Source organism: Anopheles maculipalpis, chromosome 2RL (assembly GCF_943734695.1).
Source record: "Anopheles maculipalpis chromosome 2RL, idAnoMacuDA_375_x, whole genome shotgun sequence".
NCBI lineage: Eukaryota > Metazoa > Arthropoda > Insecta > Diptera > Culicidae > Anopheles > Anopheles maculipalpis.
The window spans coordinates 1,192,193-1,333,280 of record NC_064871.1 but is presented as its reverse complement, the minus strand read 5'-3'; the positions used below and the strand labels follow the sequence as shown (position 1 = coordinate 1,333,280).

At 46.1% G+C, this 141,088-nt stretch overlaps 11 protein-coding genes and 1 non-coding gene across 15 annotated transcripts in view; 3 read left to right on the top strand and 9 right to left on the bottom strand.

Moving 5' to 3' along the window:
- The window catches only part of LOC126559627 (DNA polymerase zeta catalytic subunit), a 10,221-nt gene extending 6,961 nt beyond the window's left edge, over positions 1–3,260 (top strand). The window contains exons 6-10 of the mRNA XM_050215796.1: positions 1–373; positions 448–1,021; positions 2,149–2,453; positions 2,512–3,031; positions 3,105–3,260. The exon at positions 1–373 is cut by the window's left edge and continues 682 nt beyond it. Coding sequence (XP_050071753.1) covers positions 1–373; positions 448–1,021; positions 2,149–2,453; positions 2,512–3,031; positions 3,105–3,245 — 1,913 coding nt within the window. The 3' untranslated portion in view covers positions 3,246–3,260. The remainder of the gene's footprint in view (positions 374–447; positions 1,022–2,148; positions 2,454–2,511; positions 3,032–3,104) is intronic.
- Positions 1,061–1,983, bottom strand: LOC126558827 (chymotrypsin BI-like). The gene is made up of 3 exons (XM_050214902.1): positions 1,621–1,983; positions 1,402–1,554; positions 1,061–1,335 (listed from the first exon to the last, which is right to left on the bottom strand). Exons 1-3 carry the CDS (start codon positions 1,981–1,983, stop codon positions 1,069–1,071), a joined length of 783 nt encoding a protein of 260 aa, XP_050070859.1. The 3' UTR covers positions 1,061–1,068.
- A 734-nt stretch (positions 3,261–3,994) lies between the features above and the next one.
- Positions 3,995–4,641, bottom strand: LOC126559289 (uncharacterized). The gene is made up of 2 exons (XM_050215421.1): positions 4,527–4,641; positions 3,995–4,380 (listed from the first exon to the last, which is right to left on the bottom strand). The coding sequence occupies exons 1-2, from the start codon at positions 4,619–4,621 to the stop codon at positions 3,996–3,998; spliced, it is 480 nt and encodes a 159-aa protein (XP_050071378.1). The 5' UTR covers positions 4,622–4,641; the 3' UTR covers position 3,995.
- Positions 4,642–5,741: 1,100 nt separating this feature from the next.
- Positions 5,742–7,123, bottom strand: LOC126557964 (uncharacterized). Its single transcript, XM_050213893.1, has one exon. It carries the CDS (start codon positions 7,121–7,123, stop codon positions 5,753–5,755), a length of 1,371 nt encoding a protein of 456 aa, XP_050069850.1. The 3' UTR covers positions 5,742–5,752.
- Positions 7,124–19,446: 12,323 nt separating this feature from the next.
- Positions 19,447–20,463, bottom strand: LOC126559956 (G kinase-anchoring protein 1-like). Its single transcript, XM_050216117.1, has 2 exons — positions 20,254–20,463; positions 19,447–20,190 (listed from the first exon to the last, which is right to left on the bottom strand). The coding sequence occupies exons 1-2, from the start codon at positions 20,431–20,433 to the stop codon at positions 19,447–19,449; spliced, it is 924 nt and encodes a 307-aa protein (XP_050072074.1). The 5' UTR covers positions 20,434–20,463.
- Positions 20,464–20,851: 388 nt separating this feature from the next.
- Positions 20,852–35,780, top strand: LOC126557131 (nuclear cap-binding protein subunit 1). The gene is made up of 7 exons (XM_050212801.1): positions 20,852–21,064; positions 21,178–22,513; positions 22,585–22,688; positions 34,362–34,609; positions 34,682–34,925; positions 35,004–35,332; positions 35,488–35,780. The coding sequence occupies exons 1-7, from the start codon at positions 21,019–21,021 to the stop codon at positions 35,599–35,601; spliced, it is 2,421 nt and encodes an 806-aa protein (XP_050068758.1). The 5' UTR covers positions 20,852–21,018; the 3' UTR covers positions 35,602–35,780.
- Positions 35,781–40,776: 4,996 nt separating this feature from the next.
- LOC126556542 (microtubule-associated protein futsch) lies at positions 40,777–77,988 on the bottom strand. The gene is made up of 7 exons (XM_050211816.1): positions 77,769–77,988; positions 63,911–64,009; positions 56,055–56,227; positions 55,759–55,981; positions 55,531–55,689; positions 41,838–55,430; positions 40,777–41,772 (listed from the first exon to the last, which is right to left on the bottom strand). The coding sequence occupies exons 1-7, from the start codon at positions 77,986–77,988 to the stop codon at positions 41,603–41,605; spliced, it is 14,637 nt and encodes a 4,878-aa protein (XP_050067773.1). The 3' UTR covers positions 40,777–41,602.
- On the bottom strand, positions 57,692–58,160 carry LOC126559395 (uncharacterized). Its single transcript, XM_050215548.1, has 2 exons — positions 58,103–58,160; positions 57,692–58,042 (listed from the first exon to the last, which is right to left on the bottom strand). The coding sequence occupies exons 1-2, from the start codon at positions 58,158–58,160 to the stop codon at positions 57,696–57,698; spliced, it is 405 nt and encodes a 134-aa protein (XP_050071505.1). The 3' UTR covers positions 57,692–57,695.
- A 12,445-nt stretch (positions 77,989–90,433) lies between the features above and the next one.
- Trnas-aga (transfer RNA serine (anticodon AGA)) lies at positions 90,434–90,515 on the bottom strand. Its single transcript has one exon. It is a non-coding gene; the product is annotated as a tRNA-Ser (tRNA).
- A 4,734-nt stretch (positions 90,516–95,249) lies between these two features.
- Positions 95,250–96,096, bottom strand: LOC126559030 (kallikrein-1-like). The gene is made up of 2 exons (XM_050215132.1): positions 95,617–96,096; positions 95,250–95,554 (listed from the first exon to the last, which is right to left on the bottom strand). The coding sequence occupies exons 1-2, from the start codon at positions 95,977–95,979 to the stop codon at positions 95,264–95,266; spliced, it is 654 nt and encodes a 217-aa protein (XP_050071089.1). The 5' UTR covers positions 95,980–96,096; the 3' UTR covers positions 95,250–95,263.
- A 5,967-nt stretch (positions 96,097–102,063) lies between these two features.
- On the top strand, positions 102,064–102,649 carry LOC126559380 (general odorant-binding protein 56a-like). The gene is made up of 3 exons (XM_050215530.1): positions 102,064–102,137; positions 102,218–102,364; positions 102,423–102,649. Exons 1-3 carry the CDS (start codon positions 102,084–102,086, stop codon positions 102,633–102,635), a joined length of 414 nt encoding a protein of 137 aa, XP_050071487.1. The 5' UTR covers positions 102,064–102,083; the 3' UTR covers positions 102,636–102,649.
- A 7,214-nt stretch (positions 102,650–109,863) lies between these two features.
- LOC126556604 (homeobox protein cut) overlaps positions 109,864–141,088 on the bottom strand; it is a 153,343-nt gene continuing 122,118 nt past the window's right edge. For 2 of the 4 annotated variants that reach the window (XM_050211941.1, XM_050211944.1), the window contains 5 exons: positions 137,007–137,188; positions 135,914–136,041; positions 131,903–133,348; positions 113,186–113,603; positions 109,864–113,094 (listed from right to left, as the gene is read on the bottom strand). In XM_050211941.1, the coding sequence (XP_050067898.1) occupies positions 109,893–113,094; positions 113,186–113,603; positions 131,903–133,348; positions 135,914–136,041; positions 137,007–137,188 (5,376 nt within the window). In that variant the 3' untranslated portion in view covers positions 109,864–109,892. The remainder of the gene's footprint in view (positions 113,095–113,185; positions 113,604–131,902; positions 133,349–135,913; positions 136,042–137,006; positions 137,189–141,088) is intronic. The other 2 variants (XM_050211942.1, XM_050211943.1) reach the window with 2 other exon arrangements.

Sequence of the window (141,088 nt, the reverse complement as noted above, 5' to 3'; positions counted from 1 at the left end):
AGTACTACCTGGAGCGTGTGAACGGAAACTTTGACATACTGAATCAGCTCGATCTGATTAGCCGAACCGCCGAGCTGGCCAAACTGTTCGGCATACAGTTCTACGAGGTACTGTCCCGTGGGTCTCAGTTTCGCGTGGAAAGCATGATGTTGCGCATCGCCAAACCGAAAAACTTTGTATCCGTTTCGCCCAGTATCCAGCAGCGAGCGCACATGCGTGCACCGGAGTACTTGCCACTGATCCTGGAGCCAAATTCGCGCTTCTACGCCGATCCGATGATTGTGCTGGATTTCCAAAGTCTGTATCCGAGCATTATCATTGCCTACAACTATTGCTTTTCGACCTGTTTGGGTCGTATCGAGCACTTAGGAGAGTAAGTATGAAACATCACGTGTATCACGGTGCGTCTGTTTGCCTCCGGATAGCTAACGCTTCATCGTTCCTTAGGGACACAACGTCGTTTGAGTTCGGCGCATCGCAACTACGTGTTCCTCCAAAGATGCTGAAGGCACTGCTGGATAAGAATCTTGTCACCTTTTCTCCTTGTGGCATTGCGTTTGTAAAGAAACGGGTACGCGAGGGAGTACTCCCTCGGATGTTGAGCGAAATCCTCAACACTCGTCTGATGGTGAAAAAATCGATGAAGCTTCATAAGGACAACACCGCCCTGCAACGGGTGCTTCATTCGCGTCAGCTCGGGCTGAAGTTGATCGCGAACGTGACGTACGGCTACACGGCAGCCAACTTTAGCGGACGCATGCCGTGCGTCGAAATTGGCGACAGTGTCGTGGCGAAGGGACGAGAAACGCTCGAGCGAGCGATCAAGTTGGTCGAGTCAACGGAACGCTGGGGAGCAAAGGTAGTGTACGGCGATACTGACTCACTATTTGTGCTGTGTCCGGGACGAAGCAAGGCGGATGCGTTCAAAATTGGTGCCGAAATAGCTGAAGCGGTTACGAAAGAAAATCCACCACCAGTCAAACTGAAGCTAGAGAAAGTCTACCAACCATCGATACTGCAGGTAAGTAAAACTTTACTAGATGTTCTTTTTGAAAAACATTTTTTTATTCAATTATCTACGATCGCACTTTGTATCCATTCGTAAAAGTGTACAACACTCGTAAATACGATCGGGTACGTCGCCAGGCACGGTTTTTCGCCGAAAGAAGCGACGCCAATCTGAACCTCCTCACCGTCCATGGTTACCGTTAGTGGGCCGCCCGAATCCGCAGTACACGCGGAAACATTCCGAAATCCACCGGCACAAACCTGACTCCTATCGATTCTCCCATTCCATTCACATTCTTCCAGCGTGCGAAGAGGCATCGTAACTTTCTGCAAGTGTATAAAATCATGTGTTAGGGACGGGTTTTCAATACGTTGATGTTTTGGGTCTTTTACCATCAGCTGATCTGGATAAATGTCGACCATGGTTTTAGAAATCGAACCCCAACCGGCAAACTTTGCGTGCGTCTGCAAGATAACTGTGTCGCTCGTTGCCAGTCTCATTGTTCTAATGTTGCGGTTCAAGTGCAAAGGTTCCGAGAGGAAAATCTGCAAAAAAGATGTTTTTTTTCTATGATTTTTTATTCCTTGCCACTCAGTTCCCATTCCACTTACCACTGCGATATCATTTTTAACCGTAACTTCATTGTACGACGGATGCTTAACGAACCGCGTCACATTTCGTCTCTGTGCTCCGGATTCTTCTTGGGCGATGTTGTTCACACCGGCGACGATTTCGAACCATCCGTCAGGGGCGAGATCCTCCATACAGTGAGCTGCCGTTAGAATCCATTCACGGTTCAGGATCGAACCGGAGCAGAAATGCTTTGGACGGGAACCATTGTTAAAGTTCCACTGTAAAGAAACCTGATACGGGAACTCGTGTAGATTCGCTTCCGTTCCCTCTATAATGGGCGGACGGATCGAGTGTCCGAGTGTGATGATGGTTGGAATGATAATAAAAAGTAATCGGCTCATCGTTGTGCTATCGAAACGAATCACAAAAACAAATCTGCTCGCCATATTTATAGCCGGCGCTTCAGTGCGACAAGTGGCCTTATCCACACGTGTTGCACTGTATCTTGAGTTTTGTTTTCGAAGGACTTATCAATGAACTGATTGCAATTGATCGTTCATCCACAGACGAAGAAACGCTACGTGGGATACATGTACGAATCGGCAGATCAAGAGAAACCGGTGTACGAAGCGAAAGGTATCGAAACGGTCCGCCGCGATGGATGTCCCGTTGTGGCAAAGATGCTCGAGAAGGTGTTGCGCATACTGTTCGAAACGTGCGACGTGTCGAAGGTGCGGCAGTACACTTGTCGACAGTTTACGAAAATTCTCGAGGGACGCGTCAACCTGCAGGACTTTATATTTGCGAAGGAATTCCGGGGCGAAAGCGGTTACAAACCGGGGGCGTGCGTACCAGCCCTAGAACTGACGAGGTAGTTGATTAGTTGTTTCCTTAAAAATAGCACATTTTCATCCACGCTTCCCTTGCAGAAAATGGAAGCTAACCGATCCACGCCGTGAACCTCGTCAAGGGCAACGGGTACCGTACGTGATTGTCAGTGGTCCACCCCTCGTGCCCCTCATTCGTCTGGTGCGAAGTCCGGATGAACTGCTCTCGAACGAAGGTCTCAAAATTAATGCCAATTACTACATTACGAAGGCTATTATTCCACCCCTGAACCGATGTCTTCTGCTAATCGGCGCGGACGTAAACCAGTGGTACAATGAGCTGCCTCGCAAGACGCTTATGTTACACAATACCGGTGGAATTGGAGGTGGCGGTTGTGTTGCGTCGACCAACAAGCCACCGATAAGGAATGCGTCCGATCAACAAATGCATAAAAAAGTTACTATCTCACAGTACTTTTCGACCACAAACTGCATCGTGGACTGCGGCAAACAGACGCAACAGGGAGTATGCAGAGACTGCCGCCAGAAACCTCAACGAGCGTTGGTGCATGTGATGAACAAAGTAAACAAACTGGAACGGAAACTTGAGCTCACGGAGAAGGTCAGTTTAGGATGTTTGTTTAGATTATCAAGAATATATGTATATTGCTGATCTTTCTCTCCTTTCTACGCAGATGTGCCGATCGTGCTGTCAGCGTACGTTTGAAACGGCCTGCAGTTCGCTGGACTGCCCGGTAATGTTTTCGTTAAATCGACGCACGCTGGAGCACAAGCAAGTGCAGTACTATCGGGATCTGATCGCACAGCTGTTCTGAGAAAATAGTAATCGTTTAACCGGTAGGTACTTAAAATAAATCCAAAGTTCCCCAAGCAACGTTAACTAGCAGCAGGTGTCGAATTAGTGACAGAAAGAACATTAACTTTTATTTATCATTAAAAGGCATTTGTTACCAAATAATCTGCTTTTCCCTCCCCCTATATTGCCATTAAGACACAAAGGCACAAACGACGTGCATAAGCGTGCTTAAGTCAACTGCAGCTGATAGCAGCTGATAAAATACAAACATCGCTCGGTTCGATTCGACGCTTCTTTACTTCTATACTTATAGGTAAACGCTATAGCACCAACGATTGATTCCGAACGGTGTGCTCTTTTGACAGGTAGATAACAAGACGTAATGCTTCCTGTATGTCGTCGTTACCTGAAAGACGCTTAAACACTTGCTGACTGTGCGTTGCAAAATTAGCTGCTCTCATGTGATTGGCTCGCAATACTGTGTGGTGTGGATGGTTCCTGATGACTAGACGGGTAGAAGGCCTGTATTCGCGGTAAATGAAGTAGCTGCCCGAATGGTAATGTCACAGAAGCTTAGCAGTAAACTCGGCGGTGGCAGTATACGTGCGCGATGATAGATGATCGAAGTTTTAGGTCACGATCGAAGAACAGGTGTTCTTCGTGTGGCGTGAAGGTGAAGTTGATCGCTCAATCATTCGTTGTGTTAGTACGCTGCAAACGAAGTAAAAGTCTCTGGGTCAAATGCAAATGCTCAAGTATGATCGAAAGCTCATGACTTACGGGTTCTGTTATCGTACCGGAATGATATCTCCTCCACGTTCTCCACATCGTCCCACAGCTCGATCGATTCGACCTGATCGAGCGGCAACTGTACCGAAAACTCATAGTCCGGCGGATGGTCCACACTGTTAACGAACATCTTGATACAGTCTTCGTGCAGTCGGAATATTACGCGAAATGTTTTGCTTCGATCCACGTGCCAACGGTTCTCGAACACTTCCTCCTGCTGCCAGTGAAGATTCTTCCAGTTTTGCACCACTCGGCTGGCGTTGCTTGCATCGTCGTAAATCGTTTTAAAATGGTACAAAATGAAGGACGGTGTATCGTGCTCCGTTTGATGGGGTGGCCGCGGAAGGCAGAAATTCACGGAAAAACTATTCACGCGTGACGTAATGGCGGCAATAAAAAGGGAAGCAAAGTTATTTCCGTCATTAGAAAATGGGCGAGCATGTGGTGGGGTAGGCAATTTTCCTCCCTTATCTAGGATCTCGCACGACTGTGGCCCACTTTACAAACTTACCTTCTTGCATCGTTGTGCAGCTTGCCTCGTATCAGCACTTCATCACCATTTTCGGGAGTTTTCGGGAATTTGGCCGTAAATGGACGTTTGGTCATATTTGCACCGTACTACAAGAGCTAAACTTCGAAAAACGAACGAATGCACTTGGTCCTGGTGGGTGGTGGGTGGTCGAAAAGTACTTCCTGGAATTTTGCAAAATGCGCGCTCCGCGTCACGACAACTGAATGTAGTGCGTCCAGGTCCGTTGCTATGCAATCCGCGTGTGAATGCCGCGAACGAAGCGCGACCGCACCGTGAGTGTTGTACTTGCGTTGCGAGTGCGCTGTAGTTGTGTATTTGTTTTGAATTTTCCGCTTGCTTGGTCGCTTCCCCCGCCACTCGGTGCGTTGGTGTAGCTGTTTCTTTTAACGAAAACGTCAAAACAACCCCTAGCTTTAACGAAACTGGACGACTGTGGATGGGAGCAGTGTTGCCAGTTTGGTGTATAAATTTAAAAATGTGATGGAGAAGCCTGGTACTTGTTGAAATCATTACCGTGGTGAATGTTTTCAAGCTTGTCGAAACTGTTTTATATTTTATTTCGCATTATTGAGGATTTAAATACTAAGTATTAAATTTCCTTTTACATTTAGCGATACATTTCTTAAGGGTAAGGGTTGTGGTAGACGCAACAGTCGGTGAGGTTTGACGCAGCGGGCAGGACCGGTGTTCAAATCCCATCCGGTTTGTTCCACCGCAGTGTGGACTACGTGGTATCTGCGTGTCTAGTAAGCCATTGGATGGCCGTTATGACCTATAAAAGGTCGTTGAGCCAAGAAGAAGCAAAGAGTATAAACCAATAAATTTTGTTTTCTTTGGCAAACCTCTGTTGAAGGAACTTGCCCAATTATGTAGTCCAGACGAAAGAGTAAACGAACGTCAAGACCTAGAAATTTATTTTTAAAACAGATATGACCATTTGGACCCAGGGTATGTAGCAGTTTCACATTCATTGTCTTCCATAGTTGGTGCTTTTTATGGTGTAGAAATAATGATAAAAGTATTTCCTTGGCCCTGGAAGCCTTCAGTTGAAAAAAAAAAAAAGATGAGTCATGTGCGTTCTCTATACATTGAATTTATTTATGAATAGTACGATAAGAGCTATAATGCAACCAGAAGCAGAGATATTTAAATCGTTAAACACATCCCCACCGTTCACTAAACATTCTGTTTTCCCTCAATTTTATTTAATTCTCATCGACTGCAATAGATTCCTCGTCGGAGATCACATTCAAATCCACGTCTTTGTATTTACTGTCATCCCCAATCAAATCATCCGTCGATCCAACGGATTTGCTGTCCTGCTCCTGCTCATCGCTCATATTCCCATTCGTCTCATCGTCCGTCAAGCATCGATCGGCGATCTTGTGATTCCCGTTCAAATCCCCATAAATCCTTGGAAGGTTCTGCAGCACATAGTTGGTGCTCTTGATCGCTTCCATCGTCTTGTGGTCGGTAACATCGCCCAAGAACAGTGATCCCATCGGTGGAGTGTGTTGTTCGGTCGATTCTTTGCCCCCGTAGCCAACCTCTCCCGTAACACCATCACCGTCCTCTTGGGGAGCGGCAAGATTAATCGGAGTCGTTCTGGTACCACCAATCGTCCCCGTTTCTCGGGGCTTCGGTACGCTAAATGCTGACCCTTGTCGATCGTTGCCCGTGCCGATGAGCTTCGAGTGTTCGCGCTTGACCGACAGAAGTGAATCATCGGAGCTGTTCGATGAGTTTGATTCTTTTTTGCGATCGTAGATATGTCCCGAGACGCGTAGATCAATGAAGAAATGTAACGGATCGATACCGTACGGTGGATAGAGCGGTGGGTACCAGACGGGTGGTGGTGGTGGGAGTATGAGATCTGATGGGGGCATCGAAGCTGCCGGTGGTTCCTGAATGAGGGTCGTATTATTGATGGGAGACTTTTCCGAAACGCCAGCCGCAGTCGTCGGTGGTTTCGAGTCGTCCGATTTTCGTTCCTGGAACGTTGGTGCTTTGAAGCCTTCGGATGGTTCGAGTCCGTCGGGATATTTCGGTGCCGTGGAGGAAATGTTTCGACTGAAAGCAGACAGTTTGTTGGTCAGCTCGAGAGGCTTCTCCGGCTGGGTAGGCCGCAGTTTGTCATCGACGTCTTTGCCTTCTTTTATTGCTTCCGGATAGTATCGATGCTGGCTCCAGGAGCGTTTGCGAGGCCGACGGGATGATGCCGCTTGCAATGTCAAATGATTTGTAAGATGGTTCGGATGTGGAACTGACTGCTGTGGCTGTTGTTGGGGATGATGTTGTTGCGTAGGCTGCTGTTGCTGGTGCTGATGATGGTGCAGTTGTTCCGATGCGTTGCGCAAACTTTCGTTCCGCTTGTTGGCCACCAACGATCGAAGCATTTCGCTGAAGAAGAAATTGTGCGGACCAACCGCCGGTGAATAGAGATAAGGCGGATTGGCGGCCATCAATTTCGTTACTAGCTCTGAGTTGCGATAGTCTTGTGGGCCGAGACGTTGCTTTGGCTGTGGTTGCATTGGAGCCGCCGGGGCCTGCTGTTGGGTCTGCAATTCTTCAGTCATGTTGCGGTGGATTGAAATCTGGAATCAAATAAGCCACAGAAGGAGTTTGTTTTTTATTATGCAAAACATACTTATTTTGAGGATTTGCAGTAGATCGCTCAAATGACCAATCGATTGCCGAGAGCGATTTCAATTTTATCAAAGCACTCAACTGTGGCCGGGTGTGTTTTCATTTCATTTGAATAAAATATAACGCACGCAGTCGAACCCGAACGAATGGTGTTGAGATAAAAGACGAAGGAACAGTCCACCGGAACCGGAACACATGTGGCGGGTGATATCGCGCAAAGTTCTATCATTGCACAATCCTTTCATTCGTACATCAAACCCTTCGAATGAAAGAACAATGGGTTTGCAAATGAATAAATGCTTCCTCGGTCCCTGGTACCTGGCCGCTGGTGGAAGATAATTTTCATCCCATCCCGGCCAGTACATTCAATATATGCTCAGGAAAACTACAACCGGTGCATTTTTATGATTGACAGCACAGGAAACAGGAAAGAGTCTAACTCGTGGCAGACGATGAGGGGCGTAGGGTGGTGAAACGATTTAAATTAAATTGGTAAATGAGTTTTCTGTTCCTTGTCCACGAACTCGACGATGATTAATTTACCTTTAGCTTAAATTAAATTCTAGTAAGAGTTGTATAAAAATTCTGTCCTTCAAACTACTGATACGAATAAATCGTCATTTTACCATCGTCAGTAGGAGGTTCCGAATGGTTATTCTCCTCCTACTTTTTACGATGTGCTCCATGGAACCGGCACTAAGGCACACTAAGCTCAGCAGTGTGAAAGCAGCGCATACCGAGGCGTATCGTAGCTGAAGAAAATACGAGCAAAAAAATCTCAAGCATAGAAAGTGTCACTCTCGCTTTGCGGTCCAACCAGAAGCCGCTGTTACTCTCGACTACTTTTCCGGCAGCACGAGCGACTTGGTGTGGGACCTTCGGAAGGCTTTTGTTGGGTAGCTCGTTCTACACGGCACGTTGTAAATAAAATACAAAAGTTTCTTTCCATCCTCGCCAACAACAAAACAAAAAACAAAAAGAAAAAGGATGAGGAGTCCTTTAGAGAGGACACCCGTCGGCACACGGCACTCGCAAACCGACAAAGCAACCGTTTTGCAATGCTAATTTTAATTTGCCACGAGTTTCGAAGCGTCAACCCCACGTGCCGCGACGCGTATTTACTTAGCCCAAAAGCGTTGCTGATGATGAGCCCAAAGATAAAGCGTAAAATGAAGTAAAATAAAATAAAACCTCTCACAAACTGTTTGGACTTGTGCTGGTGGTGATGTGGCCCCCCAACCATTGCCGACTTTCCACTTGCGAGGGAATTTTCCGCCGTCGTCGACGTGCAATGGCAGCCGTCGTTTGGTGGTTTCGAGTTAATTTGGAGTTAATTATTTCCGCCTCAGCTGCTGCAACAAGCATTTAAGGAGACGCATTCTTATCACGATACGGCGTAAAAAGTGCGTCTTTCATACCAGATTGGTGGACCAGATTGGGTTTAATTGCAGCAAACAAATCTGAATCGGAAGACATGTTTTAAAGGGGATTTTTAAAGAGGAAACATTAATTCCTCATCGTGCGACTACTGTCCAAATAATTGTAGAAAACAGATTTATCATATTAGAGATCTCGTCCTCGTCAGAAAGGTTTCTCTCAAGATTTGGTCTGTTCGTTGGGATGTTGTTAGAAAAGGGATTAGAATTATTAGAACCAAAAAGAAACCTCCCCGAACCGGACACAGACATCCTCGAGGCGATGAAAACAATGGTCGCTTGGTCGAGCAACGAAGCTCACTTGTCTTCTGTGTGGGCTCAACACCACAAAAGCCCATTATCTTCACACCCAAGACATTCCCATTCCGAGCTCTTGTGGCATGGAAATTTAAAATAAATTTCCTCACTCCATCTACCAACTACCTGTCTATTTGGTTTCTATTTTATTGTAAAGAAAACACTCACTCATCCCCACCCAGAGCGTTCCCATTGTACGGAGACAATTCCTATCACAAGCAGGGACACTGTGCAAACTCAACTATAACGTCTTCATCTCATCCTCATGGAATGGATTTCTATGCCTGGGCCGGTGAATTCAATTTAGAACACACAATTCTACCGATGTACCGATGTCTTGTGCCGTCTCGATTATTGTCAATCCCGAATGTTCTCAGTCCCGTGTGGAGCAATATCTTCCAAGGCGATAAACCATTATTTGCCCATTTCATGTGAAGTGCTGCTTCACATGTGCTGCATGCTGTACTGAGCTGAGATGTGTGTCTGTGTCCCACAAGTAATATAAGCTGAGCTGAATTGGATCGAAACGATTTTGTTTGCATATTAAAAGTGAATTTTACAAACTCTCAAATTTAACAATAAAATTGCGACAAACGCTAAAGATAAACTTGATCTGACGGAGGGCCATAAATATGCAACTGCTGTTTGCTCGCTCATACGCTTTAGCTATTAAAACACAAAACTTTTGAATATTCCACCGAACATATTTGGGCTGTCGGTGCACTAAAAACAAACACCATCAACTGCAATAAAAGTGAAATAAAATGCGTCGCAATCGGTGGACCATCCTTCACTCCCAGACTTGTTCGTTGCAGTTCGAGGGATTTTTGCGTTCGCGTATCTTGTTCGCAAGAAAGTTTTATCTGCAATCTTACAATGAAGCTCAGCAAACAAACAAAAAAACGCATAAAGAAGCATACTGAATCCTTTCCACGCCTTGTTGGAAAAGAAAAACAGAAATCCTTTTTAATCATCATAAATTTATGCCACGCTTAGTTCCACAACTTCTGTGTTCCCGCAGGGCTTTAGCAGCTTTCGCTCATTTTCTTTAATTGTGGTGTGACGCATTGGTGTCCTGGAGTGTAAAAAAAAAAAAAAACTTTACAATTTTCCACCCATAAATCACCCTTCTACACTCGCGAAAATATCATCCACTGTCGGGCTAGCTTGTCTTCGTCGTCGTCGTCGTCGTTGCCGTTGGGTTGTTTGTCATCGTCCGCCGAGCGAAACGGAACGGAATCAATTCACAATTAGGGGTTCTCACATTTGACATTTTCCTTTCCATATTTTGTGAGGGATATTTTAAATCTTTAGAATCTTTTTTTTTTTTTGGCTGTCCGCTTTTCCCTTTTTTGTGGCATCTCTTAAGCAACCGAATTTAAAACCACACTTGAATGCTGAATTCATCATTCCCCCTTTTTTGGTTGGTATCGGATCGCTTCTATTCGATTCCGAGTGATAGTGATTAAAAATTGAACTGTTCACTCATCAGGACGCTTTTCGTCCCTCGGTCCTCTAGAACATTGTTCGGACAGATTGCCAGACCAGATTCGACCCCTTTTTATGGCCTTCACTTGACGCATCCTTTCGTCACCGCCGTAGCCGCAGTGATAAATAAGTGATTGACGCGTACTTTCAACCCCGAATAATGCATGCAAACTCACACACAAACACACACGTGGGCATTCTGGCGGACACATACACAGCAACCATGTACAGTACACTTGTCCTTGCGGTGACAAATTTATGCGAAAGGATAAAATTCAATTACACTCCAAATCGTTCCCCTTGGTCGGTTACATCTGACACAAAAAAGCAGCTAAAACAGACACGGTTAAAATGTACCATCGATGTATGTTGATGATAATGAGGAATTGATAGCTGTCGGAAAGGTAACAGAAGATTTTTTTTTTCAGTAGCAAAATCAGAATCATTCGACTGTTAATGTCTGCAAAATGGACTGCAAAACAAGATTGACCGAACAGTTTTGCATCGCATCGCATCGCAGAACTATTGGCTGTATTATTTGCAGCTTTGCAGGGGCATTTAATTAAAAAAAGGATAATTTGAAATCCTTTTTTAATACTTGATTCATTCAATTCCAAATAAGGAACCACGAATAATTGTAACAAAGGAATTCGGAACAAAATAACAAATTCGAAAGCTGCTTAACAGACACAAAATTGTCTAAAATCATGCTTCGATTTTTTAACAATTCATTTTGCAATAATTTTGCCTAGAAATGTTTGCATTATATTGGTCAGTATTCATAGCAAAGTTGTAAGCTAATAATATGTCATGAATAAATTTTGCATTCTACGATGATACCATCTGAATATTGAATGAAAGCCTGAAAGTATTGAATGACAACCATTGCAGTTAGCAATATTGTTCTGTTAGATGTTAGAGATTATTTCATTGGCTAACACTTTTAATTTTATAAATCTAGATTTTGGATTCTTAAGAAGAAAAAGAGCAGTTTTATGAAAGAGAAAAATATTAAAGAGTAATAAGAACTTGAACACTACTTAGAGATTACTTTTAGCATAGAGTCCCGTTTAGATCAGTTTAGTAAAGTTCAATTTAGGATTTCCTAGACCGTAGACAATCTATACACCATACTCAACGTCCAAACAACCATCAATCCCTCAATTTTACCTCCTGAATTGCCGATTCCCATGGCAATATCCTTAACTGAACTCACAAAAAAGGGATATCCCATCCAACAGGGCAGTGTTGTGTGTTGTGTGTGGCTGGCAAAACACGTGTTTCAGTCGCAGTAAGAAGACTCGCTGCCCCATCATCCCACACAATAACCCACCCACGGGAAGTAAATGGGAGCAAGGGCACAAGGCCACCGCTGGCAAGCTTCGTTCAGGGTAACATGACTCCCTACACGTCAACGGGATGGCTCATGTGTGTTAACCCTTCCATTAAGAGAATATTGATGTTAGTGGCTCAACCATAAATCAGAACTAACATACAAACGACAGGCGCCAATGGAAGGCCTCACTCCCTTCAACCGTTAGCCTATTGGCTCATAATTGGGAAAGGGAAGTTAGCGTCATTGTGTGTGCCTTTTTTTTTGTTTTTTGTTTTAAAATTCAACAACAATACACCGTTGTGTGGGGTGGGTGAACGAATTACGCGATTAGGAAATTCGTTCGGGACAGAAACGCTCACGCTGCTGCTTATCGGTTGCATTTTGGATGACTGGTAATTGGATCCGCTATCAAAAGATTGTCCGATAATTATGCTGATGTGTGTTTTTTTTTTGTCAAATTTTCGGCACAGTTCTAATGTTTTGGTATAGAATCACTTTAATTACGAAGAATGCAATTAATTGCCAAAATGCGTTCAATCAGCCGGCATTAGTTGCCTGAATTGTGGATTGTTCTTTATGATACAAAAGGTTACAAAACATGATTCCACTTACATCAAACTAGGCTGGTCTCTCTCTCTCGATTGGGACTCGATGTGTACTAAACAATAATTTAATTTGAGTTTTATAACTTTTCTACAGTTCACTTCTCAATAAAAAAAAAAAACAATTTAAATTCACAAACATCACGGAGGAAAAGTTTTCCCTCAAATGCAAGCGATCATCACCCACTGACACAGGAATCGATCACGTTTTCTCGCGTATTCCACCGTTCAAATCACATCACAATCCATCAGCAAAGTCTCCAGCACCGTTACGAAGACCTACGTCCGACCGACCGACCGACCGACCCGTCCGATGGTTTAAAACGGAATGAATCTCTGAGCTGCCACTTACGTAAAATCCTGCCTCACAATCCCACCGCACCCTCTTCCTTTTCCCATCCATTTTCGCTATCCTTCCGTGGAAAACTGGCGCGGAACGCACACACACACACACACACACACACACACACACACACACACACACACACACACACACACACACACACACACACACACACTGCTGGTATGGAGGGGTAATGGGAAGGAGGAAGGATGTTGGGAGGTGTTCCGATTGGCGGGATCCGTTCCGGTGAGATGCGATGAAGGAAAATCACACCGGCAAACAAACCGCAGCATTTTCCCCCGTTCCTTCCCGATCGTCCCACTCCTCATCTACCCCTCACCGTCGCCCCCAGTACCAATCGTTTTAAAATCCCGAGCAAAATACGAGAACCATTCTAACCCACAGCTCAAAGCCGTAGGAACCGTAGGAAAATAAAGTATTCCGACCGCGTGGACGGCAAGCGCAAACCAAGAGTGAATGAGCGAGAGAGAGAGAGAAAGAGTGGGAGATATTTTGAGAGATTTTCCCGTGAATAGCGCGCGCATTTGCATCCTCCACCTTGCTCCTAGGTGTTTGGGATATTATGGGCGAACGGAGGCGACGGCAGCGTACAGAACACAATAGGACGAACCGAGCAGAATAACGTCATTGTGGGACACCCTGCACACACACACACAATCAGTGCTGCACACAGCAGCAACTGGTGAAACCGCAGCAGCAGCAGCAGCAGCAGCAGCATGCCATGACTTCACTTGGGAGATGGAAATACAGTGACGGACAGAAATTTTCCACATCCATCTCTTCAAGGAATAAATTGCTGCCGAACGGTTTGATGGCAGATTTTCCAACCAAACCTGCCTATTTCCAAGCGCCCATAAGTGTTTGATTTTTTTTTTCCTTTCCTCTAGGAGTTTGCACACTCTTGAGAGGACGCACTTTTCGTCCAAAAAGATTCACTTGCGAGTGGATCTGCGGTTCCGGATGCTTTCAGGTTTTCATTCAAAACATCACCAGCCAAACCCTTCTGCTTCGAGGGATTTGTTGAGCCTTCGACCAGCAAAAACCCTCCCTCCCTCGGTGCATATCGGTATGGCTCGGTGGCAGCTCACTCACAACTTCAACAATCGTCTTCCACCATTAGCCCTCCATTAGCGATACCCTGTGTGTGTGTTCGTGTCTTGTTTTTTGGCCAGTTGTGTTGTCACCGTTACCGATACGACTTGAGCGCAAGGATGAGGTGCATAATTTGAAAAATAGACGGCTGGATGGATGGATGGTTCGTTGGTTGCATCGGCGGAGGGTTTTGGACTGGAGAGATTATAACGGGGACGCAACGAAAAAAAGAAGTAGGCCCATCACAATCGACAACCGTGTGTTCCGGTGACGTACAGGGAACGGCAACTAACGGAAGGATCGCTAACGATGATAACGAGCACGAGAAGCTGAGAATCTATACGTGTGAGCGCTTTCGTCGGTGGTCGGTGGATTTGCAAATTGCTTCAGGGATAGAGATGTCCATCAGAATGTGTTCTAATGGGAGTGGCTTGATTTCAGCGGCGAGTGTTTCATATCCTTTTCGATTGTGATGCAGAATTTAAATAAGAGCAAACTTTGTACCACTCTGGAACACGATATCGCCTGGAAATGTTAAACCTTCCTTCACGAGTTTAATAAAAAATCTGAACTCATTTGTTAGCTTTCACACCGCAATTGGATTCGCTAATTTTAAACCGACAGCCAACAACAAGCGGTCAAATTACCCACCAGCATCAGCAGCAACAGCAGTGACAACTTTCTTCATCTTCTACTTCCACCGCTTGTTGTGGCCACAGCGACTCGTGGTAAGGCGGACAACGTAAATCAACCATCTCAACGGAATGATTTATTACTCGCAGCGCTGTTGGTTCCTTTTGGGGCGGATTTTGTCATGGTTTTTTTTTTTTTTTTGTTGTGGTTGTTTTTGATACTCAGTTTTGCCTATAAATTCCCCCTTTGCTCAATGGCACGTGACGCCCGGGTAGAGTGGAGTGTCCTTTTTCAACCGTTAATTGCTGGAAAGGACAAGTTTACAGTCCGTTTTCGAATAATCTACTCGCTGGTTTTTTACTCTTATTTGCCTGTGTCTGGTGCAATGCAACCGAGCTGCACAAACAATTTTGGTACTTCGAGTCGAACGGCAATTGAGTATGGAGAGCGAAGAGTTGTGGACAGTAAATTTTGGACACACACACACCGAGAGATCGAACGCTTTCCACACCATTCGGAATCGAAATTTACATCCATTCTCGATCTCTCGGTGGACTACCGTGCTTCGATTCACCAATCGGTGCAAGTTTTCTAGTAAATTAAACAAACTCATTCGGGACAGTGGAAAAAAGTAAACAAAACGCACGGGATTATCCTGTCGCATCCGCGAGTGAAAGCAGTGCGGAAAAATTCATTTCGAATCTGAACGTTGCAATTCACATTTTTCTTTTTAATTTGGTGACGAAGCTTTTCACACCATCCAACGCCATTCAATTAATCTTGCTCAGGCGTCTCTCGATTCGGCCTCTTTTTAAATCAATTATGCATGATTGATGTGTGCGTCCAAGCAGCAGCATGGTTGTGTTACAGCAAACACGTGGGAAATCGCCGAGCGAGACAAACGTTTTCCCGCCACCGACTGTCAGTTTGGCTCTTCACAAAGTAGCCCGTTTCTTTTGCGCACCTTTCGGAGTGTTTTCCGCTTTGCTCTGTTTTTGCAAATGATAACCGGAGCGGTTTTCTAGCTTTTCTACGAAAACAAAAAAAAAAAACAACTACACGGCGCGCGGTCGGGGTCTACACGTCTAAAAGCAATTTGCGGACAATTTCATGCTACAAATCTCCCATTATGATTTGTCGGGCACGAGGAACCGCTGAAGCCAATGCAAATAAGAGAAGGAATGAAAATTGGGCAAACAGAACGGTTGCTACTGTAGCAAAATGGAATTTTTGTGGCTATTTTTCTGTTTTTAATCCTTTTTTTTGTATCAAATTTCGTTTAATTTCATTTAACGTTTCTTCAGTAAGAGTTTGTTAAATTTTTCATTGTTTTTACATAATTTATAGAAACTTCTTTTAAAACAATATTTTTAACGCTTCCGCTTCCAAGGGAACACTCCGTCGAGTTTAAATTAAAAAATCAACGCTAACAACTTCCTCCATTTCGGCTATTTCTGGTTTCTGGCTCGGAAAATATGCTTCACTTCCCTAGTCAGCCTTAGCTCCCGATGGCATTTGCGATACGATGACTACTGCTACAACCACTGCACCAGCAGTCGAGGAATTCATCGTCAAGGCATCAACATCGTTATGCGATGGCCACAATTGCGATGTGGTTTCATGCAAATGGTAACATTTTTTGTTTTATTTCCCCTCCAACGAGGGTTTTCCTGCCCTCAAGCGCTGCTGGACTCATTTGTTCCGGTGTGTCATTCGTTTTTCCACACTAGCATCCCTTTTTGGAGCTTCTTGGAGCCATGTCCGTCCACGTGACGACAACTGTCACTTGGTTCGCACTTTTCCGCTCACACACACACACACACACACACACACACACACACACACACACACACACGCAACACACTCACCCAACCGGTCATGTGCCGAGTGGAAAAAAAAAACACTTTCCCGGAAAAAGGACACACCGTGCAAAGCCTCCCGGCTCCCGTGTTGGTGTGTTGAGAGTGTTGAAAATGAAGCGATTTTTTGTCCCCTTGAGAATCATGAATATTCATCGCAACTTCTCGCAGTGAGAAAGAACAAATAAAACGTCTGACAAAATGTGGAATAGATTCATTTGCCGCTCTTTTTTTTATTTTGTTTAATGTCACACTCCATAAAAAATGTCCCTCCTACTCATGGCCAAAATCCTCCGTTAGCGTCAGGTAGAGAGAGTCAGAAATTGGCGCCTCATTTCCATTAATTTAAATTACTTGATTGAAATTGATTCTTCTCATTTTCTGCTCACCACACGACGAACGCTCGTCAACCGTTGAGGCGGCATTCATCAGTCAAGGGACGAAAAAGAAACTCACGAATATTGATGGCAAATCTAAACCATCGCTTGGGTAAAGTTTTCGGTGGAAATCAACAAAGAAAGAAAATGGATGAGTAGAGTCTCCCTGAAGGAGGCAACAGCGACGAAAAAAAAAAAACGCATCTCATTTATCTGCAATCGTTGACAATAAGAGAGACGTTGGGGAAGGTGTGGTTGGCCGCGGTGACGATTATGGTGCTTCCGTTGGGGGATAATACCTTTTCACTTACCTATGCTGTCGAATCAGAATAAGTGCTCGTTAACTGTGAACGTGAATTTCCCTCCAAAGGATGGGCCGGATCGTCCTTATTGTCATCTCTTTGCCTAGCTCTATTGTGGGACCACATTTTCCATCATAAATCATAAAACGATGATACCCCGTTTTGAAGTGAAAAACCATCGGAAGAAAATTATTTCCGCCGTTGTTTTCTAGCTCATGGAATTCGGACTATTTTTAATTTTTTTTTTTTGCTTATGTGTGTGAAAAATAGCTCCAATCGGATTCATTTCAATCATATCATTAGAATTGGAAACCAATATACACGATGGATTTTTTTGTGTTATCTTCATTGTTTGTTGGGTGTTCTTTGTGCTATCGATTTTCCCCAGCGGAATTGAAAAGAAGAAAAAATCGCACTTGAATGCATATAGTTTTTTTTCCTCCAGCTAGATCACTTTTCCGCACATAAATTTCCACACGAAGGATTAAATCAAACAAACGCCATCGCTAATGGAATAGAATCAGGATAAAAGAGTGCTTCACCGTAAAGCATATAAGCTCCACCAACCACCACCTTACATGCGTTTGTGTGTGCGTGTGTGTGTGTGTGTGTGTGTGTGTACAGGGGTGTGCAGGGGTACGGGTGGAGATTTCATCCGCCTAAGAGAAGCAACAAAACAACAGAAAAACTCCCAATATCCTTTTTATCCTTACTCCTCCTCCCCAACATAGGTAAACATTGTCTCCATACACATTCACCCTCCCTTCGAACCACGTGTTTCCATCATTTGAATCTCGTTCTGTGAACGCGCAAACAAACCGCACATGCACGCGTTACAGGTTTTTGTCTGCACGCCAACACAAAACACCCCGACTGGCCTGGGAGGAACGTACCGGGTGTAGAGCGAAAAAATCGCCCCTTTTTCCTTCTGCCCCTCCGATTCCAAGCGGCTTACGGGTTTCATCTGTTTTCAATTGTTGAGACAACTTACCACCCTCCCCCCACCACCTATCGGTGGGAGGTGGATATGGGAAAAGGAAGGGGTCGATGATAACGAAACAAGCGGAAAGCAGTTCCACTAGCTGCGCGCCATACGTTCGCAGTATGAATTGAAATAATCCCCATCTCATCTAAAGCCTAGCAACAGATTTTCACTCATTTTCCACTCTTGGAATGGAGCGTTTGTGTGGATGTGGTGATGGGGTTTCCTTCTTTTTTTTTTCTTCCCCTCCCCCAGTATGGCCAAGCTGGGAAAGGAACTGTTCGCGGATTGTTAGAGTTTATCATCTTCGTAGAGGGTTTTTTTTTTGTTGTTATCACTCCTTCCACCAACGGACGGGAAATCTGCTTTGATTCCCACCGCTCAGGAAAAAAATGTGTATTGTGTGTTTTCTGTGGTTGGAGTTTTTGAGCTGATCCGTAGGAAAAACATAAATTGGGACATTGGATCTAGGGTAATAAAGGAATGTGTAAACAGGTGATATCGAACCAATACACACACACACGTGTTAGGTTATATTGGCTGAAATGAGACTCACCGGATGAGGATTATGAGTCCTTATTGACTATGAAGATATTGGTAGCAGCTGTTTGAAATCATGAAGATAGCGAGATATTTGATTTTTCTTAAACGGAGTCTTGCCTAGTTGTATGACAACTTACTAGCTGGAGTCCTTTAAACCACGGGCAAAATTGTCTTATATGACGGACGTATCAACGCCATTACTCCATCTCAATTTATTTATACAATATCAGGGAGCGAACCTTAATTACATGATGAACCCTCCGGAGATCGGACAACGCGTTGAGACGACGGAAGTCACTGGTTTCGCTAAGGAGTGTTGACCTTTTTTTCCTCAACTAGCCAGGAGAAATATTTAACCGTGGGGCTGGTTAAATAGGGCCCGGATAGCCGGTGACGATTTCTCCTAAGTCTTCTGACGGAGGGGGGAAGCACTATTGGTGTGCGACACCGACATCCGTAAAGAAGGCAAAGGTGAAACTTCTCTAGAATCTGAAAGAGATTTATTCAAAGACTTGGTAATGGTAGTAAAGGGCTTTAAGACTATTCTATACACCATCACCTAACATGTGATGTTCTTCATTATCATTCTTACAGGGCCCCGAAATTGATGACAATTTTAGATAACTTCGCCTTCTTTTTCGTGAAGATTTCAACTGTAGTAGAAGCCTTTCGTGAGACTGATTATTTAATAATTCATGAAAGAGCTATTTCCACAGCTAAGAACTCCTTCAACTGATATGTGACCAGATCCCCGTCTTTGATAAAACAGTACAAAAATCAATTGATTAAACGAATTTTATTTATTATTCAGTACAAGAACATTAAACTCAAAATTTATTGCTACAGACATAATTCTTCATTGGAGATCTTCTTGAAAATGCAATGGAATACTGACATAAATTGGGAAATCTCTTCTTTGTTTCAATCAAACAGATAGTTGTTCTAATGTTGTATTCCGCGATTGGTCGGTTTTTCCTTTCCCTTGGACTCTTGATTCGTGCGAGACTTGGCTTGTTCCAACTGCCCGTACAGCGCGGTCATCTCTACCGTCATATCTTCCTGTACCTTTCGTAGCTTTTCGATTTCAATCATCAGCTCCGTCTTCTCTTTCATTTCTCCATTCTTCAGCATTGCAATTACCTTTCTGTATCGATCACGGAGAAGCGCAATTTCTTCCTTTAAGTTCAAATTTTCAACTTTAAGCAGATCTAATTCGCTGAGACATGGTTCCGCCGCCGGGGAGCTATCCTTCTTTGGAGATTCTTTGCCGTGTGCCGATTTGGAATTGTTTTGTTGTAACAGCGTTTTCATCTGCTCCTTGTTGAGTATTTGTTTAGTTTCGAGATCGATTTGTTCGAAGAACGTGTAATTTCTATTATACTCTGCCTCCTCCTGTTGGCGCTTTTTCTGAAGCTGCTTTTCATTCAACTCCTTGCTGACTTTCTCTTGGAATTCTTGTAAGGATAGTGTTTTTGGTTTTTTGTCTTTGGCTGCTGACTGTTTCGATTCTCGTTCCAACTGATTATACTTTGTTTTGTTTGCTTCGAAATCAAGCTTGGAAAGGAGTAGCGCTTGCTCGAGATCGCTCATGTACGATTTCTCTACCAGTTCCGTGTCCTTCTGCTGCCATTTGGACCACTGCTCCTCCTGTATTGTATCGTTCGAAGGTTTAGCCTTTTGTGGTTTCTACGAATGAAAGAGTTTTAGAGAATTAAGCCTAGCCTAAGTAAAAGAAGCACACAAACTTACTGGTTTAGGTTTTTTCGTTTGCTGTTGAGGTGTTGTTTGTTGTGTAGTTGAGTTTTTCCCTGCAGTTTGTTTGGGTTTGGTGTTTGCAGTGGCTTTGGATTTTTGCTTCGGTTTCCTAAACCCATCGTCATCGTCTTCGATTTTCAGTCCAGCGAATCTCGAAGGGACCACCGTAAACATGGTAGCACAAGCGTTTTATCAGCCAAAATCGTGAAAATCCTATAGAAACGGAGGGAAAATTGTATCGTCTCGAGTACAAGTTCGTTTGCTGATGTTTTTTTTTTCACAAAATGAATGCTGGAATCGAAACCGAGATGTATATAGTAAACAACAACAGAAAATACATAAATACATAAATGCATCAAGCATACAAATTGATTGCCCGATTCATATTCGATGATAATGCTTGGTGGCTTCATAAGAACATGTTTTTCAATTGATACGTGTCGAAAAACAGTTTTTTAATGGATTAATCACAAAAACATTTCCATTCCCCCATTATACACCTTGAGCAAGGAATTGGAAGTACCGGCGATGTAGATGTAAACGCGTCTGCTCGCTTGACATTGTTGACACACTGCGACTTGGCGTGTGTGAGGTTTTTTTGCTTCAGTTCTTGCGTCCAATTTTCGTAAACTCAGTACGTACGATAATTGTACTTTCGGATTGTTGGTGTATTTATTTTACGATAATAAGTTGATAACTTTCGGTGGCACAGTCTTTCGTATTGTACTCACAGCAACAAAGGAATAGTACGGCATCAAGATGAATCGGAGACGCGCATACGAAGATGATGGGGACTTTTACGGTGGTACGTATCTGCGGACGCCTTTAACCTACAAAAACAGCATCGACAGCAAAACACATCTACCATAACCGGAACAATAATTGAACTGTTTTTCCATCATGTTTTTACAACCGTAGAGCGCAACAAAAAACGCCGCAGGGTATCCGAAAACCAGGAGATGGAAGAGCGTTTAGAAACGCTGATCCTACGAGTCGGCGAAAACAGTTCCTCCTCGCTGGAATCGAACCTGGAAGGGTTGGTGTCGGTGCTCGAGTCCGATCTGGGGAACTTTCGGAGCAAAATTCTCCGCATCCTGTCGGATTGTCCGATCAAAATGCCGGAAAAGTGTACCATATACTCGACCATGGTGGGACTAATGAACGCCAAGAACTACAACTTTGGCGGTGAGTTCGTGGAGTACATGGTGAAAACGTTCAAGGATAGCTTAAAGCAGTGCCAGTGGGATGCGGCCAGGTATGCACTCCGCTTTCTGGCCGATCTAGTAAACTGTCACGTCATTTCGACGAATTCGCTGCTCCAGCTGCTGGACAGTATGGTCGATGCGGCCAACGAGGACAATGTCCCACAGGTGCGCCGCGATTGGTACGTGTTTGCGGTGCTATCGACCCTACCGTGGGTCGGTCGGGAGCTGTACGAGAAGAAGGAATCGGCACTGGAAAACTTGCTAGTGCGTATCGAAGTGTTCCTGAACAAGCGCACCAAGAAGCATCATAACGCGCTTCGTGTTTGGTCGGTCGATGCACCCCATCCCCAGGAAGAGTATCTCGACTGTCTGTGGGCTCAGATTCGGAAGTTACGGCAGGATAATTGGACCGAGAAGCACATTCCTCGACCGTATCTGGCGTTCGATTCGGTGCTGTGTGAGGCACTGCAACACAACATCCCCGTGATTCATCCACCACCGCATCAGGATTCGTTTGAGTATCCGATGCCGTGGGTCGTGTATCGTATGTTCGATTACACTGACTGTCCTCCGGGCCCGATTCTGCCCGGAGCACATTCAATCGAACGTTTCCTGATCGAGGAACATCTGCACTCGATCATCGAAATGCATCGCTGGGAGCGTAAGGAATGCGCCATCCATCTGCTGATGCTACCGTACAAGGACAAAATTCCGCTGGAGTACTGTATCGTGGAAGTGATCTTTGCGGAACTGTTTCACATGCCTACGCCGCGCTACCTCGAGATATGCTACGGATCAATACTGATCGAGCTGTGCAAGCAGCAGCCGTCCAAGATGCCGCAGGTGCTGGCACAGGCCACAGAAATTCTGTTCATGCGTATCGATTCGATGAATACGTCGTGTTTCGATCGGTTCGTCAACTGGTTCTCGTACCATCTGAGCAATTTCCAGTTCCGTTGGTCGTGGGACGATTGGGACAGCTGTCTGCTGCTTGAAAACGAACATCCTCGACCAAAGTTCATACAGGAGGTGTTGCTAAAGTGCTTGAGGTGAGTTTGGAAGGGAGAATACAGATGACAATCGAAAATTATTATAAATAATCAAACCTTTACTTTTGTAGATTTTCGTACCACGATCGCTTCAAAGAAATGATGCCGGAAGGATATGCGAAACTGATTCCCAAACCACCCATGCCTCACTACAAGTACTCGATGGAAGGTGCTGGTAAGTGAAGAAAAAAACAGCCCCAAGTTCAATATATTATACATATTGTTGGGTCAAGCAAAGTACACTGAGTGCTTTTAAGCACATTTCACACAGTGCTAAGCTACGTGATATTTTTTATGGATCGCAGGGAGTGCAGTTTGGTGGGCGGAGTGATAGAGGTAGCTCTTCCGCTTACGACTCAACGCTATTTGTACACTATAAATTATCTTTATTTTGACATAAACAAAATAACAAAATTGCATTCTCCTACTCGAACGGCACTGGGAAGCTTTTTGCTATCTCGGTGTCTCTCTCTTCCTCTTCCCTTTATTTTGTGTACCGTGCGTTTTTCTACGCTCCGGTTCCGTTCGTTTTGGTTAGATCGTTTGGGTTCGTTGCGGTTGTGTTTTGGCTTCGCTTTGTTTTATTCACATTGTCTTGCTACTACCATACGTCGCTACGTATGGATGATATTTTTGCTTCGTTCTCCTTCCTACGGATACCGTGTTGCTGTCTTGTCACAGTCTGAGATAAATAATATTTAACGTTAGAATAATTTAATGTCTCTCACTGACCACAAAAAGGAAGTGGAGGGTTTTTAAAAACTACATGCAGATCAATTCGTACGATCAGGGTGTGATGTAAAAGTTTAGCAATGGAAGGAATTCAGTGTACCTCTCTGCATGATCGTGGCATGATTGTGAGTCGGTTGTATGACTAAGGACGACGGCAGGCTTCAAGCGACACCGACGGCCACTGTCGTTTGGCTTGGTTCCTCCTCGGCTCCATCCTCGATTGTCGTGGTGCCTAACGTTTCACTGACGGTGCTTTCCGTAACAGGAGAGCTGGTGCTACCGACCGTGGTCGTCACCTCGACGGTGGTTTCCGGCTCGTACATATCCTTATGCGCGATCTCGTTGCTTTCGATCGATTTGCCACCGTAAACGGCTGCTGTGGGTTCATCCGTAGCAAGCACCTCTTCCTGTACTGCGTCCGTCGGTTTTTCGGTCTGATTTACGATTGCTTTCGCGTGGTTGATGATGGACATCGTGAGATCATCGAAAGTCGATCCACCGATCGAGCGACCATTCTCAGTGGCTGGACTGCTCGGTTCAAGCGTACCGGCATCGCTTGCCTCGAAAAATACCATGTTCGATTGGTTCGTGGCAATTGGTGGGGAAATGTTGGCCTTCACCATCACAAACTCCTTTTCCGGTTCAGCCACCTCCAGTGCATCGTGTTTGTTTTCGGCCTGCTTTGCGACCAATTGTTCCGCTACGCCCACAACCCGGTCTGTATCATCTTCAACGGCTTCGCTGGTATCCCGTTTGATTTTTTCGTTGGAAGCGTTTTTCCCCGTTGGCGTCATGACTGATTCTTCGGCCTTGCGTTCCTGCTGCTCGTACGATCGACCATCGATACGATTGCTGTCGAACACGGAAGACGTTACACCGGGTACGGGCTTGATGGTGGTGGTAGATGTGCTAAAGTTGCTGTTTCGTACACGGCTCGTCCGCACGCTATTGCTCGGCTGCTGCTGATGGCCAGTTGGGATCGGTGGTGGATTTCCGGACGGTACTCTACGGTACGTGTAGCGACTGCGACCTCGCGAAGCACGTACGCGCTGCATCTGCTGATCAAGGTTCGATCGTACCACGGGCACAACTACGGGATTTTTCGTAACCACATCCACAACTCGCTCTGACGATGCAACTGCCTGTTCACCACTTACCGATGGATGCGATGAAGACGGGAGCGTCGAAGTTGAGAACTCACCGCTCGTCGATTTGCTGCTCGTCCGTGGCCTTTTCGGTACCCATTTCTGGATCGGCTTTTCCGTGGACGTAGACGTCGATACGAACGATCCTGGGAACTGTCTATAGATGGTCTTGAGTATCATGCGTGGTCGCATCGTAGTTATTGTCATCGTAGTAAGATCGTCGGATTTTTCATTCCGATTCTTGTAGTAGTGGGCCGTACTGGAAGCAGTTGCCGAGCGGAACGTCGAGACCGTTACGTTCTTCCCCTGGCTAACGGTAGCTTGTTGTGGGGCAACAGTGGTGCTGACACTTGCAGGAGCCGGAGAAGATACCGACGACGTGGCTGATGGAGTTGGAGATGAGGGTACGGTGACAGCGGACGTAGGGATCGGGGTTGTCGTGGAGCCTTGATAGGGATGAAGCGGAGTAACGAAGTTCTTAGGTCTTTGCACTTTCTGGTTGTGCTTAGGCGTACCGTAATAGGTCATGGTGTAATCCTTCTCCGGTGGAGGCAGCTGGACGCTGAGTTGAGCTTCGGGACGATGGGTCGCATACTCGGGTCCATCTCCAGGGTAGAAACGCAGTGGCTTATTACTGGTAACCGTAACGTGATGATGATGGTTTCCTGATGGGCTCATTCCTACTCCCACGGGAGGTCCTGTCAAAGGACCGTTGGGTTTCTGGACCATCTTCTGTCCCTTCTGTGCTTTGTTACGTTTTGCGTGCTTTTGGCCATTCAGTTTTTTAACGTGTGCCAACTCAACGACGCGCGAAGGAATGAAATCGTACGTATCGTGATGGTTTAGGTACTGATAGGTCTTGAGAGTGGACGAAATTGGAGTTTCTATTTGGGGCGGAAGAATCGTTACGGAAGGCATACTTTTGAAAGCGGGCGGAAACTTTACACCGATTGTTGGACCTAGCTGCTGGATGTAAGATTTGGGTGGTGGGACGTATGTGGCCTGCGTGGTGATGGATATGGGCGTCGTAGAGGATGGGGAAGCTGCGGAAGAAGACACAATCGGCGACGTTACGGACGTGCTGCGATGATGGTGGGACGATGACGTCTGCTCGGACGTTAACTTGGCGGTGACACTGACAGCGCCCGATGCATCGATAAAGTTGTTGTAACTGAACGCTCCTCCGGCGAGGGTTGTGCGAGAAGCGGGCGAAGCTGTGGGCGAGTGTGAGCTGTGTGACAAGCTACTGACGGTTGACGAGGGCGATAGCAAGGATTCGGCGGACGTTGGCGTGACGGCGTTCTCGACACCAAATGATTCATATTTGGGTGAAACGGCATTAGATGGGCTTCCGACGGTATCGGTGACACCGGCGTTGGCGGTCGGCGGTTCCAGCTTGCGGGACGTTTGCTTGGACTCGCTGGCGGCCGGTTGGAACGCCGGGGCGGTGAATTTCTCCCGTAAACCAGCGGGCGAAGCCGGGACCGTTGGCAGGGGTGCGTAGCGATGGTTGGCTGCGGTCGAGCTAACCGTAGGCCCACTCACCTGACCGACTGACGCAGTGTAGCGAGCACTGGGACGAGTAGCCGAGGTCGGAGACGGTGAGCCTGCGGTGGCAGTCGACGGAGAAGACGACGGTGACACGGATGACTTTGCGCCACTGTTACCTGGCGTTGAGAACCGATGTCGGTGGGCTGGCGTTGGGCTAATAGATGGGCCGCTCAGCTGGACGTTCGGGGTGCGATGGTGATGCTGGGAAGAAGCAGTTGAAGACGTTGGGCCTCCTCCTCCGATGGTCGTCTTCTGTGGGTGTGGGATTGCGTTAGAACTGGTAAATTTGAACACTGTGGGAATGGCATTATACGAATGGAAGCTATGCGGATGATGTGAATGCTGGGACGGGGGAGAAGCCGACGTTTGATGGCCAGCAGGGGGAGGGACCAACGTGTGGTTTGACCCGTGATGACCGTGCGCCGGATGGGGATGATGCTGATGGTGCTGGTAGTTGGTGATGGATGGGGAGGAGGAGGAGGAGGTAGTAGTCTTGGGTGTCACGGTGATAATCGTCGGATGATGCGGGTTATGGTGGTGATGGTGGAATGGAGATTGTTGCTGGGCTTGCAGCGGAGGAAGGAAGGGATTGACGGGCGAGTACAGGTGGACGGGATTCGGGATGGGTTGCATGATACGCACCGGGATGGCTTGGACACCATCCTGCTGATGCGGATGAAGCGGTTGCGATTGCTGTTGGGACTGCGGAGGACCGTACAGGTGTCCCTGGGGCGCTACGGGAGGGATTAACTGTACGTGCACCGGTATGGCGATCGGTTGCGGCGGGGACATCTGGAACATGTGGTGATTGGACATGACCGGAATGTGGTTAACCACCATCTGGCCTTGAGGATTGTAGAAGGGGATCGATTGGATGAGATGTGATGAGGGGAAGAAGCCCGGAGGTCCTCCGGCGGCCACTTGCGGGTGAGCATGAGGATGAATCAGAATGGGTGGTTGCTGTTGCTGCTGTTGCTGCTGCTGTTGCGGCGGTACCTGTTGCCGATAGACGACATGCTGCTGCTGTTGCTGCTGCTGTGGCGGCAACTGTTGTGGAGCAAACTGTTGAGGGAACATGTTTTGGGCAGGAGAACTTGTTTGCTGTTGTCCTCCCACTCCAGTCGCTATCGTTGCCACCTGTTGATGGAACTGCTGTTGCTGCTGTTGAGTTGGGAACTGTTGAGGTTTGGGCGATGTCTTCAGGGCTTGGAAGGATTGCTGGTGTATTTGATTCTGAGCCGACGGTGGAGGTTTCGGCGAAACTCCGTTGGCTTTGGTCGGTTTGGCATCTGTAGAATCGTGCGCCGTTGGAGTTGTGGCACCGCGAAGATCGACCAGTTTTGTGAAGTCCTGATGGATGTTGCTGGGTGCCGGAGCATGCGTATCCTTCGCGTGGTGGAATAGATAACTTCCAGGGAGAGCCGTTGGAGCTAGTGGAGCAATCGAAGGACGCTGGAAGTGGATGTGTTGGTAGAACTTTGGAACCGAGTGGCTTGACCCGCTGAACGAATCGGGGAACTTGATGCGATTGCTCGTAGCGGCCGTCAAACCTCCAAAGTACGCAGGACTAGCCATCTTGCCGGGGACATAATGATGGTGGTGATGGTGGTACTTCGGAGCCTCGCCACCAGACAGCAACGATTGCATCAGATACTGACCGAAAGTGATGGTTTGCTGTGGCTGAGGGACTGCAGCAGGTCGATAGAAACGAGTGGCCGGTGCAAACTGGTGAGACTGGGAGTGGCCCTGCTGCGATTGTACCATATCGAAGAAGGTTCGATCGAACATTTGATCGTTTTTCCGATGCATCGGGATGGCGTTCGGGGAGGTGATCATTGGAGCAAAATATTTCGGATAATCTTCATCACGAATGATGAAGGTTCGATTGTTGTTCTGAGCCTCCCGTTCCTCCTGTTCGCCTTCCAGTGCCAGTTTGTTCGCTTCCTCCACGTTCGTCAGTTGCTTCGAAGGGGCGACGGTGAACTTCAGCTCGAACCGATGTCCCCGCAGATCGTCACGATGTCGAATACGTTCCACTTTCCACAGGGCAGTCACGTTGCGGGACGATTCTTCCAGTCTACCATCCTGCTGCTGGACGAAAAAGTAGGAATCGTCTCCCTCCAGCTCGAGGCGACCGTGAGCCAATTCGACGATGTCTCCAAAGCGTGGAACGGTCAGATCAATCACCCCAATGTACGGTGCGTTGTAGATCGCTTTTTGCAGTCGGTTCGCTAGGAGCGGTGCATTGTCAGTGCTTCCAGAAGATTGTTGCTGAAGGCTAACGATGCGCGTTTGAAAGACAGGAAGCAAAGATAAACAAATTAAAACGCTGATAGAGGAGGGAATGGAGCTTTGTTTTACTTCCTACTCGGTAGTGGGCACATTGTCATTTGCTACTGTCATTACATTCAATATAGGAATGATCTTTCTTTGTGAATGCGGAAAAGGAAAACGCTACATAGACATAGATCCAGATTATCGTTCGTGCTTTTTGTGGCCTGCCCGTTGAGTCGGCAATTTCATGCCCACTTGATCTATACCGCTACTGGTGGCACTTCATTCAAAGCAAACGCTCGGATCGCTAAGAAAGAAGGAAAGCTTGTGTTTTGCATAAACATACACCAACATCTCCTATACACTAGCGCATGGCCTTGCGTTGAGCAGCCGCGTGGAACGACTACGCCCGGTACTAAATACTTCGCACTTCACTGGTTCGTATCGCGCTAGACTTTTCTTTTCAAGCGCACTTTTCCTTTCAACTGGCAATTGAACACCCATTATCCGGTGTTTTTATTTTCTCTTTAAGCATGTTTTCGAAGCCTGTTTAATATGGAATAATTACGACGAAGAGAAACTACGTTCTTAAGGCGCCTCTAAATTATTAGCTAAACTTCCCCCGACTATACCTGCGTTATTCTATGTACAGCCTGAAAGCGTTTTCCCATTTTACTTACCTCGTCTTGTTATCATTCAATGCTAGAAAAACGGTTTCTTTTAACACTTCCTCCCAGGGCACTAGCGCGCTACCGCTCTCTCCGGTAGTATTGGGCTTCTCGTCTGACGGAACCTGGTCGCGCGGTCGATAGTAAAGAACCTTGCCCGGGTACGTCTTCAGATGGTGGGGCGTTAGAATGATATCACGGTTGTTGAAGTACTGGCAATGGTTGCCGGTAATGAATATCTGAAACGAATAACGGGGGAAACATACATTAATTTGAGGTTAATTAATTGGTGGCATTGATAGTACAAGAGTAAGAAAAATTTGATACAAAAAGGCTACAATCAGGTACGATTTATTGGGCGTTTATTGACGGTCTTAAGGGATTACCCGGTGCGATAGTTTTCAAGTTCACAATTCTTCATTTCGAAGGCTTTATCGTTGCTGTATCTTCATCACGATCGCCTTGAGAGCTTCCCGTTCTCGTGCCATCAAGCAACAAATGCACGCTATTGATGCGTTTACCTTTCTTGGACACAATAGTATATGCTGCTTGCTGTGACGTTCTTTCGAGCGCTCAAAAAGTTCTCATGCAGCCGCTCAATGAGGCTAAATTTGTGTTCGTAATTAAACGAACCACAAAACAACAAGCCAGCCAACGACTGCTGTCTTGACCCAGCTTGCTTGGTACCGATGAAACGGTCGCCGGCACTCATCAACAGAGCATTAACGCTGATGAATAAATTACGATTGCAGCCGATGCAAGGTGCCGGGACAGAGTATTTCTCCCGCTAGTGTCAAGGGCTCTGTGGACTCGCTGGCGCTCGCTATGTGAAGCTAATTTGTGCCACCCCCATTGGGGGGGTAGGGCATTGTTTGTGTGGCGTGTAAAATCGGTAACTTTAGAATCGTTTGATCGCTTTCCAAAACAGATTCTAATCGGCCAAGTTCTTGTTCAGTGGCATCGTAACAGTGTCCTGTTATTATTAATGGTGCAGGGTACAGTAAAGGCTTTTGTTTATCATCGAATTAATTTTCAATGCAAAAGTCCTTCAATAGCTTGATGTTAAAAGTGAGCCACCGTTAGAAATATTTTCTTCGCGACTGAATGTGACAATCTCGGTTAGGTGTCTTATATCTCCAAGAAAAGATTTTTCCCACAGCAAGCAGTTCACTACCCCTTTGGGACTCAACGATGAGGTGGTATGCAAAGTGAGACATTGTCGTTAAACCTCGTCGCGTTTTTTTTTTTTTCTGTAGTGTCGACACAAGAATTTTGCCATTTTGCAACCCTTATTCGAAGAAATGCCTTAAGCACCGAGCGGTCGGTGGTCTTGTGATCGGTAGGGATATGTGCAGTTTCGTAAGATCAGTTAACTCCCCAACTGGCCCAACAGTCTTACCATGAAAAGAATTAAACAAATGTTCATTGTACGTCCGATGTAATCCATGGCGGAACGTGATTGGCCGCTGACAGTGATGGATCGTTTGTTGAATTTTCGTCTTGTACAGTTGTAGAACCAGGGCCCTAAGGGTGCAGCAGAACATTTACACACTATCGCATACACCACCAAAACGGACACACGTACGCATCTACACACACACACACCTTTCACACAACACAAATGACCGTTTTGAAGATTTAAAACCGAAACAAAAGCCAGTTAGTTCGGCTCTGTCTGTAATGCCGTGGCTTTAGTCACTTTGTTGCATTAGAGATCGTCGCGGATATCGGAGCTCCTCTCTAATCGATGCTCTCACTCACTATGCGATGGATTCTGTCAGTGTTCTTCACCAGTGAGAAACAAGTCCCCGTAGTTAGGGGAAAATCTCCGTGTCACACTATTCACCGTACATTGTGGCTCTATCAGTACACTTCAATTAAGATGCAAACTGTTTTTTTTTATTCACTAACTGTAATCGATCAATCGACCGGTGTGATAACTCGTATCGGTGGTTAAACTACAGCTCTAGCTGCGTATACCCGCCAATGTGGACCGTTTCGAATGAGCGTTTTTCACCAACTGAAAAGGGTAATATTTTCAAAATCATATTAAAACTGGCCATCGACTGGCGCCGCCACCACTGCCAATGCAGATCGGGTGGATCTCCCTCCCTTTTTCCATACGGACGCGACGCCTTCATCGGATCATCGTGCAGAAGCGTGTTTGCATTTTCCAGCCCCCCTCTCCCGAGCGCGAAAACTCAACACCACCGCGCACCGGGCTGCGATCGTTCGCTCGGTATGGCGGGGCTTCGGTTCGGTTAATTTCCATTTTCTATCGTTGCGGGTTGTCGGGCTGTGTGTTTTCTCACCACCTGTGCAAGGGCTAGCGATTTTTTTTGGTGTATTTCGCCCTCTAAACGACCAAATCTTCTTTCGTCGATAAAACGTCAACTTGATGGTTTTCTCGCTTATGCAGCATTTAATGCTCACCAGGGGTGAGTGAGTTTGTCTCTTCAAAAGTACGTTAGGTCGTATTTGCATCCAACGGGTCGGGCGCTCAAGACGATCCGATCGTCACCGGAGTAGCAATTAATGTTGCACGAAATTGTAATGCTTGGTCGTGTGCGCGATCTTTCAGCGAGCTTTAATGGGTTGGTAATGTCGCAAGTAGAGTGTTTTCCTCTGGACTTCCGTCGTGTATTTTTTCACGGTGTCCACAAAATGTGTGCCTCTCTTGTTACGTCTTGTGGCACCACCTTTGGGATTAGTTTCGTTTGACGAACTGTGATGTACGAGCTCATGCCCAACAGTGGGCGAATATGTATGTGATTGTAGCCGCGTTTTTTGCATAAATTCCAGCTTTTCCAACAGCTAGCGTGTGAGTCTGTCGTCTGGATTGTAATGTGTTGAAAATGTAAATTTTGAGCACATAGAGTGGAATGCAAAAAGTGCTCTTCTCGTATTCAAATGGTGCCAGGAACGTTCGGAACGTCTTCTTTCGCTATTTGACCGTTGTTGCATAAGTGGCGGTTGGCGATGAACCTAAAAAAGACAATTTAATTATGTTTGAAATAGATTGCTTCTTCGGACGAATGCATTTGATTACGTATGATGCTTGTTGTGAATAGAAATAGCCAGGTAGAGTTCCAGTTTGTCATAATTGAAACGATAAAAGGCTTAATTGAATCAAAAGACGAAACCAACCTGTCGAAATCTGTTCAGCATGGAAAAGCAAATCGCGTTGATTGAGGGTTAGTGGCGTTGAGTGAAAGTATATCCTGACAGTTCAACGTTTCGATATATCGTGTGTATTTCGAACGGATAGGAGAGAATGTTACACCTCACTGCATTTGGCCAAAACGGTAACGGCAGTGTCCAGCCTTTGGTGGTGGTGTTTTCAACTGTAAACGCGAAGGGCCATTTTCTGTAACTTTGATTCCGTTTTCCGATTATAGATTTGGAACAAAAAAGCGTAACAATTTTAGGGGGCGATTCCTCACTTCCCGGAAACGTCGATCTCGCGGAAAAGTTCAATTGTTTCTCCGTTCGTTGAAGTTACCCCCAACGGGTGCGGTAATTCTAGTGACAGATCAAGGTAAACGATGTCAGGGGAGGAGTTGGGTTGCTGGTAGATTCAAATGGATTAAGAAAAGGAAACATTTGAATACAAATTTGCCGCTTAAAAAGCAACACAATGGGTTTCTAGGTCGTTCGGACGGTTTTCGGATGGACGGACGGCGTTGCAGAGATCAACGGATCGGTAGGCAAAGATTGCGCCAAAACAATGCACGCGCGCAGGGGTGATGTGCATGGCGCTCATAAAACCTTTAAAATATGATTTAGCTCGACATTGGCGACATGTTACCCTCAGCTAAGGCCTCTGAGTGCTACTGTTTTATGGTGGCGTGTAGCACATGTGGAACTAAATTCATGCTCAACATGGAAAGATTGATGGAAAGATGAGAAGTTCCATGAACTGTAGACTAAATGCAAGTTCATTCGTTCACAGTTCACACAGAACATTGCAAACTAAAACACTTGGTTTCGTCATTGATTGTCTTTACTTGGATTTACTTTCATACCGGATAAAATTATTAGCTCTACCTTGCCATAAACGTTCAATTATGTTGCGGTTAGGAAAACTCGAAAGAAGGAAGTTTCGGAATAATTATTGGATAATAAGGAAACCATTTGCCAGTGGTGTACAACATGCATTGCATAACAAGAAAGGAAGAGAAGGTTCTACGGTTGCGTCATTTTAATTCCCAACCTCAGACATGTTATTTCCATAACAAATATACTTTCTATCCGCGGTACAAAAATAGTACTTTCGTCTGGAAAAAACTACTATTCAATGGGGTCTTCACACCCTTTTTCTGTGTCGTAAAGTGGTCAGTCATAAATGTTTTATCGTTACATGCTAATTAGTGAGAAATGGTTTAATAAAAATTAATTCGCTGTGTGCATCGTGGTACATAATATGGACAGCCAACAACCTTGTCAGTGTCTTTTATTACCTGAGGAACGATCCACGATCGATCGTTCGTGAGGTTGCTTTTCACATTCTTCTAATCCACAAACTCACCGCTAATCTGCTACCAGCTGCTAAAATACCATTAATAGCAATTATTTCACAAAAACAATTTTTCGTGTATGCAGGTGCGAGTAAAACCCCCATCCCGCTCAACTTAGCTTACCACGGCTTCCATCTCCACGAGCAGGCGATTTCAACATAGCAGAGATCTTGAGCTGTAGCACTCGAACCGGATCCATCCCGCTTTGGGAAGGCACTAGCGCTAGTTATGCTGTACTTGTGCGCCTAAGTACATGAGGCGACTTATCGTTGTCGATAATTTTCACTGCCAATGGCAGGCAGGCGTGTTGCACTTTTCTCAAAACTGACATTTTTGAAAGAAAGTGGCGAAACTCCTTCATCGAGAGTTTTTGCCGGTATCGTGGGCAAAGCGATACGCCTGTTTTGTGTATGTGTGTGTGTGCGAGCGAAGTTCCACCTCAGTTGATCAGACGTGAGGAGTTAGACATATGGACAGATCATCAGACCTGCCGCGGCCAGGCGATCCTGGTGTGAAGCAGATGCAATGAAAAGAAAAGCAATGCTCGCGTGCATATATCGCCGGCAAGGGAGAAGTCGAGAAAAAGTGCAGTTAAATCGCTGCATTGGGGATGGGGACCTCAGCGAGTGGAAAATCCGCGAGAGCGATGATGTTGCTGGCTTTGGCACTAGCTCGTGCTGGAATTTCGAATCGAATTGTGTAGTAAAAGTGATGTTTAACCATCGTTCGGAATGTGCTAGGGGTCGTCGTTTCTCTCTCTGTCTCTCGTACGCTGGGAGGAGCTTTTTTACAACGTTGAATTCATTTTTTACCATCTTTGATCGATTATTAACAGGTGTTGATGTTTGATGTTCGTTGCGTGTCGATTCCAATAGAATTGTTAATACATTGTTTTGATTGCAGAACTATTAGTATTAACATTATTTATTAATATTATTCCTGTTTTCCTTTTCTTCATCAGCATCCTTGCCGGGAACAGCAACTGCACATAAGCTTGTGGTAGCTATTCGTCAGAAATGTAATGATGAGGATGTCCTGAGCGAGCTGAACGATTTGCCGAACTCTAGGGATGCGTCAGACATGGACATGGCTGAGGCGCCTTTCAACCCACTGAAAATTGACGTTTTCGTGCAAACGTTGTTGAATCTGGGCTCTAAGAGTTTCTCCCACAGCTTTGCTGCAATTTCAAAGTTTCATACCGTATTTAAGGTAAGATTTTAAATACTCCTGGTGTAGAAAATTTATAATAAACACCTGTTTTTGTTTGTTTGATTTATACAGGCCCTGGCAGAAACGGAGGAAGCTCAGATTTGCATTCTACACAATATGTTCGAACTGTGGGTTGATCATCAGCAGATGATGGTCGTTATCGTGGATAAACTTCTCAAGGTGCAGATCGTCGAATGTTCCGTTGTAGCGACGTGGGTCTTTTCGAAGGAAATGGTGGGTGAGTTCACAAAAATGTATTTGTGGGAAATTTTGCATCTCACTATAAAGAAGATGAACCAACACGTCACTAAGCTGAGTAAGTATTTGAAACATTCGCGCCAACGCCAATGAAGAGATAATCAGTAAATCTGTTCCTTTTACTTGCCTTCGCTAGGCCGAGAAATGAATGAAGCAAAAGAAAAGCTAGCCCGCACAGTAGAATCTTCAAGCAGCGAGTCGGAAGACGAAGCTTCGCCCAATCCTCAGAAACATCGCAAAAACACAGAAGGATCGGGCGAAAAGCCAACCGAAGAACAGGTGGAACGAATGGAAGAGAAGCTGGAAGCGGCTTACGTAGATCAGAAGCGTCTGTTTTTGATCATATTCCAACGATTCATCATGATACTGTCGGAACATCTGGTCAAGTGTGACACAGACGGACGGGACTACGACACCGATTGGTATCGCTGGACTATTGGTCGGTTACAGCAAGTGTTTATGATGGTAAGTAGCCGAGTTTCGCTAACTATCCCTAACTCACGATAATGCGATTTTTAGTGGTGTTTACATTGTACTAACGATATTTTTTGTTTATCTCCTACTAACCGGCCCTCTTCGTACTGCTATTACTGTGTTTTTTTTTTATTATTCGTCTTTAGCACCACGAGCAAGTGCAAAAATACAGCAGTACATTGGAAAGTTTGCTATTTACGTCCGATCTCGACCCGCACATACTGGATGTGTTTCACCAGTTCACCGCGCTGCGAGCATAAGAGCCAGCACACCATTGCCTCGATTATCGTGCGCGTTACTTCTTTCAGCTAGATATGGGAACTCGTTCACGGACCAGTGGCGCCGATCGCTCCGATAGTGAAAGAAAGACATGAACACTGTTTGCAATCGTGCATGCATCGGACTGTTGACTTATAGCCAGTGCCAATCGGGGGATGGGGGCTAAAGCTATGCACTGGCTCATCAACGAGAGATGCAAACATGACCGTGTATAGGCTAGCAATAATCGTTTCATTTATTAAACTCGTACGCAATCCCCTGCACGGTCAGCGGATGGACATTGACTTGTAACAAAAACGTAAGCATGAAACTTAAGTAAAAGAATATTGGAAATAGATAAACTTCAATACCAAACCACCATACCGTGGTGAGGATTTCATCGGACAAATGATAATATCACAAGGACAATCGTAGAGTTTTGTAATTTTTATTGAATTTTATTCATTTTTATTGATTTCACCATACATCATAATAATAGGTTAATAGGTTTTGTTTTGTCTCTTTGTTTTTGTTTTCCTTTGTATCGTTTAAATTGGTTGAATAGTGTGGTAATTCTTCAGCTTATTGATCGATCCTATGCTTACGCTCGTTCCATGTCACAATGACGATGTATTCGGTTCGTTTCCGCTCAATGTTAGGTGTTTGGTTGTTGTTGTCTTGCAGTTAGTTTTAAAGATACATCATGTTTGCACTTTGCGTACAATATAAAGGGGTTTTTCAGTAGAAGATCGGATGTCTTGCTGACCAATGGATTCCGTAATTTTGGTAGATGATTTGTTGCACATAGATGGTGAATGCGTAATACATTAGATGGGTTTCTTTGGGCACACACTTGTTGCGTGTTTGCTTCCTGTTCAACTATTTTGTCATTTTTTTGTAATGGATTATCATTTAAAAGCTTTTGTCAACGATGTCGTCTCTGTCCTTACGAATGGATTTTTGTGTTTGAAAAATATTTCCCCAAAAACAGTGCAGTGCATTGCTGTCGAAATGAGAATTTTTCGGCAAGATCTTTTCATACTGCAGCAGTGAATTGGTTGTTTGCTTCACGTAACGACCGTATTATAATTGTTGTGTACAGAAGTACACTATATTTGTTTGCCTCTTGTCCTTGTGTTAGTTCTTTTGGTTTACTTTTCAAAACAGATGAAACATTCAATTAACTGACTAGATGAAGCTAAAAGTATAGTTTTTTTTTGTTTGCTTGTTTGTCTTGCTACCAGAGATCTCAAACGAATGTGACCTCAGTGTTTAATGATAATCGTTTATTATAGTATCAGAATGTGTGCATGTGTTTGTTTGGTGTGTAGATTGTAGATTCATTTAATTTTCCTTATCGTTTTCAACGTGATTCAATTCCAAATTCCTGTCGCATTTTCAACTTTTCTACCATCGCATGAATGCCTGCCGTACCATCCGCCTGACTTGTTTTTTAGGTTTAAAGATCAAAAGCTTTTCCCATTATGTGTGTCTCTATGAACGTATTTCATGCATTTTAACCATTTAAGAATGAAAGTATATGATAAAGATTAAAGTCGTGAAGCAAACAAAAGCCACATGCCAGAATAATGTCGACTATAATGCTTGCGCACATGGAATATGTATATATTTATCACGAACCAATAAGGAAAGCGCTATCCTTAACTTAACAGTAGTGACATACTCAGACAATTAATATGATTATGATAAATCTAGAACAGCAAATCATACACATAGCTACTGACTGTATTGGTACGCGGTAAATCATAACTAGACTGTAATTCTAGGCCCTCAATGTATTTTAAGTGCATGACAGTATCACCTGTTCGTTTCAGAAGTTCGTCGTCATATTCCTCAATCGTCAGTATTACGTTTGCCTTGCCTCTAACCTGGTTAAACGCGTCTCAACATAGTCGCACAGCCCTTCTTTGTTCGTAATCCGGGGTTAACTTGACTTGTCCCTTAGGTTCCTCCAAGAGTCCTGTCGGTTCTCCCACAACACGGTTCTATTCTTCCTAGAAGGCATTTCCGGTACATAGCACCCAAAACATACAAGCATACACATCCCAAACTTACCACGGTAAGCGGTAACACAAAAACCTAACAGACAAACTGCCCCTAATACTAATGGTAATAAGAATGCATTAAATGGCTCGTCAGCTGGCAAGCTAAGGCAAATGAGAAGAAAATGTTCGGCTCGCAATGATGAGGTGTAACAAAAATGATGAATCTCAAATTAGTACACGAATACACACACGCACAAATACATTCACTCACGAAAAGCGCAAACCATCTAACGAATAAGCTGCAAAGCACTTCTCTGTTTTGACTGGCCACACTCCGAGGGTTGCAGCGTACGCCACGCACTCTGTTCCCGTTTGTTTTGTTTTGTTCTCTTTACCATAAGCAGACTTTGATTCTAACGTCCTATCCTAATATCGATACTGCGATACTATTGGCAAATAGTGTAAATGTTCTTCTCGTGCCGCCATTTTTCGTGGCCGGAGTCAAAAATCACAAGCATTTCTTTTTACTGAGTGAGAGAGAAAAAGGTTTCTTCGCCTACACCAAGCCAGGGTTCCTATAACGCGCGGGGGGTTTTGGAAAATGTACCTCAATGGGTGTGTGTGTGTGTGTGTGTGTTTCCTTTTGTTTTGGCTAATATAAAAGCTTAAAATTTGCATATAAAAATCGACAAATTTTGCTCACATCTTTCCCATACCATCCCACACACGAGGAGGACGCTGTTCGGTCTAAGCTTTGCTCTCACTATCATCAGCTTTTCCAGCAGGCCTGTTTGTATTCCATCGATAAACGATCACGCCCATCACTACCTTTGTCCTTTAATTATTTTTTTTTTGGCTTTAAAGCAGTCCACCTTCACGCAATTGTAAAATATCATTCATGTTGTTTTTTTGTGGTTTAATGTTTTGTGGGATGATTTTACATATTTATCCTTCTTTTCGATCCTCATCAATACTGCTCCTATTATGTGTGTGAGTGTGTATGTGTATTTTTGTTGTTGTTCTTGCTAAACAGCCATCGAAACTAAACATCTTTTATATTAGATATTTTATTCATTTAATTAACACCGTTCTTGTAACACAAACCGATCGTTTTTGCTGAAGCGCATTTCTGGTGCTAATAAACAATACGCATATCTTGAAGTTGAACATTCGTAATCTACCCGATCACACGGTGAAGCCTTCTTGGAGGCGCTATTACTGTCTTGCTTTACTTCTCTAGGGTTTGCATGTTACTTGCATGTTTGCTGTTTGTAAGTTGCTTCATTTGAACTGTTTCTTGGGCTTATAATGCGCATCATTCATCATCAACACCGCGTGTCAAATACTTTGCTTACTTTCCTTTTTCCCTTCCGAATGTTTCCCTTCTTTTGTTATGTTTTTACGCTAAGTTCATCTCCCGCTACTAACACTATTAGCTGAAAGTTTCTTTCAGTGGATAACACGTTCCATGAACAATTTTTGGGGGAGCAGTATGCATACGAGAGATTGGTTTGGTTTGGTTTTTTTTTTTTTTCGTTGGAATATAGGAAAATTTGATTTACGATTTATTCAACTCTCTTACTTTGCCTCAACTTTTTTTGTCGGGCCTAACAACATTCCTCTTCTGGGAGTTTGCAGGTTTTCTGTCCCCTTTCTTGCATCGTTAATAATCTTTGTTGCTCTAAGGAAGATTAAATGTAGTAACATGGTACATCTTGTTTTTTTTTTTTGGTTTTGTTTTCTCTTAAATTGTCTTTTTCTGACTATATTTAGATAAATAGAGTTGTCATCCTCGTGATTTTATAATCAATCATTCATTTATTCAAGCTGTGATCTGTGATCTTCAATAGTTTTTGATGATGAATTGCATTATGAAAATGTTGATTTTAAATAGTAACCATTTTTTTTCCATCTCTTACCATTCCTAGGGCCAGCATTTCCGGTTAGCCTCCGCTGTCGTACGATCAATGTTCGTGAGCAAGAGGGCGATGTAGAAAAATAGAACCTATCATGTCCTTCATGTATTCACCGGCTGGCCCCCTTCCATCCACCATGTACTACAGTCCGCACTGCGGTACAGACTACCTCCTCCCATAGCTTCAGGAGAGAGCATAAGGTTAATCCTTTTGTGCCACGAGAGTTTATACGTGTACGATCAACAATATAGTGGTTTTTTGTTTGTTTAGTAAATAGACTCTCCTGCAACCGCCATCATCAAAGCTCTTCATTTATTAGTGGTGCGCAACTTTGATATTTGTTTGCTTCTCCGTTACGGCCCGGTTTCGTGTGATTGGCAACTCTTTCGTTCGACGGTTTAGTTGGTATTCGGTTTGTTACGGCTTCGTTGGTTTCAACATCGTCGAAAAGGGAGAAAATTGTACTGGCCTTATATTGTTCTCCAGTCATCGTAATGGACGTCTTACAGCGAACGATCGTCGTCTTCATTCCGTTCTCATAAGATGCGTGCCTACGTGCGTGTAATCTATCTACCTAAACACTGTTTATCCGCTTGTTAATGGGTGGATTTGCTTTGCTCGGGGTTTTTAGGCGATCGACGGGAATACGTCTTTTGCAGGGGGAGGTTATTGTTTGTTTGTTTTTTTTTTTTTGTAAGCTGGTGTATAAAAGTTTCGTTCCAAATGCTGTCTCCAAAAACTTGACTACATCCAACGGATGGACGTTTGCTTCTTGTCGGACTTCTTGCCAAAACCCGAAAGGTTCGTCTCGCCTCCTGTTCATGCTCCCTGATTAACTGACCCGTTATTATTTGCCCGCAGTGGCACGAGCTTTAATCTGTGGCTTTTTTTTAAATTGGCGCAATTAATGATTGCTTGACGGTGTGGCGTGTTGTACGTACGTTAACAATTGCATCTGTCTGCTCAATCACGTCTCGAACGATCGAATCCTTTCTACGATATGCGATTATCATCGGTTTGGGTGTAGACTTTAGACGGAAGTTGTGCGTATTTCTTCTCTCTCTCTCTCCAATGCATCCTCCGGTGTTGCCTTTGTTTTTCTGCTGCATAGATCTTACGGATCTTTGCGCCGTTCGGAAGAGTTGCCAACCATACGATTGCGCCGGGGATCTCTCGTGCTGTGTGGAATGTCGAAAACAATGCTCACGCACGCATGCACGTACATACTCAAATACACATTTTGCCGGGATGTTGTGGTTCAGTGTATGACACACTTCAACTTAGCATATGGGTGTTGGGTTTGTTCAATGAACGAATAAACAGTATCACAACTAGCTACAGGGCTGCGGCGGCACCCTTTCACTGTATCTCGATTCGCGCGGTAGTACCTGCGCCTGCGCCTAGACTATTAAGGAAGAAAGTATTGCCTCTCGGCGTTGGAACGATAGATGAGAGAGCGAAAGCCGCTTCTAATGGGAGATACTCCAAAATCAGGTAAACTGCCATTCGCCACATCTATGTCAGCACTCTATGGATGCTTGCCTAAACTTAGAGTCTTCTAGCGGAAGCTCAACAAATACGTGACTGTGTGCGGCCTGCGTCATGGGTCTGCTCTACAAAGTAAGCTCTTCGTTTAAATTATGTTAGTTCCCTGCTCTGCGTTTTGCCAACCGCGTTCCTTTTGAAGGAACTCGTACTCTCCATTCGAATCTTATTATCTTTCAATATCCAGTAATACCACTGAAATTTGAGGAAAAATGTCTAATTTAACTTAACATTTGCTGCATTTCCAGGATGCACACTCACTATAGGACTAGATACGTACAACTATCTATTGAAGGAGTGGACTCGTTCAACTAATAGCGCTTTGTGTGGTACAAACAACATAATGTCAGGTATGTCTACTCACTCTGACCCGCTTCTCGCAATCGCGCTTGGATTGCGCGCCTGGAGTTGGAACATCCATTTAGAAACTATTACGGATGAAATGGGACTACTGCTACTACTGCTAGCGCACTTCATGGGGCGTCCACATCCGCGTCCTTAATGTGACCGATAAATGCTATCATCATTCCCTAGGTCTAGAACTCGAGCCGATACGCGGAGCAGGACGTTTCATGATCCTGCAGATTGATTGTACACCGTGCAGCGCTTGGAGAGAGATCGATGTGGTATTTGGCGAGCAGCTCCTCGTTCTCCGAAACCCAGTAGCCAAGTACGTCGGTATCGTACGTTGGAATGATAGTTACCTCTGCGAAGAAGAAAGCACAGTGAATTAGGCCTTTCACAAACAGTCACAAGTAAGACCCCACTTACCTAATTCTTTATCTTCCCAGGTTTGTTTGGCTTCCAGTAGGGCATTGTACACCTCCCGGCTCGGTTCGGTACCGGAGAATACGTAGTATCGGGCTCGAACTCGCTTGAAAAACTCCACATTCGCGTAGTACGAGTTGCCGTGATGTGGCACGTATGACAGGTCGACATAGACGGGACTGGCGGACTTTTTCGCTTTCGTCGGCGACTCCGCTCGCTTGCGCAGATTCTTCTCGTTGTTCAGCTTCGTTTTGCTCATCAGCATGCGGCGTTCCTTTTTGGGCGTCGTTTTGTTGTCATCGGCTGTCATTGGTGCCGGCGAAGGAAGTCCCAACGGTTTACCCCATGAATCGAGCACGCTCTTTGCTTCCGTTGTTGTCGTGCTCGACTGTGACGACTGTACAGTTGGCTGGGTTGATTGTGGTAGAGTTGATTGTGATTGCGCTTGGGGTTGCGTTACCGGTGACGGTTGAGACTGAGCGGCAGTTGCACTCGGCTGAGCTCCCGTTAGAGTCGTTGTCACGGACGACGGCAGTCCTGTGGAAGTGAAGTCCATTTCCATCTTTTGCGCTTGCGCGATACCAGCGGCCGTGGTGGTTGCAGCCATGAATTCTTTTTCGCTCGAAAAGTGCATCGATGTGGTCATCAAATCATCCATCTTCTTGTGGCTCGCGCTGCTGAATGCTTTTTCAAAATCCAGATCTGCCTCGTCCAGGTATTTACGATCACCGGCCAATGAGGGTTTGTGGCTGGAATCGACACTGCTGTCACCGCTGGATGCATATTCGACGTACGGTTTAGCGAAGCCCTTTGTTGAGCCTGAGATTGGAATCGGAATGGAACGAGTGGTGCTCGAAGTCATCGTCACGGTTGACGGAACTTCTGGTAATTGGCCGTAGAATGAGGTGCTCATCGGATCGGGTTTGTAGCTGGACGTGATAGGGATGGCCGATTTTGCTTCCTCGCTGCCATATTGTGGCGGGACGATGTCATCCTGGCTATCCTGGTCGATTTCGATGTCGGACTTTTTGCTCACGCCCGAGCTGGAATGTTGCAGGTCATAATCGTAGGTATACTTAGTGCTGGGAGACAGCGGAGCTTGTGAGGTCACGCTCATGGGTGAACCAGGAACATCCTCATCATGCCATCCGGCCACAATGCGAGAAGCCTGCCCGGAAGATATATCTGATCGTGGTGATAGAACATCTTTTTCATCATAGTCTTCGGCGAAACTTCGCTCTTCGGTTCCAGCTAGTGTAAGTTGGGTCGGTGCTGATCCTTTCGCAGGTGCGACTGCTTCGGAAGTTACTCCGTCCACTTCGACCTTTTGGCCATCCTTGATGATGTACGTTGTTGTGGTTGTGGACGTCACTCCGGCAGGAGTGGTTGTCGATGCTCCCGGTTGTTGTGTTTCGGTTTTGCTTACAGTGTCACTTTGCACATTGCTGTCCACTTCAATCTTTTGCCCATCCTTGATGATGTACGTTGTGGTCTTTGTCGTTGTCGTAGTATTCGTGACAGTTGTCTGAGAATCACTCTTGTCTGTGCTAGCCGTAGTTGTGGCGATACGTTCAATCTGTGAGTCAACCATGTCTGGCGTGGAGGAACGCGTCATGTCCGGTGTGCTCATGCCGGAGGTGGTCTTGGCTTCGTCCGCCAGTTTCAGCGTGTCGACGACCACCTTCGGAAAGGGCGATGTTGGCTTTGGCGATGAATCTGATGTCTCAATACCTGAACTGCTGTGGCCCAAGTTGATCGATTTGGAAGCACTGTCCGTACTACCTTGCGTGTGCACGGACATCAGCCCCGGGCTCGACTTGCCAGATGGTACAGACTCTTTAGGTGTTGAAATACCAGATGCATCGTCCTTTGGCGCGCTCGCGATGGTTGGCGGCACAGTAGTAGTCGCCAAAGTTGCCGTTGTTGTCGCGGACGTAGCAGACGTCGCTGAAGATTCGTAATGAGCTTGGGTCATACTCATGCTTTCCTTTGCGGCAACATTCGGGCTGATTGGGGCAGTTGGTGGTGTTTTGCTGCCGGCAAAAAGTAGTTCTTCTGTCACCTTCTCAGCTGTAACCGAACTACTTTCAACCGAAGACTCGCCAGCCGCACTCATGCGAATAGAGATTTGCTGTTGCTGGCTCGTTGCCTTTTCCGACAAGCTATCCTTTTCGATGAATGTGTTCAGCGACACGGTGCTCTCTTCAAGTGAATCTTTGTCTTGCAGGGGACTCACTGATTTAGCGCTGGATTCTTGTGATTTTTCACCAAGATACGGAGATGATTTGCCACTGTCACCTGACATAGGGAATGCTCCCGGAATTGTTGTTACTGATGCTTTGCTTTCAACTACCGATTCCTCTTTTATTGCGGAGGAAATGACTGTGGAAGTCATCTTTTCGATTTCCTTCATTGAGGTGACTGTATCTTTCAGCAGCTGATCCATGCCTTTGGCAAACGATGCACCGTGTTCGGGGCTTTCGGTACTATCTAAACCACACTTCGGGAACATACTAGCTGTTTCTTGCTTGTGTACATCATTTTTTTCCCCGGGGAATTGAGGATCATCTCCAAACAATGGCTTGAAGGACTTGCACACTGTGTTTTCCGCTTGTTTAGGAATGAACGGTGGATCTAGTTTGGTTACACTGTCACGGGGACTACGCAGCATATCCAAATCATCTCGAGAAGCGACGATCGATTCTTCCAGTACTCCCAAAGTACTACCTTCAAATCCAGTACGCTGACTGGAAGTTGTGACAGCGGCAGACATCGACTTGGAGCGAGTTTCTTTCATACAGACTTTTGTTTCGAAATTATCTTCCTCGCCATCACTAATGGCGCCATCACGATCATCCTTTCTAGTCGACGATTCTCTGCGTGATAACGATTCTTCAAATTTTGTAAACGACGCAACGGATGACGTGTCCATTACCAAAGATTTGTTCGATGCAACTGACTCAGGCCTCGAAGGTTCTTTTGAAGTTTCTACAGCGCCAGTATGTCCACTGGCAGCAGAGGCTGGTCTCGATTCTTCTTTGGTCTCAACCTTCAGATCAACGGATTTTTCTGAAGGAGGCTTATCTGTAGGTCCACTGGCAGCAGAGGCAGGTCTCGATTCCTCCTTGGTCTCAGCTTTCAAATCAATGGACTTCTCTGAAGGAGCCTTATCTGCAGGTCCACTGGCAGCCGAAGCTGGCCTAGATTCCTCCTTGGTCTCAACGAACTTCTCTGAAGGAGCCTTATCTAGAGGTCCACTGGCAGCTGAAGCAGGTCTCGATTCCACCTTGGTCTCAGCCTTGAGATCAACGGACTTCTCCAAAGGAGTATTGTCTGCAGGACCACTGGCGGCAGAAGCTGGTCTCGATTCCTCTTTGGTCTCAACCTTCAGATCAACGGATTTTTCTGAAGGAGGCTTATCTGCAGGTCCACTGGCAGCTGAAGCAGGTCTCGATGCCTCCTTGGTCTCAGCCTTGAGATCAACGGACTTCTCTGAAGGAGCCTTGTCTGCAGGGCCACTGGCGGCAGAAGCTGGTCTCGATTCCTCCTTGGTCTCAGCTTTCAGATCAACGAACTTCTCTGAAGGAGCCTTATCTGCAGGTCCACTGGCAGCCGAAGCTGGCCTAGATTCTTCCCTGGTCTCAACGGACTTCTCTGAAGGAGCCTTATCTGTAGGTCCACTGGCAGCCGAAGCTGGCCTAGATTCTTCCCTGGTCTCAACGGACTTCTCTGAAGGAGCCTTATCTGTAGGTCCACTGGCGGCAGAAGCTGGTCTCGATTCCTCCTTGGTCTCAGCCTTGAGATCAACGGACTTCTCTGAAGGAGCTTTATCTGCAGGTCCACTGGCAGCTGAAGCTGGCCTAGATTCCTCCTTGGTCTCAGCCTTGAGATCAACGGACCTCTCTGAAGGAGCCTTGTCTGCAGGACCACTGGCGGCAGAGGCAGGTCTCGATTCCTCCGTGGTCTCAGCCTTCAGATCAACGGACTTCTCTGAAGCAGCCTTATCTGTAGGTCCACTGGCAGCGGAGGCAGGTCTCGAATCTTCCTTGGTCTCAACCTTGAGATCAACGGATTTCTCTGATGGAACCTTATCTGCAGCTCCACTGGCGGCTGAAGCAGGTCTCGATTCCTCCTTGGTATCAGCTTTGAGATCAACGGACTTCTCTGAAGGCGCCTTGTCTGCAGGACCACTGGCAGCCGAAGCTGGTCTCGATTCCTCCTTGGTCTCAGCCTTGAGATCAACGGATTTCTCTGAAGGAGCCTTATCTGCAGGTCCACTGGCAGCCGAAGCTGGCCTAGATTCCGCCTTGGTCTCAGCCTTGAGATCAACGGACTTCTCTGAAGGAGCCTTGTCTGCAGGACCACTGGCGGCAGAGGCAGGTCTCGATTCCTCCTTGGTCTCAGCCTTCAGATCAACGGACTTCTCTGAAGGAGCCTTATCTGTAGGTCCACTGGCAGCGGAGGCAGGTCTCGATTCCTCCTTGGTCTCAGCCTTGAGATCAACAGATTTTTCTGAAGGAGGCTTATCTGCAGGTCCACTGGCGGCCGAAGCAGGTCTCGATTCCTCCTTGGTATCAGCTTTTAGATCAACGGACTTCTCTGAAGGCGCCTTGTCTGCAGGACCACTGGCAGCCGAAGCTGGTCTCGATTCATCCTTGGTCACAGCCATGAGATCAACGGACTTCTCTGAAGGAGCCTTATCTGCAGGTCCACTGGCAGCCGAAGCTGGCCTAGATTCCTCCTTGGTTTCAGCCTGGAGATCAACGGACTTCTCCGAAGGAGCCTTGTCTGTAGGTCCACTGGCAGCAGAGACAGGTCTCGATTCCTCCTTGGTATCAGCTTTGAGATCAACGGACTTCTCTGAAGGCGACGTGTCTGCAGGATCACTGGCAGCTGAAGCTGGCCTAGATTCCTCCTTGATTTCAGCCTTGAGATCAACGGACTTCTCCGAAGGAGCTTTATCTAGAGGTCCACTGGCAGCAGAGGCAGGTCTCGATTCCTCCTTGGTCTCAGCCTTGAGGTCAACGGACTTCTCTGAAGGAGCCTTATCTGCAGGTCCGCTGGCGGCTGAAGCTGGTCTCGATTCCTCCTTGGTCTCAGCCTTGAGATCAACGGACTTTTCCGATGAAGCCTTATCTGCAGGTCCACTGGCAGCTGAAGCTGGTCTCGATTCTTCCTTGGTCTCAGCCTCGAGATCAACGGTCTTCTCTGAAGGAGCCTTGTCTGCAGGGCCACTGGCAGCTGAGGCAGGTCTCGATTCCTCCTTGGTCTCAGCCTTGAGATCATCGGACTTCTCTGAAGGAGCCTTGTCTGCAGGACCGCTGGCGGCAGAAGCTGGTCTCGATTCCTCCTTGGTCTCAGCCTTGAGATCAACGGACTTCTCTGAAGGAGCCTTGTCTACAGGTTCACTGGCAGCCGAAGCAGGTCTCGATTCCTCCTTTGTCGCAGCCTGGAGATCAACGGACTTCTCCGATGGAGCCTTATCTGCAGGTCCACTGGCAGCAGAGACAGGTCTCGATTCCTCTTTGGTCTCAGCCTGCAAATCGACGGACTTCTCCGATGGAGCCTTATCTAGAGGTCCACTGGCAGCTGAAGCAGGTCTCGATTCCTGCTTGGTCTCAGCCTTGAGATCAACGGACTTCTCCGAAGGAGTCTTGTCTGCAGGACCACTGGCGGCAGAAGCTGGTCTCGATTCCTCCTTGGTTTCAACCTTGAGATCATCGGACTTCTCTGAAGGAGCCTTGTCTGCAGGACCGCTGGCAGCTGAAGCAGGTCTCGATTCCTCCTTGGTCTCAGCCTTGAGATCAACGGACTTTTCTGATGGAGCCTTATCTGCAGGACCACTGGCGGCAGAAGCTGGCCTAGATTCCTCGGTGGCCTCAGCCTTGAGATCAACGGACTTCTCCGATGGAGCCTTATCTGCAGGTCCACTGGCAGCAGAGACAGGTCTCGATTCCTCTTTGGTCTCAGCCTGCAAATCAACGGACTTCTCCGATGGAGCCTTATCTAGAGGTCCACTGGCAGCTGAAGCAGGTCTCGATTCCTGCTTGGTCTCAGCCTTGAGATCAACGGACTTCTCCGAAGGAGTCTTGTCTGCAGGACCACTGGCGGCAGAAGCTGGTCTCGATTCCTCCTTGGTTTCAACCTTGAGATCATCGGACTTCTCTGAAGGAGCCTTGTCTGCAGGACCGCTGGCAGCTGAAGCAGGTCTCGATTCCTCCTTGGTCTCAGCCTTGAGATCAACGGACTTTTCTGATGGAGCCTTATCTGCAGGACCACTGGCGGCCGAAGCTGGCCTAGATTCCTCCTTGGTCTCAGCCTGGAGATCAACGGACTTCTCCGAAGGAGCCTTATCTGTAGGTCCACTGGCAGCTGAAGCAGGTCTCGATTCCTCCTTGGTCTCAACCTTCAAATCAACGGACTTCTCCGATGGTGCCTTATCTGCAGGTCCACTGGCAGCAGAGGCAGGTCTCGATTCTTCCTTGGTCTCAGCCTTCAGATCAACGGACTTCTCTGAAGGCGCCTTGTCTGCAGGACCACTGGCAGCTGAAGCTGGCCTAGATTCTTCCTTGGTCTCAACCTTGAGATCAACGGACTTCTCTGATGGAGCCTTATCTGCAGGTCCACTGGCAGCTGAGGCAGGTCTCGATTCCTCCTTGGTATCAGCCTTGAGATCAACGGACCTCTCTGAAGGAGCCTTGTCTGCAGGTCCACTGGCGGCAGAGGCAGGTCTCGATTCCTCCTTGGTCTCAACCTCCAGATCAACGGACTTCTCCGATGGAGCCTTATCTGCAGGTCCACTGGCAGCAGAGGCAGGTCTCGATTCTTCCTTGGTCTCAGCCTTCAAATCAACGGACTTCTCCGATGGAGCCTTATCTAGAGGTCCACTGGCAACAGAGGCAGGTCTCGATTCCTCCTTGGTCTCAGCCTTCAAATCAACGGACTTCTCTGATGGAGCCTTATCTGCAGGACCACTGGCAGCCGAAGCTGGTCTCGATTCTTCCTTGGTCTCAGCCTTGAGATCAACGGACTTCTCTGATGGAGCCTTATCTGTAGGTCCACTGGCAGCTGAAGCAGGTCTCGATTCCTCCTTGGTCTCAGCCTTCAAATCAACGGACTTCTCTGAAGGAGCCTTATCTGTAGGACCACTGGCAGCAGAGGCAGGTCTCGATTCTTCCTTGGTCTCAGCATGCAGATCAACGGACTTCTCCGATGGAGCCTTATCTAGAGGTCCACTGGCGGCGGAAGCAGGTCTTGATTCCTCCTTGGTCTCAACCTTCAGATCAACGGATTTCTCCGATGGAGCCTTATCTGTAGGTCCACTGGCAGCAGAGGCAGGTCTCGATTCCTCCTTGGTCTCAGCCTTCAGATCAACGGATTTCTCTGATGCAACCTTATCTGCAGGTCCACTGGCGGCAGAGGCTGGTCTCGATTCCTCTTTGGTCTCAGCCTTGAGATCAACGGACTTCTCCGATGGAACCTTATCTGCAGGCCCACTGGCGGCAGAGGCAGGTCGAGAATCTGTCTTCGCGGCTGCAGATCCTGGACGTGATGCATCCTCAGCACTGGCTGGTGAATCTGGTCGCGAAAATTCGATTGTGTCTTGTAGCTCCTCGGCGAGGTCCAGTGAGGCTGACTCTTTCAGTTTGTGTATTGTAGGAATGAGTTGTTCATCATCTGAATTTTCTTTGTCTTGTGTTAGTTCTGTTGCTGGTTGAGAAGCGTCTCCTACGCTGGCAGGAGAATCTGGACGAGAAAATTCTTCCTTTTTGGCTGTTGTCTTTAAAGTAAAATCTGTTTCATGCTCAGTGGCTTCTACTTCCATCATAGACTCTGGTTCCGTTACCTTACCAGATTCATTTACTTTCACTACTGTGTTTTCTTTTAGAGCATCCAAGCTATGGGCATCCTTTTCCGAAACCGTCTTTTGGCTTGTGATGGACTCAGGACTAGAAAGTTCTTTCGTCTTGTCATCCGCGTCCGTAAACACTTGATCTTTGTCAGTTTCTTTCAAAAAATCGGCAACTGATTTGAGGTCTGCGGGGTCTTCTTTAAGATCACTGATGTGGCTAGAGATTGAATGCGCTCGGGATGAGTCACGTTCATCGACGAGCGAACTTTCATCCTTCGTATAGTCTCGCTCACTGAACGTACTGATGGCTGATTCTCTTCTTGTATCATCAATCTGGTCATCTGCATGATGATCTACCAAAGATTCCTTGCGAACATCACTCAACAAACCAATAGCGTCTTCTTGCGACTTGGGCTTAGTCGTTTCAACATGTACCAGCTTCTCAGGCAATTCGTGCTTATCTTTTTCTTCTATCGACGTGGGTGATGTTTTCAGATCTGGAGATGATTTGCCCGATGAGGCAGGGCTACCCTTTTCGTCTGTTGTTCGCTTACCTTCAGAAGCCTCTTTCGCAAGTCCTGGCTCTTCAGCCTCGTCTTCCTCGTCTTCATTTTCTTCATGAACCTTAATTTCGGGAGTAGTTGTTCCGGAACCTTGTATTGGTTCTGGAGTTGCCGATTTAGAGAATGTGATGGTGCCGTCTGCACAGATGACTGTTTCTTCTCCACCATCCTCACTGCTGGCCGTGACGAGCATCCGTTGCACCGTGCCTACATCCTCTTCACGAGCGCCACCTTGTGACAGCTTACGCTCCAACTCCTGTGGATCGAAACCTGGGATGATTTCTTCCAGATCTTTGTCCGACTTCAGCACTTCCGCCACATTGGCCACTATTTTGGCTACGTCTTCGGGTGTACGAGCGCGTGGCGGCATCATACCAACGACTGGGCCAAGTTTTTCCGATGCTCCTTGTGGTGGTGAGACACGATCTTCCTCCTCTTCCTCCTTGATCTCGCGTAGATTAGCATCTTCAAAAGCACAGTACTTAATGTCCTCGATGACGAACGTACCCATATTTTTATTGGCCTCCAACTCCTCGAGCTCTTTATCTTCGTCGATATCGTGTGGAATGTTGACCATCGATTTCAACTCCATGTTCAGTTTGTCTCCATCCGTAACGGGAGAATCCACTGTCGTAATGTGAGTTTCACGCAACTCCTGCGTGAAGCTGCGTTCGTAAGGTCCACCGAACCGATCGTATGCCTGCCCTGATTCTTCCTGAGCCTGCTCAGTGGTGGATACCGATTCACGTTCCATTTGAAGACTGTCGAACTTTTCCGTTACTTGCGCCAGTTTTACTTCCACTTCATCGGTTTTATTCTTGATTTTGTGTTCCACTTTATCTGCCATTTTCTCGATTCCACTATTAATGCCCTCTGTAATACTGCCGAAGAACGAACTGATGCCCGTCTTTGCTTTGTCTTGCACTTTCTCTACCTCCTTCGTAATGTCCTCCTCTATCTGCTGTTTTGCACTGTCCAGTTGACTGACAACATCTTGTTTGAGACCTTTCGCAAGCTTTTCCAGTTCGCTCTTTTCGGCTGAAATTGTGGCCAATGTTTCATCAACTTTTGTAGCAACTTTTGAAACTTCCTGTACTACTGAATCCACTTTTGCGTCCAGTTTGGTAGCGGTTGCCTGCAATTCGTCCTCCACTTGTTTGGTTTTGGTTTGCAAACTATCCAACACATCATCAGTTTTGTCGGTCAAATCTTTCACCATTTCTACAGCCGTTTCTGCAGCCATCTGTTCTACCGCTTTGCCAGTATCCTGCATCATTTCCTTGACCGTGCGATCAGCATCTTTGACTTCTTCCGTAACTTTATCGATGATTTCTTCCTTATGTTGCGCCACAGTTTTCACCATAGTGTCCTTGATAGCTACAAGGTTCGATACGGTATCGTTCGTCTTATCGTCGATAAGATGTTTCAACTCGTCCAGCTTTTTCTCAACCGTCGATGGCTGCTGCCATATTTCGTCCAACACTGAAGTGACAGTTTGTGGTGGTTGTGGAACTTTCGGTACTACTTTTTGCGCGACGATCAGCTCTTCTTCGACCGGTACCTTCTTGCCTTCATCATAATCGTCATCATGCTGACCATCTTCCTCAACTGGTGTCTTGCTTTCACGTTTGACCTGATGTTGTTGCTGCACTTTGACTGCACTGTCGAGCTTGTCATCCACGGGGATGATAATTTGAGACTCCAAGTCCCTCAAAATAGCATCGTCCGTGAGGTTTATGTTCGAAGCATCCTGTTCTTCAGTTTCGTGTGCGTCTGACTTTGGCGGCTTGTCCAGTCGAGTGTCTTTTTCAACCTTGTCAAACACTTCCTTCACTTCAGTTGTCTTGTTTGCCGTATCACATGGTTTATCACTTTCAACTGACTTATCCACTACATGCCTTTCATCATCAGTCTTCTCAAGTTGCTTTGCATCAGTCTCTTTCGTCGCCAAGGCGGATGCTACCGTTGTCGTCGAGACTGCGACGACCGGCTCTTCCTCTGGCTTTTCTTTCGTATCACGATCCTTATCCTCGTCCTCCTTACCGTCCTTATCCTTATCCTCGCCGTAATCCTCCTCGAGATCGGCCTCTTCGTGCACGGGTAGATCCGCGACTTCGTCCGGCGTCTTCACCACGTCTCGCATGTGCGCTTGTTGGGCACTGAACTGCATCTTGGCCGGAGTCGGTCGTTCAAGCGGTTCATAAACGGTTTGCAGCGGAGCAGCTGTTGCAGTTGCAATTTCTGCAGCTGCAGCAGGGCCGGTAGATTGCTCTGTCGGAACTGTTGCGGCAGCAGTAGCTGAAGTAGCAGCAGCAACTACCACAGTCGAAGCCACTTCGACTTCTTTCGTTTCTTCCTTGACGTGTTTTTCCTCGATCACCAGATCTTCCTTAATCTCGTCCAGCGGAATGCGTTCGTCTTCGGGAAGCGTCGGAGCGGTCGTAGTTGCTCCGGATTCGACCGTTGCTGACACACGCTCCTCATGATGGCTCTCGTGATGCGGTGGATCGATGTGATCCTTCGGATGACCGATCGGAAGATCCTGCTCCTCATCGCGCGTATCGCTCGTCTTTTTCGTGCTGCTCATCTTTTCGTCGGGACTGATAGACGAGATTTCTTCCGTCTTCAAACCGTCCATCGAAGTTTCCATCTTGGACTTTGCAATTTCCTTCGCCGAGGCAATAATGTCCTGCACTTCCTCCTCGAGCGCCTGCTTGTGCTTGGGTGAGAGTTTCTCCTGCAGTTCCTGGTCGTGTTCATCCACTTCTTCTTCCGCCGGAGCGCTTGCTTCGACCTCTGCTCCCTCTTGTTGCGGTTGATCATCATCCGCCTTTTCACTTTCAACCAGATCTTCAACTACTTCCGCCTGACCAACATCCTTCACTGCATCCACCTTTTCCTCTTTCTCCTCTTCCAAGCTGTCGCGCTTCCGTTTCTCTGATTCCTGGGAATCGCGCTGGTGCTTCTGGATTTCTTCCTCCTTGGTGGCACTGCTTTCCGGTTCATTGATCGAGTCTTCGGTGTACTGCTCTTCCTTTTCGATAATGAGATATTCTTCCTCTTCCTCCGGCTCGGTGGCACTATCCTGCACCTCACGATGCTCTTCCGTAAGTGCCAGTTCGCGGTGCTTGAGTACCTTCTGAGCAGCCGAATCTCGGTTAAAGACAGCTTCAATCTCACGAACCGCTTCTTGCTCTTCCTTCAGTTCGGCCAACTGTTGCTGCTTCTTTATCGCTTCCAGTGTATCACTGTCACCTGGAACGACATCAGATGCTGCGATACCAACTGGTCGCTTTGGAACTGGGGCGCCGCCTTCATCTGCACTGGGAGTCGAAACGAGACTTGAATCGGTGGTACCGTTTTTGTCCAGCTTAGCCTTCCGGATGACGGCGTCTTTTTCGGACTTCAACACCTTCTTCGCCTTCACAGGACTACCACCGGCGGTCGCTGCACTGGAAGATGTCGTAACGGTACCTCTCGGACGACGTGAGATAGGCTTGCGCTCCGGTTGTTTCGCTACTGGAGCGTCCTTCTTTTCGAGCTCTTTGCGAGCTTCGCGCTTCGCAGCCATGGTTGGTCGCTGCCTCGCCTCGAGAACTTTGCGATTGTTCTCATCCTTGGCACTCTTAGCAGGGGTTGCTTTCGGACTAGATTTGCCGGGTTTAGTGCCCATCATAGAGCTCGGCTTAGAAGCTGCTGTCTTCCCGACACTCTTTTTAATGTCTTCGCCTTGTTCCGCCTTGGTGGCACTTCCGTTGGTAAGCTTCGATTCGATGGAGCCCGTTTTCTTCGGCGTAGTTGGTGACGACTTATTCGTTTCGGTTTGTTTCTTCACAACGGGTTTTCGGTCCGCAGATGGCTTTGAAGTTTTGCTGGCCGTGTCTACCTTGGATCGAGTCGTGGATGATGTTACTGTGCGTGATGCAGGAGGTTTCCTGGTGGCTTTGGTTACGATACCGCCGGTATCAGCTCCAGCCGGCGATGCAGCATCTTCCTTTTTCTTTTCTTTCGCATCAAGGTCTGGTTTCGCTGAATCGAATTCTTCTTTTTTATCCTGTACATCCGGAGCTTCGTCGAGACTCTTTTCACTGTCCACTGCCATTGGTTTAGATTTGTCCGTTGACAACGCATCTTCCTTATCAGAGCTAACGTCCGAGATAGAATCTTTCTTTTCGTCTTGCTGCTGTTCCAACTTTTTATTATCGAGTTTCTTCTCGGACATGGATATTGGTTTACCCGAACGAATGGCTTTGGGCTTGCTCTCCACCTTGGCTGAAGCAACAGTTGTGGAACTTGGAGGCTTGGAGAGGTGTTTTTCCATTTTGATCTCATCCGCAGAGCTGTCCATTCCATCCGCCGCAAGCTTATTATCGGTTGCCATCATTCGCATCTTGTTGTCTATCAGCTTGTTGTCCTTCGGCTTGGGCGAATGTATTGCTTCCGATATAATGCGATCAGTAGAGGCTGATTTAAGGGTCTTCTTCGTAACTAACACCGGTGTTGACAGGTTTGCCGTGATTGACTTGACCGGGCATACTGGCTGTCGCATGAAATCGACATTCTTCATCTTTTCCAAACCCTCCAATATCTTGTATTCGGGTGCCGAACCCGGGAACAGAATACGCGTAATGTTATCCTCCGGATTGGCCGGTGTCCACACCAGCAGAGCACAGATCGAGATGAGATTTTGCAACGGAAAAGCGAAATCTTTGCCATCTTTCGTCTCTTTTGTGAACAGACGCTGGTCAGCGGCAGCCCATCGAGCTAGGAAATCCTTGACCTCGCGCGAATCTCGTGCCGGACTGATGACGTACATGTCGAGCGTTCCGTGGCCAACCTTATGATAGAGATTGATCGGTTCCACATCGCGGTAACAGTTTTGTGCCTTCAAGTTCAACGACTTTAGGTTCGTTACGATTTGATGACCTTCTTGCAGTATGTCCACCAACAGCGGGTCCCGGTCCTTGTCTCCATCCGGGCTCGGCAATCCCTTGCGCTCGGGAATGTTGCAGAAAAAGTGTCCTATCTGAGGGTAGACGTGAGCTTCGCTTTTGCGTTCCACAACCGATGCAATACCCTTGATGTTGGTGTTGTTGATGCGTGTCATGAGTACCGCATCCAGACGGTCTAGATGGCGCACAAAGTCCCAGAAACAAGATTTACGGCTAAAGCCTCCATCAACTGTGTTAAGAGAGAGAGAGAGAGAGAGAGAGAGAGAGAGAGAGAGAGAAAGGTTATAGTTGCACACTCCAGCGGTCCTGTGATGGTTTTCAATGCTTACCTAACATATTGAAGCCATTGATTCCGAACAGTGCAGCATCTCCCTGCCCTCCTGGGAAGACGTACAACGTAGGATGGCTGAAACGGATGTTGCCAACAACGTCGGAGCTTTCCAATAGCTCCGAAATTTCCGTCGGTATAATCATCGACGATAAATAAGCTGCAAAAGGGGACGACAGTTTGAAGTTAGTTTTTAGCCAAGAATGCTTGTGCTGCCCAACAAACGTACCGACAAAAGTGGTCAATTTTTCACTGCCTGAACTCAGCACGTCCACCGGATTCAAGCGTATCTGACAGAGCCGCGAGAAGGACTTTTCTTGGATCGTATGCCACTGTCCTACGGGAGCACAGTGTACATCCATAGTGATCGTGTCAGGATAGGCGCGAAGTACGCGCTGTACTTCGTGCTCTTGGAATGCTTCCATGAAATCCATCACTGAAAATGTTCCATCCTGCAAGTAAGCGTAGATAAAAGATTAATAGAGATGAGGTTTAAATTGAAATAAATTACCATTCCACGCTTACCTGTAATATCCACGATCCGTTTCCTGAGAACGTGTAGCCCGTATGGATGATGTGACGGTGCCGAGTGAAGCTGCTCAGCAAATTCCGGATACATTGGATGAAGGTGTTGACTTGTGGATGAATCAAGATTTCAGTAACCAGATTTTCGCTGGCATACTGAATCAATCGTTCACCTGCGAATGGAAAATTAGGAACTTAATAATGGCATTTTCATCGGTTTCTTGGAAATGATTTCTTCCGCCAAAGATTTTTTGTTCTTACTTCGTTTCCATTAATCATCATTTTTCCGCTTTGGAAAAATAAATTTGGTGCCTGCGCATTTACAGGCTGCAGATAGAATATCTTTAAAGTCATTCGTACTGTGATTCGCACAAAGGACGAGTGGATATCACGTTTGTAAGATATTAAGAAGGAAATCGGTTGGTAGAACAGAAGATATTATTGATTGTCTTTCTTCACAGCACCCTTTCGCTGACAGAAACATATTTTTTTATGCAAAGTTTCATCAAAGCGAGTGGTTGGTGTGTCGGTCGAAAAACCGTCACCCATTATGTCGTACGTATCGTGGCAAGATTGCTTACTTGAAAAATTGATTTAAAGTTTCAGTATTAATTTCTCTTATTTCTTTTTCGATCCATACTCCAACAATCTGTCTCCAATAAGCACCTACATAGAGGTGAACCAGAGCGATAAAACATGCAACCTCCGCCGTATATTGAATAACTTTCGCAAATGATGGTTCCACCGCAAACACACCATCGACACGAGAGTTATGAAATTTCTAGCTATTCCTCAAGTATTGCTGGGCAAACTCCGAACCGGTTTTCCGAACGTGCGCACCCGATCCGGATGCGAAACGCGGCACATGATGCCGATGCCTCGAGGGATGCGAAAAGTGCTGGTACCCAAGTGTTACTTCGTGTGGCTGCAGCATTCATCACGTCGTTCCCTGTATCGTGAGGTTTTGCTACACACCGTGACCCTTTGGAAACACTTATGGCGTCAGAGTGTCATGCATGGGGAGGAGACTAGCGCGAAGGTCAAACAGAAGTGTAGCAGATTTTATGTATGTGTACTTTTCATTATCCTTGCCATTTGCGTCTTCCTGCAGCGATTCTGGATGGCGTGGTATAGAGTCCACGAATAAGCCACTTCAGCCCGTCCACTGCAGGAAATTTGCATATTCATGTATTTTTAACCACTCCAGCCGAAACCCATTTGATGCATGCATACAAACACAGACACGTTGTGCTTTTTGTTATGCACGCGGGACTGCTCGCAACACTCGTTACAGAAATGAAATGGAAGTATTTTGGGGCATGTTTCTTGTCCACGTGTTACGCCTTTTCGCGAACATTGCAAGAATCGGATTTATTGTTCAAAAACGTGTGCTTGTGTAATCAATTCACATTGTTGATGATTTGCAAGTTCTTTGCGCTTTTATTACGAAAATTTTGTCACGTTTGCCTGAAATTTATGTCCCACTACCAATGTGTATCGCTGTAAAGCTGTGATATTACTAGCGGATCGATGTGGGTTTGAAATAGTTTTAGGAGCACTTTTAGTGGATTAATTATTTAGCATTTCATATGCTTTTTTCACTGGGATTGATCATACCCCACAACCTATACACAAGAAACTTCACGCGCCTAGCATTAAACAAACAGTTAACAGTAATAGAGCTCCTGTCAACACTAGTCCACTGCCAGTGTTACATAGATCCTTATCTTTGCACACTTTACATACTTCCACTTTACCACCGGCTGCCTCCTCGGAAAGCTGGGCACAAAAGGTGGTCTCGGACATATCCGGAATGCACGTTTTCATGAAAACGTTCCCTTGCGGACTAACGCCGCTGCCTTTCGCACACGCAAATGTTCCATTCACCAACTCTGGATCCATTTTGTTACAATCGAGCTCAACAGCTTTTTCGGAACAATCGGCAAAGCTCACGTTACTCATACATCCATAACACCGGAGAGATTGTGCTGAAATACAACAATATTTTACTTTTGTTTCTTATCCGCGCACTTTTGTCCTTGCCTTACCTTGTTGGATGCACAGCAAAAGCAGCGCAAAAATGGTTCGTTTTAGTGTGTTATTCATTGCAGAATGAATTCAGTACATCTGACCCATAAAAACTCTCGACCTAGCTTTTTATATCGATGCTTATCAATAATTATAAGCCTGCTAAACCTATCCCTTATGAGTGTATGAGCTGCACTAGAAGGTGAGACCGAACAGTGTAAGTGAAGTGGTGAGTGATTCACTATTGACGGTATTGTTGTTTGTTTTGTAGCAAGCGTTATCTTTATTCTGAAAAAAGGTGTATGCATGGGTAAGAATGCTCAATCTGTTCAACAGTGTATGCTAGTAGCTGATGTTCCAGTTCTTCTAGACATCGTAAACCAAAAGTTCTACTGTGTTAGCATATCAGTAAAACAACGCAGAGAGAAAGAGATATTTCCACAGCGGGTAAACGACCTAAAACACCCAAAAACGAGAAAAAAACGTACCATAAAATGAACCGCTTAAGCACGTTTCTGTTGCTTGCGGTAACATTTCTTTAAAAAAGCAACATCATGCCTAAATAAACCAAAGAGTCAAAGGTGAATAGAGACATCGATGAATGTTTAATCCAAATATTGTCTCAAGAAAGGGTTGTCACAAGAAAAGTTCGTTACAACTGGACCATGAGAGTTTGGTGGCCATGGTTAAGTTAAAAAGCGAACTCTAAGTAAACTATCTTTTGCTTGCATCGGCCGATACAATCTCCCCGATTTGAATAGGTTGAAGGATGAGCAGTTTTTCCACATTTTCTGAAAGGAAGCAATCGGGCAAATAAATCCAATTTAATTAGCAAAGCAGTAATTGAAATTTCGTCACAATTTTATTTCATTCCAGAGTCACTGGAGTATCACTTTGAAGGTCCGTGTTAACTAAACATTAGCACTCCTTATCTTCACAACTATATGTTCACTGTTTGTGATTCATCGTAATACTTTGTAGTGTTAATTGATTACGATCGACATCATTGCGTATGCTCCTAATAGAACTGGCAATATGGACGATGTCACTACTCGCGGGGCGCCAGAAGGTTCAGGTTTTAAAGTAGTAGTTGTCGCTGGATCTGGTGCTGCAGTGGAAGCTTCGGAAACTGTTGTCGTTTTGACGGTGGTTGTTGTGGTGGGTTCTGAAGGTGCAGCAGTTGTTGCATTGCCTGTTTGTCCTGTTGTCACCGTAAGCACGATGCAAAGCGTCACAAGTCCGAGAAAAACTTTCAACATGCTGTTATCTTTTCCACTGTGCTTAACGCACCCGATTGTGACTGCAACTGTTAAGTTATGGTGAACCACTATCCGATTCTTATGGTTCAGACGTATTTATATGCATATCGCTGGAATGGCCAATGATCGATAAGAAGGTCAAATCAAACCAATAAACCACTTCAGTATTCAGGTTGTCACTTGAAGTTATGTCGTGTGTGTAAATTTGCTTACATACCCCTTGGGACATGTATGCTTTAATGCTGCTAATCTCCCCAGCCTGAGCCACTCGGTTATTGTTACGGTCACTCACTAAAAAAGGAGTATAACCGTGCGAAGGCTGGTTCCGTTTCAACGCCTCCGAGGGTGAATTTTCTATCCTACCAGGAAAAAGGCACAAATTACCGTACATAATCCAGTCCACCCAATGTGAACCCCTTTTTCATGCGCTACAGATTGTTGGTGTAGATAAGTTCATTGTGGGCTTCTCATGAATTAAAAAACAAGTTTATTATGAACCACTTTCAGTGCGCAGGGAAATTCCTGACGAGTGTCCATCAAACATCACAGCTTCTCAAACATTCAACACGGCCAACGCACAGCGATGGCTAACGTAAAATTTATTGGCCTCCATCAACTCTTCGAACGTACCTTTTATGGGTGAAATTATTTTTTGCATTCTGTCTGTGCAAATCCAATCGACTTTTTCAATCTTTTGCTGAACGATAAAACTTTGCTTTCACAATTCCTTTTCGGGGAGACATGGAAAGTAATTCTGCCACACGCATCATGCTATCCTGCTATCTATCCAGTGCCGATTCGAAACGGATTGCCAATCAAGTACGATTCCGGTTAGTTGAATAAACTTTTGCCTTCCATTTCAATCAATATCAGTGGCCAAAACTTTCTGGAAAATACTTTGCTGTCCCGCAAGAATGCTACCGAATAGAGTAGGTAGGGATGGAAAAACAAAAAAAGAAAATCCCATAGTCACTCATTTTCGGTTCTATTGCTATCACTAAATCTATCCGATCTTCGGCATCCAGGCAACTGGAACGCATTGCAGGAAACAGGAAATTATACTGCCACCATGCGCCTCCACCGATGTTCTACTTTTGTTCAATTTTTCCTTCTCTTCATCTATCTCGTGCTGTTTTTCTATCTCCCTCTTGATTTTAGCTTTTCGTTCTAATGCACCGACTGTCAGGAGATTCTTCTACTTTTACGGTAGTTGGCCCGGTTCGTGTCATTGGTGTACACGTACACAAGCCTGGGTACGATAATTTATCGCCCGAAGGTCTCCAAAGGTGGTTCCCTCGAAGACACTAGCTCGCATATTGCATGGCAGCGGCATAGCGGAACCTACCCTGTCTTATCCTGCCGACATTGATAAACGACAAGAGCAACGATAGAGAGATACCGAATCAATTCATTTGCCTCGGAGCACGATCGTAAATGGTCGTGGCAATCTGGGAAGGAACTGCCTTCCACGGCGACAACATTTCGTAGGCATATGGAACGAGCTTTTTCGTGCGTGCGATACTTTGGGTACGTACGGGCGGCTAAGCAGCACATAAATTAGTTTCGTTAGGAAGGAAATCGATGGGCTGGATATCATTTCCCGTTTTTTGAGATTAATGGAATTACTGTCGCATACGTCCCGCATGCGTGCATGCGCGCGCGTGTGTCTCTACGTGACTGACACATCGGGCTGACTTTGGTTACAGACACTGGAATGAAATTATAATCTCCCTACCGACAGTTGATCAATTTAATTCCCTTCGTCAGTTTTCAAATCAATCAATTACGTTCCATTGTGAGGTTCCATTACAAAGTATGAAAGGAATACAACAGTTTCCTCTTCATCTTCTTGTGCAGCTGTAACGGTTACTCGACATTGTGGTTGATGTGGTTCTTTCAGCGAAGCACAGCCTACTCTCGACTGGATGGATTTCGCACAACTGATGTAACAGCAAGACTTACAGCTTGTGTAAAAACGTTTACCACTTGTTTTCTTTTCCCCTTTCGTCGACCTTCATAAAATTGTGTAGAACTTTTCAATCAAATAGAAATGACGCATATTCTAAGGCTGGCTTTGGGGCAAAGCCAACGCTCGTTTGCGGAGCATTTTATTTTCGACCCTTTTACAAGCTATTCATGGTGAAAGGAATAAAACATATACCACCACCATTTCCAGTCCATGAAAACGAGACCTTAACGACTCTCAGCTCAGGTCCCGTGTGTGCTGTACAAACAAAAGACACAGGTATCGTTTTGTCACACAAGGTTTGTGGTTCTTTTCCCTTCGTTAGCACGAACGGCGCCATGTATGCATGCGCCTGTGGGTGGTTCTAATTCAATGCAAAAATGTATGTCTTTGCTGAGATTGTTTCGTTGTATCTGCAACTCAGCAAAATGTACATTCGTACAACTCTCAGACGCCATTTTTTCCTTCACGACAGCTTCTTGAGTGGTTGACTACTTTATAAGTAAACTCCAGTTTCTTTTCAAATAACTCATCGTCCAAAGGCTTTGGTAGTGTTGTTCTGTTGTTTGTAGAACTGCAATTTGTACCGCTCCTAAACATACATACACATCATTTCCCATCAGCAAACACACAAACAAACTACCCGTCCGAGAAGCGTTCCTCCAATGCTCCGAAAACAAGCGATTTTCATTTTCAATGTATCACAAAAAAGGCGATCGAAAGCAATCGAACTTGTAATCTTCCATTGTGCCAGGCTCGTACATTGGACGCGACCAATCACATTCACCGTTCGGTGGACAATCAGGATCGATCGATGCTTTCGCCGCATTTCGATTCGCTGTCATTTTCGCGTTGTACTTCAATCGCGTACACCCGGGTGGGCAGCAGGAGCGAAATTGCATTTCTTGTGAATCTCAACGAGCCCACTTACCCTCTTCATCGGCTACTGCCGGGACATCCAAGGACATAAAGGCAAAAGTTGCACAGTATGATGTGCATGACAGTGGTGTGTTGCCCACCACTGCTAAACGCTTTACAATGCACCTGCACGATTTGCACTATTGCACTCTATTTTTAGTGCATATGTCATCGATTTTTAACCAACGACAACTGCTTCCCACACACAGGAAAGGCATTTGATTTCTGATGTTTGGACTCGGAAGCTGGGCTCGTGGTAGCAAAAATAGGATTAGCAAGGATTACCATACCAAATCGCTTGTTATGCAGTGACTCTAAAACTGTGCTTCATCCATTAGCGCTTGTAACTGTGGTGACAGTGTAGTGAACTGTTATGCAAGGTTTTTGAGGAACTGACTATTTTTCATGGAACATTTGTATTAATTCTAGAAAAATCTAGCGAGGGAGTGAGCGAGAATGAGTTTATTCGGGAAATCATTCTTCAATTAAAACTTTTCTACACCAAATGGTTATCACTGCGTCATAGTCATTCGTGGAGAGATTCGAATCACAAACTATTGTATGACTGAACCTCAAGGGCTAAAGATTCATCCAATACTGTGGAGTGGAAAATTCGATTCGTTTTTCATCGTGGCAAATAAGGTAAGAGATAAACTTATCCCATTCGCAATGTGACCGTTCCTGAGAGCTCTTCATAAAAAATGTACACTACCGTACCATCGGCTTGACCTTTGTTTGCGTCTTAAAAGGTCATCGGCTGAAAACCAGCGTCTTTCAAAGGATCTTTTCCTTGTATTGTTTGCAAAAGGTGTGCTAGTTTACAACAAAAAATGAAACAAAGTGTTTGAAAAAAGTTGTCAAAACGAAGCGTTAGTGTTAGTAAAATATGTCGCTTTATGTAATCGCTCTGAAGAAGTGAAGTTTTGTGATTCGCTTCTTGAGAACAATAACTTCAGTTCGTGGAAAGTACAAGGAAGTTATGCTGCAGCTGATACTTGTTATACAAGAAAACAAGTTGTCAGCCTGAACGCTTCTCTCAATTTTAAAATAATGCACGTAGCTGGAGGATGATTTGTTGTTTAGAAATTCTTTACAACAAAATGTAATCCTACAAAGTGCTCCTTTTCGATACAAACGGTAATGAAATTTAATTTCTTGCGGAAAGTTTACGTCAAAAAGCAGGTCTTGACTCCCGCTGCGAAGGGTTGAGCCTTCATCCTGTAAAACTTTATCAAATGCTCGTTACTCATTACCATAAATGGACGCAACGGTACATGGTGAAAGCCTCTCAACCGAACTTTAGTTTCAAAACCTCCCCCCCCCCCCCCCCCCCCCGCATAATAATATGGCCACCAACGCCGGTTCGTCTAAGGTTGACTTTACGAAGCAACGCTTGAAATGCGCCTGTTAGTGGCAGTTGAGGTAATGAATTACATCTGCTTGGTAACATTTAATTTACATTTGACCTTGCCTTGTTCCAAGGGCCCCCAACCCGACTAACCTCCACGGCCGGTTGGTAGCATTAGTTAATTGCGGTCACAGTAAAAACAGCCAGATTTATAAAAAGGTCTCTCAGTAACAAGCAGTGTAATGATTAAAACGAAACAAGTCGATACTTTATAACAAGGAAACACACTTTACATCACGAGAATACCGTTGATTTATGATTGCATTCTTAGACTTACCATGCTTGCCTTCTTCGCCTTCCAATGCCTGCAACGTGATTGTATGCAGTTCCTCCTCCAAGTCAACATGGCAATCGACGACATCCCATGAAAGGAAGCCTGTGAAAAAGGAAAAGGGAAAAGAATTTATTATTACGAGGAAAATTTTTTTTTCTTGTTTTCTACATAGTCGTATGTGTGTGTTTGTGCTGCTGTGTATCACACGTGATAAGGTTTTACGAAAAACGGTATAATCTTGATTACAAAAAGTCTTCCCCAGAGCTGGGTGTGCAATATTTGGAAAACATGTTGCTCATCCAACCCGCCACGGTCTGTTTCTGTCTTTGGTTTTCGAGGTTTTCTCCCAAAATATTTTGTTTGCTCATAAGACAACACGCTAGCACTGGTGGCACAATGTGATACTTCACACGATCACGAATCCATACCCGATCGACGTCATACTCCGCAAAAGGCACGGTGCAGAAAATTGTTGATAAATTTTACTTGCATAAGCAAATTGTTGCGACTGGCAACACCCTTGACCGTCGTCTGAGGCCTTTTTTCTCGCCAAAGGCACGTAGCTTGCCATGAGCTTGCTTTCCTCGTGCCGATGATGGTTGGGCTTGACTTTATTCAGATTGGTTCAGCAGCTCAGTCGCTCAGTGCCAGTTTTCCCGACAAGCCCGCAAGATGGCATTTTCTCGTGATAGATTCTCGGTGAAGGTTGCGCTTGCACTGGTTGCACTAGCTGTTGTGGTGGATGTACAAAAACATGGTTCGTTGTACACCGCTTTTGTAATGCTTTAGCATCACGGTAAGAAGATTTCATCTCAATTTTCCAGAGGTAAATGCACTAAGATGCCATCATTGCGGTTGGGACACGTGCGGATCACACGAGGAGCTTGTCGAGTGCAATCTCGAGCGCGTCAACCAAGTTCACGGACATCTGCAGCGGTTGGTGAATTTGACACAGTACACACAGCCACCCAGCTCGGGAGAGTTTGCGTGCTTCGAGCTACAGCTCACCAACAGCCACGGTAACCGATCAGGAACCGTCAAAAGCTGCACTTTGCAGTCCTCCAAAATGTGTGACTTGAGTGATTGGAAGTCGGTAAAGGTGGTCGGTTGTAAAACGTGCAACGATCGCGACTTTTGCAATGGATTCAACACACTGGTGCCGGCTAAAGTAGACAAGGGAGCCGGCTTCTCTTTTTCGCTATACAAAGCATCGTCCGCTGTGGGTCCAATAACGCACCAGCGCCATTTATGGTATTCCGCCCTAACGGTAGCTCTTGTCGCTTTCTTCTTTTAACTTCCGCCGAGTGACATCATGTCATATTTCGCACCATTTGTACCTTGCCAGCGTTACAATCGCGTTTGTGTTTAAGCTTTGAATTATTTCGAATAAATCAATTGGTTGATCGTTTTACTTCTTCATTGTCACATTCGTAACGGACCGTAGCAAGTTCCGTGGTAACAATCATTATTGGATGACAAACACAACCGATAGAACCGATCTAGAAGCGGTGCTTTAAGCCACACTGGCGTGATGTAATCAATGAAATTAATTATTCTGTCCATCACGAATAAACGTCACTCTACCTGAGATGTGCCGTGGATGTCTTTGGAGCGATTGTCCCTGTCGCTTGGCGTTTCGGTGACTTCAATTTTCCAAAGTAATCTCATTTCGGTGAAGCATAATTAATGAGAGTGGCTTGGGCGGGTTTCGTTTCCGGCCTGCAGCAAACTGCGACGGCCGTGCTGAAATTGTTCCTTCAATCTAACCTCGGATACATTTTATCACGTAGCACACCCACCCGGGATGCTCTCTCTCAGAGCGCCTAAAAGATGCGCTGATGCTACTACGTGTTTGGAAAATATTTTCATCAACTGCCGGTGTAATTAATTAGCACATTTTGCTGTGAGATTACGAACGTTTTTCAAGAAATTGTTTTTGTTTGTGTTCCTCACCAAAACTGGGTAGAAGATCAAGGCTAGGTTGGTTGTTTGAAAATGTGTCATTGCGACCAGAAACAAAACCCTATGAGAGTGTGTACACCACTGTAGACTGCTATCGCTTCTTTATAAACTCAAATCACGCCAATCGGGACGTATCTTTACAGTTTTATCGTAATACCAAGCGACTAATCCTCAGGGTATATGGCCACTTTATTGAGCTGTACAGCGAGAGAAAACATAACTGAAAAATTCGAAGGTCATACGAATGACATCACTCGCATGATGTAGAACTGCGCGCCGACGAAAGAAGAAATTGCGCGAGGTAAAGGAACGCACGTCGCGACTCGCATGTGACGCTTTTTTTGATGTATTCTAGTGAGCATATTTGCTGACTAGCTGCAAAATCAAAAAGAAAACAAAACAGTGTCTGTATAGTAGATAAATGAAAAGAAGGAAACAAAAAATATCACTTCAGACGTGCAATTATTGGACGAGCATTTAATAGCCCTCCGATATGATTGACCAGAGCTCTCCGAGGCTTAGGAAATCATTGAATCAGCTAAACTGGATGTGATAATGCTTGGAAAGAGATTGCACCTGGTTGTCGTTGAAGTAGTTTGGTGTCGATGAGCTTGTGCTATTTAAAACCACTGAAAGTAACAGTCGAGTCGGACGAAGGGGATTTTCAGTGGGTAAATCACCTGCAATAATAATTTTATAAGTCAAGGCTTCTTGTTGAATGATAAGCATTGAGTAGAAGAGTAGAATACGACGAGCTAGCTGTTATGTTCTAATTTTTGAATCACAAACAATTGCAGTTAAATTAAGCTGACCTTTCCCCATGATTGTTCTAAAAATTGTAACTTCCACTTTTGGTAAGGTAAACTGGCTTTCATTATTCGTTGTACCACATCACACCCTGACCATCCTCAATTAAATATTTCCACCATCTAAGAGATAAAAGCACTTAAGGGCACTTTTGTATGACGTTACATTCCAGCGGCCGGTCCACATGGTAAGGGTTCGCCGTCCGTTGGATGGGTAAAATGATGGTCAACCCATAGGTTATCATGATTAGCATTCTACCTTGCCGTGGATGAGCATTTTCCGCTTCGTCTGAACACAACAACCCGGCTCGTTGCAGTGACGGTGCAATCGTTTATCATAGTTAGAGCCGCCTCTTACAGTGTTGCATGGCCCCATTTTGATAAGCAAAAACGATCATCTGCGCAAGTTTCTGGCCCGACAGTGTACATACAGTGAAAGACGTTCACATTTCCAAAACGTAAGTATAGGCGTGTGTTTGTGTATGAGGGTGTTTGTATGTCCTGGCTGTGGCGACATCATTTCCGGATATTAATCATAGCGTGTGTCAGGAACATTGTCCGACCATCGCATCATGGGTGATTTTTTATGGCTTAACACAGATACCACAAAAACCTACGTGGAACGATCGCCTAGGGTTGGTTTTTAGTTTCCAGCAGCGTCATAAAGGGTGGAATACATTTTATTTAACTAAACGTACGCCATTTAAACGCTCCTTGGAAACCCTTCATCGTATCGCTGTGAAGGGAATTCTCCATACAATTGTTCATAAATCGTTGGGAACTTAATTTTAAACAATAAATTTTCTGGCTGGTCTTACTGATGCCTTAAGAGTTTTAGACCACCCACCACTGTTGTTTTCAAGCGGGAAACCTTAAAATAATTAAAACTAACTCATTAATTTGACGCAAGCATAGAACTACCCTACTTTGGCTCAAAAACGAAGGTTAGGGGTGAAAATTCAGTCCATTTCTGTCCTTCGACACAGATCCAGTCACGCAATCATTGATTTATGGGTGATTAATACCCTTCCTGATGGTTTTGGAGGGTTGAAATTCTGTTTTTCGATGTTCGGTTCCTGGACAATTAACACACTTTTTGTTTATTTTCTGTATTTTTGACGCATATGCGCCTTTGCTATGATTGGGCGTAGCGAATGGTTCGGAGGGCTCAGAGATGGATTTACATACCCCCAGCGAATATGTGGGCGTCATGGGCGTGTTTGTGCAGAGCGAGACTATGCATGATGTAAATTTAATTGTTTCGAACCACGGCAATACATGCTGTGGTCGTTGGAAAATGAGAAATTCATAACGCAATACAAACGGAATTAATTAAAGTGGTTTGTGTTTGGTACCGCGTATCGAAGTACTAGATTTTGTATAAATAAACGCTATTTATGATAACTTGTTTCATAAGATTTATGGTAGAATTTGAACTGAACTTCATCGACCCTTTATTGTGCCTTTTGTCATGTATCGTTCAATCAAACTGGCACTTTCACACACACGCGTGGGAATCATAATTACGATTCAAGCACACTGTCGTACCGAAGTCCTACAAGGAGCAGCAGAACCGTCTTCAAATAGCTGTCTAAGACTTCTCGGACCGTCTGGCAATCGTAATAATGGGGAAATCAGTCAACTGTGAAATAGGATAAATTGCAAGCTCAAACCGTTCTTTTCATCAGCCCAGCGATTGCACAATCACCCACCCGTTGATCCGTGCTACACTCGCACACAGACCCACGTAGGCAAAGGGTTTGCCAGTATAGTGATGGAACCAATGGCAAACCTGTGACCGGTAAACGTGCCGGCTCGTTTGGACGGTTGGGTCGGAGGTTTTCCATTCCGCGTACACAGGTCCCTGCGGCAAGGCTGGTACGGCATGACGACGGCAAAAGGTTCTAAATCCTGCCTCAAGTGGTAACGCGTGTGGCCAATACGCACTCGGTCGCATGTATTCTTCCGTAGCGGAGAAATTCGAGATTCCTTCGTGCGTACGCCACAGCGGTGGGTACGAAAAGTGTCTGATGAAGCCGCTGAGCCGAGCCAATGAAAGCTCATTATTCTTTCCGTTAATTAGATTAGCAATAAGAGGCACGAATGCGAATGCCTTCTTCCCTCATTCACCTTATCGCAACCATTCTCGCCCGTCACCGCAACCGGAACAGTGAAAAGAAAAAAACAGAAGAAGGCTTATTTCATTTACCGCGGGATTACGATTTTTGCCATTGCTCCAACCACAAATCGAGAGTGGATGGGCTGGTTGGCATGTTTACAGAACGTATTTTTCATTTCCAGACATGATGGCGCACACAGAGCGCAGAGTTACGGATCGAATTGCTGAAAGACTTGGGAAATATAAAAGCGATGGTTTGGATGGTTAGTAGCTCTGAGAATCCTTTTTGCCGTGAGAAGTAAGCACATAGTTTTTGATGAAGTTATTCAACCCTTATCGGATGAGTATTGTGTTTAGAGTGTTTATTTTCTTAAAAATGTCAATAAGAAATATACTAGCTAAGCTTCCATTAAATCTCTACCAACCTTACGCAATCTGGTAATCAATATCCGATTGTGGAAAAGCTCCAAAAAAGGATCCAATTGATTCGGGCCAGACGCAATTACGTAAAGCGACTGCGTAACGGCTCAAACGCACCACAGCTGTGTTCCGAGCCATCCATCAAGGCGTCTCCATTGCTGCCGTTTGACGAAATATAGGACACACACACACACGCACAAATTCGACACCAAAAACCGTTGATGGCCTATGGCGCCGGATTCAATAACGAATGTCAAAGCCGACACATAATCTCCGCAGGACGGCTTCGACCTTTCACAAGTCAAGAGGGCATCGCAATGGAAACCGCGAGTGAAAAGCTTGCCGATTCAATATTGGTTTACTTTCGGTGCACGGGGGTTTATTGAACCCGTAAGAATGGAAAACTAACACTTTAGCAACCACTCTGGACTAACTCGATCGAACTGAAGCAACTCCTGCTGAGTGTCAAGATTGATAAATTGCTTCAAAATGTAATACCCGCGGTGGAGACTTTTCTTTTTTAAATCCTTCTTTTGAAAAGTTTTAGAACCTTCGCAACCACAAAAACACACATGAGTTCGATGAGTTGTGTGTGTGTGTGTGTGACGACTATATTTCTAGAGCAAAAAACCATCCAGAAAGGTTTCAAACAAACCTTTTCACATTTCTTGCCCAGTCATCACTAAATAAATCGATCAACGGGCACAGGTTGTTCGTGGCATGGGTTGGGGTGCAACAACACGCATACACACACACACACACACACACACACATCTGGAGTTTGGGGGAGTCGCCCCTTTGCCATGTATGGCACAAAATGCCAAACAGAATGATAATGTAGTTTTATCAATATTTCAGACGAAAATTTATGAACTTTTATGCAATTTTCCGACCCTCCGACACATCCAACTGACAAGTAGTGACAATAGCACAGGCCGGAACAGACGGTGGCATCTTAAGAGAGAGAGGGTCAGAAGGAGTACGAAAAAAGGGCGTCAAGCACCGTGTGACGCATGACGCAAATCGCCCAACGCCTTGGCAACGCTTTCGTCCTCCTGGGCGGTCACATTGTTTTTGTATTGTGTGCACCTTCGCTAGGGTGTATTTGTTTTGATTTAACTCCAAAACGAACTCCATCAATGTCACGGACGAATGGTAAGCGATACGAAGAATTGTGTGTGCAGCCGCAGGGTGTTTGCGGGTTTTAAAAAGTGAACATTGCGTAATGTGAGCAAGTTTTTTCATCATTACCAACCTCGGAAAAGCTCGCTTTAAAGAGGTTCTATGTTTTAAAAGGCTTTCATTTACTTTTAACCCATTCGTTAGCCATTTTATGACATAATTTCGTGTCTTTGGAGGCTAATAATTTCAATCAGCTGAAAGCACGAGATCGCCCGTACTCTCATTACGGTTCTGTGGTTTTAAACGGGTCGCAGATTCGTCGTTTAAGATAAGAGAGACTCCCCGTTTTTACTCTGAACAAAAAAAAAACCCCGCCGTGCCGCCACAACGCCGGGTTCGGTCGGGCTTTGGGTTGGTTGGAGTGGTTTTTAGATGATGTGCGTGAGTTGTATGATATTCTAATTAGAATTTCACCGCAATATCGGTGCCGAAGATGGAGGCATGGTACGCCATCGTCAATAACTGGCATCAGCAGCGAGCAGCATTTCGCTTCTATCTCGCCAAAAAACATGACGCAGCGGAAAGATTCGAAAGGACGAAAGGATGATGGAAATGATGAAATATAAACTCTTCTGCCAGCCATCAACGTCTGCGGCTGAAAGTATGATGAAAATCATCGGCTGCCATGTTCATCCGGGCACACGGTAAACAACCCGATGATGACATAATTTACCCCCGGCGTGATGGAGAATGGCGAATTGGAGAGCTTACCGCAGCCGAGTTTCCAGCATAAGAAAATGTCATCTGTTCAGCTGTTATCCTGCCGCGAAATGCTAAGGCTGCCTTATTGTAATATAAAATAGGAAATATTATCATTCGATGGTAGCCGGTAGCTGGTGTAAGATTTCTCAAAAAGCCTCATCAATTATGACCTTCCATCGAGAACTCTAACTTTATCACATTGGAAAACAATTTCCCCTTTCGCAGCATGTTGGAGCGGCTGTGTGTGTGTGTATGTGAGGGAAGGTTAAAGAAAATACCAGATTACAAGCATCTAACCTCAGCTACAAGTTACCTTGGGGTGTATTTCGGTAACATGTCTAAGGCTCCCGAAAAAAGAAACTCGTCCCGCGAAGGCAGACAACTTGACATGCCTAAACCTATCCAAGTATCCGTAACACGATACGCTTTTCAGCTGCTGCTTCGTTGTCTTTGCATCCAGTTTTTCCAGGCCAAAGAGGCCAAAGAAAGCACCCAGGCATCGAAAGGATCGGCATTTGTTTTGCCACTTTTCGTTAATGTCGAATCCAAGGGAAATCGATATCCAATGTCTAGATGGCCCCTTTTTTTGGTTGGGGTCGGTCGGTACCCTTACTGTTGGAGTTGCCGGGCGTTCATGTTTGGCGTTAGTTTTATTTTCGGTTGCTTTCCCTAACCCATTTTACCCTTTGCGTGAAAGAAATCGGAAGGAAAGGTTTATTATTTATGTCTATTCGAACAACCTAACAGACACAGTCTGGTAGGCAATTTCGGGGGTGGATGATCCTGGAACGTTCCTCGTTCGGTGGTGAATCTGCAAAATGTTACCGGTTGTAGAATTGCGAGTTAGAAAGTGGTTCTTGTTTTAGATTGCTCAACGATTACAGGGGAGTTTTGTATGTTTTTTGCATTAAATCCCATGTTCTAAACTTCAAAAGGTCGTTGGGAGAGTCCCAACAAACATCCGTTGAAGAGTCTGTGCATGTCAAAGCGTTCCATTGATCCGTTGCAGACTCAATGCAGTTTCATTTACTCACGTCATTGTGTAAATAATGCTAAGCTTTGTGGCTCATAAATTATGACCTCATTGCTGTTCCAATTATCGAATGCGCTGCAAAACTGCTACTGAGAACTACTTAAAATTCCTCACAACTGTAAAAAAAACATGCTCAAAATGGCGAACGAAACTCGTTAGTTATTAAAATTTCATTGCAAACATTCGGCTCCAGTCACTCTCATCAAACCCTAACGGAACTGAGCTTACCGGTCGGATACAACTTTTTCACAAATCAAATTATACGTTCATTTATACATTTTATCATCCCAAAATCGATCCAACCCAAGCTCCGGGCGTGTGTGCCGATCTGTGATCAGATTCACGTCAGCATAATTGATGAAACAAACCTCTATACGTTGCACGGGAAAAAAAGGACATCAGGAAAAAGGATCCTGTGGATCCCTAAAATCACATCGTGTCGTGTCACTTGGCTACCATCTCGCGTGGAAAAAGGAAGCAAGTTTCGGGGGTGAACAGGTTCCGGGCACACTGTAATTATTCTGGCACGCTATAAAGCCATTGTACGGGAGAACCACACCAAGGGCACGACATAAAATGTGGCCCTTTTTTGGTGTGTATGCTTTTAAATATAACTTAACTCACGTTGGTCGCTTTTTTTTTTTTTGGAGGGCAAAGTAGAAGGCACGAAAAAATCCTACACGACCTGTTCCACTAGCCCGTAAGGCTGTCATGAATTTTAAATGAACACTAGGAACCATTTTTTCCCAGGTTTTGTGTATAGTGTTCGTACAGTGGCTGGCTGGGGGGCAGGATACTCGGCAGCACTCTGAATCCAAAGCATCGACTGTGGATCCAGCAGTACTTACACATTCGTGCCGTTCCGTGGAATGTTTGTTAGCTCGCACACAAAACAAGCCATAATGCCCGAGATATGGAGTCTAATTTTCCAGTTTCCACATAGGTAGTGAACGGTGTGCGCCTAACGAACTTCCCCACCAAGGAGGCTTAAAAATGAGGTATCAAAAGCAGTTATCGCGTTCCTGGTGCGGGGTGCCAGCTGGTCGAACCTTCGTACCGGCTTCCGACTGATTGCATGTCTAATTCATCGTTTGATCGTTTTATGATTATACTCTCTACTCAAAAACCTTTCCCAGGCAAATGCGCTGAGTGGGCCGTTTGTCTGGGAATAAAATTTGAAAAGAACCAATCTTCCTCTTTTTTCGCTAAAGGAAATTCGTTTTTTCTCCTTCTTGAGAGGATACATTTGTAAAAAGGAGGAAAACGAGGAAAATCTTTATTACGGACCGTCTGGAAAAAAATTTCTGCCAACCCCGTAAAGCTCAAAAGTCATCGGAAAGCCGGAAAAAGCTCCAAGAAGTACAGGTAAAACTGAAGAAACTTCACCGTCATCCCGGTCCAAACGTTGGGGCTCGGGCACGTCCGTTAGAAAAGAGTGCGGGAAAACAGCATTGGGATGCGTTTGCGCACAAGCTTCTGCCCGCATTCGATTTTGAACCGGCTGCTAGCAGGCGGCTCGGGAAGTGGCGATGGAGAGATCGAGGGGTCGGTTTGGTGGTTTGCTTTAGAATCTTTCGCCCGCTAAGCGGTGGCGGGACCGGTGGTTCGTGCGGACCCTCTTTCTTGGACCGTAGCCAGACGGGCGGGATCCTTTCCGACCCGAAAACCCAACCGCCTGTACCGAAATCCCGTCAGTGGGTCGTGGGAAATGTGCAACGAAATAGCAAGCCATACCCGAATAGGAAAAACGGAAAATAGCTTAACAGGCGATGGGAGTTTGGACATAAAAATTTTTGCTACACATAGCCATTTTATCTAGTGGTTCGTTGTGTTTTTGCTATCAGCCACAGGCTTAATGCGAGCTTTTATTTCATCGCTATTTGGTGCTACTCTAAGTGGACCAGATTTCGGTTCCACGTAGTCTGGTCTGGCCTGGCAAGTGATTGCACTTAATGAGCAGCATAGGCACTTATTTCACAGATCGGCTAGTGTGGACCGGATCCGTCGCGTTCGGTTGTAAGGATCTTTGAATTAAGAGCCGTTTGCATCCATCAAACAACATCAAACGACGGCTCGTGGGTGAAGACTCCTCCATTCCACTCAACTCCACATCTGTGGTCTATTTTCTGCAAAAGCCACACACCCATACACATGAGATACAATCTCATTTACCGAAATGATGACGCAATTTCGACGAAAGTGGGAAACATATTTCACGGTTCGTTTTTCCATGTTCGACAAAAAAATGAAACGAACGGGCGAACGAACGCAGAATGAAATTTCCCTCGAGCGCACACGAAACGGATAAGCACCACTAATGCCTGTTTTCATGTTTGACAAACATTCCTCTTTCAATGCTTTCAGGCCACTAACCTAGGGCTGGGGTAGCTCAAGCAAGCAAGCAGGCCAACAAAAAAAAACTGGAGTTTAAAAACAGTTTTTTTACGATTGCCAGCGATGTAAATCAAACACCACAAAGGATCTGCAGGATTTGCAGAACAATAGAGTTGAGGACTTGAGCGATGAAACAACGCCATAGTTCTTCAGTTTTGTTCTCTGTGCCATTCACGTTCACGACGTACCCTTTTATAATAACATTTTCCAAATTCGGAACTTTCGCGCGAAGCTTCAAAGTTTGTGGGGCCACGAGAGAGGCCTAAGGGCTTAAAAAGGGTTTGAAAAAGGCTCGAACGATAAGCATTTCCGGCCCCAACCAGTAGTGCAATTCATAAATTATCGCGCACTCTTTCTCTCTCTCTCTCTCTCTCTCTCTCTTTCTTTTTCACACACAATTTCCCGTTCACTTTGATTCGATTGGCCTGGTTTGGCTGTTTTACGTTCATGTTAATGCCGGTTTTAAGGTTTTCTTTTTGCACCAAAAACCTACCTTGCATGTCACACGCAAAACGCATCCACAGCACCGATTGCAATGAATTCTTTCTACGGCAAACGATGTTGTTATTAGCTGGGGTTGAGTGTGACACGAAAACAGCATTGCGTATAATCGACCGATGTGGATGTGGTGGCAGCAACAGCAAAAGCTCCGGTCAAAAATAGAACTGCGTCCAGGATATGCGGCCACCGGGGTATCGATTCGATGCTTTTCCACCGAACTTCGTACGTGTGCGCTTTGCTTCTTCATCGGCAAAACGGCAAGAGGCTATCGACTGTGTGCTGCTGCTCACACACGTCTCCGCATGCGACCTCGAGACAGACTCACGGACATCACGGGGCTTATGAAGATTAAGGCCCTCCTTGCTCTAGGAGCCCATCAAATCCTAGGCCTCGCTCGAGAACACACTCGTTTTGTCACTCGGAAATAACAAACCTCCCGAGTGGAATACAAAGTAGGATCCGGTCAACAAAAACAGGAAGCATAAAGAGCAGAAAAATAGAAGATGAAACACTTCGAAGATGTAGACGGGTCTCGTTTTCTCGTTGTCGTTAAAGGACATTCATTGCACGACTCTGGTAGGTCTGAGAGAAGGCTTTACCGGGTGTACAGTAACAAACGGCACAAAGTCCTGCCTTTCCCTTGGTGATGGTGTGTAAGAAACAGTTCTTATATTACACACTGGATGCTCATGTGTTTTCCCTAGCCCTACTCGACGTTCGACTTGGTAAAGAAAGTCCTTTGGAAAACATGTATAAAACAACGACTCCAACGAAATTGATTACAATAGCTGTTTTTCGCCCTCGAAGCTATAAACAGGAATAAATGGAAAAAAAGGACCTGTTTTTCTGCACCTGTGTCTGTGCGGGCGTGTGTCTGCTTTCCACCTTGCACCACGGTCAGCTAGTGGTTGTGAGGCTCGTTGAGTGGTAAATAACGACCAGGCAACACCTCACAATTTGTACACTGTTCACAAACCCATCGCCATTCTGCGGTGTGTCCCAAACATAATGCATTGCCAAAGGGAAAGCTCGACTTGATGGAACTGGTGAGACTCCTTTTTAAACTCGTAAAACCCCACCCAACAAACAGGAACACTTGTCCATTGATCCTAATGACGTCCATTTCCATGTTTGCACCACCCAGTGTTGGCGTTTTTCACAAGCAAGCAAACAAGCAGCGAATGAACTGGTGCACGATTAAAGAGCTACCGACCTAACCGACGCTATCTTATCGCCTTGAATGAAGTGAAATGGAAATTTATATTTTCCTCGGCGCTCGTCCTAAAATGACGCAAATGCCTTTTCATAGAACATCCCACCAGGGTAGAAGGTAGACCGGTATTTTTCGCACGACGATTAGAGGCATTCCGTCCGGTTCCACCATTGGCATCCTGGTGGAATGTTACGGCCTATTTATATTACGAAACGAGACGAGTTTCACTTAACACCGCCACTGTCTAATCCCAGCCAAAGCTCTCACTCTGCTTACCCTACCGAAGCCTAGTGTGTGTGTGTGTGTGTGTGTGTGTGTGAATGTATGTTTGTGTCTGTATGGAAGGATAATATTTACTTGTCAGACGTTTAATGGCGGTGCGGCAAACATGATAGCCACAAAATGGGAAAGCTTTCCCGATGCTGAGGTCTTGCTGTCATAAATCATTTTGGAATAAAATTTTACCATTTGATTGATATTGGGTGCCCCTGCTGTGCCTGGTTGCCACACGTGTGTGTGTGAGTGTATGTGGTGAAATTAATCCCAACACCACAACCGAAAAAAAAACAGAAAGGTGGCGAAAATTGTTTGTCAAAATACAATTTCTTGATTTACGCTTAACACGCCACTATGTGCGTAATTCTTAAGGTCAAAGGCACAATCTTGGGCAGAGCGTTTGAAGCAAACAAATAAATTACTAATTTATTCCTTGCAGCCTTGCAATAAACTCAATTTGGATCGTACAATGCTTGGAAAAGTTTTCCTCAAACAAAAAAGGGGAGATTTTTTTTTTTCGCAAAGTCTGTCTGACTTTCTCAAACAAATCCCTTTCTTTGGCTAATAATTCTCTTTTTCCCTGCCTATTCTACAATACCTAGCAAGATATCCTTCCGACCATCCTTTTTTGAAGGGGCTTGGTTCAGACGAATAATTTCATTATACTTTCGCTTTATCCGACCGGTTATCCCTGAACCGAAACACCGATCGTTGCCAGACACCCGGCATCAGCTAATATTTGCCTACGCTTTTATCGTCACGACATCCTGACTTTGCCATTCCCTCGACGAAAGCGGTAAGCCAGGGCAAGTGGCGGAGCTCAGAGGACACGTAAATGGACCGTCCATTCCGCGACAAAGCAATCGGCATAATAGAAAAGGCTTTCCACCCGGCTAGGCCCTAACCGAATGGCTGGTAATGGAGCCGTGGATCGTCTGTGTGCCCTTGTTGGGCGAACAAACGACACGAAAAGCATGTAGGCATCGTATGGATGATGTAATTAATTGCTAACGATCGTACAGAACGGCTCTTTTTTCCGGTCAGCGTCAATGACGATGGTGGTGGATTATCTGGAACCTCCCTTACGGGTTTACGACCCGCAATCGCTAATAAGACAACGTGCATCCCTTATCCGGTCGCACGTCTTTTCGGCGAGCCAAAGTCGCATGACGTAAGCGACCGTCATAAACAAACGCTTTTACATCACCCGGTTGGAAATGGCAGTGGAATTGGATAAGTGAAAAACGACTTACCTTTGATTAGCCGTTGGAGAATGATATCCTTATGGTCCTGCGAGTGTGGCTCACCGATGACAATCAACAGATAGCACCCGGTAAGCGGACTCGGCGGACCGACACCGATAATGCTTGGCGGTCCATCAGAACCGGCCCCGATATCGATGCTACCGCCCTGATGCTCATCGCCTCCGTTCACCTCGATGGGTGCCACCTGGTGCTCCTGCTCCTGATCCATTGCTGACGCTTCTTTCCCGGACCTGGTGTTGCTCTTCACTCAAAGTTCACGCGAAGAAATGGATGTTGTATGCAGTAATAGACGATGACGACGGTATCGAACGGACTGGTTTTGCGCAGCTTCTCACAATAGGGTCACTTTCAGGATAACGGGTCAATCACTTGGCTGTCAGTTGGCGAGAGGACGCAATGGACGATGTGCAGTACGCGCAGTAACTTTGCAAAAGTTGGCCTTCCTTAGGGAAACTCAGAACAGTAACCTGAATTTGTTGGAGCGCTTGAACTCAGTGCCGAGAAGAAACTGTTGGAGACTACACTTGCCAGCCAGTAGATGGAGTGTTGGTGTTGGTGGTGGTCGGTAATATTTCTTTTTTCTTTTTCTCCTATATGAGGAGGAAACACACCCGTAACTGCGTGTCCTGTCTATGCACTTTATCGCTCACGACTAACACAGTGACACCGAGACGAGTCGAATCCACTAGCCTTGTTCCAGAATCGCGGAAAACTGTTCGTTCCCTGCGTCGAAAGGGAAATCCTTTCGGGGTGAGTCCGATAACTTTCCAGCTCACACACACTCTCACTCTCTTGCCGCTTTGTGACGTGTAAGCTCGCCTCTCACGGAAAAGCTGAGAGAGAGAGAGAGAGGAAGCGCGCGTATCGAAAGGTTTTTCCCGTGTCTACGGAGTCGAAAGTTTTTCTCGGTCTATCACAACCACACAAACAAACACTACCTCTCACACGGAAAGCACGAAGGCTGCTGCTGATGATGATGACACTAACACCAAGCCGCCTACTTGATCGATCCTGCCCGCAGCCAGGAAGAGATGTGTCAATTTATTCGCTACACTGCGTTTTCCTCCCTTTCTTGGGGGAGTGTTTGAATTTTTCTTTTTGATTCACACTACAGCACACAGCAACTAATTCACCCTTTTCACACACACTCTAATGATTCTAAAAGTAGTAATTCTAAGCTTTTAAAGCTGCTCTATTTAAATAATCCTAACGCCTTTTTTGTGTTCGTTCCTGTTACACAAACCCGCTCGCTGCCGAAAGCTTGGCAAAGCTTTGAAAGAAGTTCAACGACGGATCGATTCTGGGCAGCGTGCAAATGACTATTTTCCACGGGAAAACACGACGAATAGCTTAGCAATGGATAGCAGCGCTTGGGATTATGCCTTTTCTCTTATGATGTATGGCCGTAGAACGAGAGTCTGGTAACGTAACAGTTGCTTTCCTTGACGTATAATTACTAAATGTACATGGAAAAGTCTCCTTTTCGATTCCCGTGCACTATCTCTCTTTCTCTCTCTCTCTCTTTTTTCGTCGAGCCCTCTCTTTTTCACTCTCGGGCCGAGCCTTTTTATCCTACGACGGCGGAAAATGACGATGATTCACACTCACACGCAACACAACTCACGAATTGCGACCGTTTTCCCCTTTTTCTGTCGACTAATACTTGAAGGAGGGGTCTCGTTTTCTTTGGGGTCAATTTTCCGGACTTTTCGTGTCGTAAGGATATAGCACTAGATTTTTTTGCTGATTAAATATCTTCCTTCCTATCTCTTTATCTCTCTGTCCCTTTTGATTTTTGGTTGGGTCAAACAGTTTTCGCACTTGGCATGTCTTTCTTCGCGGCCCACTCTATCACAACTGATTGCAAAGTTTCGTTGCTCTATCCTGACACACCGATGAGGGTTTTTTTCACTTCCTTGGCTTCCTGTGGGTGCAGTTTCTTCCGTATCAGTTTGCGTGGTTCTGGTTGCTTTTGGTTGGTTGGTTCGAACTTGTATTGCGTTTGCCCCCGGGGAGAGATCACTTTTATTTGACCGGCATTTACCGAGTGGCCAAGTCACCTGCGCGTTGCTGCGAAAACGAATTCAGTATGACAGACCCGACTGACGACAGGCCGCTTCTGGCCGCTGCTGTAAATGCTGCTTTAGGGTTTCGCGTTCGTGTTTTCTCCGCTTCTCCGATGCTCGTGCGCTCCGCCAATTTCGTGTGTCATGCGAGCGGAAGAAATAGAAAGACACAAGACAACAACAACAAACATACGGTCCAGAAACGGCAGTGGAAAACTCACCCCCAGTCGCAAAACCATGGTCTGGAAGTAGACGAAAATAGAGAGTGAGAGAGTGAGAGAGAGAGAGAGAAAACCAGAAATCGAACCGGGAGGGAACAACGTCAGACGGAGATTCGGCGATCGCGCGCATGCTTCGATTCGATTTTCGTGCGCTACCGGTGTTGTGTGGTGCCCATGTGTGTTTGGTGTTTCTGGAGTTGCGTATGTTCCCTGCTCACATTTTCGGTGTTGGGTCTTTGGGGTTGGGATGCTTTCTCTTCGAAGCATTGCCTCTCTTTCTCTTCGTTTGATGCCGTCTTGTGGATTAGAAAATTTCGTACGACGAGAAACTCACGGGGAGCGCATAAGGCGTGCGAGACATTCCAGAGCGACCCATTCATCGCTTCCATCTGTTTTTCCGATCATCGCTTCTTTCCGTTTTTGCAATTCTCTTGCTTTTTTTCTTCCTCTCTGCACAAGTCTTTTAGTCATTATGGCGTATAGTTTTATTGTGCCAACTCCCTACACGTCCGTCACCCTGCACGAACGATCTCGCAGGTCCGATCCACTTCCGTTTTTTTGCGGTGCTTACTTTGCAAGTCTTTTATCGTTTATTACCGAAGGGAGGGTTTAACAAAATAACCTCCAGCAAACACTCGGGCCAAAATTGAGAAGTATCGTTTAATCTTCATCTTTAGAGCCGTCCCAAAGTATTTATGAGCGATTTCTTTTGTTGGGCGAGTGTTGTTCTGCACTTTTTGAGCGTTGATTGAGTCATAATAACTTTTGTTTATTAAACTATTGAACAGGAGGGGATGCCCCAGTACAATCAATAAATATCATCCTCCTAAAGCCACAAATTCAAACATTCAAATCGAAATCCAGCTGGAAAAGACAGCAACAATGTGAGAAGAGTATTAATGACGATTGGCGTCCAATAATAATGCCGGCTAGAGCGAGAAACTACAAGAAAAAACTGCCGACAATGCCGACACATCTGGTTCAAACTCATTTATCTCATCCCAAATAATGGTTGCGAAAACCGGCATCGATTTGAAAGCCGGAAAATGGAAAACAAAACCACCAAAACAAAACCTAACAAACGAAAAGCCGTAAAATGAATATGCTAAGTGATCGAAACACAACAATGCACGCCGCAAAAGCTGCTCCACTACCGTTCACTGCACCGATAAGCACTGATAATGAGTTCGTTAAATCGAATCAAACACCACAAACCACACAGCCGGTGCACGGATAATTGTATCAGCAAGCCCTGGGATGTCCGACTGTGGGAAAACTTCACCACCGAAAGCCGGGTGCGCATTGGAATGGATTTCCAATTGGTGGTGGTCAATTTGTTCAAAACTTTCATCGGGTCACACCACATTTCCACCCAGTTATTTCTATCGCAAACGATGTATTCCAAATGCTAATGGGCGCCAAAAATCATATCGGTCAATTTTGGAGCTAAAGATGAAGAAACCTTCCATGAGCCGTATCGCGGCACACACAGGCCGGCATATTTTATCACATTATTAGCATGCTGGCTTCTTTTACCTATCCCCCATCTGCAGAAGAAAGAAAAACCCTCCACCACGAACATTAAGATAGCGAGCGGGTGCACATCGTGCCTGTGTGTCTCCCACGATTTCCACCCAGATAAAGATAACAGCTGTAAAAAGAGAATTGTAAATTCGACCAAAAATCAAACGACACGAGCTGAGAATGTTTTCAGGGTTTGCGTTTTAGTTTCCGCCACACTTAACACGTGTCAAAACCGGGCCGTTCCGGTGTGGTGAGCTCGATTTGAGGACCCACTTTTCCGATAAGCCATCTCTAACAGTCTGCAGAGGCTGAATTTTGAAAAATGATTTTCAAACGACTTGCCATCCCGACTGTTATTGTCCAAAGCGAGCATAAAACACAACCTTTTACCAGCTTGCAGTTGCACTACGGTACACACACACACAGAAGCTACGACGTGAAAGTTGGGAAAGTCATGCGAACGGGGAGAGGGCAATGAAAATCTGCCAGATTGATCGCCCATACCGCGCAACCCAGCGGCCATTCGATCGCTTTTCCACCAATCCATCGGCAATGATCCGAATGGGTTTCCGGACGAAATTGAATCTATAACACAGCGAGACTCCACACTCCTCCCACCCCACCATAAAACTTTGTGGAGACCCCCCCCACCCCCCTTTCACCCACTGGCCCGTTCCTTTCCGAACAAGGCGCATTAATTGCTCCAGATAAATAATCCGATATTAAAGCTTGCAACAGCAGCAGCAGCAATTGCCTTTCTTTCCTTTCCTTTCGGTTTTGTGGCTTTTTCCGGTTTGGTCGTTTGGTACAGTTTTCCTCGACCGTGACACAATCGGCATTCGGCAAGATTTAATCATCCCGCTTCGGTTTTATTTTGATTGCTCCAAAGGCCTGGGGGGAAGGGAATGAAAGGAAAAGCCCATTCGAGCGAAACCTCCCACTGCCAGCGGGATCGGTTTTTTTTTTTAAGTTTATTTTCGCAAATTCTTCTTCCTCGCCATCGGCATTCTGCTTATTTGTCCGTGTTTTTTGCTGTCCCCAAAAGGCTTTGTACTAATCTTTGCTGATCAAATCAAACCGCTGAAAGGCATGCCAGTGAACCGCTAATTGAGTTCCTCCGTGCTGTGTGGTTTTGCCTTTTTTGGGTTGACTTTTCCCTGCTCCAAGTGCAAAATGCTTTTGCATGTCGCCCGATCATGTTGGTACCGGTAGTCAGTTAGTGGTGAATTTTCTTTTCTTAAATACGTTCGCGAAATGTTGAAAATTGCGCACACAAAACGGGAAACAAATGCTGTTGAACTAACGGGAACGCATTGAAATGTAGTTCTTTGAGGTGTGTTTGGGAGAGTTTGCCCATTTGGAGCTGATTTGGTTGCTCTTTTTGGCTTATGCAGAACAAAATAATCACTTTCGACGATTATCCTTCGTCACAAAACAACCAGCTGTTACCGTAATGTGTGACATGTGGTTGCAAAAATTTCGAGTTCAGTTCATTGGAAGTGAAACAATGCCAAGTAAATAACAGTCCACAGGAAATCCGTTTGCACAGAAAGACAACCGACACAGATGCACCGAAAGTAATTCTGCACCGCTCGGAAGTTGGAGTAACTTGAACCCGGGAATCATCAGTGAAGCCACAAAAGCTAAATTCTTCAGACACTATCATCAGACCCTCGTGCAAAGGTGGAATGTAAAGCGAACAAGAGCGAATGAGTGGACGATTGAGCATTTGTGTTATTTTTTGTCGCAAAGAACACTCCATGGCTCCACATGGCGTGAAATGGTTCCATCCATTTGAGACAAATTTGTAACAGCTAATTTTAGACGACTCGAGTTCCCACATGAGTCGTTTAACCCCCTTTTTCTGCCACCGTAACCTAGAAGTCCTACAGGGAGACGTTTGCGTTGAACTCGTTATTCCCATTCTAAACTTTTAAAAAATAATACATTTATTATTTAAAAATGCAGTTTTCAGTTGACAGTTGCAAGTCCTAGCTCTACTGCGGGTAGAACCGGATGCTCCCCACTGGTAAAGCATGTCAGAGCAAAGTGCAAATTAGACATGATGCTTAGCAATTTGTCACCATTTGTGGTCCGAACTACCGTTGAGACCATGTCAAGCATCGCACCACATCGTTGCAGCTCATGGTGCAAATCGAAATCAACGCGTGAGAGAGCCCGAACAGCCGAGAGGGCGCATCGCATGGCCTACTGCGTGACTTCAAATGTCAAACCGAACAGCTGTTCGAGAACGCACCGATGTGGGAAGGCACAGATGTTACTCGTTCCGTACCAGCACAGGGAGGTTTTGGCTCCCGAACAGCTCGATTACTCCGTACCGTGACCGCCGTCGGTTCGGCAAATGGTGCGCGAATTTTCCACTTCACCTGCCGCAGGACATTCCGGTTTTGCTAGTCTCGGAAAATTTACTCACTCGCTGGATGACAAGATGATTCTGCACTAATTTGAGAGCGAGTGCGTAGTGAGCGAGAGAGTGAGAGTCCGTGTGTGAGTCGTGTGAGAAGAGGAGCATTTGTTATGCGCTATGCGCAGGAACGTTGGACGTCTTCCTATCCCCCCAAACATGCATGGAATGGAGACATCGCCAAATGGTTGGTCGCACATTGCATACATTCAGGCGCTGCATGTTCTTCAATCGCTCAACCGCAGCGGAACGCAACGTGTGTGCGAGTGCTGCAGGGCAGGGAAATGTCAGAAAACAGAAGACACCACAGCCAGTTTCGGCCAATTTCATGAGCAATAATCAAACTCGTCAATTTGTTTGTTTGGTTGAGTCGAAAAATAATTCGTCACGGGGCTCGCACAACCTATGGTCACGGTACGCAGAACACACGCGCTACACGTGGTAAAACAAGAAACCCCAAACATCACAACCCGTGTGCCCGTGCCTAATTGGGAACCCACGGAGGGAAAGCCGGACGCCAAAGGCTCGCCATCCTCTTCTTAACGGGTCAATTTCATTCGATTAACAGGTGTTAACTGCTTCGAAAAGCAGATTCGTTTACCGATGGAGCGGTCGAGTCGTTTGTTGTGTCTTGGCAATAATTGGCCAAAGCCGAATGACGCCCGGACCCGTAACGGGAGTTAGGGCGGGCCTATGCTTTCCACTACTTGATTTGCACAGTTACAGTGTAGGAATTTTCCGATTTGTCTTGGTTTTCTGCTGAATTTCGCAATATCGACACGTTTGGCAAGGGTCAACGGACGCAATCGCGAATGTTTCCACTCCGTTTCATATTCCAACTAAAGACGGAACTTTGAAAATTCTGTCGTAAAATGTTCACGGTAGCAGCAGCTATTCATATCTCTTATCTATAAAAAGCAAAGCTCTTGGCTAGACTTTCAAGTGGAGCTATTTTTGAAGCTATAATAAACGGTGTGCATAACATTGGCAAATTCCCTCTCACGTCTGCTGAGCAGAATTAGCGACACTGGAATATGACCCTTAAATGACCGCTGTCGCATTTCGCCGCCGAAGCAGATTAGCTATTTATGATCAAAAGGAATGTTCTCGACATTCTGGTCGTGCGCCGGCTCATCATCGCCCTTGATTACCACGAAATATCTCGCATCTTAATATCCGGATGATGAACTTCTGCACCATTATTGTCGGCCAGAGCTCATCGTGTGTTCCTTACGATTCGTCAGCACCTGACGTGTACCGACAAGACGTCACAGCTTATCATCCGCTTTGATGCTACAATACATAATCGTGAGCAGGGAAGATGTACCCACTCGTGTGCTATTCGAGTTCCCATCCGTTGGAAGAAGATCATCCGTTCTTGCAATCGATAAAGTAATCTTTGCCCGCTGTTGGTTGTGAAGCAGGGCCTATTTTCTCTTCTATACAGTCTTTCGCTGTCCTAATATCTCATCGGCTAAGACGGATGAATAAGGAAAAGCACCATCACCTCTGATACGCCGAATGATGGGCAATGGTCACGGCCAAATGACAGAAGTATCGCTCCAAGTAACGCCAAGAACGTCAACGACATTCGCTTCAAATAGTCGGAAGCAAACGAGCGGAATAGCTTCATTTATCCACGTCCCCGAGATTGACCCCCGCACACAACTCTCCCTCTTCCCTTCCCTCGGTGACATTCGTAGATTTCACGGGGGACATCATTAACTCGAGCAGCAGAAACCTTCCCCCAAACTGGGCGAATGCGAAATCGATGCCCATTTTCCGAAAATGTAGCCTCACATTGGTGGATATCCACACCACACCACACCACACACACACACATGCCGACTTCAGACGCTGCAGACGAGTGGCGTGTCCCATCGATTTGTTGCTATATTTGTCGTCGAGGGTTTATTTTTATTTGGCATACCGGTCTCTTTAGCCCGGGTTCAGATTGCCTCCCGCTTCTACCCGGCAAAATCCTTTAGGGCTCCGCATAATTCGCGCAAATGTTGTGGCAAATGCTGTACGATCAATAAAACGGTGTGTTTGTGCGTTTTTGTGTGTGTGTTCCGTTGTATATGCTTGCTCCAGTTGATGCCTTGCCAGCGGAACCATGAGTTCCGGTTGATTCCACATGATCCAGTTGTCGTGGGACGGGAAACTAAATAGGAAATATGTCGCCTCCTGCACTCCAACACCAACAATGGTCGTCACCATGATACTGATGGTGCTACCGTTGCTGATGATGATGACGATGGTGGTGGTGGTGGCGTATATACGATTTTATGGCTTTCTTCCGGTTCCGGTCCAGTTCTGTATCGGTCATTCGTCGTCCTCGCCGTCTTCGCAAGGAAGGTGTTAGTGGCTGCCATCTATTTCAGTGTGGATATGTCACCCTTTCTCACCTTGACTGAAAGAGTGTGTAGGGTCGACGTAGTTGCAATGCAGTCGTCCCACACAACAATGCAGGGCATCAAGTGCTCGCTACTCAGAGCTACCCTTCATTCCTATGGCCATTGCATGATACGCGTATCGATCGGTATCGAATCAGCATTCAAAATTTCATCATCCTTTCGATTTGTGCGCTTTTTCCCGTCCCTGAACAACCTCAAAGATGCATACAACACGCGTTGCGAAATTGACATCTGTCCTCGGCGGAGTTACCTTACCATGGGCAGCCGTACAATGTAGCTTCACTTCATTTCCATACGAATCGTGATGTTTTATGGCTACCGTTGGGAGTTTCTCCCCCGAACAATTTGGTCCTTGGCACCCGAGCGGCACTTTTTCTTGCTTGCGGTTCCAAGATGGTGCTGCTGCTGCTGTTTCCTGCTTCGAGCCAAAGTGCCCCCAACACCAACATTAAAAACGGTACGGATAATACCAATATAAATAATAATAAAAATCCATATCCGATTGCGCAATCAGGTGGGGAAACATTGGCGTGCGAAATACCACAGTTCGTAGACAGCAGCTCCAGCCACACGAAGGGCACTCGAAGGCATGGCGCTTACGCTTTTGTATGTATGTGTACTTTGGCCAGGTATGGAAACCGGGAAAGGATGCAGATCCTGGCGTGGATTCAGAATCCAACATTTACCACCAGTCGGATAGAGCTGTGAAACCGGCACCAGTTGGCAAAGGTGTTTCATGGGCTTTAATATGTAATGGGGCTTTGTTAACCTGCAAGGTGCGAGGTTTATCCCTGCTCGCGCATCCTTTTCATATGATAATTCAGGTGTACAAATGGAAGGCCTACAACGATTGCCAGACGAGAATACCTAAACGGTACAACCGCAACGGAACGCGAAGCAGCGGCCCACGTAAAGAATTTTAAGTGTTAGCAAATGCTGCCAAACGCTCCGAGGTGGTCTTCAGAACGTGTGTGCATTTGTGTCCGATTATGGTGATATTCATTGCATTAGACTTAACTGGACGAAGTCGGTGTGCTGAAGCTCATCTTATGCAAATGTCTTTTCTTAAAACTGCTGGCAACTACAACTTTTGGAAGAAGATTTGAAAAGCTCCTAATCCTTGTCCTTCTGTGACCTATTTACATACATTTATACCAAGCAACAGGTGTGCTTTTTTCCCTTCTTAAACTATATAAAATTACAAGAGTCTCTGCATTGATGTATGATGGCTTTCTACATATATGCAAACGATTGTTTAAATGGAGCTACTCAAGCACAATAAGCATAATTCCGCACCGAAAATGGGCAGAAAAAATAGCGACGAAATCGATACAGGGATGCACCGTGCTAAACTAGAAAAGATGGCCGACAAGCGATAAAGTCAAAAATTTAAATATAATAGGCACCGATGCGGCACCGTTTATCATCATCATCATCATCATCGTCAGCGCCAACGTCAGCAGCACCAACCGTGGTTGCATGCTTCTGGTGCTTTATTTGGCACACTTCCCACAGCAAACACGGAAAACTGCAAGCTCGGCTTTAATCAGCCAAATATCGATTTAGGGTGGCAGTGGTCGAGGAGAAAAGTTCTTCCCAACACCAGCAAATGCAAGCGACGTTTACGGGTACGAAAATCTTAACCTTTTTCAAACAAAACTAATCGAATGATAGTGTGGGGTGTGTCAGTTTTAAATGTAATTCCATGGAAAGAGAATGTTGGTGCAAAGATCATTTCGTGCAGCTATTTTCTTGATGCTTTTAAACCGACGCAACAAAGCATCACCGGTCAAAAAGCTTCTCGAGGAACCGTTTTCGTTGAGATAAGCGACATCGATTTTTCATTATCTACCATTTCCGGTAGCTTTTTCGTGAGGACTTCCGAAAGCCCTTTTCTTCTGACGGTTGAAATCTTGATGCACATTTGTTAGTTTGACTTTGTTCAACACTTTCAACGGGAAAACGAGAACCGTCAGTCGAATCGATTCTAAAGCTTGCCCGACCCCAACTACTCCAAACACACATAAGCCATAAAGCCGTCTCGAGAATTCCCTTCGCGCGCACAGCATCTTCCCCGAACCGTCCTTTCTCGGTAGAGCTTTCTCGTGTTGTCAGCTTGTGCAAGCCCTCGGCAAGCCACAAAAGCGCTGCATCATGAAAAACCCCAACCCCAAACCGAACTCCAATATGTGTGACCTGCTCGGTATCCGAAAAACATGCCATCCGCACCACTTTAGGCTCCGAAGCTCCCAAAGCTCGACCGAATATAATATCCACACGCTCGGGAAGAAGGAGGTTGGGCTCCAATTGGATCGGGCCCGAACGACGAGACGAGCGAAAGCTAATCGATTGCTCTACGCGCCGCAACAGCCGCGAGCGAACGAAAACCCGTGCGCACGTAACCATGGTAACGAAGGAGAAAGCGAGAAACCGACGAATAATTTCAGTCCGATCCGATCGAGTGAGGACCACCTCCACTGTTGGCTGATCGCCTGGCAAAAGTAGAGCATTGTTGTGGATGTCGTAGCCGGCGTTGAGCCCCGAAGACGTCCGGATTCTTGTCGGAGTGTTCCCCAGCGCCCAGCGAGCGCACACACGCGACCGCGAATCGGAACTATGTACAAACATGCGTGCGTGTGTGGGGAAGATCATCGCACAGGCAATGGCGTGGTTCGCGGTTTCCCCAACGCAGTATCAGCAGAGCACATGAAACACACCACACAACGGTACTGCCCCTATCGCGCGTGGTTGGGGAGCGAACTTACAATTCCCCCCCGTTGTATGGTTGGAGCTGGCCGGACTCGCCGCTGATTGGCGTACGGCGAAAGTTCGCTTTCGATGACCACCACTAAACTCGATATGCCAACACCGGGAGCGCAGCCATTTGGGGAGGCTGCACGCATTCTACCAGCTCACGACTGGTCTCAGGCTGCCCCGAACAAGTGATACAAGCAAGTATTGTAATCGAAGTCGTAGAGAGCGTCAAACAGATCGAGTCATGCTCAGCTCTACAACATCTTGGCTTGGTTTGGGGCGACCTTTTGCCATACTGCAGACTGGTAGAAATGCCTCCTCAATTCTCTGAGACCCGGTTATTTTTTGTCATTTTCTCTGGAGTCACGCGGGCACTCGATTCGAGCGAGATTTTTTCTGTCGTTTCTCGAGAATGACCCACAGAAGAAGCTGCTGATACAACCACACATACATTCATTCGGCAGTCAACGGCGCTGAAAAAAGAAACCAGTCCCTCGGCCAATCGATGGTGCCTGCACACCGGATTGCGTCGGGTAGTGAAGGTGTGTGGGAATCATCCTCCCCGTTGTTGGCGGGTTTCCTGCGCACTGGTAGATATACGGGGCCTGCTCGAAGTGCTGAGACACTGTTCTGTTCAATCATTTTCTTTCTCGCGTTTCGACGATTGCACAAAATTTGCATCCGGCGAGAATGGTGAAAACACGGCCACGGTCGGGCTGACGAGCTCGGGCCACCACACAACCTTCCAGATGATGGTGTCGCATTAGTGTTATTTTTCAATGATCATTAGCGAAATGGCTGCTGTCATCATCATGATCGCCTTCGTCTTGACATTCGCCATTCGATTTGTGTGTGAGTATGTCGATTAATCGGTGTTTTCTTCCTTTTCGTTGCAAACGCGCCGGTAAGGTGCCCTCCAAGAAACGGTACAAGTTCCTCCGATCCTGGTACATTCGTGGATAGATGTTACGAGACATTTTGTTTTGTTTCGCTATTGCCGCAACACACAAAGCGAAACCGATGACGACGGCGCGACAAAAGCTAGGTTCCGCCTATCCGAGAGGTCTGGGCCCTTCCCTTTCTGACAACTCGAGCCAAGCTGTGTATAACCTATCGTGTGATGAAGATTTCTCATTACGAGGGGTTGTTTTTTTTTTTTTCAATTTTACTGTACATGCTCAAAGACGTAGGGAGGAAAAAAAATATCAATATACACAACACGTGACGGAAAAAAGAGCTTTCGCTCCGCAGTCGGTAGGATTCGAACCTACGCTCCCAGAGGGAATCTGATTTCTAGTCAGACGCCTTAACCGCTCGGCCACGACTGCTTGTCGAGAAGATAGGTGATCAAAGCCGTACAATAATCCAACTCACCAACACACTCATCCAACACGCTTGGTAGCAATACCGAACACGCCCTACTGCATCGGAAGCGAGCTGTTGCACTGCATCACAGTAAAGTGCATTCGCTGCGTTCAACAGATCGTGCGCGAACGAAATAAAAAAAACAATGATCGTGGGTTTTTACCCTCTCTCTCATAGCGCGTGTTGCATTGCCCTGCACTGAATGCGCTTGCAGTTAGCAGCAACGGTTTCCCTCCCTTGGCTTGGGGCCGTTGCATTGCACTGCCCTTTTGCAATCGGGCTTTAGTTCTTAGCTAGTACAAATGTACCGCCGCGATCGGCTGATCTCTTGGTAAAAATGTTGCCGAAACATAATATTCTCGCGGTTACCAAACCACCCACGGTGAAGGGCTGCCGTATAAACTAGTTTAATCGTCTTGCAGCTCGTTTAAGGGATCACTTCCTATTAGAACAACCCTTCCACACCACAAGCACAATACTGATAGTTGGCCGCGCCATTATAGTGCACTTGCACACTACCTCCTGCATCGCATTGGTGCATAGTGGCGTTGCGACTCCTGTGGTCGCAACAGTTTCGCAATACACGCCACGATACCGCAGCTGGCAGCAGGCGTAAGTTTCACCCTTTAGTGCGATACGTTCGCAAAAGGGCTTTTACGAGGTGGTCGCCCTTCGCGTAACGACCAAGGGCCGCTGGCTAAGGCGAACGTATGGAGAATGTAGTTCGAAATAATAAGTAAGAATGCAATTGAGAAGCATCGTTAAAGGGAGCCCGAACGTAAAGATGCATCGCGCCAAAGTGCATCAACAGTGTTTTCCGTTCAGGGTACCGCAATCGAATGGCAAAATGCAACTGGGAAAATGCTTCTTGTATGAGAATATATGAGAAAATCATTGAATCAGTTTTTTTTATTAAAAGACAAAGCTATTTAAGCCCCAGGACAAGAGTTTAGGATGTTAAAAAGTTATCAGTTAAAAGGAGAGATTGCTGATAAACTATACGTCCAACTTTTCCAAAGGCTATTTCCTATGCATATCTTCATGGGAGTTCGCGGTTGCAAATAACTGATGAACCGCGATTTTTCTTAACTAAAACTTTTAGCATTTTGAGTTTCTGTTTCGAGTTTCCAATTCATGTACTGTGGCCTTTTGATTTAAAGAATGCTCACATATGCTTTATTGCAAAAATAACTTAATGAAATTATTTAGACAATTTTGTTATATTTTCCTATAAAAAAAACCTTTTAAATTTTCAATTTTTTTTCACATTTTTATTAATTTTTTAATTAATCAAATAACAGTTAAATTTCTGAACCAAGTACGGAACCGTCTTTCGGTCTCATTAAGTTGCGTACCCCTGCCTTGCCTTGCGGATGTGTGAGTGAGATCAAACATTGACTGGTACCGTGTACCAGCCACGACTGGTAGCAGCCTCGTACCCCGCAAGAGGTGTCCGACGCACGACGGCCGCTGCGCGATGGCGAATCACGACGAATTTCACTCGCCATCGCCCGGGATGAGTTTCGCGCGTAAATTTCACAGGTTTGTACCGGGGTCGCATGCATTTTGCAGGGCTGTTTTTGGAAGTCGGTTCGATCGCCCAGCCTTCGTGGTGCGGTTCGGTAACCTTCGGGACGTCGACTACGATGGCGCTGTCACGTTTTCATCACGTCATGTCGAAGGGACCACCCGGAGCGCAGTGAACAAGGCGGATACCGTTACCAGCCGGCGTCGTTCCCAAGCCGAGCGTCGACGTATGTACGCTCTGTTCGGTCGTCATGGTTACGAGTCAAGTTCAGTGTCACGCGCGTTCGCTCGCGGCCGGACAGTGAAATCCATGGTCGTGGCCTCATTTTGTGTGGCCCGGTTTGATGTCAGGGTCTACCCGTTGGTCGTTGTTGGTGCTGTTGGTGGCGTCCGGTTATTTCACTTTCGTTTTCTTGTTCCTACCTTTTTTAGACAACGGCCAGGGCAGCAGCGTTTGTAGCAGGTCGCCGCCACTCTACACAGCACTACACTGACTGCGGTCGTGGCCGTGCGCGCACACGCCGTCAATGACATGGCAATGTCCTTGGATGAATCTGCACCAGGGAGACATGCGCAGAGCAGGGCGCTCTTAGTCAAGAGGGCAATCAACTCTGCTCGTTGCGGTTGTGCCGCGTACGTACGCTGTGTGTGTGGACAGTGAACGAGATGCGCAGTTACACGTCCAAAGCGACGTTTAGTAAGGGAACATTTTGACCAGGGCGTTACAGTAGCGTTCACCAGTGTTGCTATGGTGATTTTGTCTGTTCTATCCACCCATGAAAAAGCGCGATGGAGGCGTGTTTAGGAAATTTGAACGAGCAGGAAAAGGCACCAATTATTGTTGCTTTTAAATATTAATGCATTTCGCTATTCTATTGGAAAATGTTTTCAGCGAATTATGAATGTGATTGACTGATTGGATTGATAAATCACAAATCACAATGACATCAATTGAATGAAATCGCTTGTAGTGCTCGCCGAGAATTGCGACACAATCATTAAAAACGAAAGCTGGGACACATCGCTACGACACAGCTCACTAGGGACGCAGACGCTTGCCGAATTATGGCAGCGGCTGGTAATAATAACGTGTAATATTGTCGTTATGCGCATGGGACAATGCCAATTAATGGTAATACATTCGAGGCATTTTGTTTTAAATTAACAATTACTCTTCTACTGATTGATTTCGCTTGCTGATGTCCCGCTTTAGCGACAGAGGGGTTTCTGCTCTTTTCGCACGACATACAATAACGCACTGTTGGCGGGTTGTTCTGTTGCACCGTTAGTATGCAATCTTGGTACTGATGTCGCAGTGTGAAGAAGTGCGATTTGTCTTTGACACGTCAAACCAGCCGAGCATCTTGGAGACAAGTGTAACCCCCAGAGTGTGATATCGTTGGTCGAGTTCCCTTGCAAAGGGACGAGGGTACATGGAGGAGAGACAGAGGGGGAATGGAAACACAACGATCGCAACAAAGTTGCACCAAGTTTCGTCGTGTGTTGCGCGCGTTCGTGAACCACATGTTCAATTTTGAAATCGTCCTACCCGGCTGTCAGGCAACGAGGAGGAAGGCTCACCACCAGCTGCAAGCCGTACAGCTCTAGTGTGGAGAGATTGTACTCACCACACACCGGCAAGCAAGCAGCGAAGTGCGTTGCCATGGCTGACGTCATCACCATCATCATCGCCAACTCGTTTTGCTGTTGTTTGCTCTGCGCGGTCATGCGCCTCCCGGCAACATTTGTATGCAAATTATGATAGAATTAGAATAGGGCTTCAGAACGTGGGGAGATTTCTGTTCTGATCTGTTGGCCTTTCGTTCGAATCACCTTTGGCAAGCAAACTTGTTCAGTCACCATGGGAACCGTCTAGTGTGCGTAGTGGGCATAAATGCTCGCTTCAAGTATCATTTCAACTGAGCTTGAAGGATTATTTTTATTAAGAATCTGCATTTAGTTTCTTTCTTGCCAATTTTGACGGCAAACCTTTAACATATTTTTCTGCAAATTTATTCCAAATTGTTCGGTAAATTTCAGAGAAAATTAATTAATTAAAAAACGCTTCTTTTGAACACTTATTCCTCCCATGGTGTGTTGCGAAAGAGTTAGAATTAGAAGCACTGCCGGTTTGCGCGGACATTCGCCTCCTTGGCGCATAAGTTCTTGTTACTTCGGTTCATATTTTTGCTGGAAAAATGGGTCCATCCCCTCGTAGTTGCCAGCAGAACCGGGATTCGGCCGTATCCGATTGCGAACTGCTGGCACTCTTTTCGGGCCCGACCATGCGCGGACATTGCCCGCACTCACACACACGCATGCACGCACACGTGTTGTCTTCCATCCTTCCGACGACACAGTTCATCCCATGCGTACGTCACGTTTGAGGTAACCTTCTCCAGGTTCTGCGCTGTTGGACGAAGATTCGTTCTTTTTCGAACGGATTCGATCTTTCGGATTCGGCTTGGCTCTGTAATACCGGCTGGAACGGGGAACGGACATTCCCTGTCTCACTCGGTCGCGTTTTCTTCGAGTTCGACGGCTTCGACACTCTCTACACCACGACTCCTGGTTGCGTTTTGCTGCAATAAAAGAACGCGCACATCATCGCGTCATCCATCGCTGTCTTGCAAGCAACCACGTTATTTCTTGCGCTACCTCCGCACGTGGCTGATAGCGTCCTACTGCCCTGGTACCGTTTCCCAACGAGACAATAGTTTTTGGAGAAAACGGACCGACGGGCCTGCTAGCTCGTAGATTCGCCGGATGGCCTTAACCGACTTCGCCAGGGTTGCTGCGAGTCCGGGACTGCCGGCGTTCGGTTGAACTCGTTCGACGCGCCGTGAGTGCATGAGGTTCGTTTTTCGGAATCGAATAGGATCGAACTCAGAAGTACGAAAAATTTCACAAAACCCACCCGGACAACAGCCGGTCAGTAGGTACACCATGTATCGCCACCATCAACGCGTCTGCGCACGACTATCTCTCCCAACGCAACAAACCGGCAACGCAACCAAACCGGTAAACGTACACGTGTTACCGTTCTTAACAGCCACCCAGGCAAAGTGCTGCAATATGCTTTCAAATGTACTTTTGACAGAATCCTGTGGTCCGGATAGAAATGATCGAATATCGTCGATGTGTACATTTATTTGACCCAGTACAGTACATTTTATTGACCCGTTTACTTTATATGCTGCTCAATCCAGTCGACAAAGTAGGCGACACCGGTAAAGATGTTTGGTCGCCAGGGAGACGCACAGGGAAAGGGTCCCCACGAAACTAGTCCTATTAGAACGGGTTCTTCACTCACGCGCGTTCCGTTCATCGTGACTAACGGTCCACCGGAGTCGGCCGAGCAGGATGCTTTGGATCCATCCTCCGGTCCAGCACACACGTTCGTTTCGGCGAGATGACTCACATCGTACCACAGTTGTCGGCAATCGTCGTAGTCCACTAGCGGCAAAACCACTTTCTAGTAGGGAAGTGATTATTATATAGGTGCATTTTGTTCTACAAAACATCTCAAGTACTCACTCGCAGTGTATCGGGATACTCCGGAATGATGGCCGGTGTAACAGCTCCCCAACCACTAACCAGGCCACTTCCGTGAAATGATTCATTTATCGTTGGCAATCGGATCGGTTTTACATGATCTGTCAGTACAAACGGATGGGCAACGCGAATCAGTGCAATATCGTACGGACAAACGGTCCCACAGTACTGTTCGTGTACGATTATAAGCTCCATCTTTCGTCGCTGATTGTCCTCCTCGCGATCTAAGACGTTGTGTGCCCCGGCCACTACCTCTGTAAATCCATCTGGAGTGTAGGAAGTTTTACAATGCGCCGCCGTCAACAGCCAAGTCTCGGTCAGTAAAGCGCCACCGCAAAAGTGCATCGGTGTGATGGAAGCATTGTTATAATTCCACTGCAGTGACACCTGATAAGGCAGCTCATGGGGTGCCGTTTCTTCGCCACCTATAATCCTATTAACCGAGGCGGACAGTACGGGACTCACAAGTAGCGCGATCAGAGCAAAAACGAACGAAAGATTTGTATTCATGCTGGACACAGAAACACACTGCACTATGCACCACAATCGATGCGGAAATGGTGCAGCGCGATTGTGCCATTTAGCTATTTATATGGTGGTGGTGAAGACATCAAGTGGCATCAACTAACCCGGCTGGATTTGGCTTCAAGTTTTAGCTCTTGTTTGTTGCTAATCTACCGTTAAATCGATGGCTTCAACTCGCAAAAGAATTTCTTTCTTTTCATGGCGAACTATTTAATGTTTAGGCATTTCATACTCGTCATTCGTAAATGTAGTTCATCTGCGAAACAATACAATACTTATAATTTAAGAGTAAGAAAAGCATCCGGCAATGCTCTGGGGCGATCTATGCTTGGAAGACACACGCAATCCGAAGTACACCTATCGCTTCGCATACTATACTGCTAACGGATCGGGTCTAAAACTGAAAACCAGTTCGCAGCACCACAGAGAGCAAACCCTGGCCAGTGCTCACCCTCCGAAGGGAAGGTGTGTACGCGTACGATTGGATAAACAAACCAGGCCCAGCCCATCATCATCGTGTGGTCGTCGCTCGGTTGCGTGGTCGGTACCGATCGGAACGGGCGAACAAATTCCTCCACATCAACCTGCTGTTCTGCTACCGGGGGATTTACGAAATCTCGCGAGCTCCGACCCCAACAAACTGGGGAGCAGCATCGTCGATAGAGCGCGTGTGTGTCACTTCGACACCCCAACCAGACCGAAGCACAGTCCGTGGTGATGGTGGTGGTGGTGGTTAAAGTTTGCCAAAAAGTTCGTAGTTTTGGGTAATGCTCAATGGTCTTGGGGTACTACAATTTTGGGCATCCGCTCGTCTTCCCCCCGGCGATTTTTTTGGCAATGCACCAGGAAATGCAGCCAGGGTGGCCGGTGTTTGTAGCCGTACACGGGGGCGTGTAACATCCGGATGGTAGGGAATCTCATTATCGCAGTTTCAGTTTTCTACATTTTCTTCAAAAATTTTATCCAATATCACAGGAGAATAGGGCACTCGGAAGGTGGCCTGTTTTCGGGGTTTTTGGGCGCCCACTGCCCGACCGAAACATGTCTGCATGTCCGCGCGCGCTAGTCAGGTGAACAGAGACAGAGCGCGTACGAGCGCGTGTGAGCGAGCACAAGCGGCGACACGTGGCGAGTGTACGCGAACGGCGTCGGCGTCAGCATGCGGAAGCGTTGGTGCGTAACGCCACGCCGAATGGGGAAGCACCAGCACACGACGATGTTGGGTGAACGAGCAAGCGAGCGAGTGAGCGTGTGCGTTTGGTTGTGCATTTTATGAATGAGAGAACACACGCGTTTGTTGGGGGTTTTGTTTGAAAAGTTGAAGAAAGGTAACAACGGACGATTCTTTCAATTTCTTGTTGAACGATAAAACGATTGAACGAAGTATAAGAATAATTGCATTGTGCTGCTCGATTGCCACAAACGTGTTCGTTAACATGGAACATTATCGCATGTTCTTTAGCTCTCCAGTTCTTCGCGTTTACCGTGCGGAAAGCACAAACAAGACCGCCAAAGACCGCGTGTACGCGTGGTTTCTTTACCTTCTTCGCGCTGTCGGTTGGTTAGCGTTGCACATGATGCCCATGCGTTTCCGGACACGGTTGGCTGGATGTGCTCCGAGAAAAGGCATCGAAGCCCTGCCCAAACCCATGTGGCCCTGGTAGAATGGATAAAATTTTTGTTGAAATACCGGAAATTGAAATTCCTCCACGAAAGAGAAGCGAACGCCAACTTCTCGATATCTATCTTCCTGCAAGTGTGCGTGCGCACGTATGTGTGTGTTGCCATGGTAACTCTACAAAAAGCTCTTCGACGCGCCTGCTAGATGGTGGCTTTTCGGAAGGCTTTTCGCAACTCGGTTCGGCATTAATGAAGCTCTTCCTTCCTTCGGTGGGCTTCTTGTTTTCTAGCCTAGAACGGTAAATGGTCGGAATGGGTCTGCTCGGTTCGGTGAGTTTTATGCTTCTCAAACTCCTTCTAGCCTTGTCGTTCGTTTTCCCCCGGCCGAGAAAGAAAGATGTCCGAAGACGAAGACATCGCCAGCGTCGGGGTTGTCTCTGGGAATCGTGCCATATACCTGCTGCCACCATCTTTCTAACCGGTTCGCCAGCATTTATGTTGGCTATGTAAACAAAGGGGGAAGCTACACAGAGCGCAACATAAAAACCCGCCGAAGAGGTAGAACCCAACGAGGAACACAGAACACAGCGGCACAACAAAACCGAGGAGACAGCGACAGCACAAGAACAAGACAGAGGAACATAAAACACGGCACGGAACGCAGGGGAAAAAAAAAGATGCGCACAAGATGAGCGCGGAGAGAAGCAGCAGGCATGGGCGTGTATGTGGTGCGTGCGTGTGGTTGTGTGTACCGAGCGTGAACCAGATCCGGACCGCCGGGCAGGCAGCTGGCGTTCGATGGGCCGCGTTAGCATCCGATGTTTCATGCTCTCTTGTTACAATTTCAGAAAATGTGCAGCTGAAATAAACAACGCTCACTCGCTCATGTCTGTTCGTTTCGTTCTGTTTTTCGCTGTTTGCGCTTTTCTCAAAAAATTCGACTGCTTCGATGGGTTGGTTGCCATAGGGGAAGCACCAAGCAGCCTACCTCGATTGCAATAGAGCGCGTTTTTCCTCAAACTCTAACGGTGGTTGTGAGTTTGTGCGGCCCGAAAGCTTCAGCCTCTAGCTCCTCTGGCTCGTTCGAGGGCTATTTGCCGGCTAGATCGAGCGCGGCCGGTGAAAAACTGCAGAAACTTGCAGAAAACGGGCTCGAAAGCTTCCGGAACTCATGTCGGGTGCTGGTGCTGGATCGGGTTTTCTGCTCTACTCGATAGTTGCGCTGCTAAGCAAGCATGCGAATGGTGGGGAATCATCGTCTTAAGACACTCGGATGCATCTGCATTGTCCGGTGCGGAACTAGTCTGCAGCCGTGGTCCTAGGCCTTGCCAAATGCAAGAGCAAGAGATGAAACTAGTTTTGTGCTGGTCTACGTTTTGCGCGGGAACTGGTTCGATCAAAACAGCTGTTGTCTGTTGGCTGTGATAGCAGACACGTGTTACCAGGGTGATGCGCTTTCGGATGCGAACTGCCAGTCGAAACTGGAAAAAGACCATTAATCGACTATAAAAGTACTAGAGGAAGATGAGTTTCTGTAGGTAACATCGTGTTTTGGGGAGTTTTTAGATGAAACAGTTGTAATAAAAATGTATATAAACACACCCTGGCGGCAATGCTCCCAAAGAACCCGTCACCCGTCTTTTGGGCCATCCAAAAACCCCTCTTCTTTGATTGTGATTGTGTTGTACGGGTGTTTCTGGTGGGTAGCTCTGCACATTGGGACGATTTTATATGGGTTTTCATAAAAGTTTACTACCCATTTTTATGGCTCTTTCGCACCACTGTACGAAAAAAAAAAACCATCATAAACCGTCCCATTTGATGTGATGGTGGCTGGTTTCGTCGATCGAGTTGATGGTTCAATGTATACCTTCGAAGGGTAGGTCATTGTCGATTTTGAGGGATGTGTGTGTGTGTGTGTGTGTGTGTGTGTGTGTGTGTGTGTGTGTGTGTGTGTGGATCATACATGTAAAATTGAAGCAAGTAAAAGTCTTGAAACAATTTATAACGAAAAAAGCATCAAATGTTATTCGGACGAATGGTAAATCAACACTCGTGTGTGCCTCAAAATCGATCGCTTTTCTCCCTTCGGCAACACAAGAACTCGCTCCAGCCGAAGAAGAAGCGACCAACGTCGGGCCGCGTCGTTGTACGAAGCGAGAGCACACACGAGGGCGCAAAGATCTCGGAATTTCGAGTGTGGGAAATTTTTTATCGATCCGCAACGATTCGGCCAGGAGTGAAGCACTGGCAGGAGGCACTAAAAAACCATCCCGAGAAGGACACACAGCGGCAACACTGCAAACACACATACACATCACGGTGCCGAGTGCGAGATAAATCGATCGAGAATGGTGAAAAAACGGTTCCTTTGGCTCATTTCCACCCTTCGTACGGCGACCGTCTGGGACCGGTTTTTCGAGGCTGGCAGGATGTGGCGGCTTTTCCCCTTTTCCTGTTTCGTTTCGGTTCGATTCTAACCGTGCTAAGCAAAGGATAATACAGTTTCGGGGCAATACCCCTTTGGACGTACGGTTGAATTTCACATTTGCATTTTACGCCTTTTTAAGGCGGTTTTTCGAACCCAGAAAGTGGCTGTTGCACACGCGGATGTGAATGCAGAAACACACAGAAAGGAGAAAACATACTGAGAGGGTGAGAAAGAGAGAGAGGGAGAGAAAGAGCCGGCCGAGCCGGTCGACAGGCTGGGACCGACAGCATCCAGGGCAGGACCGGCGCGCGCGCTCGTGTGATTTTTTCGATAATTTATTCGAAATACTGTTTCTACCAGCGTGCCAGGAGCGTACGGAGGATTCCCGGGGCTGGCCGACGAGTTGGCCGAAAATTGTGTGTCGAATGCCAGGCCAGACAGACACAGGCAGGTAGCTGGGCAGCGGGGGAAGGGACGAATTTAGAAGTAAAGAAGCAGAAGCTGTACGATGATGTGGACAAGGAACACGAGACATGAGGCACGAGAACAACTTAATGATGATGATGATGATGATGATGGTTGCATGTTCGGGTGTGTTTTCGGGTTTGTGGTTTGCGTGCATTGGAAATGCATTTCGAGGTAGGAATGAGGGGGGTTTATGATCTTAATTATAGAGCAGTTGTTGAGCCAGACAGTTGACGGCTTTTTCTTTATTTCTAATTTATTTTTCTTTTCGATTATTAATTAGTTGTTTCATTTTTCAATCATTTATCTTGTGCCATAACCTAATCAATCATCTTTGTTGGATCTTTTTCTGTATTTAGAGCATGCTGCCATATCAGTTTTGAGCGGTGGTTGTTTGTCTTAAGCCTGTTCCTTCTGAACATAATACAATGTGGAAGGAAGCAGGAAATGGACTCATGAAAATGACCTATAAACTGCACGCTGCATCCACACAGATAGTTCTCAGTGCTCTTAACATTCACCTGAACTAGAAGAGTGTGTTTTTTTCATGATTACTTAATGGAAAATGTTCTCATCGCTCTCATCGCATGTTCTCTAGCTTACATCCAATTAGTAAATGTATTATTTGGGAGCGATTGTACTTGGATGTTTATGTTACATTTAGGATCAAATAGGACAATATGATAGACTTTTACTTCTTGGCTTTACGACTAATTAGTCGTCCATCAAATGACATAATAGATATGCTGAACCTAACGTAGTTGCCGTGTCCAACCGCCGATGTCGCCTTACCTCGGCTCAAATAGGGAACCTTAAATTAAGGTTAGTTTAAGGTTTAGATCATCCCTCATTTGTTCGTTCGATAAGGAAATGATAACCGAATAATGACCGAAAATGGCAAATGGAACGGAATACTCGTGTTACAATAGATGATCGAACTTGTGGTCCATGAATTGTTGCTCTGTAGACGCTTAGATCAGTCATTTGATCCAAAAGATTAAGGTGAATATGAAAGATCTATCGTAGACGTCTTTGAAAGACACATTCCTACAATTGGAGCAAGCTTTAAAGGTCAACACAGAAAGGAACATAACATCGGAAGCAGCTCCCACACAACAACGATTTGTGCTTAATCTTATTCTAGCGTGAGATGATGATGATGACGACGACTGTTGATGAGAATCAATTGAGAATCAATAGGTGCAATTATCATTACAGACGCTTCTAGCGATGGGATAGAATTTTTAATTATCTCCAACACTTCCCCCCCAACACAATCATACTCCAACCCCACGGCCACAGTTTGTGTTAAATATAAGATTCACAACCAGGAGATAATTCCTCGCTCAGTTGTTGTTCACAGCTCCAGCGTATCGGTTCACAAAAAGGCAAAGTGTGTTCGCAAAAGATGGCAGCGAAAGTGCTAATCGCGTTTGCCACCATCCTCCTGACCTTCGCCGGGGTAAGTCGGTCAAGGAACTCGTTTGACTCGTCCAGAATGTGATTGATTGATGGAGTGCGCTTCTCTTCTTCTCGCAGCAGGTCGTAGTGGGTCAGCAGGAACTGTCCGAACTGCCGGAAGTTAAGGGATACAAGCTGCACTGCATCGAGTCTAGTGGAATTACGGAGAGCTCGGCAAAGAAGCTGGCCGCTGGTGAAGCCATTAAAGATCCGGATCAAGCAACAAAGGTGACACATTATTCACACACTATTAGCATCTGTTAGTCATTTGCTCCTCTGCTTCCAGTGCTTTGTCCAGTGCTTCTTCCAAAAGCTGCGCCTGGTGGACGAGCAGGGCGTCGTGCTGAAGGACAAGCTGGAGCAGTTCCTCACCAAGCTGATGGATGCGGACAAGGCGAAGGATTACGTGAAGCAGTGTGACCTACGGCGGGCGAACCCATGCGATACGGCGTACGCCGTGTACGATTGCTATTTGGGCAAGAAGGCCAAGTTGTTTTGAAAAGCCAAAATAAAGCATCAACAAAACCTGTTTGCCCTGGTTGTTGTGGTTTGCCAAAAAGGTGGGGGGGGGGGGGGGGGGGGGATTGGTCTTTTTCTCACTTCGATGGGGCGTTATTTCGCATGAGCTGTAAGAAAGTGAAAGTTTCTTCATTGCGCAATGGCCATAACACTTGCCAGGCACGAAAAGAGGGCGAAGTTTGGGGTCTTTTTTTAAACTAAACGGGGGAAAAAACGTCATCGTCCACTTACAACGCGCACATCGTCGATAGTAGTGTGCCGTGGTGGTGTTGTCGCTGTCGTTATGAAGCTATTTTCAACTGCAACTGCAACTCACCCATACTCTGGCTCACCCCCTCTCCCCTGTCTCGTCCCCTGCCCTTGTGTGTTGGCTGCATCTCACAGTGCAGTCAGTCACAATGGATGTAAGTGCGCTTCGGAGCTTCCACTTCCACATCGCAACACGGCTCGAACCCAAGGCCAACTAGTCGGCCGTGGCAGCGTGTCGAGTGCATCATACCCGATGCACCGATGCAAGCGCCTGCCACCTCTCTAGACTCTGGTGGGGATTAAGCTCGCACCCGTGTCTTTCGGAAGGGGTCGGGAAGGTGGTGAACCGGGGGAAAGTTGGAGCTGTTTGCCAGCGCTTGTCACGGACGGAGGTGCCTGCTGAAGTACATGAGTTCCTGGTACGAATTTTTATCTATGAAACTATTCCGAACGCCTAGACGACGGCACGACGTTGCACCGTTGCAGTTGGCACAAAGCTTTACTTCGTTCTCTACATCTCTTTCCTACTGTTGGTGGTTGGGCGGGTTTCATCTCACTACTTTTCCCAGCAACGCAATGCCATAGCAACGTGCTCAGACGAGGAAGCCTTCTTTTTCGCAACTCGCATCTAGACGATGATGGAAAAATCGATCTAGTGGCTGGGAAAATTCATCCCAAACGAGTATGCGAATGATGGGTGTGTGCGTGCGGGATGGAAAAAGGGAGATTGGGAGAGAGAGAGAGAGGGGATAGTTTTCTAGCCACTCATCGTTGGAGACGACTAGACAGAAGAAGAGAGCCCGAGGTGTGTGTATGAGCAAAGAGATGCAGTTTGCTAGATAAACTGTGTGAACGTTTCTCCTCGCTGTATCTGCTGGTGTGTGTGTGAGAGAGAGCGAGAGAGCGAAATGAATAGTTTTCAAAGAGCGAAAGAAATGGAAGAGAAGGGTTTGTTTTTGTTTTTCACAGTTGATTGCAGTGCCAAGTGCGTTGCATCGCGAAGGTTTGCTGCCTCGCCTGTGCACCCGGTGGAACATGTGCAAGCGTTCAAATGACTTTATTTCGAGCGACTAAAGTGATCGGGGGGGAAAGTGTGATGCATGTCAACTCTTTGTTGAACAAGTGGATTTTAAAAACTAATTTAAAATTTGTGTAAAACCTTTCCGATGCTTGAACTGCTTGAGTTGGAAAAATAAAAAATTTTATCATAAACAATTTGCTGAAATAAAATTTTCCTATAAATTCAGTAACATCAGCCTCAGACTGACGAGACTCTTAACCTTCGTTTAACGCTTTATCTCCCACCTTCTTCCCACTGGGAAGCAGAAATAAATCCTGAAACCTCCGCTAGCTGCTGCTAGTTTGGTAGTTTCTGCGCGCGTTTTAAAGTGGGAGAGCTCAGCCACAATCAGATTCTCCTAGCAAACAGTACACATTGCAAGACTCATATTGAGCGGGCTTTGGACTCTTTACCACCATCTTCGTAGGCGTTTTTTTCCTTTGGTGTGACACCTCTTCATCACCAACTTTGTGTCCTTTTGCTCGTTTGCTTGTTCCCTCGTTCGACACAAGCTGTCCGTTGTCCATTTTGGAAGCAGCCAAGTTAACAGAAGCTCATAAAACGTGGCAAACAGTGGAGGTAGTTCCGTTGTTGCTGATTATGAATTGTTCCGATGCTTTTTTTCACTTCTTGCGTCTTCTCCCTTATCACCAACTGACCAAAACGTGGGCAACGAAGCCGCATTGTCCAGCGACCCTTCTTATTACGGTTCTTTTTTTATTGGCGGTTTCGTTTTTGTTTCGTACTGTGTGGGTGGAAGGTGAAATAGAAACAACCCTTTTTTGTGAGTAATTTGAAACAAAACGCGTGGCAACTCGTTTCCCTCGGTTCAGAATAAGTTTCCATGTATAATACGATATCTAGCAAAGAACTGGTCGAATGAAAAGAAAACCCTTTTTTTTTCTTTTTGGCACTAAAGAAAGCCCTAAAATTCGTCCTTTTTGTTGTCGTCTTCCCCTTTCACAATCATCTAGGACAGCCCATTGTGAGGGTGTGTAAGAAAAATTGGCCACACTCTGTAGGATGGATTGCTTGATGCGTCCACCCTACTGAAGGGGAAAAACAGGGTTAAAAAATCCATCCCCCACAGATCTTTCGCTTATCAGGCGAACAAAACCACTCGAAAGGTACCACGAGAAGGTTGATGATAATGGAGAAACTGTTCTATGGTGTGAATCATTCGGCAATTTTCTTTCACTTTGCACCGCCCACAACTGGAAAAAAATAAAAAAACAAATAAAAAAGGAAAAGATCGAAAACCGACTGGACCAGTTAAGAATCATGTGAATCAGAACTGCTTTTTTTTAGATTTATTTACAAAATAAATAAAGCGATTCAATGTAATAATGCTAATGTTTCCTAAATACATACAATTTGAACTTATTGCTTATTGTGAAGTCTTACACAAATAAAAAAGGCTGTGCTAATCAACTTGAAGAGATTCATAGTACGTTGGATGAAAAGGGCAATTACTAGTGCAGCGATATTGCCAATTGTTTGCATTTTAATACTCAAGAGTAAGACTTAGATTTTGTTGTAGTGTATAAAAATGCAAAATCAATGATAAATGTAGTGTGTAAAAATGGTTTTGAATGAGGAAAATAAAATTATTTTATGAATTTTAAAGATTTCGTTAATTTCATGAGCGAGCGCCACGTAGCGTTAAAATAACGAACTAGTAATCACCCTCTGTTCAACCGTTTCAATTTTGCGCTGGTCTACATACTCACATATAGATGGCGCTTTCTAATTGGAATCATTTGCAGTAGATGGCGCACTGGTGAATTATGAAGAATTTGAAAATTGTTTAATTTATCAACGGATTTACCTGTTTCAATCTTGCATTTCTTTTTCATGAAAATCGTATGCATTTCCCCACCAACCACCGACCATTTTCGGATCCATTTAACGAGAAAATTCAGACTGTATCATGTTTTGTTTTATATTATTCATTACAGATAATATTTTATTTTTCATTTTATTGTATAGAAATTCATAAAGAAGACAATATAATTTATACTTCCATTACGGCTGCTGTACGTCGGCCTGCGTTTGGTTTTGTTTTGTTTTTGTTCCTGTTTCCGCTACAACGGTGTATGTGTTTTTGTTGTGTTTCTGTTTTCCTTCTCATGTTTTTTTTCTGTTTCGTTTCGTCAATCTGCGGCCATTTTGTTTCATTGTTTGTCTACCTTTGTTTTTGTTTTCTTTTACTTTCAATGCAATAATGTATTACCATTACTTGGGTTTTCCTTGTTTTGTTTTGTCTTGTAATAATATTAATCAATACAATACAATATAATGATATGATAATAAGTATTTACAATTCGCATTACCTTGTTTTCTCTTCTCTTCTTCCTTTCTCTCCCCCTCTCTTCTCGCGCTACTTCGCTAGACATTTGTTTATTGTTTATTCTCGTTTTCTTGTGTTTTGTTTTAGCTTGAATTGTCTGTGCATGGATGTGTCTGTTTGTGTAGGTGTTGTTTGTTGTGTGAGAATCGTTCTTCAACTAACTGTTTTTATGTTGAACAGCACACACTACCATCAAACCGACTCGATTGAAGTACGAAACGAAAAGTGTTTTGCATTCAGTTAGCTCAGTGGCTTGGTTTTTGTGTGTTTTTACCGTTCTCTTTTCTGCCACAAGCCGATTAAATCTCGATAAGTTACTAATTCAACTTCCCACCCGGCTCACATCATCCCCCGAATCGCGCACTCTTATCATTAGATTATTATTAATTTCCGTCTGCTTTCTTCCCTTGACTATTGACCTTGGGCAAGTTTTTAATTACTGTAAACCGTTTTACTGCGCAATTGAATTTTCCTCCATTTATCTGGCTTTTTATGGATGTTTTTTTTTCTTCGTTTGCTTCAACAAGGGGTACGCAACATGATCTTTGCTGGCTTCTCTAGATACTTCTAAATACTTGATCCTGGTTGCGTTTTTTTTTCTTTTGTTTTTGTATGAGTGTGTGATTTGCGCCAAAATAAACGAAAGCTCCAACCAACATTATGTACACGTGATCCATCGATCACTGTTGCTGATAAAAGGAAACGACTAAATACCCCAAAAACAATATTCCGAACCGAAAAAAAAGAAGTACCGCAACGAAACCAGACAATTCCAGACAATTAAAACGAAAACAACATCCACCGGAAGTGGTGTGGTTTACCCCTAACAACTAATCAATAGAAGAACTACGGACAATAAGTTAACAAAATGTGCTTGTTTGCTTGTTTGTTTGTCTACTCTCTTTACACATCACTACATTACACGGCATTTGTTTGCTTTTCCCTTTCGGTGCTGCTTTGATCAGCTTCTCACGCCCAATGCGGACATCCGTTTTGCTTTCTTGTTTGCATAAAATTATTGTTTTGTTTGTTTGTTTGTCTTGAAATATGTATTCGCTCATAATATTGCATCCTTGTTTTTACTTCTTCATCGAACAATGTCCATTTTACGTATTCTTAAATCATTCGCTCTCTCCCACTGTTGCTTTTTTTTGTTGTTTTGTTTTGTTTTAATTTTCCCTCCCTTTTCTTTTACTCGCTACTTTACTTTAAATTTGTTTCGATTTACTTATGTACTTAAAAAAGTTGAACCTTTTGCTAGCTATTCTTTCCTTCTTCGCTTGTTTGCGCTCGTTGCTCGTTGCTGGGAAGCAATTTGTTAAACATGTTGCTTCGCGTCGGTTGCCAGAACCTTGAGCTGGAGCTGTGTTCTAAGAGCGGATCGTACGGGACATTCGCGTAACAGTATATCCATCGATCGGGCAGGATATATAATATAGTACAGTAAAAACTAAAATCAGTTCCCTTCATCATCATTAGCCCCTTCGTCCCTTTTCCTCGTTTTTCGCTTCGTGGTTACGTACGGTATTGAAATGTACAATTGTGCCATTTTCTGATGCTGGCAAAACGTGTTAAAATGGGTGTTTTGAGTGTGTGCGTGTAAAGTGGGTACGGGAATACCCAATTAAATGCGCCAACATGGACCAACATCCGAAGGGGGTCAGTCAGTTCTGTTGCTTTCGCTAAATTCGGGATATGCGTTTGTTTGCTGTTGCTGCTGGGTTGCACGCTGTGTGTGGGGATTTCGCTACTCCTTTCATCACTCATTACCTTGGGAAGGGACAATTCTTACAATGGTGGAATGGAAGCAAACGGGAAAGGATGCTGCGGATCGAACATTCTATGTACAAGACAATGTACAACTTCGAAGTTTCGTTCGAAGGAAATTAATGTAAAAAATAAATGAACGAAATATAAAAGATCTCATAAACGCCCGCCCTTTCTAGCCCTCTAGCCCTCCCTTCTCCGTCTCCTAATCTGTGCTCTGTTTGTAGAAGATTTGCGCATTGCTTGCCTGCTGGCAATTATTGTTAAATATATTTGGTATGAAATTTGAGATCGCTTCATCGATGCTAAAAAGGGACAGAAAACCGCATCATCGCCTCATCACGAATATGTAACATATGGGGCTAAAACAAAACGTCTCTGCACAGTCGTGCCGAAAGGAACGAAACTCACAAAAGAAAACTTCAAATACCTTCCCTTACGATTCCCACCGATCGCCCTATCATTCTCTGTAACGCTAGCATTTACTTAGACTTTAACAATATATTTGGCCTTTTTTCAGTTTTTTTAAATGTGTACAAGTCTGTGTGTGTGTCTGTAAGATGATGTTCCGTTTAACTACAATCGGGAGGGGGTTATGTTTAATATTTTACACAAAAAAAAAACGAAACATGGCGAATGGCGGAAGAGTATGTGCTAATTTGCTGGTGCTTAAAATAGTACGTTCACCCATCCAACTCCCCCACAAACTTCCCCATAACTCGAGAGGAGAGTAAATTTTGATTGATTCTTGATTTATGTGCAATATTCTTCTGTTTTTTTTTTAGTTTCATCGCGCGCGCGTTTTTACTTTTGATTTTTAACCGCTCACCGTTACTAACCGGGCGCCTCCATCAATTTTTATGCTCGTGTGATTTCGTGTTTGTTGTGTTTTGGTTCGTCTGTTGTTTAAATTTTCTCTAAGTACGTTTATTAAACATTCCCGCGTGCCCGGACACAGGACACTTCATTATCTACAAGATTTGATAAAAACATATAAATGCAATTCACAAACACGATCGCCACCGACGGTCGGTCGGTTCGGGTTTGGTACTTAACACTCTTTAAGGACCCCTTAATAGAACTTCTCTTTCACTACCTTAATCGATCGATCTAAACTATTAAAAACATAAGCGAAAGAAACAGTACGATGTTTAAAAGAAAGGAAAAAATAAACCCCTAACTCGATAAGCTTAAATCGATCCTCCCATTTTCCCGCACGCTCGCGATCAAAGCCGAGCTTCTGCTGCGTGTAGGGAAAATGGAAAATTCGTCTCTTTGTATTCTTGCTTTTCCACGTACGGGCCGTTATGCACGCCCGTTCGGTTTAAATAATGAACCTTATCATCTAATCGAGCGTTGCTTCATTTGTGTGTTTGTGTATTAGTGTTGCAAGCTCGCTTTCTCCCTCTCCCTCTCTCTCTGTCTCTCTGCATTGATTTCAGCTTTGTGTGCTGCAACGTTGCATTCGCGCATTTGTTTTTAAAACTTCACCACTTTTAACAGTCTTCTTACACACACAGTGTGAGGGACGAAAATGTAGAGTAGAGAAACAAGGAAGCAGTTGAAGGTATGAATAGATTATTTACAAGAAAACATAGATCGAAAGAACATAAGGAAAACGAGGAAGGTTTAGAACAATCACATACACAGCTCACTTGCGTGTCTCTCTTTGTTTCGTTTGTTTCGCTCTGCCCTGTCACGGCGACACTTTTTGTTTGTCCAACGTTTGTTTTTTTGATTGCACTGATACTGCTGTTGCTGCTTCTTCTGATTCATCACTTCAAACGCTCACTTTCGGTTTAGAACCGGCCCTAATACGCATCCCACCGATCACCGTTGTTTTCGTCGAGGATCTCTTTCTTCACCGTCACGGAGGACGAAGCGGGACTGGCGGTTCCCGATCGATTGCCGTTCCTTTCCGGTTGGGTCGATTCTGAGGTCGCTTCTTCCGCACCACCTCGTAACACTTCCGAACTTGGAGCTTCCGATTCGGACTCATCGTGCGCAGTTCTCGACCGATCTTCGTCCAGCTTTCCCTCCGAACCGTACGAGGAGTGCTTTGAGTGTGTGGACTTTGCATCGTCCTCGTCGTTTTCCACGTCACTCGCCGGGTCGTCTTGGCTTTGGGAAGGCACGGTCGCTCCTGCACCGGTGGCCGCTGCAACGGCGGCAGCGGCAGCAGCTGCCATGGCCGCGGCAAACCGTTGCTGCACCGAGGGCACACCGTCCGGAGGCTGCAGCACGCAAACCCCGTTGATGATCGCATCCGTGGCGTCCTTTTTGGCGGAGGGAATGTTGGAGACGGCCGTCGCTACGGAGCCTGGCTTCTTGTCCGGATCCTGCCATTCCGGATTGACCCACTGTGGAGCGGCTGGCTTACGGCGACTGATCCGCGACATGGCTTGCAGGCTGGCGAGCGATAAAGATGTCTTAAGGTCATCATCATCACCGCCCCTTTTGCTGCTTCCGTCCATCGATTCCGAATCGCTCATGTGGCCACTACCGGCTTCTTCTTCGTTTTCCGCATCATCCTCGTAATCGTCGTCGCCTTCCCGCTTCAGCGTGGAAGGCATCGATAGGTCGAGGCCGCTCATCTGCTCGCTGATGCTCTTGTTGAGGGCGGCCAGGTCCGCTTCACTGCCCGGCATGAAACCGCGGCCGATTAAAGCGGCCAGATTGGTGGCAGGTGCGGTAGCCGCGAAGTAAGGCGGATACGGTAGAGGCATACCGCTCAAACCTAACCGTTCCTTCTGGATTTCCATCAACCGCTGACCGAGCAGTACGCGGAACTGTACCGGATCGAACGGAGCTCCGGATTGGTTTTCGCGCGAAGGAATCGGCTCAGACGGTTGACCATGCGGGACCTGTTGCTTGAGGCGCATTCGATGATTGTGGAACCAGTTGGTGATCGTACGGGTCGACAGCCCAAGTTCACTAGCCAGAAATTCGATTGTCTGCACGTTGGGGTATGGATCGAGGGCGAACGCTAGTCGGAGAGCTTCCTTCTGCTCCTCGGAAAACAGGACACGCTGCTTCTTGTTTGGAGGCGCCGTAGCCGATCCAACCGATCCCGGTCCGGGTGAATTGGAGTGATAGAACTCAGACGTGTCGTTGCTCGACGTATCGCTACTATTGTCCTGTCCACCTGGGCCAGTCGATCGACGGCGTTTGCTTGCCTCACGTCGCTCATTCTTTAACACCTGCAGTCGCTCAACGTTGTTGGCATCGCTCAGCCACAGCTGCATGCGGATGAATGGTTCACGTCCCTTAATACTCAGCATGTGCCAAGGCTTCGGTTTGGACAACAGTTCCGACACGGAACCCTGCGAAAGTCCCAACACAGCCTCGCCGAAGATCTTCTGTCCGATGTTGTTCGCCAACAGCGCCTCCTTGATCTTGGTCGTGATCACCTGCGTATCGAGGTCTTGCGTTAGAGCGGCCATTTCGTAAACCGTTGGAGAGATATGCTGGTGGAGCGATCCTCGCATCGAGTTTGGGGCTCCGGCTTGAGATGCATGCTGTCCAGCGGATCCCGGTGGACCTTGCGGGACGGGCGAGTGGATTGGCATCATGATGGAGGACTTCTTGTCTTGTGCGCCCGCATGACCCTGCAGAGCGATAGCATGCTGGGGAGGTATGCCCGGAGGCGTCAGGAGCATCGTCTGCGGGGACGGTTGCTGAGGCCGTTGCTGTGAGGAGGAGTTCTGCGAGCCCATGGCACCGAGTGGCGATGGCTGAGAGGAAGGTGGTTGTTGTGCTGAGTGGCGCTGTACTTCCTGCACCTGGGCGGCATGATGAGCGGCGGCAGCAGCAGCAGCCGCCGCGGCCAGCTGATGTTGATGCTGTGCGGCGGCCTGAGCCGCTTGTGCCGTAGGTATTTGCTGCTGCATCTGAGAGATCTGAAGCTGTAGCAACGTTTTCTGCTGATCCTGCTGCAGTTTGCTGATCGAGTCACTCAGCATCTTCGGCATGGTCGGAGGCATCTGCTTCTGCATGTGGAGCCCGGGAAGTTGAGGCGTACCGCTGTAGTTGCCCGTGCGCATCAGCTTCTCCGGAGCTATCTTGTACTGACTGGCGACTAGCTTGTGCACCGCATTTTCATCCTCCAGGAACATCTTCATGCGGATGAACGGTTCGCGGCCTTTTTGGGTTAGCATGTGCCAGGGCTTCGGTCGGGCGAGCAAATCACTGACAGATCCTTGCGAGAGACCCAACACAGACTCTCCGAACAAGCGCTGACTGATCGAATACTGCGAGAGGGATTCCTTGACGCGCCGCACAATGTCCTCCGTGTTGAGATTGTTGTACAGATCGAACTGTTGCTGAGTGATGGGTGGCAGGATGGCTTTGAGAGGACGTTGTTGCGTCGTGTGATGTGGCGTGACGGGTGGCTGCGTGATGAGTGAGTTGGTGATCGACGCCATTCGTTGCAGCGGGCTAGCCGCTACGGAGAAATCGTCCGTGGGTGTGATTGTCGGGGGTAGGATGCTGTTGCCGATGGGACTTGGTGCGGCGGAGGAGGCGGTCGTTGTGGGCGTACACATGCCCGATGGTTCCGAAGGCTTTGGTTTCACCAGACTGAAGGCGCTGTGTTTCATGCTCTCGTCCAACTCCTTCTGGCTCATGTCGGCATCAGACTCGGCATCGGATATTGCGCCGTTCAGTTTGGATGCGGCCGATTGCTTCTCCTTTGGCAGGGACAGATCCTGGGCGGAACCTCCGTTCAATCCCGTCGTAGTGTGCTGTGACGGTTGCGATGGAGTCGACGATTGTCCTGAGGGCGTGGAAGGTTGGGATGGTTGTTGTGACTGTTGCTGCTGCTGCTGTTGGTGTTGGAGTGCCAAGAAGTTGGGAAGGTTGGAAATGTTGGGCATGCCTGGAAGGGTGGCAGAGGCGTTTTGCTGCAGTTTGGCCAGTTCCCGGTGGTAAGCCTCGAATGCCATCCGGAGATTGTCGTCCTGTAGGCGCTCCATCGGTGGCATACCGCCGCTGAGAAAGTGTGGAAATAGAAGACTAAAACCGATCAGAGTTATAGCAAACCCGTTTTGAAAATCTACAACAATAGGGCACTGCTTTTGGTGGCGTTTTCCACCGTCATACTTACTTTGGGAAATCTCGCGGACTGCGCATCAGCTTGGAGAACTCTTCCTGGTAGATCTTGGCGATCTTGTCCTGCGAGATGTCATCGTTGTCGTACTTCTTGGGCCGTCCACTACTTCCCAAACGTCCCCCGCTGAGATAGTCTTTGGAGAAGGGTGAATGGACGTCTCGGTTGTGTGGCGATTTGGAGTCATTGTCACTATGCTGCGTGGAGTCGTCCAACCCGCTGAGATGAAGCTGTTGTAGCTGATGCTGCTGCAGTTGCATCTGTTCGCGCATCTGCTGCTGATGGTGGGCCTGCTGCTGTGGAGTGGGCTGCTCGCCCCGCTTCATCATAGAGGCTTCGGACAGGATTTGCTGCATGCGGTCGTCGCTGAGATCACCGTCTGGTCGACCGTACGATGGCATTCCGGGTTCTGCACCTGCAATTAGTATACATCTGTCATATAAACCAGCGACATTGGGCCAGCCTGTGGCGTGGCGTGCGATGAAGTTTAAGTACAGCACATCTCCCTGAGTTCCCTGAGTAAATTGAGGAAATCAAAACTGTACAAAAAGCCACAGAATGTTACACAAGAACTTGCAAGACTGAAGATGGGCGTCACCTTGCTTGTACGCCACTTTGCATTCCCATCCATCGCTCGAGGTCAATTTCAGCTCCCGAAGGAAGGAAGATGGATACAAAATATTGCTCTTGCGAATGTACATTTTATACGAACGTGTATCATCATCATCAGCATCAATGTACGTCGTCTTCGGTTCGAATTCAAAGAGAAACATCAACGCAAAAGTGCGTCAGAAGAAGCTCTTGAACTGTCGGCAGAGTGAAAAGGACACTCGCAAGCGAAGGAGCACAGAGTCGCACATATGCATCGAAACGGAATATCCCAATCGAAACGGCATCCAATGGCGTGGAGGGAAATGGAGCAAAAGAAACAAATGGATGAAGGGCATCCCTTCGGGCTTAGTGCGCCTGTCCCTCCGAAGCTGGAGTGGAGGCTGAAACCGCGTGGCTGCATCCACCAGTCAGGCGCTATATCTCCCGTCCCAATCTATATTTATTCGTTCAGCTTTTATAAAATTTATATCAAACGTCTCCATCCAACCATCTTTCCGACCGACGTGATGGGTTTCTTGTTCCGTTTTCGCCATTTCGCTTCTTTTGATTTGCACTTTTTTGTTACTGTTTTGCTCTGTACTTTATCTCCCTTTGAAGCCATCATCGTTATGTTCGGGCTCGGCGAAGATGAGACGTGCGATTATGACGGAGACCGGAGCAAGAACAACGATTAAGTAAAACAAAGCAACAGCAACAAACATAAAAAAACGAGATGCATTTCGGTTGGAAACGAGCGCAGAAAACGTGCGGAACTAATTGGCATTTTAATCGCGACTATAAACTGCACATCCTTCCTCTTGGGGATGCAATTGCAGGCTGCCGTGACTTTGCAGCGACCCCAAGGCTGGAACCGACGGTTTGCTGATGACTTTGATCGATTTTCACCGATCGCTGGCTGCGTCGTCAACTGCGAAGACTGCGGCCATTTTGTTCACGTACACTATCGACCACCGCTCGTGTACGATAAGTGTGCGCTATCTGACTCGAATGGTACTTAAATGGGGTTCGGGTTGTAATTCTTCTAACCTCACTTTATTTGACAGCTTTGTAGACAGTGTTGTGTCCTCGGGTGGACGCGTGGGCACACTAGGGGTCACCAGAGGGAACACCATTTATCCGTGTGGAGTTTATTTTCGTCGTCCGATTGGCCCCAGTCCCAGAAGGCAACACATATCGAGGATGGGGGATCATAAAAGCGAATACCTATAAATCACACGTCTCGTAAAAAGTCGTCATTTTGCCAGGGGCCCGAACCCGACCAACAAGCGCAAAACGGTGGGGTTCGGCAGCATCTTAACGATCTGCGGCAAACGATACAGCTGCAATGTCCTTGATCGCCCGCCGTACGAATCAAACAACGATTCTGCGAAGTGACAACGATATTTGCCACCGCCGCCACCATCATCGCGTCAATGTGGGTATGGGCTCCGACTTGGAGATGGTTTCATTCGAAGAATCAATCAACCTCCATGCCTCCAATGTTGGTCGGGCCTCCAACCAGGCAGCGGTCGGGCGGGATCCATCAAATTAGTCATTAGCGCACGCGAGGCGAGACGTCGACCGTCGCCGAGGGCCCCGTTTCGGCGCGCGCGTAATTGGCCAACGGCACGCAAATCCCAAAGCGAAGCGAGCGTCGTCTGTCATTAAACGGAAGCAGTCGGGGCTTCGCAAATCGAGCTTCCCGGACCCAAAATCACAAAAGGTCCGGGGCCGGGCGGGATTCTTCGCCTTATTGATGAAGCTCACGGGCAAGAATTCTGCAGCAGGAGTCTTGTGCCGGAAGATGCCCTGCCAAAGCAGGAGTCGTTTCCGATGAGTCGTTTACTGTTCTGTCTGGAGTTGGTCTAATGTTGGTGGAGTAATTATAGCAAAATGTCTGTCATTTGTGGCCCGCTCTGTGCTCTTTTGCTTTGCTCTGTTCTTTCATCCGATGAAACCAAAAATGCAAAGTCTCTTAATGTGTAGGCAAACATCTCCTATTGCGTCTGGTTTTCCATTTGCATTCGATAGAAGGCGATTCGTGCGGCATCGGTAGACCCTTCGATTCGGCGGAGAAATCTTTGTGCCCTGCGGTGTTGGTGTAATTTTTTTGATTGATTATGAAGTCTCCTTTCAGAGTCACTGTCTAGGCCAGATGGGGAAAAATACACAGAGCAAAAAAACAAAACAAAATCCCACCAAACAAAACAATAATCGCAAGGGTAAATGCAGTTTGGACGAGGTAAGTGCACTGTTCCTTTTGTGTTCATTTCATTCAGCGCCGAAAATTGTGGATGCTGAAAGGAACGTCGAAGTATTTGTTGCTTTCGAATATATTCCCTCAGGCGGCGACGCGTACTAATCATCGAACGATGGCAGGTTTTGTAAGCAAAGCCGCATATTTATTTGATATTAATATGGCAAATGCACTGCCGAAACGCAAAAACCCGGTGCGTTGTGTTTTGTTCGGTTAGAATAATAATGGAGGAAAAATCTTTCCAATTTCTAGATTATCCTACAGCACAATCTTCCTGAATGACAGGCTCAATACACGCAAAATAAGGGAGGCGCAACACGCAACCACACCTTACCCGAGGGCGAGAAAACAACAAAAAAAAACACGTTGAGCGAAGATTTGATTATTTTTTGTTCCCCTGGTTTTGATTTGCTCCAGGCGGACGAGCACAAATTCTAATTGAAATTGACAATCGAACGGAGCGCTTTAAACGTCGGTGTGAGAAGTAATTACGCATCGGGTTCAATCAATTTTCAAACACTTGCTAACCTCGGGGCGATCGTATCGATCGCAATGTTTACACATTCGGCAGCTCGTTAGCCAAGTGTGCACGTGCCATTCGGAAGCTGGGGAATGCTATTGAGTGAGTCAGTGAGCTGCTCATTAACAAATCGATAGGAAGTGTTTTCCTCGCAAGCGGGCGAGCTCCGTGAGATGAGCATAATTACAGCCAATTGAATGGGCAGCTGCTTCCGTGAGCCGGGCAGAAGACAAAGTTAATGAGACGCGTCCTGTTTAAACTGCCAACTGAAACTGATTCACTCTGCCCAACCACTGGAAGCGTCCGTCTCGTGTTGGGTGTTTTGCATTTTAAAATGTAGCGATCGTTCGGAATTATCACTTCATTAAGTTTTACATCGTGCAATGGACGGATCGAGCACCGAGGGAAATGATCCACGAAAATGTGTCGATGACGAGAGGTCAGTGAAGACGGCCCCATCGCCACCCGTGTGCTGCTGTGCTGCGAAAGCTGATTCCAAACGATCCTAAATCCATGTCCGTTGTGGCGTGTAGTATGCAGCTCTCCAAGCATCCATGTGTGCAATTGCTGCAGTATCATATTATTACTAAATTATTTTTATTGCCACACACACACACACACACATACACATATGTACGCGACAGCTGCATGGGAAAAGGGAAATATTCAAAACGGCCCATTCGAACGATGAGGTTGTAAAATTTGCGTTCAAATCGCCCGTCCTCCCTGTCGAACACTGGCCAACACTTGGCAAATAATGCACTCGCACACTCCAGTCCGGATGGCAGGGTGAGAAATTTTAATTATGAGGTGATGAAATAATTTGAAATTTTGTAATAATTAAAACCGATTTAGCACTGTCGGACGGTGGGCCGAGACTAGTCGAGATTGCCCATGATCAGCAGCGGTCCGTGTGATGCGGGTGTCAGATGCAATTAAAGTGCCAAATGTGAAGCACCCTTGGAGAATTGCAGTGGAGAGTGGAAATCGATGAACGCATCCCTGTGTAAGGGGTTTAACGATCGGGAGGCTAGAAATCTGTCCGGAAATCTTCGGCGTTCCATAATCCATCTAATTTAGCACCAAACAGCTGAGAACTGGCAGCGAATAGGGCGGAGATTAGAGTCGAAACTCCTAGCTGCCGGTTCTCGGAATGTGGCGGAATTTGCATTAGCACAAGAATGGCGAAAGCAAGCGCGGCAAGGTAAGCGGGTGGAGAATAAACATTTTTCCTGGTGGCAAGGTACAATAATTGAATAACTAATACCGCCCTAATAAAAATAATCTGGAACACTGGATCGAAATGGTGCTCGGGCGTCTGAATGGAGACACTTTTTTTTTTCTTTGGCTTGGGTGTGTGAACAAAACTTGCCTCTATCAGTCTCGCTTCGTGTAATTTATTCACCCTCCAATTTTCCGATCGATCTACAGACTGTGTGTGTCTTCTCGCTGTACTCTGGACGAGTTTTTCGCACGTGGCCCAAACTTTCGGGTGGGAAAAAGAATCATTTCTTCATCGAGTTTAAGAGTTCGTGTGGCTCGAGGTTTCGGTGTGACTAGTGTGGCTGCAGCAAAAAAAAAAAACCCCAATTGTTCTTCTCAGTCGGGAACTGTTTCGTGTTGAAAGAGACAGTTCAGTCACAGTTTAGGCTGGCAAAAGCGAACGACAGTTCATCCGTAGCAATGGATCCGTTTGCTAAATGGGAACTAATTAATTCACTCCATTTTCGGAACTGCTGAATGTATTGGATGAATTCGTAATTCGGTTGCTGTTGCTGGTTGAATTGATACCGATTGTTTAGCTTCTTTAACTACAAAACGACACGCTTTGTTTCACTTTTCGGGCTAGGCTCGGTTTGGCTACGTGTGGCTGAAGAAAATATGTTCTCAATGCCATCGGAATATCCTACAGAGTTTTACACAAACAACCGAAACGTCTGTTATGCGTATTGATAAAGCGAACTTTACGACCATTTTCCACCACGACACACACACGCATACACACACACTTGCACATTCGGTGCAAAACTAATGGAAATATTAAACATTCATCCTAACGATCGTGCACGAAGGCGGGCAGACGAGCAATTTTACCGAAAACCTCACCGAACTGGCAATAATAATTGGAAGCAAAGCGTTTTTCGGGTCCTTTAAACGCGTGTTCCGCGTACAAGTTTGAAGCAACAGCAAAAAACAAAAAATGTCATAAATAAATATGGATTTTTATTAACATCGCTCTCACCGTTTTTCCTTTCCGATTGGGTAAACAAGATAGTTAACAAAGGGAAAGGAAAAACTCGGGCCCGTGGATTGTAAAGTGTGGGAGGGCATGCAAATGTCACCCTCAACCAGCCAGCTAGTCAGAAGAAGCTCCGAGGGTGACGATTATACCGTTTTGGGTGGAAATCACATAAATTCCTTATTGAAAGTGATTCTCAACGAAATGAAATAATAAAGGAAAAATTGGTGGAATCCGCGCAAACACAACGAAAAGAAAAAAAAGGAACTAACACACACACACACACACACACACCACCGAACCGGATATCCAGCCCTAAACTGCCTTTCTCCTTGGGGTCTCGGTTACATTTCCTTCCTTTGATATTCTTCCTCATCGGTGATGTCTTCGAGGGAAGGAATATTATTATTAATCTCCTTCCCTTCTTTATCCACCCCCCCCCCCACCCTCACCCACATAACCTTGCTTCCCTCGGTGTAGAGTGCGGTCTAATCTACATGTCAGTTGTTTATTACCTTTCACCTTTTTCCCCAACCGATGAGTCCTTCTTTTATTTCTTCCCTATATCGACGAGATCACGCGGTTCGTTGTAAAATATTCGCGGGATACAGGTTATTTATTTCGTATTTATGCGTTCCACCTCACTACCCAACCCTCCCCCTCTCTCAGCCAGGGGTTGGTGGTGTGGGGGTGGATTGGTGAAATGTCTCCGTTATGGTAGGCTTTATGTGCTTGAGGGTGAGTATGATTTATACTACAAGGGGACTCAAACACACCGGAGCCGAATGTAAAGGGAGGTGGAAAACCTTTATGAAATTGGCACGCCCGGGGTCGAGGGAAATTGACGAAATTGTCACCGCGTTTCCCTTCCCGCACAAAAAAAAGGAAGGAAGGAACAGGGTTTGATGAAATATTTTCAATATTTTTCCCATTTCCACAGTCGGTTCGTTTGCTTCGGGCTGCTCTAGAGCATTAGCTCGCTTTGTCGGAACGCGGGATCGAAGGCAGGGGGACGGGATTTATTTGATTTTGTGCGCCGAAGATGTCACCAGAGAGACCGAGCCAATCCGGGAGGGATGGAAGTACTGGAAGCTGGAAGATGAGCCGCCAGGTTTTATTGAAGTGTAAACAGAGGGCGGCAACACAAGAACAAGGACGTCCGCGTGACGTCGTGATTGATAAATGTCATGTAATCAATTATCGTTAAGGAGCCCACCGTCAGGATGGGATGGTAAAGATCCTTGATGCTGTGCCACTTTTGATCTCGCGCCTGTCGGAGGAAAATGCGACACTTTCGCTGTCAAACGGCTTGGCCTTGGATAAGCCGACGCCGGAGCCGAAGAACATTGCGCCGTGTCACGGGGGATGGCGCTGATTTATGGCCGATAGAGGCGAAGATTCGCGTTCACATTTCGGTCGTTAGATCGGCAATGATGATGATGAGTTCGAATGCGTGATTTTTCGATTTTAATTACCCGAACCACTGCGACGGAGAACTTTTCACTTTCGTTTTTCGAAATAGATCGATTGCGTATAACGCGAATGGCAATGGAAATAGCGTTCAAACTGATGCCGCTGCCATACGTCGTGTGTCATCGAAATGTTATTAACCTCACTCGTTCGCTCGCTATGAGTCAGATCGGACCGGGATGAAATCGAATTTATAAATATGTCGTGAATAATTAATTAATGCCGCACGGAGACCGAACGCGACAGCCATTGAGCGCATCGGTTCGACATAAAGTCGAACGATCATTCGCGGCGATCCTCGTACGGTGGTACTCTCCATCTCTCTCTCTCTCTCTCTCTCTCTCTCTCTCTCTCTCTCTCTCTCTTTCTCTCTCTCTCTCTCTCTCTCTCTCTCACTCTCTCTCTCTCTCTCTTGGTTGAGAGGGTCTTCACCGTGGAATGATTTGCGCTTTTCCACCACGCTGCATGGTGCGTAAGTAAACAAAGAAATGTCACTCGTCCCGAGTTTTCCTCCAAGTCCCTGGTGATCGCAGCTGCCGTCTCGTAGCTGGCAGGGACAAGCCAATGCAGCCAGCGCAGGCAGGATTGCATGCAACCTTCGGGTGACAATATATTTATAATATTAGTTTATTGAAATGTGCGATGAGGAAAACTCGGTTCCTTCTTTACGCGCGCACACGACTAAGCAAGGTTGGCCTCTATGGTTGGCCAATTTAAATTCATTCGCTTCCCCGCACTCTACCGTCCCGTCTACTTCCTGCCGCTCCCTCGCCTCATCCCATTACATTGAAATCTATAGTGTGTAAATTTTGTATCAATGTTATAAATAACCCATTTCGCGGTACGCGGCGTCTGTCGCACGCAAAAAACGCATGTTGCCCGTCACGAATCGGTTGCGATCATTTGCGACTGCGAGGCAAGCGAACGAACATTGTGTTTGGCCCGCACACATTCCGCGCGCGACATTTCCCTTTTGTGCCGCCCGTACGCCGGGTGAGGATCGCACACGAGATCAAAGATTAAAAATGTGTCCTGTCACATTATTGCGTTTAATTAGAATGAACTGAATTCGTTCGCTCGTTCTTGGGCCGTTCTTGGTGGTGTGCTGTCTTTGGGATGATTAAATCACACACAGACAAACACACCCGTACACCGCAGGAGCTTGTTTTGGCTGTTTTGTTCTGTCGGTTCGATTTATTGGTGACCTGCTTTGCACTTTTGCGGAGAATTTTGTGAGAATGAAGGGCCCAATTAGTCGCCTTAAAATTCTAAAAAATGAAGGAAAATCATCCGATTCCGTTGCTGGACATCGTTAGGTGTAGTCCGATCACCCTATCCTCCATACAAATCCTTCCAATCCTCTCCTACTGAAGTGTGCTTTCCGTCCATTTTCCGACAACTGTGCCACTTTGCATTCGAAATGTATCCTTGCCGGGTTCTGTTTGTGGGTGTTGGAAGCACTTGAGTTTGAACATTTTTAATAATAAGCTTCACTGTATCGAGGGTTTAAATAGGAATGAAAAATGAAATATGGCCCTTGAGTGCGGATGGTGGCGTCGGCCATCTTTTGTCCACGCGGCTTTGCATGTCTTCGGGCAATATGAACACGCTTTTTTATTTCAATCTCTTCTCACCGCTTCTCCATCCCTTGTTTCCCATGCCAAGTCAAGCTAAATATGGCCGAAAGGACATCGAAGGTACAAAGGACACTCTCGAAAGGTAAAGGCGTTGTATGGTTGAAAAGTAACAAACCAAGAAAACGAGGATAAAATAGCAACAACAAAAAAAACATAATCACGTTCGATATCTTGTACGGTCGAAAAGCAAAAGGCAGTCAGTCGTCCTGTGTCCTACAACTACAAGTTGGCGCTTCCAAACTAATTAGATATTGTTTGCCTTTGACATGTAGCACCGCTGTGATTGGATGATTAATGCCACTCAAACACGCCGTTGTCCTGTGTCGGTGCCACCACACACACACACACCTCTTAGGACAAATGACCGAATGCTGATGACGATAGGAATATTGATAGGAAGTCTGCACTGCTCTCCCGTCGAGAGGCCCCAGGTTCCGAATCGAACAAGAAGAGGGTCCTTTCCTTGGGACACCGAACGTTAAGGGGACTTCTTGATCCAATAAGCGAAAAATCGGAAGACCAATTGAGTAGGTGGTTGAAGCACGGCGCAGGAGGAAAAACACAATCGCAGTTTGCTACTGTTTTTCCTCGTCCATCGGTACTGCAGTGCCATAAAGTATAATTACAAGCGAACGGTGAGGGGAAACCGTCGGGGTCAACTAGGCTCTCCAGGATATCGATAGTTGTAAATCAAAACCGTCCGACTTTGGGCGGCCGGGAACGGGAATGGGATGACCCGTTTTCTGTGGTCTATGGCTCACACAACCTTACCATTGGTCATTGGAATTCATCTATCAGAAATCCGCACTCACACACACACACACACACATACGCTAGACGCGAATGTTTCGCGAAAGGGAATAAATTTCACATAATGAGTGTAATAAACAAATTAATAACCTGGTTGGATGGGTGGGGCAGGAGTTCGTTTTTTGTACTCGCTCGCGCTCTCTCCTGCTGTTTATCCACCCCTCTGTTACTGCCTTCACCCCCTGTTGGTCATATTCGGTTCGTGGCATTCGTCCATCAGGACACATCAGCGGCTCGGTATATTTGTGAAACCGAGCTGAACATGTGACCGCACATCCCTTCATGGTTCAGGCTTTCCAACCTATTAACATGCAAATTGGTATGGAAAGCTTTCATCATTCGGTCGGCTGAGGTTTAGGGAGCGACCGATTGGGTCGTTTTATAGTTTGTGACCGCGAACGAATCGAATCGCTCCACCAGAGAGCTCATGCTTTTGCTGACATTTCAAACGGAAGTAGTTCGCTTACTTAGTAGGTTGAAATGCTTTGGGCGAAAGAAAAGTTCTACCAGTTCCTTTCTGCAATCTTGGCACAACTTGGGCTTGGGGAAAAAAATAGGAGCTTAGTAGAGTGGAAATGGAAGAAATCCCGTTTTCCACGAAGAAATGTTTCCTTTCTGCTTAAGTTTGAGGAAAAACTTAATACTCAGGTGGAAAGTTTTAATTAGTTGATATTAGCAGGTTGTTTTAGCGGAAAGAAAACGGAAGCTTGCTCCTTTTTTTTTTTTCTTGCACACGTAAGAGCAAAACTCGCCGCAATAGTTCTTTCCCTGAAGCCGATCAGTTGGACAGCGAAAAAAAAAAATGCTCAGAAAACTAACCGAAAATGCACGCGTGCGGCCTCAAAACTGCATCGGTGCTGCACTGCACTGTGGCGGCGCTTGTGACACGCGGCGCACGAAATAGCTGCGATTTAATTTAATTAATTAAAATACTTCATCACTATCCCACTCGACACAACCAACCGAACGCGAGACTATGTGTTTCGATCGTTCCCGCCATGTTCCCGCCAAAGTAAATCGACAAAAGGGAAGGAAGGTAACGGGAAGGACTGCCGCGAAACGGCAGGGAAATTGGACCCGATCTGATCCCAAATTCGCGCTTGAGAATAATTACACATTAATTAATACATTCCTCTTCACGCCGGACTGCCACTAAGTGAGCACTAAGTTTTTGTGCTGCTCACGCTATATTTAAGCGCATCGACGACGCTGGCATGCCGAATGGCAAGGGCAAGGGACGGACTTTGGGGAGGAAACACCGTTGCTCGTAATGTTTGAATCGCTTGTTTCCGTTCTCGTGCAACAGCCGGGATCGACGCTGGTCGTAAACTGGTCGAACCTGGTGATCCGTCGCCGATGATCCCGGCCGAAGTGGCATCCGAGGGACAGTCATCTAAGCCTGGGTGGAGCAATAAAATGAAATATATTCTTTTATTTACTGCAGGCATACGCACACACACACACACACATGGGTGGATTGGTGCCGGATTGAACGAATAATTGCGACACCAATTCGTTGCCTCCACTCCGTCCATCTCTGGGCAGGTGGCCAGAATCGGCTTACGATGATGACGAATAGTTGAGGACCCCCAACGTTTATTTGTTGTTTTGCGCGAGATTTTCGGCATAGATTGTGAAAGTGGCCCTTGGCGAAAGGGTCCACTCAACGAGTCGATCTAGCCTCTATCGAGGAGGTAATCAAGCGTCGTGAGCAAATGTCAGCATCGGAGATCATCACCAGCACCAGCCGTTGGCATTTTACGAGTGGATTTGACACAGGAACAGGGACGACAACAACAATGAGTGATGTTAGACAAAATACCTTACAAAAACAAGGTCAATTCAAAGCTGGTTGTTTTGCTGGGTTAGATTTGTCAATCGGCAATCAATTTCAGCAAAGTTTCGAAACGTCAAGCAACACATTATTCTACCAAGTACCAGGCGTCCACTTTGCTCGTCCGATCGATCGAAATCAACCGTCAACGGGAGACATGTTACGACCTCCAAAACTTTTCCGACTCGACGGAAATCGACAGAAATACACAAAGCACAGGTCTGTGTTTCGTTTCGCTATTGGAGGTTGATAAAAGGAAGCAAATACAAACACAATTGGCACATTGGCGGCTAACAAAAAATGGCTCTGTGCCCTCGTGCAAAACCCTAGGTTAAAGTTTTTCGAATAATTTTGATTTGTTCGTCGGTTTAGCTGCTATGCCTTCGACAACCGGCCTATCAACGGTGCCCTGCTGTGTGTCATGCTGTTGAGGTAGGAATCAATCAATGTTTGGTGCTGAGACCGGTACCGTTTTAGAGAGGGTTCGAGGGTTGAGAGCTAAGCTATTTTCGATTTCAAAGTTAAACACCGAATCGTAATCGATTGTGACGTGACCTCCGCGACGTGAGGAAACACAACAAAAACATCTTAAAGAAACGTTTCCAAAAAGGCGGCCACGAACCGATCTTTCCTCATCGATTTATAGCCCCGGGAACAGTTTGTTGTACCGGTTGTACCGGCTACTGTCGCTGTGATGTGACGTTTTGGGATGGGAATGGTTGCAAAACGGGGATTATTTGTGAGTTGAAAATGTTAAAAATAGCGAGACGGTTTGAGTTTAGTTGTACCACCAAAAAGGTGTGGAGGTCGGAAAGAACAAGAAATCCCCACCGCTGGCTGACAATAATACAGATAGGCATAATCAATTATTTTCCCATTTTCTTAATGTCGCACGGCAGAAGCGAGCGCGCTCGTTTGGCGGGCCCGTAGTTAGCAGTTGTTTTCCGCGGGACACAATCACCCATACACACTTGGGTGGATGTGGATCAATAAATTATAAAAACAATGTTTTCAACAGCCGTTCGGTACGATTAACTCGCGCGAGGAATAAGCGATTATTGTGGTTGCGGCGAAATCTTTTCATCTAGCGACAACATTTTAGGCTAGTGCTCCCGTTCTCCGCGAAAGGTCTCTCACTCGAAATAACTCACCGGGCGAGCGAGCGAACGGGTGACGCCTGCTGGTGTTTGCGCATCGTCCAAGGATCCATGTCCGTTTGACCGTTTTATCGCTCCCGGGTCCGTTCCAGTCACTTTCATTTTCATTATTTACAATAATTAGCTATAACGTCCGTAGCGTTGCGTTCCGATTGTCAGCCTTGGGAGCCGTTGTCACCGCGAGAAAGCAGCGTGCGGTACAATGACTTTAAGCAGTGAGACCCACGCCTGCAAGCGCGCCAGACATGCTGCCCGTTTTTTGACATTTCGTGTGCTCTCTCCCTCGTTACGGAAGATTTAATTGCTAGCACGGCAAACGAGAGTGCAATAAAATGCGTACTCGTGCGTGAAGAATTACAATAGCGGCAGCATCCAACTGCAGCTCATCTCGTTGAGTTGGGGTTTTTTGTGCACCATTTCCTTGTGGCCGGATCTCTTGTGGTAAGCGCACACAATGTATTGCCAATGTTGCCAAAAAATTTCGATGCCAAATTTCAATCAAAACGAACGGAAAATCCAATTTCGATTTCGTGAATGTTCATTGAGATAGAAATTCGTTTGATCCATCAATACCGCAAACAATTATTTGCATTTTTAACAATTTTTTTTTGGAGGAAAAAGAATATTCAGTTTTTAAGCTCGAAATAAAACCATTTCATCCTGTTGAAATTCGAACAGATATGAGTTGCTCATATTTTTGGCATTTATTTTTGCCCATTCCTAGCGCACATTCCAGCACTGAAACGAAGGGAGAGTGCATTATCCTGCAATTAAAGCGTGTCCAGACAGAGTGTGAGTTCAACCTGTTTGACCTCAGCTCTAAGGGTTAGACGATGGATCGTGGCTTAGGAAGGGTGAGATACAACAGTCAAAAAGACAGAAATCTGTCAAACAGTGCTCTCCGGATAGGGGGAGGAAAGGGAAAACTTTTCCTACCGACATTGGCAGACGGTTACCATCGGCATCATCATTACTGCGCAGGCAGAGGTACCAGTCCTTGCCGGATGTTGATCCTTGACCGGAGTATGCAACAAATGCGTGTTGCTATCCTTACTGCCCTGGCCCGAGCTACAATTACCAGGAGCGTCCTAAATGTGTGGCAGAGATAAAAGGGCAACGATCGCCCAGAAGGGCACACGGAATAACTTTTATTTAGTGTGCGCGGAGTACGGGAAGATGTCTTCATTTTGGTTTGCCATCCCAGACAATTTTCAGCCTTGCCCTGCCTTCCATGCTCGAGCAGGATCGACCATGGGCAACAGGAAGTTGTGGAAAGTTTACGATAAATGCCGTAGTCGCAAATCCATATCCGACTAGGGCCAACGCTAAACTAACGAGGTACCATTTTAGTGACGGTGGCCAAAGTACCTCCTTGCAACCTTGGTACGAGAAAGAGTTGGAGCGTTCCCTGTAACCCTCTAGATCTAGAGTCTGGGTTTTTAGGAATGTTGAATTTTTCCGGCAATTACACCATGTGACCTTTCTCCCCGGGAAAAAAAGGACGACATGCTCAAGGGTACACTACCATCGATATCGTATCCAAAACAGCATTCAACTTATCGAACGCAATTAATTGTGAATTATCGAGAAGATAAATGCCCCGGGGAGCAGGCACTTGTATCCGTAAAACTATAAAAGCGATTAGACCCTGCTTCAATGTTTAATTGATCGATAAATCAAGCCCAGTCGCAAGTGGCTGTGAGTCAAACTCAAAATGGCCGCAACTACGTGAATTTGAATAAAGCTTTCGAACGCAATGAACGGAAGATACCGAAAGATCATATTTGCTCATTGCATTACTCTGCCCACACACAAACAAACACACACGTACAAGGTGATTTCTATTCAACTGAGCAAACAAAGCATAAATGGCGGAGATGATGAAAAATCGCGAAAAAGCAACACAAAACAGAGCGCGAGCGACACATCCACGTCCAAATGAATAAATGACGTTTAGCTTTAAGCATCATGCGGCCACATCAACCGGGACTGACAACATGATGCAGAACCGTTACCATTGTGTATGTATGTGTGCTGCTTTGTGTGTGTGTGTGTGTCTGAGCCCTCTTTGGAGCACACGGGAAAGCTAATACCCATGAGAACTTGCTCCCGCAGGGCCTATTGTTCTGCTGTCATTTGATTGAACTTGTGACGGCAGTCGCTGCATTCACGGTAAATAGGGACAGAAAGCGAGAAAGAGAGAGAGAAAAAAAAGAAAGAAAGAGAGAGATAGCAGTAATGATAGTAATCAGATTATGAAAATTTTTGCTTGAAATTTTCTCCTTACTTTTTCGCTTTTGACCTCTACCGCCCCGAAAAGCAGACGTCGCTCGTTTGCTGTGCTTTCGCGTTCGATAATATCTTGCTCGTTTCATTTTCTTTTGATGGTGGCTGGTTTTTTTTCTTCTTAACATTTTATAAGCTTTACCTTCTCTACATAAGGTGGAGATTTTTATTTCATCCTCCAAGGCTTCAACAAGGAATGATCGGTTGGATGGATCGCGCAACATAATTTATGCTCCATCATTTTGCAAGATTTATCATTAGTTTTGTGAGTACGATCGAATCTTTAAGCATACTTTTGTTTGGACGGCAGAGGTTGATGAGTTTGTGCTTCTTGCTTTGGTCCTCCCGATGGTACTCCGATCAAACTGTTGGTGTTGGTGTTGGTGTGAGAATTCTTCCATACCTGGACTGGTCCCTTTTCTGGTCAGTAAAAAGGTGTCCAGTGTTGGGTCAAAGTTTAATAGCTGTTTAACTGTCGATAATTTCATCAGCCCTTTATCCCTTCGGGATGGCCCCACGGTGAGATGGTCTCTCAAAGCATCTTCACGGGATGGACAGTTTATACGATGAAGTGGGATGGGGTTACCTTGATTACAGTTTAATTGGGGACATATTTTACAAATCCTTAACACAGCCCAGTGGAAAATGTACAATTTGTCAACTGTCACGCACAGAATGTGTACGTAAGTTTACTGTGCGAGAAGGGAAATCGTTCTAAATTATCCGGCCGGACGAGTAAGTACAATCGGGTGCAATCGAGAGCAAGAGTAACACCCGGAATTCCACATGAAGATTTCTCCATCACCCACAGTTACTAGAATGGATATAAATGTTTACCAATCATTAAACTGGTTCGCTTAAATCCCTTCCGAACTAGCTACGGGAACCCCACAACCCCTAATGGGGTTTGACTGTACTCGCAGTTGAAATTTGATGATTTTTAATTTCCATCGTCTCTGGTGCTTCTGGTGCGAAAAAGTTTCTGGAGATGGTGAAGCTAAGCGAGCTAAGCGAACGAACCCTTGAACTCGCCTCGCCTGCCAGTGATATGTTTATTTTGTGCTGCGAAGCGTAAAAATCGTTCCGTGGGCCAGGAATTGCATGTGTATAAACCTTGGGCGCACAACATTTTTCGTACTACGTCAATTAATTGATGAGCGCAAAGAAAGGGGTTCGCATGAGAGGGCGACTGAAGGGAGACAAGGGGAAAAGTTTTTAATCTTCACCCCCTGTCCTTTCTCCCTTCTCCCATCGCTCTTTCTTCTATGACCTTTCCCTTGCTTCGCCGTAGCGAACAAAAGGAACCACCGGGGCCTCATTTCCATATGTAAACACACACGTCTTGAGACGACAGACTTCCTTACGTGTCATGGTGCTGGTGCCGAGTAGGAGGGAAAAGTAGCCTCCCGCAGCCGAAAAAATAACCCACTGACTTTGGGGAGGGAAGAGAGAGGTTTTCCCGGGAAAAACTCACCCAAGAAAATGGAGTTTTTTCTGCCCCTTGAAGCAAAGAACTTGGTAACGAAACGAAGCAAAAGGAGTGAAGTTTAATGAGCGGATTAGCGGTAATCGATTTTTCCTTTCGCGTCACCCTTCCTCGCTCCTGTCACCGCTCGTTCCACAACCTAAAATGGGGGTTGTGTTGGAGGTTTGGTGCAAAATAACAGCGCGTTTTGAAATAAAACAGCAAATGCCCGAAACCGATGGCAACCGTTGGAAAATTCCTTTGGCTCAATCCGTGGAAGAGGAGGAAAGGAAAAAAAAGCACATGATGGTGGGGGGGGGGGGTTGTTTGGGCAAAAATGCGCCTTTTGGGTTGGGTTTGGTGCCGTTGTCTTTATTGTGCCTATAAATTGCCTTTATCTATAATTTATTCAAGACGGCAATTATCGCTACAGCAGCGAAAGAAAGTTTCCACTGCAGGATATTGAGATGTTCTCGTGTAGGTATCGGCAAATGGATGAGGGTTTTCAGGACCACACAACCATCCAACCAACGAGCCAACTCGCGAATAACTCCTTTACTCCTGCTTCGAACCCATGCACGAATGCGCACACATGTGACCGGCGGAGGAGGAACCACGTGAGGACCAGAAGAAGCGGGGTTAAACAAGCAAGGGTTTGAAGATGGAGGGAACTTAATGACTTGAACAAAAAGCTGTCTTTCTCAAAAAACCCCTTTCGAAGAAGCTGTGTTTGATGTGAATAATTGATGAATTTGGTCGTGTTTTGCCAAGACTCTAGCTAGAATCATTGTGCATATTTAAATTATCCCGATCGATTAATTGAACACGCCGAATTCTTGTGTTGTTAGGGGTGTCACAAAAAGGATTAACCAGCGTTACCGGTAAAGACCGTAAAAGGTAAAGACAATTAATCACTATTTCAAATATTTGACCCAAAATCAAACGGAGAGATTTGAGAACGGGAACTGTTTTTGTTGTAACCGTTTTGTAAGCAAACCACTTGACAGCTGTCATCCATCTGGAGATTCCGTGTACTTCGATAACGACATCCATGGACTTGACGACGACGACGAACCGGATATCCGGACCACACAATCATCGGACCCGTTGTTTGGTGTCATTGTTCGCTCTTGTATTCTCCACTACTCGCCTTCCGGATTTCTATCCTCTTGACATGTTTCTAGCATTTGTTTCCTTCGGTCGTAATTATTGCATCCTGCACGATAGCCCACCCAAACCAGTGCGTAATTACCATAGAAACAACGCTAGCAAATCGACATTTGTACGACAAACAATTGGTTGTGCAAAAGGGGGACAAATCAAAGCAAGACTCAAATGTCAAATGCTTCAAATACCCGTCCGATTACGGGGAAAATTCAAAGCACCAGCATCAATCGATGGAAATGCTCTTTGTGTGTGTGTGTGCGAAACGGGACGGCATGGAAGGCAAGAGAGAATTTTTATGATGAATCAAAAGAGCAACTGAATTGACATTCTTTCCAATTCTCAATCGCTCCGACCTGTCAAGTGTGCAAGTGCCTTTGTAAAGGGCTTGCGGTTTAACTGTACGGCGCACAATGAAATATTAATTATGAACCAATCGCTCGATTGGTCGTGGAAGAGATGAATCTTTTGTAGCATTGAAAAAAAAAAGAGCACATCCCACTTCAAAATAGCAACGAAATGGAAGAAAAACTTTGAACGAAAACGAATGAAAAGCATTCTCAAGTGCCACGACGGGCAGCGATATGGCTGTTGGAATCTGCCAATTTGGGCAAAATGTCGATATTAATCCAGCAATCTAGCAGGAGATTTCTATCTTTGCCTTTGCCGTTAAGATAGTGCATTGGAGCATGAGCTAGCTCCATTCGCGATGCTCAGAAAGCAAAAGACAAACAACAACCCTTTACCTTAAGCTTGTGATACAGCTACGATCACAACGATTTCATCATCATCATCTTCTTCCTTGCACCCAATCATATCAGCGTATTCCAATTCTGAGGATGCACTTTGCGAAATCTACCGCTTTTCTGTGTTCGTTGCCGTTGTCGGTTTTCCGTAGCAGATATTGCGAGAGCAATATTGTGCAACGGAGGAAGTTTTTACCCTTTTCTATCCTCGCAGTGTTCCAGACGATGCAAAGAATGTGTTTGGGTGAAAAACAAGAGCCTTCCCTCGGTTCCGTGAAGGAAACTTTTTTAATAAAACATTATTTATGCTTCCGGACGAGCTTCTTTGTCTATGCGTCGTTGCACATGCGAGATATTAATGCACCACGATCTCTAACAGTGTTTGGCGTTGCTTCCGGAAATTGATGAGCAGTTTGAAAAGACTTCATCGAGCTGCTATACATAACTTTCTGGACTAATTTGATAATCCTCCTCACTCCTATGTTTCCCCAATATGTATTAGAATCTTTCATCATTGGAAGTAAATCGATCAACTTACCTTTCTTCGGTATCAGAGACTTGAGCAGCATAATGGCGTTTTCGTCACACGCCCAGGCGTGCATCTTTCGATAACTGTCCCGTCCCTTCTCCGTCAGTTTGTCCCAGGGTTTTGGTTTGGACAGCAGCTCCGACACAGTACCCTGCGACAGCCCAAGTACGTACTTTGCGAACAACCGTTGGCCAATGTTGTGCACGGACAACAGTTCCCGGACACGGCGCGAAATGTGTAACGTGTCCAGGTTCTGGTTGGCGTACTTGTCCATATTGTATCGTAGCATCTCCTGCAACTTTGCCTCCATTGGATCGCCCTTGGGGATGAGCGAGTCTCCGAGCCGACCGACCATCGAGCCCGGTGGCATCTGCATATCGGACGCATCAGCAAACCGGAAGTGTCCTCGCTCTTGGAATTGAAACGGAAGTCCCTGTATCAGATTGCCCGAACCGGCCCCATCGAGCCGACTGAGCGCGCCCAGCGTGTTGTTGTTGTCTTCGAGCGGGCTCTTGGAGATCGACATGGGCGTTAGACCACCGCCACCGTTCAGATGGCGGTCGTCGTGCCGCGAAGTTTCTTCACGCAGGATTGGTGTGCTGGCGGAGGACGAGTTCTCGTGATGGCTGCTGGCTTTGTCCTGGTCGAGACCCGCGCCATGATGTGCCAGCGAGGATGGTAGATCTGCGGAGGGCGAGTTAACAACATGATGGTGGTTCATTAGTAAGGCTGGATTGCGTGCCGCGGCGGCGGCAGCAGCAGCAGCGGCAGCAGCGGCCGCTGCCAATCCCGGCGGAGGAGGCGGTAGCTCAAGAGCTCCCCGGCGCCAGCTGCTGACGAGCTCTTCGCCCAGAAACGACCCGAACTGTTCCACGTTCTGCAATGGTGGCGCCAGGAACGAGTTCAACCCGACCATCGGATCGTTCGCGCTGGACGTCACCGTTGGTGGCGTCGATGTCGTCGTCGTCAGCGTTCCGGCCATGGCTCCAGTCGTTGGTGGAGGGCACAACTGTTGCTGGACGGTGACGGAAGACGACGGTGATCGTAGGATTGGCTGGGGAGAGCGAGGCGGAAGCAGGGGAGGATGCAGCAAGGGCTGCGGTGGCGGAGGCGGACAACTGACACCGGACGGAGTCGATGAGCAGTTGTTGTTAATTTCGGACGAAGCAATGCCGACGGTGTTGGTGGTGGTGTTGTTAGTTGGAGAGTTGCTGTTAGTGAGATCGTGCGGGCAGTTACGCGTTTCGCTAGCGGCCAGATCGCTCGAGGGCACATTAGCGATGACCAAAGCTTGGCTAGTGCAGCTAGTGGCGTTGCTGCAGCTGTTGCTGTTGCTAGCGTTTGAGGGAGAAAGAGCACGGATGGGCTGCGAAGATGCAGTTCCACTTCCGGCATTACTGTCACCATTGATGCCACCGCCACCAACGCTGCTTGGACCGCTGGTAAGTGGGGATCCTACGTGCAAGAACACCCGGTAAGCGGCAAAAAAGGGAAGAGAGAGAGAGAGAGAGAGAGAGAGAGAGAGAGAGAGAAAGAGGGGGAGAAAAAAGGGCAAACATGTTTAAAAATCTTGCAGATGCCCTCCTACACGATTGGGGTTCAAGTGAAAGTTAAGGAATGACAAAAGTCTAATCAAAAATAAATGTAAGGACAGTTAACTAGTTGTACCCTTTCAAAAATATTAACACGACGCTAGGAAATAAAAACAAAGAGCATGAACAAGCATATTTCAAGAGTCCGAGAGAAAAATTCCAATACATCAACATTTAATTATGGAACATATTCTTGTTGCCGATCGTAATTTGTGTTAATTTTCCCATTCAATTCACTTCATTATTGTGTCTCGTGTATGAATGTATCAAAGAAAAACCAAAGAAAGTGGAAGATTGGGAGGGTGTTGTGGCAGTGGCAGTGATGGTGTTGGGGGTCTGAATGTTTTTTCAAGGGACAACCGTTACTGTATGTGATGTGTGACTGTGACTGTAAGCGTAAGTGTGTGTGTGTGTGCAGTACGCTCGGAGTAAGGCAAACTTATGTAAAACATGTTTATTTTCCCATGAAACGGAGGTCGTTTTGAATGCAACCCAGCGGAGTGGTGAGAATAGATATAGAAAACAGAAGCGATCCACTTTATGGGACGCTCAGCGAACGACAGTGATCGAACGCAAAACAATCATAACAGTAGCCATAAATTTCAATAATTCCATCATCGCGCGCACCCACGCTTCTTGTGCCGGTCGTGGTCGAAAACAATCGCGCGGCCCTCAGAGGGAAGGCGAGAGAAACTGGGAGAAAGACACGGACCGGCAAGTGGGAACTTACTGTGCATTCGATCACTTGATCGTCGTTCGAATGAGAAGAGATATCGAGCACAACGAGCAGAGGGACAACACGAAAACTCCGATTTGAATTCAATTCAGCCCTGACGGCCAAATAACAAAGTAGGTGATTTTTTGCTCCTCACTTGACAGCCACTTGACGGTCGCGAGCAGCAGTTGCCAAGAGTGTTTGGCCGGCGTTGGGAGTGGTACTTAATTCTGTCGCTATTTTTTCGCAATCGCGTGGGAGAAATGATCGTTCGCTGATCACTTTTTGGTTCGCATGTTCGCCACTGGTGGTTCTATTCCGTTTCGGTCGTTTTTGTGGTTTTTTGTGGCTTGTGTTTTGTCTTTACTAATGATGAAATTTTTATTAATCGTCAGAAGCATTTGTGCTAAGCGCAAGAAGGTTGCAAAGTTTTTCACTTCATTTTCCTTCAATCGCTCGCTGTGCTTGTGCTGTGTGGCGAATAATGGTACGATTTCGAAAATTAGAATTAAAGCCAACAGAGGCGCAGCGCACAACACAATACTCAATCAGTTGGCGGGCGTTCGTGTGTGTGCGGGTGGGCGGACGGGTGATGATCGTAAAAATAAAATTTAATGCCCAAAGGGAGCCGCGACGCAATCGGGAAAAAGTTGCGCCAACACGTTCGCAGTGTGCGCCGTGGGAAAACAAGAGGAAGCGATACCGTTTTTTCTTTTCCTTCGAAGCCGTACGAAGCCGATCGAGATCGAGAAACAAATCCCAATCCAAATAGCAGAAGCGCCAACTGTTGAAGATCGATCTTGCCACCCTTGCAGTCGGGCAGGCACAGATACACATCATTAGTATGTAAACATAATTAAGAGAGGCCTCGGCTTCAGTGTTGCGTTGGAAGCGTAATGGGTGCAACCGGTGCGCCAGTGGGACCTCCCCAGTGCGAGAGACAGCCATTTGTTTACGTCGAGTGATAAAATATGAAGTAAAACAAACATACTTAATACATTAGTAATGAGCGAGAGCGATCGGAGGGAGTTATTATTGATCGCTACAATCGAACAACTGACGGATTGGTCTTTGAAGTGATGCATTTCTTTTTTCGGAGATTCTCTTTCAGGTGATTGTAGCGAACAGTTCTGGGGTGGCGTCGATGGGTACCACCGATTGACGAGTTGTAAAAATTGGCGCCATTCGTTGCAATGAGTGGGTTGCATTTTATGACCAGTCTAGTCGAGAGGGAGAGGTTTGCTTAGACAGATTGTTTGCGTGCGTTTTTTTTTGTAGTCTGCAATGTTCACGCCACGACGCGGTGGGTTCGTTAGTGCGCGAGCCCTAGCCTAGTGGTAATGGGTGAGTTTGAATCTAATTTAATGAGTTTACGATCTGACGCGACGCCGCCGTCGAGAGATAGAGTTATTGCACTGTATGATCGATGCGCCTCCATCCGTCGTGTATTGGTGTTGGTGTTGGTAGTTAATGCATACATTGTGGGGAGGGTTTGAAGACGTGAGTACGGAGTTTGGATGGATGTTTGTGTGTAGTTGTAGTTTTACTTCTCACCAATGACTCATAAACAACACCGAGATTGAAACAGGCAACACAGCCAGGTCCATGCTGTGATGTAAAAGCTTCATGCACCAACCAACGAGGAACAACAAATCGAGTGCAACGCATGCAACGCTTGTGAATAAAATTCGACTGAATAGAAAAAAAACTCACCTTCCGAAGTGGTCGACGACGATTTGATTGCCTCGGTTTGTGCCGCCAGCGCTTTGGTGCGTTCGAGGAGTAGCTCCTGGAATTGTTTTGACTCGTGGGACGCACTCAGATCCACCGAGCGAAGCATACTGGACACGGGAGAAGAAGAAAAAAAAAGGTGGAAAATGAGGAGAAAAATCACGTTAAAATGCATAACATATAGTGGGGAGTTGGTAGCTAAATCGTTTTAATCGTTTTTTATGTGTCGGGTAAGGGAACAATTTAAACTTTGACCCAGTCGCCGTTCCACACGTGCTTGTAATCCACTGACATACATCTTTAGCTGTGGAAGTGAGGAGAAGAGGGGTATGGGGCATATGCTGGTATGTGCAGGAAATCCCCCACGCAACCACAACAAAAACAAAACCACGTAATATCACTCACACAATTCTAAATCCCGCGATCCACGCCGGTAGGTAATTCTATCGCCCTAAGGCAACGCCGTGTGTTTTTCAGTGGAAATTCCATCCAGATTCTAGCCAGAGCCGAAGCGAATTTGTTTTTTTTTTCCTGTGGGGGAAAGGGGGAGGTAAATTGCGTAATGTGTTTTCCGCAACCGTACCGTAGGAATATGTTCGGCGGTTCCTCCAAATCCATCTTCCGTGGGATTGGAAAAATTCGACATACTGAAAGTTGTTCCCCCAATGTTTAAAATCGCACACACATCGGCACGAGGAAAACGGACGAACCATCCTTCGCGTACGCGTGTCTGTAGCGAAAGCGAAAGTAAAATGGGTGGCAAAACGCATTCACCACAGGGAAGCTAGGAAGCAGACAGGCCCGGATAGGCCGAATATGATACGATGGTGGTTTATGTTTTTGTTTACGCGTGTCGTTTTTATTTTATTTTGGGCGATTTTTGATTTTTCGTGGGGAAATGTCAGGACCACTGGAGAAAAACGCACAAAAAAAAAAAAAAAAAAAAAAAAAGGCGGGTGGACTAGAAAACAAAGCAGTGGAAGGCAGCAACAACAGCAACTTTCGATCGGGAGCGATTGGGGTAATGAGATTCAAAAACGTGTGGCACACCATAAACCGTTTGCACCGTTATTACCTATTTTCCTTTTTGATATCGTCAAAGTCCTGCTGCTTTTCGATGCGCGACTCGAGCCGCACGATGTGTTGCCGCTTCTCCTCCAGCCGGTCCTCGAGCCGCTGGATCTGCAGGTTGTGCGATTCCTGTATATTGGCGATGGCCGTTCGCAGTCGTCCAACTTCCTCGAACAGGAGCGATATCTATACCGAAGGAAGGAAGAGAGAAAGAGAGAGAGAGAGAGAGAGAAAAAGGGAAAATGAAACACATTTTAGTCAAATGGATCAAACCGTTGTTGGGAATGAGCGGTATGATTAATGATATGAATGTGGTCTTCCTCTGCCTGCTGCCGCTTTAAAAAATAAAGAGAAATAGAGAAGAAGGAGGAAAATGGCAACGCGGGAAACTCGAATTGACAGCTATCCAAAGTGAAGGAGACAAGTGATGGGTTCGTCGGCGACTCATGTCCTTCGAACGATGCGAGGCTTCCGAATGTGGTCGGACAAATATAATATTCCAAAATTAATTAATTTCCCGTCATGTCGTCTTATTGTAAATCTATTAAATAACGATAAATATAAATCGCCCGTTTAGCTTCTTGTGCCATTTCCTTACGCATTACAAATGTGTATCCTTGTAGGGACGGGTGCGTAAAATGTCACCAAAGAATTTACCAGCATATCACACACACACACACACACACACACACACACACACACACAAGTCGGAGAATGGTCGTTGATGATGTCAATTGGTAAGCGAGAAATGGCAGGAATGTCTGTCTGCAAATGAATCGTTTCCCCCCGAATATTTTGGATGTCCTTTGGTGGAACAGATTTTCCATCTCGTTGTTCTATCAGTTCTCAGGTAAAGTTTTCCCTCCCGAAGGCGCCTTACAAATGGCATCTCATTTTCTTCACCACCTAAAACAAGAGCAATGACGCTGTGGAAGGATTCGATACCGATTTGATCCATTAATTTTCAAGTCGTTCATCTCATCGAGCACCCGGCTTGCGTTGCCCCAAGAGCCGCACGGCTAAGGATGAATGCGATAAATCAAAATTGTAAATACGATACCGCAAATTTATCCCAATCACAAGTGGTAGCTCGGAGCTGCTGGATGCTCATTTCCGGCACCAGAAATCGATCGCCTTGTTGGGCACAGTGGAAATGGGAAACCGATAGCTGTAAATTTAACCCGCTCCTGAGAACCACGACCAGACGCACCGACAGACAGACAAAGTCAAATCAAATCCTTATCAAACTGAGAAACGGAATGCCAGTCAGACAGGAGGAAAACTATTCTGATTTGCTTTTCCAAGCCGAATGGATAAAGTTTTCCTCCGGACGAAAAGCAATCCTTTAAGCGAACGACGACGCCAAGTGGGAAGATCTACGATGGGAAATTAATATTTTGCAAACGGAAACTCCAGCCATCGACACTGTTCATGGGCGCTTTGTTGGATAGGAAAAATAGCTGCAGCTTCCGCGCCCTCGGAGGAAAAGCTCAATCACTCAGCTGGTAAAGCATTCGCAAGATGAGTTTCCTGGAGAGATTTCAATCTGCCCGCTGTGCCGCGTTGGAGTTGCGGTTTTGTCGAGGATTTCAAAGAAAATCACTGCTCGTCGTCGCGGAAGTAGAAACATAAATTCCAATCAAACCCGGACCCGAACATGCTCCGCTCACGGAACGGCAAGAATGGAGAAAGGATTGGTTCGGAAAAAGGATTTGCCTCTCAACTCCAGCTGCCCGTTTTTATACACCCGCAGTTATTGACGATGTGTGGATTATTTCGAGCCAGTGACTCTTTTTTCGGTCACCTTCCCACAGTTCAGTAAGGCCACCTTTCAGTCGCAGCTTATTGCAGGGATTGTAACATAAATTTCATGTTTTTAAAATCGACGCCGGTCATAATGGTGTTCCGGCTCCACCGATGTCCACTGTGGAAAATCGCTCGACCGGTATGATATTCTTTTATCTACTTCGGTAAGTCCTGTCTGTTTGTCGTTGGTCTGTTGGTAGACTCGTCCGTAAGCAATTGGGAATGGGAAGCTATCGTACGGGTATCGTCGTGATAGCTTGTCCCGCTGACCAGCAGCGGAGAAGAAGAAATAATATTTGGAGATTATTAGGTTAAAAGCAACGTTGTAGCAGCGCTTTTACAAATATTGAATATCGATTTCGAGTTTTGTGTGACGCTTGATGATGAGCAAACATACTCACGTACACCAACCTCGCAGGGAGAGATCATACGATCGATATTAATTACAGATAACCGTGGATTTGGACGACGTACTATGGTCGTTTGACAGGTGGTTGTGGCCTCAGGCAAAAGCTAATAACTTGCTCATACATTACGATTAAAGAGGCAATCGCCATTTTTTTATCGTGTTGGTTTTCAGCTGTAGCAATGGAAAGCACTTTTTGTGCTGAAAACTCTGCATGGCGACGTCAATTTTTCATGATTTACCCCGTTGAGAGGGTATGTCTGTTCATTGGATGTAACCGTTGATTAATCACTAGCGTGCAAATGTGAGTTCTGGCGTCCAATCTTTGAGACGAGCACATCATCCTCCAGAATCCGCTGTGGAGTCTGAGTATATTGACTAATTTATGACCAGCGGATGGATCTTTTGCGCGAATGCACACACATCGCACGTAGAAGCAAATGCACACACACACACACACACACACACACACACACACACACACACACACACACACACACACACACACACACACACACACACACACACACACACACACACACACACACACACACACACACACACACACACACACACACACACACACACACACACACACACACACACACACACACACACACACACACACACACACACACACACACACACACACACACACACACACACACACACACACACACACAGAAAAGGATATGGACAGTTTGGAGCGTCAATTTATTTTCATTACGCTTGCCTTCATATGACGAGAAGCTTCGAGTCTAGGATGTGCGCGAAAACGTTGAGAAGTGACACAGATTTCCTCTTTCACATTGTGACAAAATCATAAAAATCTTCTCCCACGAAGGATACGCGTCCTTCCCTGGCTTTCTCCTTTGGGGGTTTCTAATCCAGATCAAGTCGGACCTTCCTGTGCTTGCCATTCGAATGTAGACGAAAAGATTCAGAAGGCTGTTGTAACTTACCACCGCGTGGTTTTATCAGCTCGCCATGTGAGAAAAGTGTATTCGGTGCTTTTAGTGATGGACACGATAAAAAAAGGATATTTGGTGAAATACATTTGACGAGCATCCTTGAAACGGTTCGAATGCTGGTGGACCAAGCGTGTGCTATAATCCTTTTGCTTGGACCGGATTTACTAGGACCTGCGTCCTCTGACGAGTTGTCACATATTTTGAGTTTCTGGTGAACACGAAAGCCTGGAAACCTGAATGCATGTAAATAGTTATAAATTTTATAAATATATACTTCGTTCTCTTCGTAATCGCTACAGAAGAGAAAATAAAATCCTTGTCTGGTGAATGGACGAATGTTGCTCTCATCGCATACGTTCGGAAGGAGACGGAACCGGTGAGGACCACTTTTGATGAATCTTGCCGTTTTTTTTCGAGGCAAATGGTCACCAAGAGGGTTTTCTGTTGTTGACGGGGATATGGAAACCTGCTCCCAGAATCAATCCATTTTCCGGCGCGAAACATAAACCTCAAAGGCTGTGTGTGAGGTGGCAAGTAAACAGAATGAGGCATCCGAATGATATATACCTCTTAATATTACCATTTCAAATCAGCGGAGCGTTATGTCTACGATTTTTTATCTATCTGTGTATGTGTGTGTGCTTTTGGTTTTTCGCGTGTGGTTCTTACCGACGCAAAGTGGAGTGGAGTACGGACCATTCAGTCATCCAGGCTACAATCCATACACTTCCGGACAAATTTTCCACCACCTTCACCGTTCGAGCGCGATAAGGTGAAGAGAAGAAGCGAATGGGAAGAGATGGACAAATATTATATATTTGGAAACTCTCATGTCCTTTGGCATGTCTGCTTCGGGATGGTATCATCAAGATTATCTATCATATTATTCGCTGAACTTCGTGG

Excerpts from the sequence above, each read along its gene's own strand:
- LOC126558827 (XM_050214902.1), bottom strand. The coding sequence starts at position 1,983 with ATGAGCCGATTACTTTTTATTATCATTCCAACCATCATCACACTCGGA. Across the intron at positions 1,555-1,620 it reads TTAAAAATGATATCGCAGTG|ATTTTCCTCTCGGAACCTTT; the intron begins GTAAGTGGAATG and ends TCTTTTTTGCAG. Across the intron at positions 1,336-1,401 it reads TTTATCCAGATCAGCTGATG|AAAGTTACGATGCCTCTTCG; the intron begins GTAAAAGACCCA and ends ATACACTTGCAG.
- LOC126559289 (XM_050215421.1), bottom strand. The coding sequence starts at position 4,621 with ATGACCAAACGTCCATTTACGGCCAAATTCCCGAAAACTCCCGAAAAT. Across the intron at positions 4,381-4,526 it reads CTGCACAACGATGCAAGAAG|TTTTTCCGTGAATTTCTGCC; the intron begins GTAAGTTTGTAA and ends ACGCGTGAATAG.
- LOC126557964 (XM_050213893.1), bottom strand. The coding sequence starts at position 7,123 with ATGACTGAAGAATTGCAGACCCAACAGCAGGCCCCGGCGGCTCCAATG.
- LOC126557131 (XM_050212801.1), top strand. The coding sequence starts at position 21,019 with ATGAATCGGAGACGCGCATACGAAGATGATGGGGACTTTTACGGTG. Across the intron at positions 22,514-22,584 it reads GTGTTGCTAAAGTGCTTGAG|ATTTTCGTACCACGATCGCT; the intron begins GTGAGTTTGGAA and ends TTACTTTTGTAG. Across the intron at positions 34,926-35,003 it reads CCAACACGTCACTAAGCTGA|GCCGAGAAATGAATGAAGCA; the intron begins GTAAGTATTTGA and ends TGCCTTCGCTAG.
- LOC126559395 (XM_050215548.1), bottom strand. The coding sequence starts at position 58,160 with ATGAATAACACACTAAAACGAACCATTTTTGCGCTGCTTTTGCTGTGC. Across the intron at positions 58,043-58,102 it reads TTTGCTGTGCATCCAACAAG|CACAATCTCTCCGGTGTTAT; the intron begins GTAAGGCAAGGA and ends GTTGTATTTCAG.
- LOC126559380 (XM_050215530.1), top strand. The coding sequence starts at position 102,084 with ATGGCAGCGAAAGTGCTAATCGCGTTTGCCACCATCCTCCTGACCTTC. Across the intron at positions 102,138-102,217 it reads TCCTCCTGACCTTCGCCGGG|GTCGTAGTGGGTCAGCAGGA; the intron begins GTAAGTCGGTCA and ends TTCTCGCAGCAG. Across the intron at positions 102,365-102,422 it reads ATCCGGATCAAGCAACAAAG|TGCTTTGTCCAGTGCTTCTT; the intron begins GTGACACATTAT and ends CTCTGCTTCCAG.
- LOC126559030 (XM_050215132.1), bottom strand. The coding sequence starts at position 95,979 with ATGCACTTTTGCGGTGGCGCTTTACTGACCGAGACTTGGCTGTTGACG. Across the intron at positions 95,555-95,616 it reads AGTATCCCGATACACTGCGA|AAAGTGGTTTTGCCGCTAGT; the intron begins GTGAGTACTTGA and ends CTTCCCTACTAG.
- LOC126559956 (XM_050216117.1), bottom strand. The coding sequence starts at position 20,433 with ATGTTTACGGTGGTCCCTTCGAGATTCGCTGGACTGAAAATCGAAGAC. Across the intron at positions 20,191-20,253 it reads AAACGAAAAAACCTAAACCA|AAACCACAAAAGGCTAAACC; the intron begins GTAAGTTTGTGT and ends TTTCATTCGTAG.
- LOC126556542 (XM_050211816.1), bottom strand. The coding sequence starts at position 77,988 with ATGGATCAGGAGCAGGAGCACCAGGTGGCACCCATCGAGGTGAACGGA. Across the intron at positions 55,690-55,758 it reads AAAATTGACCACTTTTGTCG|CTTATTTATCGTCGATGATT; the intron begins GTACGTTTGTTG and ends CCCCTTTTGCAG. Across the intron at positions 55,431-55,530 it reads CAATGGCTTCAATATGTTAG|TTGATGGAGGCTTTAGCCGT; the intron begins GTAAGCATTGAA and ends CTCTTAACACAG.